Source organism: Pinus tabuliformis, chromosome 7 (genome assembly GCF_031772625.1).
Source record: "Pinus tabuliformis cultivar Carrire ecotype Pingquan chromosome 7, CPIR1, whole genome shotgun sequence".
Classification (NCBI taxonomy): domain Eukaryota; kingdom Viridiplantae; phylum Streptophyta; class Pinopsida; order Pinales; family Pinaceae; genus Pinus; species Pinus tabuliformis.
In genome coordinates, this window is record NC_142293.1 from 305,618,149 (window position 1) to 305,762,327 (window position 144,179).

The window sequence follows — 144,179 nt, forward strand, 5'->3', positions numbered from 1 at the left end:
TATTTTTATCCTTCATGATGCTAGATGACTTTCTTCTAACCATATGTATTATCTATGCTTTCAATGAGGTTATCAAGAGCTACTTCCTTTATATAATGGCTGCTACATGCATGTAGACTTATTATTTCACTTATTCTTTCAAGCTTATCTAACTATGTCATGAGCTCTTAATTCCATGGTATGCTTCTAATATGATGTCGTCTTCTACTATGATGCATCCTTACAATGCTGCCTGCCATGATAGTTATTATTTACAAAACTAAAAAGAACTAAGTGAAGGAAATTATCTCATTCATAGTAGAGATCTTTCACTTCCTCCTTTGATTTCTTCTTCTCAAGTTCTTCCACTTCTTCGGGGACATGGGATTCATACCTTTTCTTGTTGTCCTTATTGATTTTCAGACAATCTTCCTTGTAGTTCCCATATTCCTTACAGCTATGGCATTGGACTTTTGGCATATTCTTCTTCTTTTTATGAGAACCAAAGTTCCAAAATTTTCCTTTTATCTTAGTCACGGCTGCAAATGTTTGAACCTGTTCTCTGTTGATTTGGGGTAGCATCGGATGTGCTCTAGCCATGAAAATTGGTGGAGAGGCTAAAGCACATGAGACCTCCAAGACAAAGAAATAGTTTTGGAAAATTCCATCTGGGTGAGGAGTTATTAAAATAATTAATATTTTTAATGAGTTCCTAAGTCTAAACTTAGGAAAATAAAAATGTTAATGGGTATTAATAAAGATAAGGATGAGTCCCCCGGATGCGGGTGATATGTGAGACGGGACAGGAGTGGGTGGCTGGACACATGCCGCCCCTCGGCCATCACGTGGCACCCACAGCGAATAGCTGGAAAGGACGAGGGAGGTTTAAGGCGAGGGGACCTGGGACAGTTAATGCCCGGAGAACGTATTCGACCCAGCGGAAGGCAGCAGTAATGGCGGATAGGATCCCGAGCAGGGTAGGTGAGGAGGCTGAGAATAAAACAGGGTATGAGCAGGGAATGTTGGTAGTTATGCAGTCGGCTGGCCTCTCTGTCGTTGTTGAGATCCCTTCTCAGGTGGACGGGTTCATCACGCGGTCGGCTCTGGTATCAGAAAGCCTGGTTCATTTTGTGGTTTGCTGGAATTCTCATCCCTCAATGGTGAGACCTCGACAGCGTATGCTCAGCCGTCGAGGCTCTTCCAGAGGAGGGGTCTCACGCAGGCCTGAAGGGGACAGTGCTGGTCATTGTTGCCACTGCAATCTTGCCAGCTCTATTGGAGCCACCCCCTTACACTCCAGTCAATTCATGGATGCAGGGGCATCAGGCTCGACCACCTTGCCAGCCTTTGGTTCCACCATCTTCAATTTTACCAGCTCGACAAATAACCCAAGGATCAGCGCGCATGTTTCTATTCTGTTTATTGAGAATGCTCCAGATGATGACGACCCCATGAATGTTCAGGGGCAAAGGATGCAAGTCAACCCAGGGGAAGCAGAGCAGGCTCCGGAAGCTGATATGGAGCAGGAAGCAAAGGTACCGGCTACCGACCCGGAAATTGCCAAGCATACTCAGAATGTTCCAAAGGCGGAAATTGGGGAAGAGGCAGCGACCTCTCCAACTGATGCTGATCCGGAATACTATGGGTGGTGCCCAATTGTGGAAGAGCAACCGGACGAATGATGGCGCCCGCGCTCAAGGTTCGCCTGGTCGCTCAAGGTTCAGTTATAGTCTTTGGCGTTTTCTGTTTTGTTATCTCTGTCATGTAATTTTTGTTAATGATGTGGGCAAGAGCAGTCTCCCCTGCGAGGGAGGTAATGGATGGCACCCCTTTTTGTCTGTTGCCCCTGCGAGGGCCTACGTCTATGGTCAGCGATAGTCAGTCTCAGTCTCGGTCTCAGTCTGGTGCCCCTGCGAGGGCGAGAGTATGCTTTTGTGTCTGATGCATTATCGGCTCTTGGGTGTAATGCCCAGAGCCTGTCTCATACTGGTTTCGCCATGATGTATTTTCGAACTTTGTATATATTTTAATAGATTAGTTTTTTCACCGAGAAAAAAAAATAAAGATAAGGATGAGAAGCTTCTAAGAGATGAAGATCAAGTCTATTTTAATCTTAGCCGTTGATTAGGGACTTAATCGCGGTCGCTGATTCATCAACATGAAAAATATAAGAGGAGGCTTGAGGTTCAGTTGGACATACACCAAGGGAGACCAGTCAGTTCGATTTCTGGAGCGGGGTTTGCTGAGAAATTCAAACCAGACGTCTGGATTGCAATGAGAGGTAGTGAGTACAAAACAGAGAGTCAGGGATAGTGATGAAGGACTAACGCAAATATCAGAGAAGCAGACGCAAAGCCAATCAGAAAGATGCAGAGGCAGTTGGATTGTGTAGTGACTGGAGGGCTTGCGTGGGTGACACAGAGAGGCCAAGTGCTGACGCTAAGGGTCTGGGAGCTATGCAAAGGTCAACTGGACTGACATTGAACCTAGGGGAAGCGCCGGAGGATTTTGTGGTATTACTGTCGTGTGGTTATCTCTGTTGGGTAAGCGAGTTTGGCACCCTAGTTGTACTCAAGAAAAGTAGATTAATAAAATCCTCCTCTGTTGCACCGGTTTTTCCAGGGACAATTGTCCAAAAATAACTGTGATGTGTTTGATTCTTGTGCATGTATTTTTTTATGTATAATGGTGTGATATCTGCAGTAGAATTTATTTTAATATTTATTGAAGGGGTTTCGTAAATAAATTATTGGAAAATAAGTAGGTAAATAAATCACTTGCTACAATAATAGAATTTATGCTTTGAAATTTTCAAATGGTATCAGAGGAAATAATCAGAGACAGGAAGGGAAAATCAATTATGGGTCAAGATCATGATGCAAAGGCATCCACGTCAGGAGACTTGTGCATATTTTCAAAAAATTGCACAAAAGATAGAAATTTCGATTTCTCTATGTTGGCTTCCAGATTGGAAGAAGAAGTTGCTTGCGTAACAAGCTCTGCATCATCATAGGTATGGTATATAAATAGTGGAGCCTCTTGGCATATGATAGGAATCTGGGAATGTTTCTCAGATTATCAGGAGGAAAGAATGAATTTTCAGATCACCATGGAGAATAAGGCAAAGTGTACTCCAGTACAGAAGGGTACCATAGTTTTCCAAATAGAAACGAGAGAGCGGTTTCGAGCTACCAATGTGCTGCATGTGCTAGGACTGGGGATGAACTTAATTTCCGTATCACAACTTCAAAGAAAGGGCTATGACGTTTTTTTCATTAAGGAGAAAGTATATGTCAAACACTCGATTTGGAAAAAGAAAGTACATATCAGAATCAGAAGTAACAGGTTGTACAAGTTATAGCTAGAATCACCAATGGCACTGATAGGAAATAATGGAGACAAGGATTTGAATGAATTATGGCAAAGAATAATGGGACATTTGCACCATAAGGCACTGAGAATTCTCAGGAAAACTATAACATGAGTTCCAGATCTTAGTACAGAATGAGATGATGTATGCAGAGGATGTGCTATGGGAAAGTATGCCAAAGCAACGTTTCGTAGAAGTAAAAATAGGACCAAGAGTGTACTAGGATTGATACACTCATATATTTGCATACCAATGTCCAAAAAAGCTCATGGTGGTGTCAAATACTTTGTCACCTTCATTGATGACCATTCCAAGAAACTTTGGATTTATTTTCTGAAAACCAAGGACGAGGTTTTCTGTCGATTCAAAGAGTTTAAGGCTCTAGTGGAGAATCTGATAGGAAAGAAAATAAAATTTTTGTGCTCAGACAATGGTGGAGAATATGTTGACAAGTACTTCACTGATGTTTTCACTAGGGAGGGCATTAGAAGAGAGTGGAAAACTCCTTACAATCTGGAGAAGAATGGAGCAGCAAAAAGGAAGAATAGGACTATCGTGGAAGCAGTTAGGGCCATGGTGTATGATCAGGATATGCCAAAATTCTTGTGGGCAGAAGCATGTAGCACGACAGTCTATGTCCAGAATAGAACTCCTCATAGGGCATTGGGCAAGATTATTGCAAAGAAATTCTTCATCGGGAAGACACCTGAAGTCAGTCATTTCAGGATATTTGGGAGTTTAGCATATTTCCATATACTCGAGGAGAAGAAGAAGAAGTTAGATCAAACTACAGAGAAAGGATATCTAATGGGATATAGAGAGAACACTAAGGCATATATAATCTATCTTCCAGGGAGCAGGAAGGTAGTAGTTCGACGAGATGTGAAGTTCATGGAAGATAGGGCCTTCAGAAAATCTCGAGAAATGTCTTCCTAGGAGCAGTCAAAAGATGAGTCGTTGGTCAAACCATTTCAACTAGTGGAAGTCAGGAATTCTCCTTCAAAATAGGATGAATCACAGGAAGAAGAGGAGCTAACAGATGCACCTACTACAAGGGGAAGAATGAGCCGGGAACTCTGACAGATTCTGTGGGATGCATAAGATTTCATCGGTGCACCCAGGAACAATAAAGGGGAGTGAAGACAACCAAATAGATATCAGGCCTTAGTATCTCAGGATGGGGAGCCTTCCAATTTTTAATAGGGTGCTCAACATCAAGTTTGGATGGATGTGATGGTAGAGGAGTACAACTATAATGGTGAATGATGTTTGGGAAGTAGTGCCTAGGCCTCAGGATAGATCAGTGGTAGGTTCGAGATGGATCTACAAGATTAAATACGTTGTAGACGACAGTGTGGAAATATACAAAGCCATGTTTGTGGCTAAGAGGTATGATCAGAAGGAAGGAATAGACTATGAAGAGACCTCCACCCTAGTAGCCAGGTATACATCTATTAGAACTGTGATATCTCTTGCAGCATAGATGGGATGGGAGATTCATCAGATGGATGTCAAAATGACATTGTTGAACGGGGTGATAGAAGAGGAAGTATACATTGAACAACCAAAAGGCTTTAAGACACATGAGAAGAAGTCTCATGTATGAAGGTTGAAGAAAGCCTTGTATGGGCTCAAATAGGAACCTAGAGCATGGTATGGTCAAATTGATGGCTACTTGCAGAAGATGGGATTCATCAAGAGTGATGCAGATCCCAATCTCTACTATTTGGTTGTAGAGATTGAGCCTCTAGTCCTAGTATTATATGTGGATGATCTCTTCCTCACAGGATCATCCAGGCTCATCGAGGACTGCAAGAAGAATCTAGCCACAGAGATTGACATGAAGGATTTGGGGCAAATGCATTATTTCCTGGGGTTGGAAGTTTGGCAACAGAAGGGTCAAATCTTCCTTGGACAAGGGAGATATGCTACAAAAATCCTGAAGAGATTTAGGATGCAGGACTGTAGGCCAATGACTACTCCAATGATCACCAACTAGAAGAAAATTGATGCATCAGAAGACAAAGATGTTGATCCCACCTTATACAGGCAACTCATAGGGTCCCTGATGTATCTGGTTAACACCAGACCAAATATTTGTTACGTTGTTAACACCCTTAGTCAGTTCATGGTGGAACCGAAGAGGGATCATTGGGCAACAACCAAACATATTCTCAATATATATAGGGAACAATCGATTATGGACTCTTGTACACCAGAAGTAATGATATTATATTAAGTGGGTTTATAGATGCAGATTGGGCTGGAAGTTCAGTATATCGGAAAAGTACCTATAGGTATTGTTTCAACATTGGATAGGGGATGACCTCCTGGTGCAATAGGAAATAGAAATCCGTAGCTCTGAGCTCAGCTTAAGAAGAATATATGGTCGCTAGCACAACTTCATGTGAAGCCATATGGCTTAGAAAATTTCTTGTGAACCTATTTAGGAGAAGGATGGAAGCAACTAGGATCATGAGTGATAATCAGAGTTGCATCAAGCTCTCTGAGAATCTAGTATTTCATGATCAATCAAAGCACATTGATATTCGGTGTCACTTTGTCAGAGACTGTGTCCAACGAGGAGCTATATAGTTGAGCTACACTCCTACAGGATAAACGGTGACAGACATCCTTACCAAGTCTCTTGGAAGAACAAAGTTTGTTTATTTCAGGGAGAAGATGGGGATGATAAAGAATCCATTTCAGTAGCAGAAATGGATATGTGTCAGGTGTTGATTTGGGGTAGCATTAGATGTGCTCTAGCCATGAAAATTGGTGGAGAGGCTAAATCACATGAGATCTCCAATACCTAGAAATGGTTTGTGCAAAATCTAGCTAGTTTGGGAGATATTAAAATAATTAATATTTGTAATGAAGTCCCTAAGTCTAAACTTAAGGAAAATAAAATATTAATGTGAATTAATATAAAACTGAGTTAGAATGGTCCAAAATTGATGGATCAAGCTAGATCTAATTTTAGCCATTGATTAGGGACTTAATCTCGGCCGTTGAATTGTCAACTAAAAAAGTATAAGAGGACGTTTGAGGGTCACTTGGAAAACACATTGAGTTGATCAAGAATTTGATTTTTTGGGGCAAGGTTTGCCGAGGAAATCGAAGGAGTGATTAGAGTTGCAACTGAGGGGCAGTGAATGTTGTAGAAGAGACGTAGAGGTAGTACCGAGAGCATCATCGTAGGAGCCGGAAAAGGGTTGACACAGAGGTAGCTAGAGGCCACGTAGAAGCAGCCAGAGGCCACACAAAGGCAGCCAAGAGCTGCATGGAGCTTGAGGAGGGCCAGCGTGGAGACGCAGAGGCTCCAGAGACTGACGCAGAGCCTAGAGACGCTGACGTTGGGCTAGTTGGGCTGACGCTGGTCTAGAGAGGTTGACACAGACCCTAGAGGCTGACGTTGGGAGATTTCGTGGGGCTGATTGGGGCTGATATCTATCTCTGACTGAGAGGTACTACTGCTGAGGGCATTCTTTGTTGGGTGAGACATTTTTGGCACCTAGACTGTATTCTAAAACTACTTAATAATAAAATTCTCAGATAACTGCACTGATTTTCCTGCATTGGATTTTTCCAGGGACATTAGTCCAAAAATAATGGTGTCACTTGTGTGCTTGTTTTTCCTTCAGTTGATGATTTGTATGTATTGAGATTGTACTTGTATTTATTTTTAGTGTTTTCATGGTAAATAACTTGTTAATTAACATAACAAGTAGGAAGAAATAAATCATAAAGTACATGAAGGATTTCTAACAGTTAGACTTAGAAATTACAACATTGTATCAGAGCGTGGTTGCAAATAACAGGATAACTGAGGGCATCAGCTAAACAAAGCAACAACAGAAACAGATGTCCCAAGTGATAGAAGCTGTTCCTAGCGGAAAAGCAGCAAGGAAGGGGTGACGCAGTGCTTACGTCATCAGTTAGAGTTGGGAAGACAATTAGCATAGTGGTAGAGAGGAGCAGACCTGACCTATGCAGTGTCTGGTCATCTTTCTCAGTGATGAAGGATTGACACCCATGGCCAGGATGTGCAAATTTTGCTGGTGCCGAGCTTGCGAAGAGCCTAAAGGCTCTAACATTCAGTTTGCTGGGGCATAGGAGGTTGTGGGTAAGTTGGGGAGTGAAGCTGGTGGGGTACTATGGTCAGAACAATACCTAACAAGGCAAGACTAAGGAGGAGGGAGTTGCTGCTGAGGATTTCTAGCCAAGAAATCTGAATCAATGGTGCAACTGCACTAACGATCAGAGTAGGGGCATCTCGACATTGGCAGAGGGGTATCCAGGAGGTAAATTGAGGCTCAGAGGGAGTCACACTGAGAAATTCCAGGAGGGAAGTAGAGAGAATCGGAAGAGTCGAAAGAGAAGTAGCGAAATGGTAGTGAATGGGGTAAGAGATCAGGATAGACTGGATGGAGCCTTAAACTTCGTAGTCTGGAAGGCCATGATCTTGTCTGTTCTAGACAGGAATCATCTCAAGCACTTTGCCTTGAACACGATAGTGATCCCAATTGACTCGGCTGAGAACGAAAAGTACGAGGAGGCAATGTCGAGGGCCAAGAGCATCATCCTTAACGGAGTCAAGGACCATGTAGTACCACATATTTCCGAAAAGGACACGAAAAATGTGATGTGGGAGGCCTTGAAGAAATTGTATCAGCATACTTCCATGCAGAGGAAGATGCTACTAGAAAATTAGTTGCGATCATACCAGATGCAGAAGGGATAACATATAGAAACCTTCCTCAGTCGATTGAAGGAGATCTGGGATCAGCTGACTTCCATAGGGGCCACGCCGGATGAGGAGATGATGGTGAGGACCATATTGAGTGTAGTCTTAGAGGATTGGGAGGTATTTTTCCAGATCATACTGGGCAGGTCAACCCTTCTAGATTGGGAGGAATTGTGGGTGTCTCTTAGTCAAGAAGAGATCAGAAGGCTAACCAAGGCGGGAAGTAACGATAAGGGGGTCAAGATCAAGAAGGATGAAGAGGAGGATGTTTCCCTAGCATATGAGGGAAAGCAGGAGAAATAGAAGAAGAAGGACCTCTCCAAGGTCAAATTATTCCACTGTGGGGAACTGGGTCACTATCTGAGCCAGTGTCCGAGGAAGAAGAGTAAGGGATAGGCTTCTAAGACCAAGGTTGCATCAGCAAGGGTGGAGAAAGAAGTGGAGACAAATGATGACTATGACATGAGTGCTCAAGTGCCACTTGAGAGGAAGTGGGGAGACATCGAGATGTAGTCAGATGGACTAAAGGCGATGAGGGGTAGGATCCTCGAGGTACCCAACCTCTTGGATTATACCTTGCTACGAGAGCCTCGAAGAGAAGTAGCAGGATTGGCGGATGTCAGTAGAGACGGATGTGGATGGAGCGACAGAAGGAGCTTCAACATTGGGAGAGTTTCTAGCCTGGCGGAGATGTCAGAGTTGGGAGATCAATTACTTACTTCTTAATAACTAAGTTGTAGATGCAGCAGTTAGCAGTGGTAGTGCTATGGGCAGCATGATGAGAGGGGTTGCAGTGCAGATGTAGCAGTGGCAGTGGCAGGGCCATGGGTAGAAGTACATGATGCAACAGTGCAGATGATGTTGGGCAGCAGGCCTAGCATTAGCACAGAGACCGATGCTGGATGCTCAGGGTGATGCTTAGTGAGGAGTATTACTAGAGCATAGTCATTGCTAAGAGGGAGTGTTGATTTGGGGTAGCATCATATGTGCTCTAGCCACTAAAATTGGTGGAGAGGCTAAAGCACATGAGATCTCCAATACCCAGAAATGGTTTGGGCAAAATCTAGCCAGTTTAGGAGATTTTAAAATAGTTAATATTTTTAATGAAGTCCCTAAGTCTAAACTTAGGGAAAATAAAATATTAATGTGAATTAATATAAAACTGAGTTAGAATGGTCCAAAAGTCATGGATCAAGCCAGATCTAATCTTAGTTGTTGATTAGGGACTTAATCTCAGTCGTTGAATTGTCAACGAGGAAAGTATAAGAGGAGGCTTGAGGGTCACTTGGAGAACACACCGAGTTGATCAAGAATTCAATTTTCTGGGGCAGGGTTTGCTGAGGAAATCGAAGGAGTGATCAAAGTTGCAGCTGAGGGGTAGTGAATGCAGTAGCAGAAAGGAAAAGATAATACCGGGAGCATCAGCACAAGAGCCGGAAGAGGGTTGACGCAGAGCTAGCTAGAGGCCACAGAGAAGTAGCCAGAGGCCATGCAAAGGTAGTCGGGAGTTGCGTAGAGCCTAAGGAGAGCTAGCGTGGGAGATGTAGAGGCTCCAGAGGCTGACGCAGAGCCAAGAGAGGTTGATGCTGGGCTAGTTGGGCTGATGCTGGGTTAGAGAGGTTGACGCAGACCCTAGAGGCTAACGCTGGGAGATTTCGTGGGGCAGATTGGGGCTGATATCTATCTCTGATTGAGAGGTACTACTGTCGAGGGAATTCTCTGTTGGGTGAGCCATTTCTGGCACCTAGATTTTATTCTGAAACTTCTCAATAATAAAACCCTCAGATAGCTGCACCAGTTTTCTCGCATTGGATTTTTCCAGGGACATTAGTCCAAAAATAATGGTGTCACTTGTGTTCTTGTTTTTCCTTCAGTTGATGATCTGTATGTGTTGAGGCTGTACTTGTATTTATTTTCAATATTTACATGGTATATATCTTGTTAATTAACAGAACAAGTAGGAAGAAATAAATCAGAAAGTACATGATGGATTTACAACAATTAGACTTAGAAATTCCAACATCAGGTGTTGCAGTGCAACAGTTAGTAGTGTTATGGACAACATGATGTAGCATTTAAGAGAGAGTTGTAGTGCAGATGTAGTGTTGGGAGGAAGGACCAACAACAGCACAGATGCAGAGGGAGCTGCAGTACAAATGTAGCAGTGGCAGTAGTAGAATCCATGGGCAGCAGTACAGGAGGCAACAATGCAGAGGATGTTGGGCAGTAGGCCAAGCATCAGCACAGGTACTAGTTTCGGATGATCAGGGTAATGATAAGTGGTGGAGCATTACTAGAGCACATTCCTCACTAAGAGGGAGTGTTGATTTGGGGTAGCAGAGGATGTGATCTAGCCATGAAAATTAGTGGAGAGGCTAAAGCACATGAGATCTCCAAGACCTAGAAATCGTTTTCGAAAATTCCATCCCGATGAGGAGTTATTAAAATAATTACTTTTTTTAATGAGTTCCTAAGTCTAAACTTAGGAAAATAAAAATATTAATGGGTATTAATAAAGATAAGGATGAGAAGCTTCTAAGAGAAGAAGATCAAGTCTATTTTAATCTTAGCCATTGATTAGGGAATTAATCTCGGTTGTTTATTAATCAAAAGGAAAAATATAAGAGGAGGGTTGAGGGTTAGTTGGACATACACCAGGGGAGACCAGTCAATTCGATTTCTGGAGCGGGGTTTGTTGAGAAATTTGAAGCAGAGGTCTGGATTGCAGTGAGAGGCAGGGATAGTGCCGAAGGACTAGCACATAGATAAGAGAGGCAGACACATAGCCAATCAGAAAGACGTAGAGGTAGCTAGATTGCGTAGTGACTGGAGGGCCTGCGAGGGTGATGCAAAGAGGCCAAGTGCTGATGCAGTGAGGCAGAGTGTTGACGCAGAGGGTTTGGGAGTTGCATAGAGGATGATTGGACTGAAGATAAGCCTAGGGGAAGCGCCGAAGGATTTTTTGGTATTACTGCCATGTGGTTATCTTTGTTGGGTAAGCTAATTTGGCACCCTAGTTGTACTCAAGAAAAGCTGATTAATAAAATCCTCCTTTGTTGCACCGGTTTTCTCGCATTGGGTTTTTCAGAGGACAATTTTCCAAAAATAATTGTGTTGATGTGTTTGATTCTTGTGCATGTATTTGTTTCTGTATAATTATGTGATATTTGTAGTAGAATTTATTTTAATATTTACTGAATGGATTTCGTAAATAACTTATTGGAAAATAAGTAGGTAAAATAAACCAGTTGTTGTAGTAATAAAATTTCTGTTTCGAAATTTTCACATTGTCTTGGTCCCACATCAATTTTTGCCTTCAGCCTGGTTTCTTCAGTCTTACATAATCACCAAATTTCACTGAATGGGGTGGATTCCTTCTTTCCATAGATGTTTGATATGAATTTTCCCCATTCCTCTAATAGTGCATTGAGAACAACTGTGGTCATCTCTTTATCAGACATTATTTCCCCCAACTCATGTAGTTAGTCTCGTATTTCTGACACCCTCATAAAGTATGAGGCTATTCCTTCTTCCTTTCATATATTCATCTTGTATAGCTCAGTCCTTAAGGATATGACTTCTTGAGCGATGCTTACGTAGAACAATTCTACTAACTTCTCATAAATTTCTTTTGATGTCTCCAATTTTGCAACATATTGTATGAGGGGATCCTTGATGGATTATATAAGGATCCTTTGAGCCTTAATTTCTCCTTTCATATACTTGGCTAGGGCTTCAGATTCTTCTTTTGGAGGTTTAGCGATTGAACCCTTAACATGACAAGTGACTTCATTTTCTATGAGGATTAAATTTGTCCTCTTCTTCCATGCAAGGAAGTTTGATGAACCAACCAATTTGTTGCTTTCCTTGCAAAATGAAGTCATTTTGATAGCATATTCAGACATAAATAGAGATACATACTTTTCAAGTGAAGATGCTTCCTGATGGTGATATCTTTGACTTGATGCCTTTCTTGATAATATGGATGATAGAAGATGTCTTCTTGACAAATATGTCTTCCTTCAAAAGTGATCCTTCACAAAGAGGGAGACCACCTTGATTATTTGATGACAATGCCTCTTCTTGCTTCCCTTGAATGTAGATATTTCAACATGCTTTAATGTGTATTCCTTATTTGAGTGGAGGTAGGGTCCTGTTGAAGCAGCTGCAACACCCTCCGAAATTTTGGCCTGCATCCAATTTCAGAGACTTCCTCGGTTTTTCCTTGATGATTGAAAACACTAGGGCTCATCCCATGAGCTCGTGTTGAGTCTTTACATCCTCTTTGTTTGACCGATCACCGATCGTGTATTAGCATGTTGGTTGCAATGTCATGTTTGTGGTCTTGTTCTGGCTATGTTGAAGGTCTATGTTGTGTGTACAAGTTGTTTTCGCTATGTAAACAACTATTGCACTCACACACGAAGTTGTATGCAATGTCACGCAAGTGTCGTCACGGTCATTCAATGATCTATCTCAAGTGTCACACTTGTCGCTCTCGCCCTTTATTCAGTCACACTGAGATATGTTGTCTTGTTGGTTTGAGGTGTCCTTTCATTGAGTCATGTTGAGTGTGTGTTTGCAAGGTCATGTATACACGAGTTCACTCGCTCACACACTTAACCAATTTTTTCGAAGATTTGTCGGCCGGACTACCCTCCATCAGTCGGACCTCCACTGAGCTGCACTGCGCAATCTCAGCCCTTAGTAACCAAGCACTGTTGCCCAGAACTGCGCAAAGCTTGAGGCTTCCCTCCAAGCAGTCTTCACTGTGCAATGTTGGAATTAACCTAGTTGAATATAACCTAGAGCAACGCAGAAGTTCCCCAAGAATCCATCTCAGTCTGTGCTTCCCGCAAGCCTATCCATTAAGCCTCCCACTGGTCAACTAGAGAATTTGACTTAAGCAGTGACCCAGGGTTGCACTCATCCCCAAAACTGCACAGAAGTTGTATTCTTGCACTACCTGAATAAATTACATAGACATGAGGGACATGCACCCGCTACTTGTCATTGCACTGTCCCAGGTGTTAGCGCTTGGAATTCACCTAGGCTGAGATAGACAAACTCTCAAGGCTACATCAAACCATTTCACCTCGTAGCTAGCCCTACGAGGTATGAGAAGGCTCTCTCGGGTCAGATTCGGTAGATCTTTCAATATGATAAGCTGACCAATTAGGAATAAAGATTTTAGGCTAGTAAATTGATAAGGGGGGTTGATTTAAATATTTTTGGGGTTTTTGGTGGCAATTGGAGGGAGTGCAATTCAGGGTGCGGGGATTGGGCTCAGTTTTTGCAGGGGGATCTTTGGGGCAAGGTAGGAGTGAGTGCTGATGCCTTAATCTGAGATGGATGATCAGGAATGATAGAGGAGGAGCTAAAGAGGGCAAACAACAACTTTGAATCCTCTTTAGACAGTGGAAAACATAGATATTGAACAAAATTAAAAGCTGAGCATGGCATGCATGAATTCAAACTTTATCACTTCATCTGTTCAATTAGCAGCAAAGAAAGAGATGGAACACATAAACACACTTACAATAACATGTAGAGAACACACCATCAACACAACAATCCACAAGAATCCACAATGATGTCTGCAAAACCCTGGCCTTCCTTTTCCTTAAATTGCAGTAATAGATGTACAATATACAATAATGCTTCTCCCACAAGAGTCCAACCATGAAAATGAGCAACAGAAGGCATAATATAGACCATCTAACTCCTTTCCCCACCTCTAGGGGTCGAGCTCAGCTTCCTAGGAGCAGTTTGAACTAATTCTAAACTTAGCACTAGATAATAGGCAGTCAAAACAACTTGCCTCTAAAACTTAGCTAACTCATCCATGCATTTAATATTCACTATTTACATCAAGGAAGCTTCTAGAAGGGTTAAGAGAGATTAAATCTATCAATGTGCCATGAAAATTATCCATACATCCATCATTTACAAGTACAAATGATTAACCAAGGTAAAAACTGAGTTTTGCAGGCCGAAAAGTCAAAACTGGCAATTTTCAGCTCGAGTGGTCGCGCCCCCTGCTCGAGTGGTCGCGCCCCTTTGCAGCACTTTTTGAGTGGGTTTCAGTTGTCCAAATCAAGTGCAAGATGGCTCATTGGAAAGCTCTGTGTGTCTACTTTCCATCCCAAGTGGAATTTCTGGATTTGGAGTTGATTTGACTCCTCAAAAGTCAATTCTCCCAAGGTCACTTTCTGCAACTCAAAAAGTGGGCAGAAAGTCAAAATTTTGATGTATTTTGAGCTTTTGGAGGCCCAAATCTCAAAATCAAGTTGACCCCAAGTATAGGTAATTCTAGTTTTTGCATGCCCTTTCCAAAAATGTCAACTTTTTGTGATTCTGAGCAGTCCTCCCGAGTGGTCGCGCGGGGGGTGAGACCACTCCATAGGCAAAAACCTGTAAATTTCCAAAATGCTCCAAAACTCTCAAATTTTTTTGATTTTGCTGCTGGATGAAGGCTAATGAGTACCATGGTGAGTGAGGGATGCCTCAGCCAAGATACGGAGTGGGTTTGTCCTTTTCTTCTTCTTTTGGGCCTCTGACAGCTTCCTTCGGAGAATTTTCATTTTAGCCTTGCAAACATGCAATCTTGCCCAATAGTGTGTTTTCATGTTGCGTAGTAGCTCTTTGTCACGATTTTCCTTGTCCAACAATCTCTCCAAGTGTGCATTCACACGGATAAGCATGGACTCCCGGTCAGCAGGCAATGGGTCACCGGGCCTCCTATGGTTCAAAGTTCGATCATTGCGGATCCTCCATAGCTCATCAAGTTCTTTTTCTTCTTCTAATTGTTTGGTGCGCTGTTCTAGATAAGTGATGGTCCATTGAGCCATTTGGAGCTTTTGCTGCAACACGAGGTTCTCCTCCTCTCTCTGCCTGATAATCTCATAAAAATCTGAAGAAGGAGAGCGGGCATCACGACCAATGAAATCATCATGTGTATCACCAGCTCTCTCATCCTCAATCATGGGCTACTTGCCCTCCCGTACTGCCTCTGCTGATGAAGAATGCGAGGCCCCTTCCACCTGGTGTGGAGATAACACTCGCTGATCTGAAGAAGATGCCGAGACCCCTTCCACCTGCTGTGGAGAAAATACTCGTCGAGCTGCTGCAAATAAGGTCCTAGGACCTCTCTGATAGGTGACCCGAGGTGAAGAAGCCACATGTCTCGGAACAATAATCTCGGGCTGGTGTGATGGAACTCCCACCTCATGAATGACCTCTGGCTTTGGCTGTGTGAAGAACTCACGGGAGATAAAATCTGCCCACGAAATGCCCTGCTGGCTCAGCTGATGGGAAACAATCAGCTGGATGAGACCATGATGACACAAGCTGCTGAGCTGCTGAGCTGGGGACTGCCTCTGAAACACGGACACCATCCTCTGAATATCCTGGAATAAGTATACCGGGATGTTCATCATCCTCACTCGGGTAAAGTGCATCAACAGGCGAATGTGACAAGCAAAGACTCGTGAAAACCTTCCCTCACATGTGAAGTAATGCATGATAAGCCGCATGATCGGAGCATACTCCTCTCGGAGGAATCTGAAAGGAAAGTTCCCTGACAAGTTGTGTATGTATGTTGGCCTGACATATGGCTCAAAGTAAACAAAATCCAGCCACTTGCGCTTTGGCCACACCTCACCCACATTGAGTATCCCGGTAGCCAGTGAAATAGCCTCTGGAGAAAACACAAAATTCACCCCTGCAAGGGTGACCTGCCCGTCATGAAGGTGTAAAACAAATAACTGGGCCAGCTCCCTATGATGTTGAATCTGTGCAAGCCTCTCGCAAAACTGATAGCATGACATGTACTGAAAGCCAGTCACTGCCAATGGGCAAGCCTGCAACTCTGCCAAGGATGTGGGCTCTTCTCTCTTGTGGTGACCACCCTTGCCACCCTTACGAGGCCTCCGCTGTGTCTCAACCTCTGTGGATGAAGATCGGTCATCACCTTGCTCATTAGTTTCAGTGGTTGACATGATGTTATTGAGCAAGGTAGAACAAATAAGCCAAGATGACTGCTGCCCTGCCTGCAAAAATGCTGAGAAGTATGCTGTTTTCAAGGGGAAAAATCATGAGGGAAATGTTAGGGGAGGGAATTTACATAAGGAAAGGGAAAATATATATAAACAACAGGGAACTTTGAAGGAAATAATCACATAATGTCAAATATGTCATTCTATCTCTCATCATTTGCAAATAAATACTTTATTAGGGAAAATAGGTGTTATGATCACCAAGGGAAAGGACAATATAAATTTTCATCATGGAAGGAATGAGGGTATGATCATCAGGGTATGAGGTAGCATCCACCACAAGCAATTAACAGGCTGCTCCCTTTTTATTTTGTCTTTGAATGCCTTTCATGAGCATACTTTGTTTTTTCAACATTTAAAATGGCCATTGATGCTTAATGGGAAACAGGGATCTTTACTTATTTGATCATAGGGGAGGGGAAGGGTTTTTATGACAGTTTGAAAGGGAAAAGGGATATTTTGTATCAAGGGTATTAGGGAGATGGAGGGAGAAAGGAAATTAGGATTTTGGGACTGGGGAACACATTAACAATCTCTGCCAACTATACTTTATAACAGCAGTTCCTTTAACAATGCTGGCAGCTTCATGAATGCTTTTTGTCATAGGTGAAATAAGGTTTCATTTACATGCTTTGACAAAGGGAAAGAGATTTCAATTGCATAGGAACTTTTAAGAAGAGATAGAGCAATTGAATTAGGGTTTTGGTGAAGGGAAGGGTAGAAAAACAGAGTTTTGGGATTAGGGAGATGTATCATGCCCTTGTGCAAACCCTAGCACAGCAAACTGTTCATTTTGACCACTAGTACATTGATAAACTTTGTCATGGACACTCCCACAGCTATCTAACCTCTGATATTTATACAGCAACATATCCTTTTTTGCTCATGTCTTTTACTAGGCTATGCATAATTACATTACTCTGTTTTTTTATGATATTCATGTGCATGCCTCTTGCCATCATATTTTTTCTTTTCAAAATGTTTCTTTTCATTTTTTGTTGTGTTTTTTACATATATATTTGTTGTATGACATAGTACTAGGGTTTGGGTAAGTTTGTATGGGAGAAATTAGGATTTGAATAGGGTTTTAGGGAGGGATTGGGTTTTTTTTTTTTAGGAAAGTGAACTGGGGTTTAGCATTACTTGCAAATGAGATTGAATAAATTAACACTCTGACATTTATGCATAATGATGGGAAACCATGGAGGGAAATGAAGGAATAAAAAACCTTGAAGAACAAACAATAACCCTAGCATAATGCTTGCAAAACAAACAATCACTTAACCTATCTTTTCATTAATTTCTCATGATAAAAATGACCATAATCATCCATTGAATCCATGGCACAATCATTAACAATGCAAGGGAGGCCTACCTCAGAGAATTCACGAGCAATCACAAAATTTTTTGAAGTTTTGATGCGTTCTGGAGCAAGCTGGCCGAGTGGTCGCGCACCAGTCTCGAGTGGTCGCGCCCCCCTCGAGTGGTCGCGCCCGACCAAATTAACACAGGGAAATGTTGCTGGAGTGGTCGCGCACCTCCCAGGTGGTCGCGCACCCTGGTGGAGTGGTCGCGCACCCTCAAAAAGCCTGAAAACTACTAAAACTTACCAAATTCGCCCTCTTGCCTCTCTCCTTGTGTTTTCTTGCCTTCAAATGCACAATGAGTCTCTTTTGAGAGGGAATTGGCCTTTATATGCTCACATTTGAAAAAATTAACTTGAAAAACCCACTTTATAATGTTTTCACTTTTGCATTCTTTTTAACACTGTTTTTGAGTTGATTTTGTCCTGAAATTAGCTTTTTGAGGCGTTTGACTCCGTTCTTTTTACAGGTTGACCATCTGATGGACTGTGGCGAATGAACCAGGTTTGTTGCCGACACTTTTGAAAACTTTTGAAAATTTCTTTATTTTTACAAATTTCTCATGACCTTGAACTTAAAAACAGGGTTTTTAAATCCAAGGCATTAAATGACCTGTAGCTGATGAAAATAACAATGAAACATATGTACATACCTCCTTCTGGCTTGCTGGGTACTCACTGAACTTGAACTCATGACCTTGCAATGATTTTGACTCAAAACCCTAGACCTAAGACCTGGGACCTCAAGACAAAAATAAAAACAAACATGACTCAATTTCATTGTGGTATGGCCTGATCCAGCAAAGCCAAGAAGGGAACAAAGACCAGCCCTCCATTCAGTTTTATGGCATGCCTAGCGGGATGCAAAACTGACACTAATGAGACTCCTACCTATGCATATGCAAAGAGCTATTGATCACTGATGGAGGGCTCAAGACCGACACTAACACCAGGAAATTTCGTATTTTGCCAGATAGTCCCCCTGCCAACCTTCTTGCCACTCCTCCTGAAAATTGTGCAGTTTTCATGGACAGTCCACCTACTGCCCGACACCCCACTAAACCTGGAAACTATGAAGACATGTCCTACTTGACTGCCTCCCAGATTTTTGCAATTCTGACCAGCAAGCTCCCACAGCCCGATCCCAACCTCCTTTGGAAATATATGCAGTTTTCACTGTCAGTGCCTCATGCTGTCCGCACTGCCTTCCCTAGAAAAACTATGCAATTCTACCTCCTAGCTGAGCCAAATCCCCCAGATGTGACTTGTTGTCCTGAATTTCTTAACCTAGCCTCTCAACAACCTCTACGTAGTTTTTCCTGACAGTGCCTTGGAGCCTCACATCTCGGCCTGAAATGTGCTCTCCGCAGTTTCAGAGCCTTTTCCTCTCTCCCGGTCACCTGCTCCTGGAAACGAAATATGATGCATCATGTTAGACTAGGGGATTTCTGGATTTCATGTCGTCTCATCATGAGTGATTGTAGAGACAGGTACATGGATGAGACATGGTGTGACGACAAATAAGATGAACAAGGAGCGCATGCTAGGAGAATTTTTCACAAATAGATGAACACATGAAGCATGTGAAGTATCGACAAAGGGGACACATGCACATGCAACATCAAGAGAACACCAAGACCATTGAAGACTCTTCACACCTTTTCATGCGGAGGTGAAAGTTATGATACACCAAGAGCACACTCATCACTCAGCAGCACAACAGCTCGACATGGACACCACCATCAACATGAACATACCAGTAGTGTCATGTTGAGTCATGTCATAATTCGTCTCAGCCACATCACTACTATGGGCCATACTGTTGTAATCAATGTAATGTAACGTGGAAGTCCAAGAGACCCACATATGAAGTTAAATATTCATTTCAGTTGAAGAGTCATGTAATTCAAACAGTCATGAGGGAATTCGAAGAGTCACAAGGGTCAAGTTAACCCTTGGCTATATATACCCCTCATTTGTACATGTAGAGGACTTTTCACCATGGTTCCTCCCACATAGCCTTGAGAGTCTGTAGTCTTTTCTTTGAGGAGAGAGCAATGGCTCCAACGCCCCACTATTGGGGTTAGTGATGTATGGTGTACGGAAGTGTCTTGGAAATTTCGCTTAATTCATAACCATGTTAACAGGCCAACACATTTTCACACATGTATTGTATTCATTTGTAAGACTATTCTTTGGACGTTTGTAATGCATGTTGCTTTAACCTATACTAAGATAGTTGAACTATTTCAGTTGTTTTAGTGCATATGTTGTTGGAAATGTGTTGTATCAGTTGTTATCATTGTCTTGCCCATGTGGACTACTCCATCGGACACTAGACAGATTCATTCTTGTAAACTTGTTATAACGACCGTCGCACTCGTGTGGACTACTCTTCCAAGTGTTGTACATGCTATCTGTTCACTTTGTGTTTGTGATTGTCACATTCGTGTGGACTATTCCACCGAAAGTTGTGCAAATCCTGTTGCGTTATGTGTCTCTAACTGAGTTGGCACTATTCCATTTTGACTTGAGACTCACTTTCACCCTCCCTCTACAGTGAAAGAACTTAGACACAAGTTACACTAAGCACTCACCAGGCATGCAAACCTCATTGTTTGAAGATTAAGTATACCACTCTCATGTGTTGATAAACAAGAGATAAGGCATATATTTAAGATAATGGAAATTGGGCCATCGTACTGAATGGGACTCCTATACCAAATGGTGTGAGGTCCAGTTGGGACTTCATACCAGGGAGATCCCATGAATGTTGGCGGGTATAGAATCATCAACATTTTTGGCACTAGAAGGAGGACCACTATTTGTTTATGGCTGAATTTCATATCACCCCAGTCATCAATCATCTGGTCAAGGCAGTAACTCACACTCCCTCTCACCTACGTGCAACTCAGAAGTTGGTTACTCCTCACCTCCCAAACGCGAGCATGAAATTTCATATCAACACCTCTGCTCTATCTGTCCCATCACCCGTCAGTTTGCCAAAGTAGTCAGACTAACGCCAAGAATACAAGATCTTCCATATGCATCAAAGAAGCTAAAGACCACTCCCACTGGAGTTTTTTTCTCATCAGTGGAAGAAGCAGTTCTTGCCACTCTTGGAGGTCTGGCAGAAGCTATTGAGAATAGAGAGGAACCTTCAGTCTTCCAATAGGGAGAAGAGAATACCCTTGTGATTTTGGTCTCAGGCTCTGGTATAGGAGATGGAGGGGAAGGCAACAGAGGAGGTGGAAGCGGAGATGAACCAACCGACTCAGAGGCGGAACCATTAGATTCTAAAGAAGAGGAGGAGGATGAAGAAGAAGAATACATGGTTGATCAAAACTTGGAATGGATGACTCGGGGACCATTGGTTCTCCTCGATGATTTTCACAAGATGCCAAAGCGTTCGGAGAGGATGATGACAAATTTTGACCCTGTCAGAACAGTGAAGACAGAAGACCACTTGGACAACTTCTACCTACAACTACAGACACTCAAGGTATTGTACGATGATATTGCATGTAGATTGTTTCCATGTACCTTGGATGGTCGAGCAGCGATATGGTATCACAACCTTCCTGTCAACTTCATCTAGAACTGGGGTATGTTCAAGAGAATGTTTTTGGAAAAAATTGTTGATGACAAGACCCTTGCCATGTTGCTCAAAGAGTCGGGTAGTCTCAAGATGGAGTCGAAAGAGAAAGTGAAAGACTTTAACCAGAGGTTTTTACGCATCCTGAACAAGTTTGCAGTAGACACACAACCTCATGACTCCATCACTGTCAACTATTATACGTCTACACTTCCAACCAACATTGTGTAGTTCATTAAGCGAGATGCAAAACCAACGTTACTTGAAAATTGCAAAGTGGTGATCGTTGTGGAAAAGGACCTGCGTGCAATTGGAGTCATCAAGGATGATGAACCAGCAAAAGACTCCAAAGATGTGACTAGGAGGCCCCAGGCTGCTGCGAGTAAGGGGAAAGACAAGGAAGCAAGTGCCATTGAAACCCTTACTCGTCTTGTCAGGACCTTGAAAACATAAGTATCTGAACTGAAGAAATGAATGATCAAGACATCTGCTAGTAGCTGACCTCCCAGACAACCAAAGAGGAGCATTTCGTTAGGCAGCAACAGCTACCCGGCTAAAACTGCATAGAGATCCAACTCAGTGTTTCAGATGGAAATGTGTGTGAACCCTGATTTTTGCATATTTCATAATGACCATCACCCAGAAGGGACTTGTCCAAAATGGAACCGAGTTGCTGACTTGATGTTCAACGGTATGGGAAACATGGGAAATAATGCACAGTGTCAACCGAAAGATGAATATGATGAAGAAGATGTTGCATCTAATGAATCACCAAGTACTGGGTAGGTGATAAACATGTATCAATGCGCGTGCGCAACATAGAAAGCAAACATCAAGAAGCAACCCCCAAAGCAAGATGGTCGATACAATATCAGAAGTCAAGGGGATCCCATTACTATTGGGGAGGTGCAAGAAAAGCTTGAACTGATGAGGAAGGTTGATCCACCAACTGTCCCAAAGCACAAAGCACAAAGCAAGCCCAGGAAGAAAACTGCAAACAAGAGTACGTCCATGAGTAGTAAACTTCAGAACACTCTATCGGACAGTAAAAGCATGAGCCTAACCCTGGACACCTTGATGAGTTTACCCGCTCTTGACTATAATATTATTTGAGATATGAAGAAAAATGGAGCAAACATCTCTTTGTTCAATTTGGCTAAGATCAAGGTTTAGCGGGATATTCTGCTGCATGCATTGGGCCATACATCCATAGACAACACAACCTCTACCAGCAAGGGAGAAAGCACATCTCCTGATTCACTCACAATTATTCTCAACACACTTTAGATGGAAGAAGAAAAATCTCTTTTCCCTCCATTCTTGCTCTCATATGAAATCCTTAACTGCAATGTTCACAACTGTTTGGTTGAATTTGGCGCATCAGCTAACGTCATGCCACTCTCCATTTCCAAGAAGATCAATGCACAATGGAGCAAGACATCTGCTCATATCATCCAACTAGATCGAACATGCGCACCATCCATTGGTGAACTGCGGGATGTGATCATCTGATTATCTCATGACAGCTGAGTTCATCAATGCATCAACATTGTCATTGTGGACATACCAGAAGCATACGGCTTACTGCCTAGCAGAGACTGGTCCAGCAAGTTGAATGGATACTTCACCACCGATTGTTCACACTTATGGCTTCCGTACCAGGGAAAAAGCAATCAAATCCAGGTGTTATTAGAGAGATACATGAAACATAATGTCAGTCCCATCAATGGTGAGAATGAACTGTTGGCTTTCACAGAACTCATGTTCGACAACTATCTCCTGGAAACACAACTCGGTTGTTATCTCGCACATCCAGCTCCAACGCCACCAGACGCGCAGTTGGGTCTCCTTCAATGCCCAACTGATGGAAATGAAACATGTACAATACATTGTAACACTAGTAGAAGTAGTATTAGTAGTACTAGCACAACAAATGGTATGTGTACAGACGAGTTGTGGACCATGTATTTTGACGGATCAAAGACACAGGATGGCTCTAGAGCTGACTATATATTGATAGACCCAATGTATAGGAAACACTTGATCTAAAGTCACCTGGAGTTCGAGTGCACAAAAAACATTGTTGAATATGAAGCACTCATATTGGGCTTGCACAAAGCCACCAGCCTCAATGTTATTGTGCTCAAAGTGGTGGGTGATTCAGAAATGGTGGTACGATAGCGACGTTACACCATACACTGTTTTTCACCTCATCTCAAAATTTATCAACAAGAGGTATGGTGACTGATCTCTAACTTCCAAGCTTTCAATATCATTGTTGTGCCAAGAATGCATAATGCAGTTGTTGATGCCTTAGCTAACGTAGCTACTAGGTTGACACCGCTTAGGGATAGGTTTATTGTTGAAATTTTGTATAAGCATGCTATCCCTAATAACATAACTAATTTACGTGTTTTTGACAATGATCAATAGATACTGCACTTCATGGAAAATGTTGATGTCTTCAAAGATGCAACGATTGATGAAGATGAGCACGAGCAGTTTCTACAAGCCGTAATTGATGAAAAGAAAGGAAACCTCATCCCCAAGGGTGTGGTATCTCTAAAAAATATCAATGACTTTCAGAACCGCTTTCAGGGGCCAAGGAACAACAAAACCCATAGTTCCACCATGATGCATGAACATATCAACTTGGGAACATGTTAACAGTGTTGGACCCGCCAACGTGTCAAGAAGATCTCCCCGGTAAGAAGTCCCAATTAGACCTCAGACCGTTTGGTGTAGGAGTCCCAGTGGTGGGTCGTAAGGTAATGCCTTGACTGCGATGTCGCACATAGGCAAGTAAGATAACTCTATCAGTAGCAACTGTGTGACTGATGCGGTGAGTCAAGGAATGAGTATGAGAGGTTCCAACACTTCAAAGGGAGAGGAAGGTGAAGGTGGGTTCTAGGTTGAAAGGGATCAGTCCCAACTAAGCTAGGAACACACAACACAAAGAACACACACAACTTCCGACAGAGTAGTCGACATGGATGTGGCAGTCCCAACATATAAGGTGAGATAACACAAACAACACTCACGGATCAGTCTGAGACGAGTGTGACGGTTGATATAACAAGGTTCAGAGAAAGGCCTGTCTGGTGTTTAGCAGATCAGTCGACATGGACGGTGACAACATTAATGGCATGTGCAACACATTAACAACAAGATTCATATAATTGCATGTGAATCAGTTCCTACATAACTACGTAAGTTAAACAACATATATCATTAGGCAACTGGAGCAGTCCAACTACAATAAAAACATATGCATGAAAATGTGTTGGCTTTTATTATATAAAGAAGTGTAAGTCATAATCATACAATACACCATGTAAACCTGCTAGTCATATCAATAGAACATTATAGCCACATCCGCCTACTCCTCCAAAGAGATGTACTAGCTCCTTGTAGTGGAGAAGTCAAGGCACATTACAATACTGTCCAAGCCTTCTTCAAGATAGTCTTAGTAGAAGCTTGGCTAACCAAAAGCCCTTACAATGATTTATGAGGGACTATTTATAGAAAAGGGTGGGGTGACCCTTGACATTCCCCTTTGTGACATTTCAACTACCCTCATGACTCTTCACCTACTCTATGACTATTACATCCAACTGTTGACACTTGACTTACACTTGACATGACTAAACATTACAATGCACATGTACTCATGTGAGGCAACATGGCTTGAGCAAGCCTTGCAAGACATCACTGACACTCGGTCCACTGTGGTGAGACCAACACTTTGACATGCTTGTGATGGTGAAGATGGTGAGCTAATTCCAAGCTTGGTCGTTCGTGATTGTGTGCATGCACCTCATGGTGACATCTTACTGAAGTGAACTCTTGCCTCTGTTGCAACTGGTGCATTGTTTGGGCCACTTCATCCAAATCGTATGCTAACATGCGCATGATCTTCTTGGGTATGGTTGAACTGGCAACACATTGATGCATAGTGTTCGTGTTGATCTTCAAGTGTGTGTTGGTGGTCATGCGCATCAACTTGCCGAAGTGCATGTTGAAACCCAGTTGGACTTGCTTCTTGTCTTCGCCTTGGTGAGTGTGTTGAATGGGTTGGATTACATGTGTGCACTCAAATACATGTGGTTGTTGGATCCTTTGCATGCGATCAATAACATTTCTCACCATGTTTTCTTAGTGTCAGTTGTTGGGATGGATCCTTAACTCGTATTGGCGCAATTTCATCCGTGAGTGCATGTTGCACCCATTGTTGTTCCTATTCCTGTTGCAACTAATTAGATTGTCTGTGCAACTTCATATTCTTCCTGAGTTGCTGCTTCAGCACATGCAATGCCTTCTTTGTTCCATCTTCTGCCTTTGCATGATCTTCATGTCGCGCCATCACTTGATAGCCTAAGTCTCCAAAGTTTCTTTCATTATCGATGGATTTGCTTGATCCTGCAACTTTGCTCCGCCTTTATGTTGTCAACAACCTTCCTCTTGTATTCGCTATGTTCGGTATGCTGCCTTTAGCTACTGTTCATGATGCTACTGCTTGATGTCTTCATGAGTAGGTAAGCCTATGGACACTTGATCGACTACATCCCCAAGCGTGCTCTAAATGGTGTCTTGGTCTCTGCTCTCTTGGAAACCATCGTACCTATATTGTGGAGAGGCAGATGAACACCCGTGATACCTAGAGAAATGGAAACACTCACAACAAGCAATTCGTCAGTTAAAAAACAAAATGAACATGAGAACTGAGTTACAACTTACCTGGGTGAATGACCACGAAGGTTGCGCAATTTTTCCCCGAGAGGTTGGGAGACCAACTGCCAAGACTGCAAAAGGCATAGTCCAAGATGTTGAGACTCGCTGATTGCTGGAACTGCGCAATGCATAGTCCAGTCAGGTAGTTGGCTACTGGGATTACGCAATGAGAAATTCCAGCTGGGAAAGACAATTGGGCCAAGGACAAAATTGTGCAAATTTTTGGGCCAAGCAGCCACTGACCTCCAGAAATTTGCAATTTAGTCTAGGAGGCCAGTGTTGTGCCAAAATGTGCAAATCTAGAGAGGAAGGTAATCCTTCCTTCTCCAGATTGCGCAATGCATCCTCGGTGAAGGCAGAGACCAGGCGAAGGTTGGCCCGACTCATCGACGGGAAACTAAAAGAAAGTAAGTTGAATGAAATGCATGGAAACACTAAGTGATAGCAGAAGTGATAAATAGTGCATGCAAAACATGAATTGAGGATTGAGTAAACAAATCAACATGCACGTGGGTGAGGTCGCTCGCTGGTTGGGCAAACGTTTGTGAAAAACATTTTCATGCATTCGACAACAGTGAGATAGCAATGAAAATTGAAACAGAGCTAGAACAAGTTAGAATATATGTAAATGATAGCAAGTGTTCAAATAAATCAAGCAAACAATACTCATACAAGCGAAAAACCAAAAAGTGACATAAATGCAGCACAAGGCATGGGAAGTGAGCTTACCCCAAAATAGCTGAGATGAATGTGTTGATTTCTCCTAGATGTGATGTGGGATGTTAGAGCTACAAGGTTTATCTGAGGAATGAGATCTGTAGCAACCGGTTGATGATTTTTGATAACATCGAGGTTGTGACACACATGCCACAAATCTAGGGGAAGCGACACTTGGAGGGAGGTTTCTGAATTCTTCCTTGCATGTAACCTCCAACTGATAAACATACATCCCTGAAACAAGGGATGAATTTGCATGCTACCTTGGGAGAAGCAGCTTATGCATGCAAGTCTATTTTTCTCGGTCCCAGATGGAACTGGTCAGCTCAGCTACACATGTAAGCGACTGCTTGACTATTGGCGAAAAATGTGCATTCCTAACTATCAGCTGGGTTGATTGCCCAAGGGGATTGAGCAATTTGTGGGCCCAGCAGTTGACTGCTACCTAGATTTGCACAAATCCTGGGCTGAACTTCATGTTGATGGGAAAAATTGCACAATTCCTGGTGGTAGGGTTGGCTAGCAGGATTGTGCAATCTAGGAGACCAACAGGCTGTCATAGGGAATTGCGCAATTCTTGGAGGGAAAGGTTGGTTTCCCTCCAGAAATGTACAAATATCACTAGTAAGTTGCTCAACCTGCAGTTGGACCAAGTCCGGATGAGTAGCCTATGAAGGAAAAAGATCAAACTGTGATTGACAGGTTGCCTTTGAGCAAGAAAGACATTGAAGCTTGAGGACTTGATGAAGCAAGGAAAGCTGCTGTGAAGGTTGGTAGGGAGGCTCCAAAACAGGCTAAGTTAAACTTTTGGAGGGTGGTTGTAGCCGCTACAACACTTGGCCACACAGTGGTAGAACTCTAGCTCTCTGCATAGACCTTGTCTCTGAAAAACAAGTCTAACACCTCCGGAAGTATTGTTCAGTTCTTAGCTCATCTTGGTTTCACACTAACTTGATTGTAAGATGTAGCATCTACCAAGCCCTTGGTCAATTGACACACATTCCAAGCCAAGGCAACACAGTTGTTTTGATTGGGGTTGAGGGGTATATAGGTGCATAAGTAGTATAGTCGTCAGAGTCTTAGTTTCATCTCTGGTGTTGCTCCAGTGCTAGCAGACCTAGACAGTACCCTGGTGGAGTCACATAGGAACAAAAGCATGGCTCCACTGCCAGCGAGCCTAGTCAGTACCCCGGCAAAGTTACTTGCATCACCTCCCTGAATAGGAATCCTTTCTCTTCTTTCACCTTATTCATTTTTCATTTTGAATTTTTTGACTTTTCATTTTTTTTCATTTTTTTCATTTTTACTGTGCATAGAACTTATTCATTTCCGAGGTAGAAGAGGGATCCTGACTTATTGAGAGGAGGTTTTTCCAGCAGAGAAGTAGTTTATTATATCTTTGACGTGCCTGTTAAGGTTTTCCCCCTCACCTTACTCTACTTGATTGAGCTGACAAGGGTTAACCCAAAAACAATCGACTGGAGAAGGTGACACTAATTAGCGTGCAACCGTTGTGTTTACACCAAGGTTCACTTTGAAGAGTACGTATTTTCCTTTGACGTATCATGGACTAAGAGTAACAAGTTCATCATACAAAGGCAATATGATAGATAACCAAATAGCGATAGTTGTACAAACCCTCTTGTACTTTATCCAACTTGTTTCATGATTCACACATGGTTTCATGCAAACTAACCTACGAATGAACGAAACAAACAACAAAGCAAAGCAAGATCAGAAGTAAAAGTGAAAGTAGAACAAGTAATCAATCAAGCAAGCACACAAATAAGCAAGCAAAGCATGTAAGCAAACAAACATGCAAACAAACAACTGAAAACAAACCCTACCCCTACTCCTATACTAACAGTGCATGGGCCTGATTACGTGAAGTGATACTTCCAATGCAGCCACTGGCGCATTGGTAGACCCATGTGGATGAAGTCTTGGTCTGCGAGTAACCCAGTTGTGCAGACGAGCATACAAGAAAGATATGAAAGTGAATACAACCACACTTTGTGTTTCAAAGTGCCCACGAGACATAAGTAGGTGCATTTGCAGGATGGATAGTCCGTGGACTTGTCATGGTGTTGTGTGACACTATGTGCAACTTTGAAGCAAAAGCACACTCTTGACTGAGACATGCAAGCAAACGAAAGAAACAAAGATAAATTTCATCGTGAATAAGTGCTTGCAATGTAAGACTCCTCCAATGCATGAGCAATGGGATCATGCAGTTCGATTGGAGGAAGTATGATTTGTGTGTGAGATGGATCTTCAATGCATATAGATGAGTGATGAGGAGCCACGGGTGATTGAACAATTTCATGATCGGAAGTGAGACTAACCCCAAGAGAGCGAGGGCCTGACATAACCATCAGCTTAGGCTGAAGTGCCTCAATAGTCTTGGGTGTCTCAACCTCATCATCATGTAGATCATCATAAATCGGTGGCTTCCAAAGATCAACTGCGATAGATTCATGATCGTGATAAAAAATGGAAGCAAATGAATCATGACCGCCACGATCAGAAAAAATCAATGAATTCTTTGACATCCTCATGATTAGATGAATCGAAAATAGGGGTAGATGAAAAGTGAATGAACTCATCCTCTGTGTTTTCGAAAAAGATAGATGAAGGATCAATTGGATCTTCAATGAATAACTTATCCTCTTCGTTGTCGAATGATGGACTAGCATCTGGTGAGTCCTACGAGTGATCAACAATGAGTGCATCCATCGATGAAGACACACATACAAAATCATGGATGGAAGGTTCACCAAAGAAGCTAGGAAGGAACAGAGGGGGATTGGACTGAAGGGAGTCATCCTTCACTGAGTGTTGATGTTCAAGCTCCAACTCATACTCCTCATGAATGACAGTGCAAGTTGGTTGTGCAACACCAACTTCGTCAGTGGGTTGTTCTTCATTCACAACAAGTGAAGAGTCCAGAATGCATGAACATAAGACATCATCATCCGGAGGAACACTTGGGTGCAAAGATAGAGGTCGAAGAAAAGAATGTAGATGGGAACTCCAAGGACTAACAACCAACTCTGCATGAAAATTAAGTGGAGTGATGCTGGGAGGGTGTGAATAATGAACGGATGTGCGAAGAAGGCTCAGTGAGGCTTGACATCAAGCTTTCTCTTAGGATGGGTAGATTTCTGAAGACAGTACTTGAACCAGTCTCAGAGATAAGAGAAATTCATCTGGCTCCTCAGAGCTTGAAACTGTAAGTCACGGAAGCATTGCCAAAAATCAATAACAGATTCATGCGGAGCCCTTCATTGTTGTAACAGTTTCTATTCAAGATGCTTTGGATAAAAATGATGGAACATGTCTTCAATAAGATCACATAAGTGCTGACATGAGTGCACGGTGTCAGCCGGTAGGCTGAGAACCCAACGAAATGGGGATTCATGAAGTGTGAATGAAAGCAATAGACCGGCATGTTCGTCAGTAAACTCATCTTCCTCATAAATCATGGAAAGGAAGTTATGTAAATGCTTAGGGCAGGCCACTTCAGCTTCACCATCATATATGTGAGTGGACAAGAGATTGTAAATCTTCCCCGAGATGGAGACATCTTCACAATTCAAAAAACACCTTGGGCCCTCCTTCTAGAGCCATAAATATTGATGGTGCTGGTCCCGCCTACATGTCAAGGGGATCTCCCCGATAAGAAGTCCCAATTAGACCTCAAATGGTTTGGTGTAGGAGTCCCAACAGTGGGTCGTAAGGTAATGCCTTAATCGTGATGTCACACAGAGGAAAGTAAGATAACTTTGTCAGTAGCAAGGGTGTGACTGATGCAGTGAGTCAAGGAATGAGTATGAGAGATTCCAACACTTCAAAGGGAGAGGAAGGGGAAGGTGGGTTCTAGGTTGAAAGGGATCAGTCCCAAATTGGCTAGGAACACACAGCACAAAGGACACACACAACTTCTGGAAGAGCAGTCGACACAGATGTGGAAATCCCAACATACAAGGTAAGGTAACACAAACAACACTCACGGATTAGTCTAAGATGAGTGTGACGGTTGATATAACAAGGTTTAGAGAAAGGTTTGTCTGGTGTCCGGCAGAGCAGTCGACACAGACGGTGACAACAATAATGGAATTTGCAACACATTAACAACAAGATTCATATAATTGCATGTGAATTAGTTCATACATAAGTACATAAGTTAAACAACATATATCATGAAGGCAACCGAAGCAGTCCAACTACAATAACAACATATGCATGAAAATGTGTTGGCTTTTATTATATAAAGAAGTGTAAGTCACAATCATACAATACACCATGTAAAATTGCTAGCCTTATCAGTAGAATGTTACAGCCACATCTGCCTGCCCCTCCAAAGAGATGTACTAGTTCAGTGCAGTGGAGAAGCCAAGGCTTGTTACAATACTGTCCAAGCCTTCTTCAAGATAGTCTTAGTAGAAGCTTGGCCGACCAAAAGCCCTTACAATGAGTTACAAGGGACTATTTATAGCAAAGGGTGGGGTGACCCTTGACATTCCCCTTTGTGATAGTTCAACTACCCTCATGACTCTTCACCTACTCTATGAATGTTACATCTAACTATTGACACTTGACTTACACTTGACATGACTCAACATTACAATGCACATGTACTCATGAGAGGCAACATGGCTTGAGAAAGCCTTACAAGACATCACTGACACTCGGTCCATTGTGGTGAGACCAACTCTTTGACATGCTTGTGATGGTGAAGCTAGTGAGTTGATGCCAAGCTTGGTCATCCATGATGGTGTGCATGCACCTCATGGTGACATCTTGCTGAAGTAAACTGTTGCCTCTGTTGCAACCGATGCATTGGTTCGACCCCTTCATAGTGTTCGTACTGATGCATAGTGTCGATGTTGATCTTCAAGTGTGTGTTGGTGGTCATGCTCATCAACTTGCCGAAGTGCATGTTCAACCCCAATTGGACTTGCTTCTTGTCTTCGCCTTGGTGAGTGTGTTGAATGGGTTGGATTGCATGTGTGCGCTCAACGACATGCATGTTGTTGGATACTTTGCATGCAATCAACAAAACTGATCACCATGTTTTCTCTATGTCATCTAATGGGATGGATCCTTAACTCGTATGAGCACAGTTTCATCCGTGAGTGGATGTTGCGCCCACTGTTGTTCCTGTTCCTGCTGCAACTCGTTCGACTGTTTGTGCAGCTTCATGTTCTTCCTGAGTTGTTGCTTCAGCACATGCAACTCCTTCTTTGTTCCATCTTCTGCCTTCGCGCGATATTCATGCCGCGCTATCACTTCATAGCCTAAGTCTCCAAAGTTGCTTTCATTATCAGTGGATTTGCTTGATCCTGCAACTTTTTTCCACCTCTATGTTGTCAACAACCTTCCTCTTGTATTCGCTGCGTTTGTATGCTACCTTTAGCTAATGTTCATGATGTTGCTCACTGTGATGTAGCTGCTTGATGTCCTTGTCCACGAACAACTTGATGTCTTCGTGAGTAGGTAAGCGCATGGACACTTGATCGACTGCATCCCCGAGCATGATCTGAATGGTGTCTTTGTCTCTGCTCTCTTGGAAACAATTATACCTATATTGCTGAGAGGCATATGAACACTTGTGATACCTAGAGACATGGCAATACTCATAGCAAGCAATCCGTTAGTCGAAAACCAAAATGAACATGAGAACTAACCACCAACATACTTGGGTGAATGATCATGAAGGTTGTGCAATTTCGGTTGGGAGGTTAGGAGGCCGACTGCTAAGACTGCAAAAGGCACAATCTGGGCTACTGAGAGACTCACCGACTACTGGAACTACACAATGCACAGTGCAGTCGGGTAGTTTGCTACTAGGATTGCGCAGTGATAAATTCCAGCTGGGAAAGATTGCTGGCCTAGGGATAAATTTGCACAAATTTTTGGGCCAAGCAGCCACTGACCTCCAGAAATTCACAATTCAGTCCAGGAGGCTAGTGCTGGGCCAAAATACAAAAATCTGGAGAGGAAGGTGAGCCTTCCTTCTGTAGATTGTGCAATGCAACCTTGGTGAAGGCAAAGATTGGGCCAAGGTTGGCCCGACTCGCCGACGAGCAACTGAAAGCAAGTAAGTCGGATGAAATGTATGGCGACACTAAGTGATAACAGAAGTGATAAACAGTGCATGCAAAACATGAATGGAGGATTGAGAAAACATATCAACATGCATGTGGGTGAGGTCGTTTGCTAGTTGGGAAAACGTTCGTGCAAAAAGTTTCATGCAGGTGACAACAGTGAGATAGAAACGAAAATTGAAACAAAGCTAGGACAAGCTAGAATATATGTAAACAACAACAGACGTTCAAATAAATCAAGAAAACAATACTCATACAAACGAAAACCTAAAAAGTGACAGAAATGCAGCACAAGGCATGGGAAGTGAGCTTACCCCAAAATAGTTGAGTTGAATGTGTCGACTGCTCCTAGACGTGATGTGGGATGTCAGAACTACAAGGTTTATGTGAGGAATAAGCTTTGTAGCATCTGGTTGATGAGTTTTGATAACATCGAGGTTGTGAAGTGCATGCCACAAATCCAAGGGAAGTGACACTTGGAGGGAGGTTTTTGAATTGTTCCTTGCATGTAACCTCCAACAGTTAAACATAGATCCCTGAAACAAGGGATGCCTTTGCATGCTGCCTTGGGAGAAGCAACCTATGCATTCAAGTATGTTTTGCTTGGTCTCAGAGAGAATTGGTCAACTCAGCCGCACATGCAAGCGACTACTCGACTGCTAGAGAAAAATGTGCATTCCTGACTATCATCTGGACTGACTGTCCAAGGGGATTGCGTAATTTTTGGGCCCAGTAGCTGACTGTTGCCCAAATTTGCGCAAATCTTGAGCTAAAGTACCTGTTGATGGGAAAAATTGTGCCATTCCTGCTGGGAGGATTGGCTGGCAGGATTAAGCAATCCAGGAGACCAACATGATGTTAGATGGAATTGCACAATTCCTAGAGGGAAATGTCAGTTGTCCTCTAGAAATGCACAAATTTCACTGGGAAGCTTCTCAGCCTGTCGCTGGACCAAGTCCGAATGAGCAACCTGTGAAGGGAAAATATCAAACTATGATCGATAGGCTACCTTTGAGCAAGAAAGACACCGAAGCTTGAGGACTTGACGAAGCAAGTCAAGCTGCTGTGAAGGTTGGTAGGGATGCTCCAAAACAGGCTAAGGAAAAATTTTGGAGGTTGGTTGTAGCTGCTACAACAGAACGGAACAAGATCTGAAGTTCGTCAATCTTGGTACATGTTGCACACCGCAGTAGTGACGAGCCTATGTCTACTTGTTCAAGCAGTACTGGGATGTGTTCGCATGGACATACTTTGATATGAAAACATATGACACACGAATAATCCAACATGTGATTATGATCAAAGAAGGTCAAGCCATTTCAGCAGAAGTTGAGAAAAGTATATCCATCACTTGAACCCCTCATAGAGAAAGAACTGACTAAGATATTGGATGCTCAGATCATTTACAGAGTTCGTCATTCTACGTTGGTTTCTAACTTAGTTCCTATACATAAGAATTCTGGGGATATCCACTTATGTGTTGATTTCCGAAACCTGAACTGCACCTAGGACAAAGACAACTACCCCGTGTTATCGATGGAACATATTTTATAGATAGCATCTGGAGCATAAATTTTTTCTCTGCTTGATGTTTTTTCGAGGTACAACTAGGTTCTATTAGCAGAACCAGGTATATTAAAAACTACCTTCCGTACCAAGTGGGGTATGTTCACCTACAAAAGAATGCCATTTGGTCTTGTGAACGTAGGCTCAACCTTTCAGCACGCCATGGACATCACCTTCTATGGACTTATCAAACATAGCGTAGTGGTTTACCTTGACGATGTGACTGTCTTTTCCAGAAAATGGTTAGACCACATATGCCATCTGAATAATATATTCGAGCGATAAATACGGGATATCCTTGAATCCCAAGAAGAGTGTATTTTTAGTGTCTGAGGGGAACCTCCTCGGGTACATCATTTCCAGAAGTTGGATCAAGGTTGATCTGGATCAATTTCAGATGATCACACAAATTCCTCACCCAGCCAATAAGAAAACCATGCAGTCCTTCTTGGGAAAGATCAACTTCCTCCGGACTTTCATATCGGATTATGCTCAGGCAGTGAAACTTGTGCAAGACATGATCAAGAAGGATGCAACCTATAGATAGGGTAAGAAGGAAAATAATTCATTCACTCATATCAAGTAGGCTATAGCAGTTGCGCCTACACTTTACAACCTAGACTTTAACAAGGATTTCTTGTTATACACCTTCACCTTTGACTCTTCGCTTGTTGTAGTACTCACTCAGAAGGATGAGATGAATGAAGAACATCCCATCTCCTTCATGAGTGCAAGCATGCAAGGACTCGAACTCAACTACCCTGCCATCGATAAATAATCACATGCAATATACAAGGCAGTGAAACACTTCAGACACTACCTATTGAAGAACCAATGCATAGTCCTTGTGCCACACCCAATAGTCTGATCACTTCTCGTTCAACAAGAGTTGGGTGAAAGATGTGTGAATTGGATGACAGGCTTGCAAGAGTATGATATTGACATCGGGCTAGTTCACACTGTCAAGGTTCATGGTCTCCGCAGACTCGCAGCTGAAGTAGTCCATTCACACGATGAAGAAGAAGAACTCACTAGCTGGGAGCAAGAAATCAAGATGTACGATGTAGAGTGAGCACCACCCACTTCATATAGAAAATCTTGGTATGAATATGTGTGCCAATACCTTGAGCATGGCACCATGCCCTCTCCCTTCTCCATTTGACAAAAGAGGCACTCTGCATCAAATCATTACCTTATCAGTTGGTGCATGGAGTGATTTACAAAAATCACAACAACAAAATCTTGCTCAGGTGCCAGGAGGAACATGATTTAGAGAATGTCTTGCATGATTTGCATGACGGACCAGCCATGGGCCACTTTGTGGGAAACACCATTGCACAAAAATTCATGCGAGTTGGTTTCTACTAGCCCACATTATTCAAGGATGCATGTGCTTATGCCCGCAAGTTCCTAGTCTGTCAGTGGTGCCAATAGAACACAAAGGTCAATAACCCCATTGCACCCTGTTGCAATGACTGAACCATTTCAACAATTGGGCTTACACATCATTGGGGAAATATTCCCACATTCATAGAAACAACACCGCTACATCTTGACAGCTACATATTACTTCATGCAGTGGACAAAAGCAGTTATGCTTAAGCAAGTGAATGACTAGGAAGTCATTAGCTTCCTTAAACAGAACATCATCTCACGATTTGGCATTTTGGTATCACCTTTTTTTATAATGCAACTTAATTTTTGCCTTTAAAGATTTATGATTTTTCATTTCAATATGGTATCATTCTTAAACACTTAGCTAACTACTACCTGCAGGGAAATGGTCTCGCCAAATCTATGAATAAAAACCTTATTTGCATCATCAAGAAGATCATTTACTCTGAACAACAAAACTGACACTTTGCTTTGACAAATGCCTTATGAGTTGACTATGTAACACCCAATCCCTCTCTGAACACTTCGCCATACTTCCTAGATTATGGGAAAGAAGCTATCCTCTCACCAAACATCTACTTTCCCGCTCTCTAATTGTCCCAAGAATCTCAAGGCAAGCCATGTCTGTTAGTTCAACGTAGGATGGATACACTTCACAAGCTACAAGAAGAATGGAAAAAAGAAAAAGAAAAATTCACACTCCACCAGAACCATATCAAGAGATGGTTTGACAAGAAGTCTGTTGGGAACGTTAACTTCGATGTGGGTGGCTTAGTCTTGAAATGGGACAAACCCCATGAAGACAAAGTCAAACATACAAAGTTCCAGTCCCTGTGGATTGGTCCATACACTGTTCAAGAAAAGCTTGGCCCAGATATGTATCATTTGCAATCACTTGATGGGAGGATTGGCAACCTTCCTGTCAATAACCAAGACTTAAAGCATTATTTTCAGTAACCCAAGGTTGCGCCCCACGCCATTTACGTAGTTTGTTTACTGCTTGTTGTATTTTCGCTTTCCTTTGCTATTTTTTCTTCACATTGTTTTGTTTGCTTAATATCATGCTACTTTTTGTTTTTCCAATAAGTGTTTCCCTCTACTGAATTCTTTATTTTGAATGAGTATGTGGCTGAGATCCAAAGAGTCTTGTGATGTTGTAGCACTTGGCCAGTCATGTGTCTATCTTCTTTGTGCTTGGTTGTAACCTTCAGCGGATGAAGTCTTGATGGAAAATACATGTCATATGTAAGGGAAGCTCTGGTCCAACCATGAACCTGTGTATACACTAGAAAACCCCATGCTTATACTTAGTCTTCTTCTCTGTGTGTTCAATCTCATACAACTAGTAGAAACGGAGAAGGGGAAAATCTAAACAAGCAAACCTAAATCAGAGATCTTACATGCTTCTCTGAAGGAACAACCTCTTTTTCTCTCAATAATTTAGGATCCCTCTTCTGCCCCAAAAATAAATAAGTGCTTATGCACAGTCCTCTTTTCAAAAAATACAAAGGCGAAAGAAGAGAAAGGCTTCCTGCGCACAGAGGTGAAGCATGGAACTCCACCAAGGTACTGACCAAGCTTTCTAGCAGTGGGGCAATGTGTGTATTCCTGCGTGATTCCATTGGGGTATTGTCCAGGCCTACTAGCAACTAAGCAACACCATAGATGAAAGCTTATACTCTGAAAATTTTAAACTCGTCAGCCAAACTACCCTTCCCGAATTTGAAACACTATGATCAAGCTGAACTTTTTTGTTGTGTTTGACTGAGTTGGAAAAATGTGAACCATGTCTATCCATGGGGTAAGTGGGGAAACCAAAGTAACCCGCACAATAATTCAATACTCCCTGATATACCAAGGCCTTGTGTTATCAATGAACAAAAACATAGAAGGTGGTATTAAACTAGTGTGTCGCCAAGTGTTGTAGCGGTTGCAACACCCTCCAAAATTTTGTCCTACATCCAAATTCGGAGCCTTCCTTGGTTTTTCCTTGATGATTGCAAAAACTCAGGCTCATCCCATGAGCTCGTGTCGAGTCTTTACACCCTCTTTGCTTGACTGATCATTTTTCATATTTTAACATGTTGGTTGTAATGTCATGCTTGTGGTCTTGTTCTAGCTATGTTGAAGGTCTATCTTTCTTTGTACAAGTTGTGTTTGCTATGTAAACAAATGTCACACTCGCACGCAAAGTTGTATGCAATGTCGCACAATTGTCATCATGGTTTTTCAATGATCTATCTCAAGTGTCACACTTGTCGCTCTCACTCTTTAGCCAGTCACATTGAGATATGTTGTCTTATTGGTTTGAGGTGTATTGTCATCGAGTCATGTTGAATGTGTGTTCACAAGGTCATGTATATACGAGTTCACACACTCAAACACTTAACCAATTTTTCCAAAGATCTGTTGATCGGACAACCCTCAATTAGCCAGACCTCCATTGAATTGCATTGCGCAATGTCAGTCGTCAGTAACCAAGAATTGTTGCCCAGAATTGTGCAGATATTGAGGATACCCTCCATGCAGTATGCATTGCACAATCCTAGAATTAATCTAGCTGAATGTCACCCACAACAGCATAGAAGTTGCCTAAGAAGCTATCTTAGTCTGTGCTTCCTGCAAGCCTATCCATCAAGCCTCCCACTGGTCAACTAGAGAATTTGACTTAAGCAATGACCCAAGGTTGCACTCATCCCAAAAAATATGCAGAAGTTGTATTCTTGCATTGCCTAAAGAAATTGCATAGACATGAGGGAAAGACACCTGCTGCTTGTCATTGCACTGTCCCGGGAAATTACATAGTTTTGTAAGACAGTTCCCCTACCAACCTTCTTTCCACTCCTCCTAAACATTTCGCAATTTTCATGGATAGTCCACCTGCTTTCCAACACCCTGCTCAACTCGGAAACTGTGAATACATATCCTGTTTGACTGCCTCCCAGATCTGCGTAGTTCTGACCATCAGACTCCCACAGCCCGATCCCAACCTTCTCTAGAAATATTTGCATTTTTCACTACTAGTGCCTCTTACTGCTCGCAATGACTTCCCTGGAAAAACTGCATTATTCTGCCTCCCAACTAAGCCAGATCCTGCATATGTCACCTGCTATCCCGGACTACTCAACCCAACCTCTTAGTGACCTCTACATAGTTTTTCTAGACAGTGCCCCAGAGTCTCACATCCCGACCTAAAATGTGCTTTGCATAGTTTCAGAGCCTTGTCCTCTCTCCCAGTCACCTGCACCTAGAAATGAAAGATGATGCATCATGGTAGACTAGGTGATTTCTTGATTTGATGTTGTCTCGACATTTGTGATTGCAGAGACAGGTACATGGATGAGACATGGCACGACAATGAACAAGGAGGGCATGCTCGTAGACTTGTTCACAAATGAATAAACACATTAAGCATGCCAAGTACTAGCAAAGGGGACACATGCACATGCAACATCAAGTGAACACCAAGACCATCAAAGACTCTGCACACCTTGTCATGTGGAGGTGAAGCTATGATACACCAAGAGCACACTCATCACTCAACAACACAATAGCTCAACATGGACACCACCATTAGCATGAACATACCAGCAATGTCATGTCGAGTCATGTCATGAGTCGTCTTGACCACATCACTACTATGGGCCATACTGTTGTAATCAATGTAATGTAACGTGGAAGTCCAAGAGACCCACATATGAAGTTGAAGAGTCATGTCAATTGAAGAGTCATGTAAGTCAAATAGTCATGAGGGAAGTCAAAGAGTCACAAGGGTCAAGTTCACCCTTGGCTATATATACCCCTCATTTGTACATGCAAAGGAATTTTCACCTTGGCTCCTCCCACATAGCCTTGAGAGTCTGTAGTCTTTTCTTTGAGGAGCGAGCAGTGGCTCCAACACCCCACTATTGGGGTTAGTGATGTATGGTGTACGGATGTGTCTTGGAAATTTCACTTAATTCAAAATCCTATTAACAGGCCAGCACGTTTTCACACATGTATTGTATTCATTTGTAAGACTATTCTTTGGATGCTTGTAATGCATGTTTCTTTAACCTATACTAAGATAGTTGAACTATTTTGGTTGTTTTAGTGCATATGTTGTTGGAAATGTGTTGTATCAGTTGTTATCATTGTCTCGCCTGTGTGGACTACTCCGCCGGACACTAGACAGATTCATTCTTGTAAACTTGTTATAACGACCGTCGCACGCCTATGGACTACTCCACTAGGTGGTGTACGTGCTATCTGTTGACTTTGTGTTTGTGACTGTCACATCCGTGTGGACTATTCCACCGAAATTCATGCAGATCCTGTTGTGTTTTGTGTCTCTAACTGAGTTGGGACTATTCCCTTTCGACTTGAGATTCACTCTCACCCTCCCTCTGTAGCGAAAGAACTTAGAGACAAGTTACACTAAGCACTCACTAGGCACATGAACCTCCTTGTTTGAAGACTAAGTATACCACTCTCATGTGATGACAAGCAATAGTTAAGGCATATCTTTAAGATAATAGTAATTGGGTCATTGTACCGAATGGGACTCCTATACCAAACGGTGTGGGGTCTAGTTGGGACTTCATATCAGGGAGATTCCCTGAATGTTTGTGGGTCCAACACCATCAACAGGTCCTTGAGATCTTATTTTTGTGAGTTTCTTAAGAATCCTTATAGAACCTTTCTTCAAATGAGCTATTGTTTTGAGGTCCTATTTGATGCTCCTTAATTACTTTTTTCAAGATGATGAGAGGGCTATACCTTCTTGATGATTTATTCTTTTAATGTTTCTCAGATGTTCTTCTTGTGCTTCGGCCCTTGAGTATCCTTCTTTAAGCTACCTTTCCTTGATGTAGTCACCGTAGCTCTGATACCATGTTGAGAAATCTAGGGGCAGCTAGATTAGGGGATTTCTCTTACTTTGATCACTGCGTGTGATATGTTTTTAATTAATTTGATTAGCTTCTTCTTTCACTCAATTATTATTAGTATTCTTGTCATCAAACAACCACCAAACCATAAATAACAATAAGACAAGAGGACACAAGATATAGGCGATTTGTCAGGGCCAAAACCTCTCTAATTGAGAGGAAAACCCACAAGAATTATTATCTTATTATAGAACTTCAATTGGTGAATTCCAAGACCTATGACCCTTGACCAAGACCTGTTGAAATTTCTAAGTCTCACATGTCAGAAATCCATACTGCATTATCTAGTTTAATTTCTCCTTGTTCATTCCATTAACAAGTTATTTATAAATATAAATATTGAAATAAACACAAATGCATCCTTAACTCACATATAAATTAACAACTTAAATAAATGAGACAAACACACAAGGGATGTCATTATTTCAATCGTCCCTGGAAAAACCCAATGCGGGAAAACCGGTGCCGTAGATATGAGGGTTTTATTATTATGTAGTTTCTGAATACAACTAGGGTGCCAAAAATAGCTCACCCAACAGAGAATTCCCTCAGAAGTAGTACCTCTCCTTAGAGATAGATATTCCAGATGTTCAATCACTAGTTGAATGATCACACAAAAACTATGGCAGCTCCTTAGCTAGACAACGAAAGCTTCTCCAAGCTTCTTCTCTGCTCTGCATCACTCTGATAAGGATTGCGTCACGCTCTCAGATCACTAGCACTCAGTCTTCCTCACAAAAATCACCCAGCGATGCCTCTTGACCCTATGTCAATTGTACTAGCCTCTGTGTCATCCCCTTGGCTCCCTACGTCAGCTCTTTGGCCCTCTGCGTCACCCACGCTGACCTCTTCAGCCTCTACGTAGCTCCCAACTACCTCTGTGTCAACCTCTCCAGGATCTTTGTTGTCTCTCTGATACTATCTCTGCCTCTTTGCTATGTATTCTCGGCCTCGTGCCAAACTACCCCTCATTGCAACAGATCACTAGCTCGATTCTCTCAGCAAAACCCCGCTCCAAAAAATCGAACTGACTGATCAATTTGGTGTATCTCCAACTGATCCTCAAGCCTCCTCTTATACTTTTCTTTTTGATTCTTTAACGACTGAGATTAAGTCCCTAATCAATGTCTAAGATTAGATTTGGCTTGATCCATGTCATTTAGAACATTTTCACCCAGTTTTATATTAATACTCATTAATATTTTAATTTTCCTAAGTTTAGACTTAGGAATCCTATTAAAAATATAATTATTTTAGTATCTCTCCAACTGGGTGGATTTTCCCTAACCATTTCTTGGTCTTGGAGATCTTATGTTCCTTAGATTCTCCACCAATTTTCATGGCTAGATCACATCCGATGCTACCACAAATCAACACTCCCTCTTAGCAAGGAATGTTCTCTAGTAATGCTCCATTACTGAAACATCACACTGGTCCTCTGCACCGGTACCTGTGTCGATGCTTGGCCTATTGCCTCACATCATCTGCATTGCTTCTTCCTCTACTACTACCCATGACACTGCCACTTCCACTGCTACATCTATACTACTGCTACCTCTCAATATGTTGCCCACATTGCCCCTAGCATTGCCACTGCAAACTACTGCACTACAACTCAGTTACCGAGAAGTAGGTAACTGACTTCTCCCAAACACTGACATCCTAGTCAGTCTGGAAGCCTCGTGAAACTGAGGTTGCCTCTGCTGCTATTTTGTGCTCCCTTTGCTACCACTGCGCTACTGCAACACCTCTGTGCCTCTCGCACTGCTGCAATCTCCACTGTGCTGCCTCAGATTTCTGCACCCAAGCACTGCCTTGCTACTTCACTACACTATGCTCCACCTGACCCCTGTCATCTTGCTACTATCATTAAGGGCTCCCGTAGCTAGATATGATCCAAGAGTTTGGGCACCTCAGGGATCCTGCCCCTAGTATGTAGTGCTCTTGACTACAACTCGATGTCTCCCCACCTCTTCTTTATACTCCCCACCTCTTCTATAGAGGTGCATGAGCACTATTGGCACAATCATCATCAATCTCGACCTCTTTCTCCGCCTTAGCTGGAGATACCTTTGAGTCATAAGCCTCTCCCTTGTTCTTCTTCCTGGGACACTGGGATGCATAATGTCCCAGTTCCCCACAATAGAAGCACTTCACCTTGGAGATGTCCTTCTTCTTCCTCTTCCCCTATTGTCCCACAGATGTTAGAGTTGCATCCTCCTCCTCTTTCTTGATTCGACTTTCCTTGCCACTACTCCTCGCCTTGGTCAACCATCTGATCTCTTCTTGGCCAAGAGTTACCCACATCTCCTCCCATCCTAGATGAGTAGCCCTACCCAAAATACTTTGGACAAATGTCTCCCACTCCTCAAAGACTACATTCAGGGCGGTCCTCACCATGAACTCTGGATCTGGTGTAGACCCCACGAACATAAGTTGGTCACAAATCTCCTATAATATGAGGAGGAATGAATATATATGCTCTCCCTTCTGCATCTGATACAACCGTAGCTGATTCTCCAATAGCATCTTTTGCTGCACGGAAGTGCCCTGATACAAGGTCTTCAAAGTATCCCACATTTCCTTTGTTGTGTTCTTTTCAGCAATATGTGGTATGACATTATCTTTGACCTCGTCTAGGATCAGGCACTTCAACTTCGCCATTGCATCCTCATACTTCTCATTCTCAGCTGGGTCGACCGGGGTAGCCATGGTTCTCAGGAAAAAGTCCTTGATGCGATGTCGATCCATGATTACCAGCTAGCCCTCCATATGACAAAGTTGGAAGCCCCGTCCAACCTATCCTAATCACTCATTCCATTCACTGCCATTTCAATTCCTCTTTTGGACTCCCTCTGAGATTCGACTTCCTTCTTGCAAATCTCCCTCTAAGTCCTGATTTCCATCTTATAAATCCTCTGGCCAGTTGTCGAACCGCTCCTCTCCAATCCTCCTTGCAACTGCAATTTGGATCTGGATTTCTTGGCTAGAAATCTGTCAAGGTAATGAGTCCCTCTACCTTGGTTCTGTCCCCTTAGGTACTATTCTCCTCCAACAAAATCAACACCCCACCAACTTCTCAATCACAATCTGCCCACAACTCCCCTAGCTCTAGCAACAGAAGAAACTGAGCCTTTTAGGATCTGTGAAATCCCATCAATGGTAGAATCTGCTCCTCCTGGCCACAACGTCAATCCTTCCTGATAGAGAAAGATGATTGCACACTGCATAGATCTGATCTTCCCTGCTCTACATCTGCGCTGACTCTCCTCCTAGCTTGAAATGATGACACAGGTCCTCTGTTTCACTTCTTCTCTATTTCTTCTACTCTGGAGCATCGCTGCATCTTGGGACAACTGTTACTACTGCAAATTCTACAGATTACTGTTGATTCCTTCACTCCTCCCATGATTTGCAATTCTCTGATACCATGTTGAGATTTCTAAGTTTGACATGTTAGAAATCCCCACTACATTATCTAGTTTAATTTCTCATACTTGTTCATTCCATTAACAAGTTATTTATAAATATAAATACTGAAATAAACACAAATGCAACCTTGACTCATATAAAGATCAACAGCTGAAATAACTGAGACAAACACACAAGGGACACTGTTATTTTTCGACAATCGTCCTTGGAAAAACCCAATGTGGGAAAACTGGTGCAGCAGATATGAGGTTTTTATTATTATGCAGTTTCTGAATACAACTAGGGTGCCAGAAATGGCTCACCCAACAGAGAATGCCCTCGGTAGTAGTGCCTCTCCTTGGAGATAGATATTCTGGTTGATCAATCACTAGATGAACGATCCCACAACAACTACGGAAGCTCCTTAGCTAGACAACAAAAGCTAATCCAAGCTTCTCCTCTGCTTTGCATCACTCTGATAGGGACTATGTCACCCTTTCAGCTCACTAGCACTCAGTTTGCCCAATGAAAATCACCCAATGTTGCCTCTTGGCCCTGTGTCATCTCTGCTAGCCTTTACATTAGCCCCTTAGCTCTCTGCGTCAACCCTTTGGCCCTCTGCGTCACCCACGCTGGCCTCTTCAGCCTCTACGTAGCTCCCAGCTGCCTCTGTGTCAGCCTCTCCAGGCTCTGCATTGTCTCTCTGATACTATCTCTTCCTCTTTGCTATGTATTCTTGGCCTCGTTCCAAACTGGCCCTCGCTACAACAGATCACTAGCTCAATTATATCAGGAAAAGCTCGCTCTAGAAAATCGAACTGACTGATCAATTTAGTGTATCTCTAAATGAACCTCAAGCCTCCTCTTATGCTTTTCTTGTTGAGTCTTCAACGGCCGAGATTAAGTCCCTAATCAATGGATAAGATTAGATTTGGCTTGATCCGTGTCATTTAGAACATTCTCACCTAGTTTTATATTAATACCCATTAATATTTTAATTTTCCTAAGTTTAGACTTAGGAACCCCATTAAAAATATTAATTATTTGAATATCTCTCCAACTGGGTGGATTTTCCCCAAACCATTTCTCGATTTTGGAGATATTATGTGCCTCAGTCTTGCCACCAATTTTCATGCCTAGAGCACATCCGATGCTACCACAAATCAACAAATTATTTTAATATCTCTCCAACCGGGTGGATTTTCCCCAAACCATTTCTGGGTCTTGGAGATCTTATGTGCCTTATCCTCTCCGCCAATTTTCATGGCTATTGAACATCCGATGCTATCACAAATCAACAAGACCCTCCAAGACCGAGTCAAATATTGCTTGATGAGCTAGAAATTCCTTAGCAAATTCTTCTAATATTTTCATCCCCAACAAATTCTTCTGCAACTTCGATTTGCCAAAAAAATTCTTCTACAACTTTTCGTGCCCAAGAAATTATTTTGCATAAACCCTAGCCTTTGCACGTGTGGAAAATAATGGTTTATTCTTCCTCCTTTCCTTTTCACTTGAGTTGATTCTCTCTCCTAGAAAACTGAACTTGCAAATTGACCTTGATGATGTTATGATTCAACTTTTACAACTCGACCTTTTCTGTTGCAATAAATGCCCTAATATTTTTTCATGTGTGGATAGAAGTATACCAAAAACAATCCAAAAATATCATCATTTTCTTCTTCCATCATCCTTCTTTTCTTCGCACCTTTCTCTCTCTTGTGATCGAACTTGTGTGAGTGAATTAAAGAATGCTCCAAGTGAGATCGAAGTCTCCCTTATATATGGGTCTTTCATTAGGTCGAATTGCCCATTTTAGGCTAACTTGTCCAAGTGTGTAGGCCAACTTGATATTTGCATTACGACAAGGTCTTGGAGGGTATTTTGACTCAAATAATTTTTTCTTTACAATATGTAGCATGCCCAAATGGGTCTTCAATACATGGCAATGACTCAATTGACTTGTAGACTAAATAACAAGGCCTAGAAGCACTCAATGGGTGTTTGACGTAAAAATAAATTTCCCTTGAGCATGAAACCCATTCGTCAAGGAAAATGATAATATTTATTGTTCTCTTCATATCAAATACATAAAATCATGGTTACATATGTCATTATGAAGGTTGAACCTAGTTACATATTTCAACACCCTTGTGGCTAAAATCCCATTAAATAGTGGGAGGAAGGTTGTGGAGGTGACAATGGAAACCCTTCTTCATTGTTCCCATAGGGTTTTTCCCTTTTTTGGTGAGTCTCTCATTGGACCTACTAGATTTTGCAGTAATAGTAAACAAGACCCTTGTACAAGCTCTTCACATCAATCATCAATTTATGTGGGATAAATATCAAGATGTGATGTAACATTGTTATGGAATTTAGTTGTTGAACACCTTATAAATTCCTTGCATCCTTTGCCTCATCAACCACATCCAATGATCAAAATGATCATCCAGAATATCTTTATAAGACGAATTAACAAGAATACATATTAAATTGTGACATACATTTGATGATTGAAGTGGTGCATAAAGATAAAGATATATGACACATACACTCAATGATTAAAGTAGATCACAAAGGTTTATGATACAAACATGGGACCCAATACCAATTTTAAGTGGGATAGAGTGCAACTCCATTTAGATAGTTAGTTGTAGAGAATCAACAATTACAAATAAAAAATATCAAATATAACATTTATATCAACAACCCAAATCCATTATCTTTATAAATGACTGAGCAGAAACAGATACTAAATTGTATGATGAACATTTGGTGATTGAAATAGAGTATATATATATCACACATGCACTTGATGATTGAAGTAAATAATAAATATCTATAAGACAGACATGGGATCCAATACCACATTGAGGTTAGATAGAGTGTGGCTTCATATCGATAGGAAATTGTTAAGACTTGGCAATTATAAACTCAGAACTAAGAACAATTATTAGCTTGAAGGTTGTACGAACAAACTATTTATGCCTTGATTTATTAACTTGTATTAGTATCCATGATGTAGTATCTTGAACTACCATGGTTAGAAGAGAAAGCATAGATATAAATGTAGGCACCATTTTAGACACACAACCTCTAATTTGAGAGGATATGATTTAATCAACATTAGGACATGAATCAAAAGAAAAAAGCAAATAATTTCTTCCCTAGAGGATAAAAGATATGCTCACTTTGTAAGCCACTTTTTAATTGAGCAACAATTTTACCATTTACACCATAAAATGCGACAATTGTTTCCAATGAAAAAGAGGAAATGATAAGTGTTTTTGAGAAGTACTATTTTTTCCCTATATTAATGCATCACTTGTATTTCTCAAAATACGGACTATTTCAACTAAGGGGAAAAGCCCTAATCCCCCACGAGAGAACCAAGAGGCATCTCTTAGACAAACCACCCATTGTCATATAGATGGCCTTGCCTCTCACTTTAAGGCTAAGGAAGGGGGTTCCTAACAAAAATATGGTGTTCCTAGGGGTCTTGTAGTAAAGAAGAGAATGGAATCTAAGCTGGATTTGATAAAAAGGCTCTATCAAAGACACTATTCACTCTCAAATATATAAAGAAAGATTAGAAGCAAATCAAATTTTCCAAATGTAAATTATGAACAAGATTTAATGTGTTAATCTTAGATACATTATAATTGCTTAAAGCAATGCTTGGAAAGGTAAAAAATGAAGTCTTGTTGAGATTCTCATATACCATGAAATCAATATGAAGCACAAGATAATGAGAATTGATATCACAACATCACATCTACTTACTATGTCATTAGCATTAAAGGTTTTGAACAATAGATATTGTGTTAAGAGTTCAAATAAACCAAATAAGAACCACATATATTTTTTCTTATCAAAGTAAAGAGTTGACAGTCTTGTATCATTCCATAGTAAAAATTGTTGAGATTTGTAGCTTGGGAGGTATGGGCGCACAAATATGTTTGTGAGCTTGGAAAAAAAGCGTCTGAGCTTTTCACCCAAGTATGTGGGTGTGAATATGTGATGAGTTTTTATGGTTTGAGTGATGAAGATGGTAGAGGACTTCGAGAGCAATTGGAGGCAACAAAAATCTCTCAAATTTTAGGTCTACAAAGCGAGATATGAATTTTTGAAGTTATGTTGTGGGCATTGTGGCACAAAGTTAAGGTTGACCTAGATATTAGGAGGCCTTATGGAAATTGTACAAGCCCACATGGCTTGTTTATTGAAGACACGTGAAAAGGTATAAAAAGGACTTGTGTGTGGATGCATAAGATACGTCTGATCGGAAATTGATCGTCATTGATACCTCTGAGATAAGAGTGAAAATCTGAGGCAACAGATCTAGGGAAAATCAAGGAGAGAAGCATGAGTTTGAAGGTATGTTTTGGGTGTAGATTTCAAATAAGAAGAGCCTCAGCTTTGAGCCACATTGCAGGAGGCAAGGAGAATGTTTTAGGGCAATTTTGAAGTGTGAATTTCCTTGGTCCAACTACAAATCGGAGGTAAGTTTGGGAGGTTTTCTGTGCTATTTTGGTGGTGTTTTATCGAGTTTGTTACAAAGCCGCAAATGAGGTTTGTTACAATAGTGAGTTGAGGTACTGTTTTGAGGGCCATTAGGCCTAGGGTAAGTCCTTCCCTCAGGTCACAGCTCTTCGAGGTAAATGCGCATGTAAACATGGGTGTCTCCATGAATATTGGGCAGAGTAATAAGGGTTGTTGTAATAAGTTTGTTGTAGGGTGCCTTAAGGAGGATCATTAGGACCAAACAATGAGTGTAGAGGCCTAGAAGTGGACAGCAGAATGGCACCCCAATTGAAGGAGGAACCACAACATTAGAGCATGGGTTAAGGGTTGTTAGTGTGCCCTAACTAGACTTGTAGGTGCATAAAACCCTAGGCAAGGAGGCAACAACATTACGTTTTAGATGACTCCTTGGTGTTGAATGGATGCCAAGTGGATGATGTCCTAGAAGAGGACAACTTGTAGGAGATTTTTAGTAGCCAAGAGGAAGGGTGATCCTAGTGGTTGGATGCCCTAACCAGTGTGTAGATTCTACAACATGTATTGGACGCTTGTGGTCTATTGGAGGGAAGTGTGAGAGGGGATCAAGTGTGGGCACCCTAGAGAAGGCAAAGCTGGAGTAGCCTAAAGAACAACTTGGGAGGATTTTAGAGGCTTGCTTCAAGCTCGAAGAAACATGTCTCTTGATGGACTAATGGATTTTTAGATGCGGAAGAAGAAGAGCTCATAGATTTGGTCAGCTATGAGTATTTTTGGTATCCCTAGACTTTCCTTGTGGAGACGGACATCTACAACAGAAGTTAGGAAGTCCTCCTAGCCTGTGTTCATTATGGGAGAAGGAAATATTGTAGTGATAGGTGGCATCCCTCCGTGCCCTATGTTAGTCTTCATTAGAGTGGTGTAGGAAGAATATAGTTGGTTGAATTCCCCAAGTAGCTTAGGAGCAGTAGTGGGTAGTTGAGAGTTGTTCACAAACGGAGTTGCGAACAACTCGACATGAGTCTTGATGTATTGATGCGTTGAAGGAAAAACAGTCAACGAGAGAGCATATTGAAGCCAAGATTCAATGGTCAAATGGAATTTTTGCATTAATAAAGGCAGGTGCTACAGATTAGGAGTCGAAGGACTGGGCAGATGTGTACAGGGTACTACCAAGGCATTTGTGAGGAACTCTACATCAACTAGACGGCAAAAGTACTTTGTTTATAATAGATTGGTGGTCATTATGATAGACACCAAGCCCTAGTTGTTTTTGTATTATATAAGTGGATGTATAAGGGCCATTATCCCTAGTATGGGAACCCTAGAATGTTGTATTATTCAGTTGGATTAATATAACGAAGTTGGTTTATTGTAAAATTGTGTATATTTTTTGCACTAGTAGATTTACCATTGTTTATATTCTGTTGTGCAAAGTAAACTTGTTGTGATACTTGGTTTGGTAGCGCCAATGATTTATGATTCTATCCTATACACCATTATCATGGAAAAACAACATGGTATCAGAGCTACTTTGAAGGGTCGATGAATCAAAGTGTGCACAACAAAGAAACTCAAAGGGATATATGGGTGTCTAAATCATGGAGCAGAGGGTTCAATTGAAGACATGGATATTTGGTCTCAATAAGCTAAATGGTGAGATGGGTTGGGAGTTTTGGTGGATTGGTGGTGAACCTGGTGCACTACAGTATGTTATGTAGAAGTTTGTAGATCGTGGACTTCCTATGCCTTGTCATGGATCGTTGGGACAACTCGAGGATTTCTTTTGCATGGGCGAGATAAGTTTGACAAAAATTGCTTCATGTGATGGACTATAGATTGGTAGGCTAGATTCATCATCGAATCATGATGTTTCATATCCGAGATTGGAGAGATTTGCATGTGTTGTGTCTGATCCAGGAGGATGAGTGCTTGTAGGACTAGGTAGCGGGGATGATGTTTCGTGTTCGACCACAAATCAAACTGACCTTGTAAGACACAAGATCAGTGATAGGTTGAGCCAATGGAGATCATATAGACTTAGAGGGATTCTAGCTTTAGAGGGAACATCCATATGGAAGTGATGGGGTCTTTAGGTTAAAATAAATGAGGAGGAGGCACTACCGAGATTATAGGGTTAATTATATAGAGTATGATGCACTTATGGATGCCAGATGGGATAGTGTCACCAAAGATGATTATGATGGATACTTCCTAGTGTTGAATGTACCTCCCTCACTAAGAGGGAGTGTTGATATTTTTAGCTTGGGAGGTACTCCAAACCCTAGGCTAGTGGGTTTTGGAGAAATGGGCACACTAATATGTTTGTGGGCTTAGAACCCAAGCTTGTGCACTTTTCACCCAAGCATGTGGGTGTGAATCCGTGATGAGTTTTTATGGTTTGAGTGATGGAGATTATAGAGGACTTTGAGAGAAACTAGAGACAATGGAAATCACTCGAATATGAGGTTTACAAAACGAGATATGAAATTTTGAAGTTATGGTGTAGGCATTGTGGCATAAAGTTAAGGTCGGCCTAGCTATTAGGAGGCCTTATGGTAGTTGAACAATCCCACATGGTTAGTTTATTGAAGCCACATGAGAAAGTATAAAAAGGACTCATGTGTGGAGGAATAAGATACATCCGGTGGGAAATTCATCAACATAGATACATCTGAGATAAGAGTGTGGATATGTGGTAAGTCAAGGAGAGAAGCACTAGTTTCAAGGTTTGTTTTTGGTGAAACTTTTATAGAAGAAGAGCCACAACTCTGAGCCACATTGTAGGATGAAAGGAGGATGGTTTAGGGTAGTTTTGAAGTGATAATTTCCTTAAAGGTCCAACTACATATCAGAGATAATTTTGGGAGGTTTTCTGTGCTATTTTGGTGGTGTGTTATCTCTATTATAAAGATGCAAAGGAGGGTTATTATAGTAGTGAGTTGAGGGAATTTTTTGAGTGCCATTAGGCCTAGGGTAAGTCCTTCCCTCAGGCTGCAACTCCTAGAGGTAAATGCACAAGTAAACTGGGGTGTCTCCATGAATATTGGGTTGAGAAATAAGGGTTGTTGTAACAGGTATGTTATATGGTGCCTTAAGGAGGATTGTAGTGGCCAATCTAGGGTGCTGGATTAGTCTAGATTTATTATTAACCAGGGTCAGTAAACTTCGAGGCATGCGTCTACAATCTATAGACATAAAGGATTCCTAACTAAGTGTTTATTGTGATAGGTCGTAGTACTTCTTTACAGAAAGTTAAGATATGTTTCCTCTCACCTTAACACTCAGATCACCTAACTTATCTAACTGTCCTGAGGATACAACGCATCATTAGACTGATATTTTGATCCCCTTACAAGGATGCTATGCACAAAATCTTTGTCTAGTTAACACTTGAGCATTCATGGAAAATCAAAAGCAATCAAAAGCACATTAAAATTTAAATGCATGAAAAACAGAGTTTACGGAGATGCTTCAAAATATAACGATAGATCAAATCTCTTACAAGATATGGTTCAATGATCTTAACGATGAAATATTCAAGCTATCACCATAAATACCATTTGTGAGAATTTCAAATCAAATCGACAAAATCAGAAGCATGAAAATAACATTAAACACTATGCGTTCTATTCAAATTCAAAAACTACTAAGGAAATGAAAATAACAGTATACCAATCCACGCAGGGCCTGTCCACGTTTCAATGGTACATTGAAGTAAACTCAAGCAATGAGAGATTTAACGCATAAACATTGCTGGAGTAAAACCGTGACTGTATTCAAGTACTGTAGATTGCAATTACATACAAAAGTTCTGTTCTCAAACGATGTACAAAGATAATAATCATAATTGTCCCGTTAACAAAATAATACACAGTCTTATCTGCCTGTCCCTATCGGGATCGAATGTACATTCATTGAGCAGTTGTTTTCGCTTTTACAAAGGAATGATTTTTGGTCATTTCTAATCTAAACCAATTTCCAAAAAGAAAACAAAACGAAACCGGTTTGGGAAACTATGGCTTTTACTGCCTTTGAAACCAAAACGCTGAGGTTTGACCAGCGTGGACCGCCTAACTAGGAGCTTTTGATTTGTTGTAGAATCGATTTTTCACCATGCTTGTACATTCCAGTTTTCGTTCCTATCCATTGCTTTGGCTTTCCTGTCATGCCACGTGTCAGATGATAAACCATTTACAAGATGTTGTGACTTCCTGTAACCTTTTTATTGAAAATTCCTAATTTCTAACATAAAAACTCATAAATTAACTTTAATGCAAACTAACAACTATAATGCTATTAATTAATCAATTTCAAGGAATATAAGGGATCTATGGAGGAAAAGGTAGACAAATGATGGTGTTTTTAGAAGAAAAAGATGGTAATGGAATGGTACCAACATCTCCCCCAAGCTTAATGAATTAGCATGTCCTCATGCTAATCCTGATGTGCTGCCTCTAAACTTTGTCCCTGCCTGTACCTCTACTGCTTTCAACAATGCATCTATGTTCTTCTTAGCTTGGGCATCTTTCTGAATGTGGAGCTCATGTTTCAAACTCTTGTATTTCTCCTTGAGAGCTTTCTGTTGGGTATACCATTTGGTTGCCCACTTGCAAATGTCAGTTTGTTTAGCCTCGAGTTCCTTGATTTTCTCCCTCAACTTCTCATTTTTCTATTGAGTCTCTTTACTCTGTGCTCTTAGCATTTCTTTCTCTTTCTTGATGACTTTCTCCAGCATGTTGGCCTCCATCAGTTCTTCTTTTAACTTTTCAATTTGATTTTCCAGCCTCCTTTGTTTCTTAATTGCGGGTGGTGACTCTTTTCCTTGCCTATTGTTGCTCTCAACCTCCATTTCGGGTTCTGGTCCAGGCTGTGAGTGAGCATTGCTATCAATGTCCATCGGTGCATGTGCATTTGATTCTGGTTGGTCTTCTTGTGGCTGGGTCTTTTGTGCTCTCCTAGATCTTCTTGTATATGTAGTAAAATTTTTATCTTGCTCTATTTTTTGGGCATCCTCTTGTCTCATTTTTCTCGTCCTCACACTACTAATGGGTGGAGGGATATTACTTGATTTGCGCACAGGAATCTCTTCATCAATGTCATGCATAAATCCTGAGTGCTCTTGCTGTTCTTGCTCATCCTCTTCATCTTTGATTTGGTTGGCAGCCAAGAATTCCTTCCACGTTTTTCCCCTTCTCTGTAATTCAAATTCAATGAGGATTTTAATTAACCCAAAATGACATAAGCTTTTGTCTTCATTACCCTTTCTCTTTTGGATAGTTTTTGACATCTTGGTCAAACTCTGCAAGAGGAAATATTGTAAACTAATGGTGCACTGCCCTTTTAGATGTAACAGGAGTTTGATGTGGTATAAAAAGACTATGTTGTAGCGACCCTCACACGTGACAAATTTTTGGATGATATACACCATTTCGTCCCATGGATGCATCAGCCAACTCCTAGGGACACCCTTCTTCCAGTTAACAGATGAAACCCTCGACCTGAACATGAATTGGGTCCATGATTTTTCTTTGAATTGTTTTGTTTTGGAGTATTTTTCTCCTTCCGAGCTGATCCCCAAGGATTGTGCTATGGTGTCTTCTGAGATCCTGAATGAAAAATTGCCTATCAATTCCTTCCCCCCATTAAATGTAAAGGCAAACTATTTGGTTACTTCCTCATTGCTCCCATTAAACTTCTCCAAGAAGGGTAGCCATTGTTTTTCTTTTAAAATTGCAATGCATTCATCGTGGTATTGAGAACTGTCAAATGTGCTTGGCTCTACCCTATTAGTCATTTTGACAAAGAACCCCCTGCTCTAACCCTCTTCGTTTAGGCTTACTAATTTAACAAGGGTATTTTGGTGTGTTACCTCTTCTTTTCGCCCTACACAATTGACCTGGTGGTGCCCTCTGTTCTTCGAGATCATCTCCTTCAATGGCTTAAGCAGTGACCGGGTGACTGTCCTTGAATTATGGCAGAGGTGGAAACTTGTGAGCCCGGTTACTGTGCTTTCCTTTCATAGCACTTTCTGTTCTCGGCCTTTGTTTTTTTAAAATCACAACACTTGAATTGCTTAGTGTGGAACGCCCTTTTTACAACTGAAAATGAAATATAATTTTAACAACCGACTTGACCCATTTCGTTATAATGATAACAAAGTGTACTCATATTTCTATGATAGAGGAGTGACTGTACTGGGTTGTATGAATATTATCATGAGAATGCCGCGAGCATGTATGGAGTACTGGAGTATAACAACGGATAGTTGTTTGCATGAGTCGACTTGGTCGAACAATCATGTTATAACTCAGCCAATTCAAAACACAATGAATGAAACAGTGTAACATTTGGCTTTGTAATAGTTCACCACCTGTCCCTTGCTCATTGGTATTTGGCCGAATAAGGAGATGTTGGACCGATAGTAAAGTTTGATGGCCGATAAGGAGTTAATAACAAGGCTAGGAGGGTGGTATAATAGAGGATTTAAAAATCATAGGAGGAGGAGTATGGGGATAGGTTAGAGTGTTGGGAAATGATAAGAATTAGGAATATGACGAGGGTAATGGATATGTGGGTGGTTTTGAAATTGATCATAAGCAGTCATAGTCATCACATTTAACACTAAAGTAATCTAAGAATTTAAATGTTAAAAATAAAAATTACAATAATACATTACACTTTTATTGGTTGATCAAGAATTGAGTTGGCATGCATAGTGTTGGTACCATTCCATGACCTCCTTTTTCCTCCTGAAACACATCGTTTGCCTACCTTTTTCCTTCATAAATCTCTTAGATCCCCTTGAAATTGATTAGTTAACAGTATTATAGTTGTTAAATGCATTAGAATTGATTTATGAGTTTTATGTTAAAGAATTAGGGATTTTTGATAAAAAGACTACAGGAAGTTACAACATCCTGTAAATGGTTTATTGTTTGACATATGGCATGACAGGTAAGCTAAAGCAAAGGGTAGGGATGAAAAATAGAATGTACAAGCATGGACGAACACCTATCCTACAGCAGAACCAACACTCCTGAATGCGCGGTCAATGATGGTCAAAGCACAGCATGTTGGCGACAAAAGCAGCAACAGCATAGGGTTCTAAACCGATTTAGTTTTGTTCCTTTTTGAAATCGGTTCAAAATGGAAACAACTTAAAAAAAAACTATTCCATGACAAAAGTAGCAACAGCCGCATAACAAATGTACATTCGTTCCAAAATGTAAACAGTGTTAGTTTTTTAAAAGACATATGTAAACACAGTTATGTGTTGTTGGTTAGTTGTTATCTGTGTATCGTTTTGAAAAACAGAGCTTTTGAACTTAATACTAGAACTCAGTTGCAGTCACGATTTTGTTATTGCGTTGATTCTATAGTTGCTTGAGCGCAGTCCAGTATACTTTTGAAACGCAGACGGGCCCTGCGTGGAACGGGTATACTGTCATTTTATTTTATTAGCAACTTCTCTATGCATAGTGATTACAGTTTGGTCTATTCTTTCGTTGATTTAATTAGCAATTCATATGAGTGATGTTTATGATGGTGGCTTGAAGGATTCATCGCTGAGATCGTTGAACTGTATCCTGTAAGGGATCTGATCTTTCGTTGTCTTTTTAGAGCATCTTCATGAACCCTGTTTCCCATGTATTTGAATTTTAAGTGTGCTTATGATTTCAGTATGTCTCAATCTTTCATGAATGATAAACATTGAATACTGAGTGTTCACTGAACAGGGGTTTTATGCACAACATCCTCGTAAGGGGATTGAAATCTTGGTTTAAGTAATACACAATGTTTTTTTAGAATAGGTAGATGAATTGAGTGACCTGAGTGTCCAGGTGATAGGGAGCATACCTCAACCTTCCGTAAAGAAGTTCTGTAACCTACCATCACGAACACTTAGTTAGGAATCCTTTATGTCTATAGATTGTAGACGCATGCCTCGAAGTTTACTTATCTTGGTCGATAATAAATATAGCCTAATCTAGCACCCTAGATAGGACACTACATTTTGGCGCCGTTGCTGGGGAGGCGTAGTTAAAGGATTTGAAAAATTTTATAAACAAAAACGAGCAAAAACATAGATTTAGAAATCATGTTCACTTATGCCTAGATCTAGAGATAATCAAGGTAGATTCATAAAAACCCCCCATCCAAAAACTAACCTATCATCAGGAGCAGACTCTTTAGGAAATACAACACCAGTTGAGGAAGTCACCATACAAGCATTAGAGGATAAACAAAAGTCAGGGCAAAGACTTACTCTCATTGAGAGGAAAACTTTATTAGCACACAAATCGCAGAAGAAACAATTTCCTAGATCCTCTAAACAAGGAGAAAGTAGCACAGTGACCGAACAATCTTTCTTTAATCTTCTCTTTGAAACAAGTGACACTGACACAGAGGAATCTATTAAAATGGCTGAGAAAGGAGATGGATTAGTACCAAATCAAGGACAAAGAGATGAAGAAGAGTCAACCTTTAAGTTTCCTATTTAAGAACCACAAGAAGATGATGAGATAAAAATGAAAAACATACCTCCATCCGTGCTACCAAACTTTTATGGCATGGCTTCAGAAGACCCAGACTCATTCTTGTTCGAGTTTGACATTGTATGTCAAACATATGGCTACACAGATGATGCCCATAGGCTTAGACTCTTCCCAGTGACATTAAAGGCATCAGCCTTAAGATGGTTCATGGGGCTTGGTGAACATGCGATAACTGATTGGGATGGCATGAGAAGAATATTTCTAAAGAAATATCAACCTTATTGTAGATTGAAATATTCCAAAGATGATATCTTTAGAATGAAACAACAAGAGGATGAAACCTTAGAGGAATACTTAGAACGGTTTGTCTACAACTTACAAAAATCCAAACACCGAACTATGCCTCTTGATTTGATTCGCACAATATTCTTGAAAGGCATCCGAGAGGAATACATGGAAGATCTTAATTTGATGGGCAAAGGTGACATTTCTACCTTACCTTTTGAAGAAATCACTAAATTATGCGAAAAGTATTCAAGGAGCAAAGATAAAATTGGAAAAATAACATTGTCATCCAAAGCCACAAAATCTGCTTCAGCAAGTGTCACAAGGGCTGAAATAGGGAATCTGTTAGAAGAATTTAAAACAGATCTGTTAAGCACCTTAGGAAACCAAATTGACACTCTAAAATCTAAGAAGAAACAAGAAGATGAAGATCAGATAATGGCTATCTTCTGCCCAAAATGCCGGAAGAAACATGCCTTAAAAGACTGCCCATTAGAAAACATCCAAGTTTGTGCCTTCTGTACTGAAAATCATGATATATTTAATTGTTCTAAAGTTAAGGTTTTGCAGAACTGTAATATGGCAGCTAATGCAGAGATGGAAAATGTATATTATATGGGCACAAAGAGACCATGGCAGCCAAGACCAGCACCTCAAGGTATGTTTCCAAATCAGAATTTGCAATTTCCTGTAAATGATCAAATGTATGCTCAGAATTCTTGGAATGTACCCATGCCATGGCAGCACCAAAATCACCCACAGCAACAATGGAGACCATCTCAACAATACTCTCAATCATATCATACATATCCTCAATCATACCAACCATATTCGCAGCCATATCAACAATATCATCAGCCATACTTGTCACATCCTCAATCATATCAGCAGTACCCTCAGCAGCAAGTTGTTTACCAACCTCAACCTCAACCTACTCAACAAGCACTGCCTGCTCCTCCACCAATAAATCCACCACAATTGCAATTTCCATCTAACTCACAACCTCCCAGACCTACTCAAATACCTGCTCAAACTTTCCCAAATCCAAATAACAGAGCAGAGAGGCCAGCCTACAATGTAGAAGAGGGAACCTCATATCCCACACTACCCTTGCAAAATATCAACTTGAGGTCTGGTAAGGTACTCCATAAAGATTCTCCAACAACTGATAAACAAGAAGAAAACACAGAAAATGAAAACGAAATGACAAATCAAAGAAAACTAAATGATGACACCAAAGATAAACAAATGCAACCATTGCATCCACCTTTTCCAGACCGATTGGTCCAAATGAAACTTCCAATGTCTATACCACAGTTTGATGTTTTAGATGAGCTCAAGAATGTCTATATAAAAATTCCGCTACTGCAAGCCATAAAAGACATTCCCATATATACTAAAGCAATCAAAGAAATGTGCCTTAAGAAGCCCACTAGGAAAAGGATTGATCCACAAACCATTCATGTTATAGGACATTTAGCTGGCCTTATGACAAATACCATCTCAATGGAAAAGTATGTTGATCCTGGTATCCCCAGAGTTACTACAATCATTAACAACATACATATTCCAAACACTTTAATAGATCTTGGGGCCGCAATAAATGTCATGACTCTTGAAACCATGAGAACACTCCAGCTCATAAATTTGCAACACACAACGATTGTTCTAGAACTAGCTGATAGGTCTAAAGTGATTCCTGAAGGGATTTTGGAGGACATAATTGTTTCACTAGACTCTTGGGAGTATCCAGTGGACTTCTTAGTTCTTCAACCCAAATCCAATTTAGGAGGGCACCCTATCATCCTTGGTAGACCATGGTTAGCGACTGCTGATGCATTCATAGGATGTCGATCGGGCAACATGATCATTTCACGAGGAACTGAAAGAAAACAACTCACTCTTTATCCATCGGCACAATCACCAGCAGTAGCACACAATTTATGGCTTGATGATAAATACAATGATAAAGAAGAAGTACAATCTGTTTTTAGCATCGACCAAATCTATGATTTTCAAGAACAAAATAATAATGATTTGGTAGAATTGTTCCTTTCTCAACCTGATATCTCCGAAAATTTGAGAAACGACCAATATCATGCTGCAGATGTGCTTTTAGCCCAAAATTTTCAAGAAACATGCACCATTCAATCTTTGCAAACAACATTTCATGATATTTTTCCCGTTCAATCCATCACAAACACACAAAGTCAGATCATAGAGATTAGTCCAGGGAAAACTCTGAACATTGGCAATCACCTAGACTCATCTCAGCAAGAGAAATTGATTCAACTATTGAGAAAATACCAGAAAGCATTTGCTTGGGACTACACCGATATGCATGGGATTCACCCCGACACATGCACTCACCATATTTATACTGATAGTACTATCAAACCAGTGAGGCAACCACAGAGAAGAATGAACCCCATGCTCTAGGATATTGTCAGAGAAGAATTGCAAAAACTATTGAGAGTTAATTTTATATATCCTATTTCTAACAGTCAGTGGGTATCCCCATTGGTAATAGTGCCCAAGAAAAATGGTAAGTGGCGAATTTGTGTTGATTACAGACAATTGAACAAAGCAACGCTCAAAGATTATTTCCCACTACCATTTATTGACCAAGTGTTAGACACATTAGCTGGGAAATCATCATTCTCTTTTCTTGATGGTTTCAGTGGCTACAACCAGATCAGGATAGCCTCAGAAGACCAGGACAAAACCACATTCACTTGTCCTTGGGGCACTTATGCTTATAATGTTTTGCCATTTAGACTTTGCAATGCTCCAGCTACATTTCAGAGAGCTGTATTAGCTATTTTCGCTGATTTAGTTCATGATTATGTTGAAGTTTACATGGATGATTTTTCAGTGTACGACAATTCATTTGAACATGCATTAGAGAACCTTGAAAGAGTTTTGAAGAGATGTATCGAAGCTAATCTATCCCTAAGCAATGAAAAGTGCTTTATGATGTTAAACGAGGGGATAGCATTAGGCCACTATATTTCTTTTCAAGGCATTAAAGTTGATCCAGCAAAAATCCAGATCATTGTTGATTTGCCAATTCCAAAGAATCAAAGAGAGGTAAGAAGTTTCCTTGGGTATGCAAGCTATTACAGAAGGTTTATTGAACATTTTAGTAAAATAGCTTTACCTTTGTTTAAGCTTCTAACAAAAGACGTACTTTTCAACTGGAATGAGAATTGCCAGCAAGCATTCGAAACACTCAAAAAGAAGTTATCAACCGCACCAGTCTTAAGAGGGCCTAACTGGAGCCTACCATTTCATATCTTTACAGATGCATCTGACACTGCGGTAGGTGCCTCATTAGGCCAAAAAGAGGAATCTTGTAATTATGCCATTTATTTCATTAGCAAAAATCTAACACCTGCAGAATTAAACTACACAGTCACAGAAAAGGAAACACTCGCCATCATATATGCTGTGAATAAATTCCGACATTATATAACTGGTTATGAAGTCTTTGTACATACTGACCATTCTGCCATTAGACATTTAATGAATAAACCAATAACTAGTGGCAGAGTTACCAGATGGTTATTATTGTTACAGGAATTTAACATCACAGTGTTAGATAGACCAGGTAAAGAGAATCAGGTGGCAGATTTTCTTTCTAGACTGCAAAATCCAGGTGAGACTGTTCCGGTTGAAGATTCTTTTCCAGATGAAAATTTATTTGCAATTTCCATAGTGAATCCTTGGTATGCTGACTTGGCCAATTATTTGTCTACAGGGAGGACACCTCCATACTTTACTCCAAAGGAAAAGAAGAGACTAGTCAAACAAAGTGCTCGATACTCATGGATTAATGGCGATTTATTTTACATTGGTTATGATATGATTATTAGAAGATGTGTAAGAAATGATGAGATAATTGATCTTTTAAAATCTTGCCATGATGAACCGTGTGGTGGGCATTTTGCAGCTAAGCGAACAACATACAAAATTCTTAGTCTTGGATACTACTGGCCATCCATTTTTAAGGATTCCAAGAAGTATGTGAAGAGTTGTGATAACTGCTAAAGAATGGCAGGCCAACAGCTACAGAGGAGATGCCACTTCAGCCCCAACTACACCTAGAGCCATTTGAAAAATGGGCTCTAGACTTTATAGGACCCATTAACCCAACCTCCAATGGTAAGAAGTACATCTTAGTATGTACTGATTACGTAACAAAATGGGCTGAAGCAAAAGCACTAGTTAGAGCCACCGAACAAACAATGGTAAAATTCCTTTTTGAAGAGATTTTTGTAAGGTATGGGGTACCAAGGGAGATAGTGACTGATCAAGGTACTCAATTTACTTCAAAGTTAGTGAAGGACATCACAGAAAAATACCAAATCAAGCACAGAAGAAGTACACCTTACCATCCACAGGCCAATGGCCAGGTGGAGTCCACAAACAAAACTTTGGAAGGGATTATCACTAAAACTGTGGCAATGAACAGAAAGAATTGGGAAGAGAAGCTCAAAGATGCACTCTGGGCTTATAGAATTACGTGGAAGAATACTACAGGATTTACACCATACCAGTTGGTGTATGGCAAAGAGGTAATGCTTCCTATTGAATTTCAAATACATACTTTTAAAATGGCTGCAGATTTGCAAATTGATTTGAACCAAGCACAACAAGAAAGAATTCAGCAGTTGAACCAGCTGGATGAAATGAGGCAGCAAGCAGAGCAAACAACAATCCTCATGCAAAAACAAAGGAAGCAGTGGCATGATGCACATATCAAGAAGAAACAGTTCAAGGAAGGAGACTGGGCTTTACTCTTTGACTCTAAATTTAGAGATCATAAAGCCAAGTTTACTACACATTGGATGGGCCCATACGAAATAATTCAAGTCTATGACAATGGATCAGTCAAGCTCACCACTATTGATGGAGAAGGGCACTCCTTTACTGTCAATGGTCATCGCTTGAAACTATATAATAAGCCCATCAGCAAGCAAAATTTTCTTCAAACTGTATCTCAACAGAGAGAGGTTGAGATATTGTAGCCTTCAGCTGCAGTATCTCTGCCTTAGTTCATTTCATTTCAATTTAGAAATTCAAAAAAAAAAAAAACACAACAAAAAAAAAATTTAATAATAAAAATGGGTTAGATGTGAAAACTAGACTCTGGCACACTCTAACCTAGAATTCTTACTTGAAAACCAATTCGTTGGTGGGTAAGAATTCCTTTTCTTTTGTTTCCTGTTTGATTCATCAACTGAATAATGACTTGAGGACAAGTCAAAACTTTAGTGGGGGGGGAGAAGCATCAGCATTTTGTTTTCTTATCTCCTCATTGTAAATTCTCAAAGATTTCTTATCTCATCTCCTCACTGTAAATTTCCAAAGAGTTTGTTTCAACACTCCAGATTTCAATAAAGAAGTTGTTTTGTCCTTGTTTTATCTCAGAGGGACCTGGTTAAAAACATTATGCAGGGGGATCTGTTCTATCCAGAAGACCATGTTACCAACACCAGCAGTAATGGGACCTGTTCAAGACACATAAAAGGGACCTGTTAAGAGATTGTTACTTCAAGATTACTTCAACAAAGCTTCATCAAGTTTCAACAAGGATCCACAGGTTGCTGGTCACCAAGACTTCATCAAATACCAAAGATCAAGGAGCCTGTATACATATAGTTCTTTTCCGGATTCCAAAGAAGCTGCATGAACATTTTCCAGATCTCAGAGGGACCTGTTGCATTCGAATCTATTCCAGGGGGACCTGTCATGAACAGCAAAGAGTAGTCAAAAGAGACTAGTCCTACCTAGCATGCCAATGCAACGCTTGAACAACCAACAAAAGTGTAATGTATTCCTTGTTCTTAACATTTAAATTCTTAGATTAATTTTTAATGTTAAATTTAATAACTATGACTGTTATGATCAATTTCAGAGACACCCCCATACCTATCACCCCTTATCCTATTGTTAATTCCTATCATCTCCTAATACTCTAGCCTATCTCATACTTATATGATTTCATTAATCCGCTCTCATATCAACTTTTCAACCTTTTTTACACCAATTAGACCCTACAGCCATTCCAACATATCTATTTGGCCGGGTACCAACAGAAGCAGGACACGTGGTGAATTGTTTAAAAACCAAATGTTATGCGGGCTTATTCATTGTGTTTGAAACGGCCGAATTATGACTTAACCACCCGACGAAGTCAAATGATGCAAACGACTACCTGAAATCATATCCCAGTACTTCATATATGCTTCTAGCGCTTCTATGATGGTATCCATATGACCAGTACAACCATTCCTCTGTTTCAAAAGATGAATATGTTATGAATTGAGTTAAGCCAGTTATTTCATTATCATTCTCAGTTATTCTATGTTAGCATTCGACTCCTGTGACTTCAACAGTAAGGACTGAAAGTAGCAAGCGCCACGAAAGGAAAATGTAGTCAATTGGGTTCGACCTCCACCATAATTACAAGACAGTCAATCGAGCATCGCTTGGGTTACTAAAGGAGCTAGTGTTAAAGAGCCGAGGGCGCCACCAGGTCAGCAGTATTGGGGCGGAAGACAAAAGGTAACAAATCAAAACTTCTTTGTTGAATTTGCAAAACATAAACAAAGAAGAGTTAGAGCAAAACTCTCTGCCAAAATGATGAGCCCCAATTTTGGTACAATTTGGGCTCATTTTGGCCTATTCTACTTGCTCAAACCATTCATTTTTATTGCTTATGCATGCATTTCTTAGTTTATTCATGTTGTTTGTAGGAAGAAGGGTAGGCACTCTCTCTACGTGACTAATGCATTTTGATTCCAGGTTTTGGCATTAAAAGGGAGCAAAAGACAACGAAAAAGGAGTTAAGGAGACAACGAGGTGGCACTGCGGGTTTTGGGAGAGGATGTCCACGGTTCTAGGGACATCCCTCGTGATTCCCATCAAGAACTCCGAGCTCTAATCCATCTCCCCTCCGAGCTTAAAAAACGGCCAGCTGTTCTACAGGAACAGCAGTTATAAACTGCTCTACAGGAACAGCAATTATGACCATCCTACAGGATCAGTAGTTAAACTCTAGTTGGACAGCCGAGCTCCTAAAATGTAGGACACTTGTTGGATCATCGTTTTTGTATAAGTATGAAGGCCTTAGCCTTAGATAGGTTGTTGAAACTCTCGTATTGCTATTGTAATTTTGGAGCACAGTTCAGTTTTCGTTCCTTTTTGTAAGCCAATTTGGCATGATATCAATTATGAATAAAGAAGGCAGTTTGTGATCTAGTTCTGAGTTTTTCTTAAGGAGACTATAGCTCTCAGGTTAGGGCCCAACCTGAGAGCCATAGGCCCCCTCTGCTGTAGTGTTGTTTCCATATCATTTCAGCACTTTGAGCTTTTCATTTACACATGCAATTCGAATTACAGGTTGTCAAGTTGGTCTTTTTCATGAGTTAGATAGGAGTTGCTTATGTTGAATTTGTTTCCACTTGCTTAGTGTAGCAGAGGATAGATATAATCGATTGGAGCTCCAACAAAAAGGTTGTTAAGGCTCACTGCCGTCTCATCTGGGATCGGAGTGAAGTCCATGACTAACCACCAAAAACACGCATTTCTTTACTTGATGATTGCTGCAATATAGTCACAGTCACGTTAGATGCTTCCTTGCCATTCACACCTGCACCACACACCTTCATCACAACTTCATGCACATTCTCCTTCACGTTTAGATTGCTGTTCATTGAATTCACAAGCATAGGTAGTTTAGGTTGATGCATTTTTGGTTGAGTGACAGTCATAAGCATTTGTTTCACTTACACTGCTCTCCCTCATTCCATCACTTCGTCCTCCATCTTGATCACGCATGCAACCATATCTTTGACCCCTGCTCCGCTCTGTTATCTCCCAAAGTCTTTCACTCCTCACGTACTCCCATTCTCTAGCCCTTTCATTGACCTAGCCCTCTATCTTCCAACCTACTCCCTACATTCACTCCCTATCCTATTCCTCCACTTCTACAGCCATCACCAGCCTCATTCCTACCTTACACATCTCCCCCTACCATTCCATCACTCCTCCATCACTCCAAACACTCACGGTAGGTCATCCTGTAGCCATTTGTAGACATCCTGTAGAAAACAGAGTATCCTGTAGGATCCTCCACAGCCATCCTATAGAAGGCCACTCTCTCAGTTGCTGAGCATCTGAATGCGAGGAACCTCTGTGCATGGATGCTAAGGATCGCTAGGGACCTCTCCTAGCCTTCCCAACCTGTCCCACGCTTTCCTTCCTTCTTCATCCCATCTGCACAACCAAACCCTAGTTAGCACAAGATCACCATCATTCCACACACTTAAAGGAAAAATACAAAAACATATCTTTCATGATGCAAGTAGTTTAGATCCATGCATTTGCACCTATTAGAGGTAACAACAGCATTGGTAGAAGTTTCATTCACATTTCTTGCATTGTAGAGGTTAGACTAGTTAAAATTAGGGTTTCCTAGGTTTACATGCTTTGATTTGCTTTCAGTTCATTTTTGTCAAGTAGAGTAGCTTTCCTTTGAGATTAGCTTTCGTCCATCAATTAGCAAGCTTCTTCTGAGATCCTATAGAAGTTGGCTTGAGCCCTAGCGGACTTGTGCCAGCTGACCAAGTGACAGCTACGACAAGAGCTAGTACTTGTGCATATAGCACCGTCGCTTCCAAGTTTGTACGAACTACCGGGTTGATAAAATGAGAGACAGGAAGCCCCAGGAGTTGTAGCATTATTGCTACAATACTGGAGCTCACCATCTTTTTGGCACCGTTGCCGGGGAAGCGTCATAGTATTAGTAATTGTTGCTTTTCTTCTACTTCCATACTCTTACTTCTGCTCAGTAGTTTACTTCATTTCCCTTTTTGCAAAAGTAGCTTAGCATTTCTTGCTTTCCTAGATTAGCATTTCCTGCTTTCCTAGATTAATATTTCTTGCTTTCCTAGATTAGCTTTCCAATTTTGCAATTTCATTTGAGCAATATAGTTAGTTGTAGATCACTTTGTTTCAGTTTTGCAGGTACCAAAGAAAAAACAAAAGCACTCAAAACAAAAGAAAGAAAATTCCTTTCCATTTCATGCCTCGTAGGAACCGTGATAGATCAGGCAAATTCCTACCAAACACCCCCACCACATCACTGAGTCACCCTTCACTCTTCTTTGGTGACCGTGACCCAGAGGAACCTATAGGTGAACATCCGAAGATATACCAAGACCCTATAGAAGAAGAAGAGCTAGAGACCACTCCATCTGTAGCCATGGCTGATAATAGGAGAGAAGATGAGAGAATAGAAGGAGCTTTCCCCATCCGAGAGACCAATGGAGAGATGAAAATGAAAAACATTAGCCCCTCTGCTTTGCCTCACTTCCATGGACTGACCACTGAGGATCCTGATACCTTCTTGTTTGAGTTTGCTGTCCTTTGTAGAACCTATGACTATACTGAAGATGAGCAAAAGCTGAAGCTTTTCCCTTCCACCCTTAAGGATGCAGCCCTACGCTGGTTCATGGGATTACCTGGGAATAGCATAGCTACTTGGGCTCAGATGCAGCAAGCCTTCAATACCAAGTATAGGGATTATTGTAGGTCCAAGGAAACTAAGGGAGAAATCTTTCGAATGACCATGGGGAATGATGAGTCTTTAGAGGATTATGAGGAGAGGTTCCAACTTAGCTATAAACGGGTCAGGTGCACACTTGACCCTGAATCCCTCAAGTTGGTTCTACTCCGAGGAGTCCCTGAAGATCTCTTAGACACCCTTCACATGTTAGCTGGGGGGGACATTTACCAACTGCCTTATGAGGACATCAAGACTGTGTTCCGAAATCATTCTAGGGCAGCTAGGAAAAGAGGTAGAGGAAATCTCCTCTCCACTGGTGTCCCTTTCTCCAAACATGAGTTTACAAACCAATTAGAAGATCTTAAGAGTGAGGTGAGACAGACCATTGCCATGCAGCTGGACACATTCAGGATCCAGCAGAAGAAAGAAGAAGCTGAGAGAGCCTTGGCTATCTTCTGTCCTAGGTGCACCAGAAGACACCTTAAGAACGAATGTCCATTGCATTCGGTTGAAGTGTGTTTCGTTTGTGAGGAGGACCACCCAACAAATCAGTGTCCAACCTTACCTGGATTTAAAGCCATGTACCAAGGGACTGAAGCCCCCACTGAACCTCTCTACTTCATCAACCAACGGAGGCCTCAAGGATCCAGACCTTATCAGCAGGGGATGCAAGGAACATCTCAAGCTTATTACAACCCCAACCAATCGACTCCTATGCCTTCCTGGGGTCCCCCTGCTCATCCTTCTTGGTCCATGCCTCCTCCATGGTCTTATCCACCTCAGTATCCTACTCAACCTCCCTCTCATCCATATCACTCACATACCCAGTCGCAGCCTCAATGGAGTGCTCCTCAGTCGGGGTGGAGGCCCCAATACAACACTCCTCCTGCCATTTTGCCTCCACCACCAGTTCAACCTCAGCCTTTACCTCCTGCTCCTCCTAGGCAACCTCAGATGCCTGCTCAACCGAACCCGAACCCCAACAATAGACAGGCTCAACAGGTATATACTGGGGAGACCTCATGCCCTACCTATGCTGTGGAGATCCAGGAGATCAATCTTAGATCTGGAAAGACTCTTCCAAATCGCCAACCTCCTCCCCCAGAGGATGAGGAAAACCATCAGGAGAGTGAACCAAAGCCTATTCCACCCTTTCCTGAGAGACTAACAGCCACCACACAACCTAACCCCGAAGAAGATGAGCTTGTGGGTGAGCTCAAGCAGTTGTGTGTAAAAATCCCACTTCTCCAAGCCATCAAGGATGTGCCTATATATAACAAGCTGGTTAAGGAGAAGTGTTTCAAACACCCAGGCAGACGGAAGAAAGATGCCTCAACTATCAATGTCATAGGACAACTGTCTGACCTTATGCTAGGACAAGTCATCTGCCCAAAGTACCTAGATCCTGGAAGCCCTGTAGTAGATGTTCACATCAATGGCACCATTATCCCCCACACCTTGATTGATCTGGGGGCAGCCATCAATGTGATGACCAGAGATACCATGCTTAAACTCAATCTTCAGGGTTCCTTGAGGAAGACCTCGACAGTACTGCAATTAGCAGATCGCTCCACCGTGACTCCCGAAGGGATTGTGGAGGATGTCTTGGTCTCTATTGATTCTTGGGAATACCCTGCAGACTTCCTGGTTCTGCAACCAAAGGCCAAGCTTACTGGATATCCTCTCATCTTGGGAAGGCCTTGGTTAGCTACTGTAGATGCTTACATAAGTTGTCGGGCAGGAAACATGACCATCAAGAATGGTCCCATGTCCAAGCAGCTAGTCCTATACCCTCATGCCCAACCTTCTTTAGAGCATGATTTACCACTCTGGTTGGAGGAAGGAGAGGAAGACGAGGTGTACTCTGCACCTCTGTGCACCCTAGATACCAATAGAAGAGACCCTCCTACCGAGGATGATCTGATTGAGACCCTGATCCAGAATCCACCTTCCAGTGCACTATCTTTAGAGAAGTTGGTGGAGGATGCCCAAGCTAGCACCTCAGTGGACCTTTGTACAACCGGCCCTGTCACTCCCAGAGTCAAAAGTGTGGATTTTGGCCCTGAGAGAGCATTAAAGATCAGCTCCTCCCTATCTCCTTCCTAGGAGAAGGAGTTGTGTAGCCTATTGGCCAGCCACTTAGATTCCTTTGCTTGGAGCTATAAGGAGATGAAAGGAGTCCATCCCTCAGTCTGTACCCATCATATATACATCAAAGAGGATTGTAAACCAGTTAGGCAACCCCAGAGGAGAATGAATCCAGCCCTTAAAGACATTGTCAAGGAAGAATTGCAAAAACTGTTGGATGCCGGATTCATCTACCCCATCTCAGATAGTGAATGGGTGTCCCCTCTAGTGTTGGTTCCCAAGAAGAATGGGAAGTGGAGGATCTGTGTAGATTACCGTGAGCTGAACAAAGCTACCAAGAAAGACCATTTCCCCCTACCTTTCATAGATCAAGTGTTGGATGGACTGGCAGGAAAGAAGTTCTTCTCTTTCCTGGATGGGTTTAGCGGGTACAATCAAATCCAAATCAGCCCAGAAGACCAAGATAAGACCACCTTCACCTGTCCTTGGGGTACCTTTTCCTACAGAGTCCTTCCCTTTGGGCTATGCAATGCTCCTGCTACTTTTCAGAGAGCTGTCTTGAGCATCTTCTCGGAGTTGGTCCATGATGCAGTGGAAATATACATGGATGACTTTACCCCTTATGGGGCCGACTTCCAGGAAGCATTGTCCAACTTGGGAAAGGTCCTAACCAAGTGCACTGAGATGAACTTGTCCCTTAGTCCTGAAAAATGTGAATTCCTAATGACTGAGGGGACCGTGCTAGGCCATACTATTTCTTCCCAAGGATTGCAGGTGGATCCCAACAAAATTGCTCTCATCAAGAGGGTTCCACCTCCTCAAAAAGTAAGGGATGTCCGGAGTTTCTTGGGATTAGCAGGATACTACCGGAGATTCATTAAGGACTTCAGCAAGTTAGCCTCACCATTGTTTGGTCTGTTGGCAAAAGATGTGGAGTTTAAGTGGACTGACGATTGTCAGAGGAGTTTGAATGAGATAAAGGACAAGTTGGTGTCAGCACCAATCTTGAGAGGTCCAAACTGGGCCCTACCTTTCCACATCCACACTGATGCCTCAAACAAAGCCATAGGTGCAGCCTTAGGACAAGTTGAGGAAAAACTTCCATATGCCATTTACTTCGTTAGCAAAAACTTGTCCAAAGCCGAGCTGAACTACACTGTAACCGAGAAGGAATTCTTAGCTGTGGTCCACGCATTGAACAAGTTCCGACATTATATTACCGGTTACCAGACTTTTGTACATACTGACCATGCTGCTATTAGATATTTGATGAATAAACCAGATGTGAATGCTCGTATTATTAGATGGTTACTTTTATTGCAGCAGTTTGATCTAACCATTGTTGATAAACCGGGGAGAGAAAATGTTGTTGCTGACTTCTTGTCTAGATTGGATTTGTTTGTAGATGAAGATGGGACGGTGGATGACCAGATGCCTGATGAGCATCTGTTTGCTATATCACTACTCTCTCCATGGTTTGCTGATATAGCAAACTACCTTGTTTCAGCTCAGTTCCCTCCGCACCTCTCTTCAAAAGAGAAGAGCAAAATCATCAGAAAGAGTGCCTCATTTACATGGATTGGGGGCAATCTGTTCAAGCTTGGCCCCGATCAGATATTAAGGCGTTGTGTAAGGGAAGAGGAAGTCTTTGACATCCTCCTCACCTGTCACGATGGGCCTTGTGGAGGACATTTTGCAGCAAAGAGAACTGCCTTCAAGATTCTGCAGGCAGGCTACTATTGGCCCACACTGCATCAAGATGTCAGAAGATATGTCAGCCAGTGCGACCAATGCCAAAGAATGGGGAAACCGACCCAAAGGGATGAGATGCCTCTCCAACCTCAAGTGACTCTTGAGCCATTTGAGAAGTGGGGCATGGACTTTGTGGGTCCAATCAATCCCTCTTCGAGGCAAAGATCCTACATCATTGTGTGCACTGACTACCTGACGAAGTGGGCAGAGACCAAAGCCATCAAAGCAGCAACAGAAGAAAAAGTGGCCGAGTTCTTGAGAGAGAACATCTTCTATAAGTTTGGCTATCCAAGAGAGCTGGTCACCGATCAAGGGAGCCAGTTCACCTCCCACTTGGTTGAAGATCTCCTAGCTCATCACAAGATCAAGCATAGAACCTCCACTCCCTATCATCCTCAAGCAAATGGGCAGGTGGAGGTCACCAATAGAGCATTAGAGAGGATCTTGACCAAAGTGGTGAGCAGCAGCAGAAAGGACTGGGCAGATCGCCTGGTTGAGGCCACATGGGCTTACAACACCACTTGGAAGACCACCACCGGCTTCACACCTTATGAGCTGGTCTATGGGAAGAAAGCTTTGCTGTCCATTGAGTTTGAGTATAACACTTTGAGGATGGCAGCTCAGCTGGACCTAGATCTCAGCCATGCACAACAAGAAAGGTTGTTGCAGCTGAATGGGCTGGATGAGCACCGCATGCAGGCCCTCCTTCACTCAGAAGTGGTTCAACTTCAGAGGAAGGTGTGGCATGACCAACATCTCCATGACAAGCAATTTCAGCCGGGAGATTGGGCTTTGTTGTATGACTCCAGATTCAAAGATTTCAAGGGGAAGTTGAGAACCAGATGGCTAGGACCATATGTAGTGGAGCAGTGCCATGACAATGGATCTGTCCTCATTCGAACCATTGATGAGGAAGCCATTCCCATGCTTGTCAATGGGCACCGATTGAAGATCTACAGGAAGCCTCCCTCAAGACAAGAGTTTATCAGCACTATGGAGAAATCTGTTTTGGTCATAGAGAAGGGTTCTGCCTCCACTTTGGGCATACCCTGAAAAAAAAAAAAAAAAAAAAAAAAAAAAAGAGAAAAAAAGAGAAAAAAATAAAGATCCTTGGGTGAAAACCTCTCTGAGGCGCTCAAGGCAGGAAGTAGGGGTGAAAACCTCATTGAGGCGCTCCTATTGTCTTTCAAAAAAAAAAAAAGAAGAAAGTTTAAAAAAGATCCTTGAGTGAAAACCTCTTTGAGGCGCTCAGGGCAGGTAGCAAGGGTGAAAACCTCTTTGGGGCACCCCTGCTATCTTTTCAAAAAAAAAAAAAAAAAAAAAAAACAATAAGCACAATAAAAGTTTTGCATGCAGATGTTCTATGGAGGAGAAGAAGCCTCTCCACTCCAAGCCAGGGGCCTTCATCATGCTATCAAAGGATGTCATCAACACCTCCTCCAAGAATAACAATGTTTTTCAAGGTATGTGCAATTTTTATCATGATTTGGATCTTCTACAGGAAGATACAGTTTTCTACAGGAACAAACAGTCTTCCCAAAGGAAGACGCGGATCTTCTACAGGAAAGTGCAAAATTTCTACAGGAAGCTCTGTGTTCTACAGGAAACTTCCTATAGAAGGTTGCGACGGCCGAAATGTGTTTCAAATGAAGATCTAGCGACTGAGGAGTGGATTGAATGCATGCATGCCACTGATGGCACCCCTGAACATTGCTATTATCTTGCTCCACCATCCTCGTCGCCATGCAACCAAGATCCCTGCAGCAGCACAACAAAGCAATGAGTTCTCGTGAAAAAACATCTGTCAAAGAAAAACCAAGCACCGAGAGCCATACCACATCCACGTTATGCATCAGAAGCGCTGGGATCGTGATCGAGAAGCCAGAACCGCCAGCATGCAGCATGCACCCAAGGAGGTGAGACTGTTGCAAGGCTCCCGCGGGAATCCTGTAGCAGTCAAACCTGCAGGAGTGGATGCCATTCATCGGCCAGCCATCTGCAAGCAAAACGCGGGCGCATGCAACCAGAACGTCCACCACAGCGCCAACACCCCGTGACCACAAGCCTCCGGACTTTGTAAGCCACATGCAGCAGGTAGATCCGTCGTCCAAAAACCTGAAAATCATATGCAGACGCGCGCAGGTAAGTGTTCTAATCCTTCTCTCCATCAAATCACATGGATATTACTTTGATTTGTTTTGCATGGCATAAAGGTGAATGGTTGAGCGGCCGTAAGGCCAGTTGACTGGCCACATCGGCTAGTGAAGGGATAGTAGGATGATGAGGTGGCAGCCACAACAAAGGACACACGCAGCACACACGTGAAGATCAGTCCCGTCAACCGTGAAACGAGTTTAACCGAAAAGGGCGGCGACAGATCTGTGGGAATGAATGCGGCAGCAAGCGAATGTGCAGGCGGATGATGGGTGACGTCACCCAACGGTCCGGCGAGGGTAACTCACCCCCTGCGCCACGGGCTGCGCCGATTCAAAATCTAATCGGCTCGATTAAGCGTGTATATCCATCAACCTCACTTCAAGACTCGAGTAGCTCCTCTGATTACCTCTGCATGTTGATACGCCAAGCTCTCGGCTACCTGAACGCTGGTAAGGCACCTCTCGACCGCTGTCCAACTATAGCTCCCCCTGAAGTCTGCGCACTGCTCCTACAGGGACAGTTTCTACAGGAAGCAGTATCTACAGGAAAATAGTCTCTATAGGAAGGTGAAGCCTTCACGTAAAAAAGGTGGCGGAAAAGAGGTAACCCTGAAACTCCTTCCGCAATTGGTTTTCAAAGGTGGCAAGGTCATTATTCACAGTCTGGTCATAAAAGATATTGGATTGCTGTGCCTATACTATCGCTTCTACAGGATAGCAGTATAATTAGACTGTGGTCTGTGAATTCATTGCATGCTCTGTCTCTAAGACCGAATTTCCTTTGTATCTACCGCCTTTGGTCAAAACCACTGTGTTCGTCATGCCTGGTGGGTTTATCAGGCGAGAGCCCACTGATTCAAATACATTAAGGAGAAACCCGGCAGTGGTTGAGCTCTTCACTAGAGCACAATGGATGCCTTTTTGTGATAAGCTACAGGGCTACGATGATGAAGTAGCCGAGGAATTCTTACAGGCCTTGAAGCCTAAATCCCTGACACTGGCCACGGTAAGCTTCAGAGGTCTCAGCCTCCAACTCACCCCAGAGCATATAAGTCGAATCACAGAACTGCCCATGGGTCTGCCGTGGGATAAAGAAGAGCGGAAGCAGAGCCAGCAAGCAAAGAAGGAGTTTTTCACACCTGAGGAAGAATTCTCTGAGGATAAAAACGGGGTGAGGAGGACCAGCCTGTCACCACCATGGAACGAAGTCAGTTTGCAAATTATGAAATATATTACTTGTGAAGGCCGGTTCAGTATCGTGTATGCATATCACTTCCGGCTCCTCACTGAGTTAAGGCACGGAATTGACCTTCCTGCAGAGCAAAAACTAAGCATCCCTTATTATCTCCTGCAGTCCCTAATGGAGTGTGCTACAAAGCTAAGACAGGGCGTCCCTGATTAGAAAGCCCATCATGGGTTAATAAAATTGCTTGTGGAGGATGCACTGCACTCGTATAAAGTTCCCCTCTCCTGGGAGTCATTTAGGAATCTAACACGAGATGGGGGCATTAAAATGTTGATCGAAGATAGTGGCTCCTCCAGTAGTGAAGACAAGGAAGCGGTGGCTGAAGAAAAAGTTGACTCCCCCATCCCGTCAGTAAGAGAGATACGGTCAAAAAGCAGAAGAGACAAAGTTGGGGCAGGCCATGTCAGCCCAATTACCACTTCAGCACCCACAAGCAAACAAAAGGATCAAACCCCTACAGCAAAGCAAGTAGATGTAAAGACGCCTGCCACGACAGGAAAGGAGACCAAGGCTTCTACAGGAAGCCCAAAAGCAAAGACCAAGGCTTCTACAGGAAGCCCGATAACAGCTTCTACAGGAAGCACAAAAGTACAAAAACAGGCTTCTACAGGAAGCCATGCAAAACCAAAATCTGAGAAGCAGAAGGTGGATGTTTTAGCCCGAGAGGCAGCGGCTGTATTAGCCGGCCTCAGTACGCCACCTAAGCCAAAAGGAAAAAGGAAGAGGGACCCCCCTCTCTACTTCAAAGCACGGAGAAGTGTTCGGATAAAAACAGGGAAGCCACAGAAGCAGTCCAGCAGCCCAATTGTCATTAAGGATACCCCTGATTCTCCCAAAGAAAAATCCCCCTCAAAGGTCACAGTTACCTACGAAAAGGGAAGTCCGAAGAAGAGCACATGGCAAGACCGAGTGGACCTGTTGGACGAGAAAACCAGGCTACAGGAAGCTGAAAACGTCCTACAGGATACCTTGGCTCGACTATAGGAAACCGAACAAAGAGAAGAAGGAGGACCCTCATCACCAGGGGCGGATGAGGCAGAACTACCTGAAGAAACAGCAAGAGAACATATACCCGAACCTAGCCCTTCGCCCAATCTGAATTCATATTATACCTTCTTGGAGGCGGGCAAGATCATCCCACAAAAATTTACTGTACCCCTATTCTTTGAATTAGAGAAAGAAAGAGTTCGCTCCCATACATGGATGCAAATTGCCAAATCAAAGGGGGTGGGGGACATAGGCCCTCTACAAGATCAACTCAGGGAAGTCAGAAGCGAGTTCGCCATGGCCAAACATGTGGCTAGTTGCCAGCAGGCACTTCTACAGGAAGAAAACCAGAAGTTAAGGTTGCAGCTACAAGAACTCAAGGCAGGGGCAGAAACATCCTCCAAGGGCATCACAAATGAACAAGAAGGCAAGAAGGAGCTGACCACCAATCTTGAAGAGCCAAAGACACTTCTACAGGAAGAAGAACAACAGATAAGAATTGAATTGCAAGCCTTAAAGGAACCGCTGCAACAAAAGGAAACACAATTGGCTTGCATGGCCAGTTGGGCCATGGAGGCCCTGCAGTGCAGACATCCTGCAAAGTCTTATGGGTTATACTTGAAGGATCAGTGGCTACAGTTCCAGATAAACACACTAGCACAAAGAGGTATTGAGCAGATCCATAACCCACAGCAATTCGCTGAAATATGCAGTACTAGCTCAGCAGAGGACAAAGCCAAGCTAGCAGAATTCTACATCCACAATCTGGTTTTGCCCAACGAAGTCTCTTGGGATCCCAATATCGCCTTGGGCGATCTACAGTTGATGGCGTTTGCTTCGTGGCTGAATCATGAGGATCAGAGGGCCACTGAAGAAAAATCGGTCATGAGCCGAGAAGTGAGGGAGCCACTGTACATTCGGGCAGAACCAGAGGATCCGGTTGCCCTCATCTCAGCCCGCCAGCAGTTATCCAATGATCCTACAGCTTCCTTGAAATTTATGGACCAGCAAGCTCAAGCAATAGCCCACTTTGAGGACATGGACAGATTATTGGGGGAAACTGCTGCCCAGGCTTGTGCACGTAGGTGGCATGCCTTGGCACATAGTTTGAAGATCCGGGAGTACCATACCCCGACCAGAATGAGGGAAGCATCGGCAAGAGTAGACCTCTACAAGAGATCCATGCAAAGACTTCAGGCCAGCTGGATTGGCCTTAAACTCAGCCCTCCATTGCTGCTAGGATTGGTCGAAGGAAGTACAGAAAAGGATGACCAAGCACAATGGGAAAAAGTAGAAAACACAGCAGGGTTTCATACCGACCAAGAAGACATCACCACAGAAGCTTGGGATGTAAGGGGAGCAGTGCAAGCCATGAAGGATGAGGATCTTGACTAAGTTGCTCAAGGATGAGCAAATGGTTCAGCTGGGGGGTGATGATGAGCCCCAATTTTGGTACAATTTGGGCTCATTTTGGCCTATTCTACTTGCTCAAACCATTCATTTTTATTGCTTATGCATGCATTTCTTAGTTTATTCATGTTGTTTGTAGGAAGAAGGGTAGGCACTCTCTCTACGTGACTAATGCATTTTGATTCCAGGTTTTGGCATTAAAAGGGAGCAAAAGACAACGAAAAAGGAGTTAAGGAGACAACGAGGTGGCACTGCGGGTTTTGGGAGAGGATGTCCACGGTTCTAGGGACATCCCTTGTGATTCCCATCAAGAACTCCGAGCTCTAATCCATCTCCCCTCCGAGCTTAAAAAACGGCCAGCTGTTCTACAGGAACAGCAGTTATAAACTGCTCTACAGGAACAACAATTATGACCATCCTACAGGATCAGCAGTTAAACTCTAGTTGGACAGCCGAGCTCCTAAAATGTAGGACACTTGTTGGATCATCGTTTTTGTATAAGTATGAAGGCCTTAGCCTTAGATAGGTTGTTGAAACTCTCGTATTGCTATTGTAATTTTGGAGCACAGTTCAGTTTTCGTTCCTTTTTGTAAGCCAATTTGGCATGATATCAGTTATGAATAAATAAGGCAGTTTGTGATCTAGTTCTGAGTTTTTCTTAAGGAGACTATAGCTCTCAGGTTAGGGCCCAACCTGAGAGCCATAGGTCCCCTCTGCTGTAGTGTTGTTTCCATTTCATTTCAGCACTTTGAGCTTTTCATTTACACATGCAATTCGAATTACAGGTTGTCAAGTTGGTCTTTTTCATGAGTTAGATAGGAGTTGCTTGTGTTGAATTTGTTTCCACTTGCTTAGTGTAGCAGAGGATAGATATAATCGATTGAAGCTCCAACAAAAAGGTTGTTAAGGCTCACTGCCGTCTCATCTGGGATCGGAGTGAAGTCCATGACTAACCACCAAAAACACGCATTTCTTTACTTGATGATTGCTGCAATATAGTCACAGTCACGTTAGATGCTTCCTTGCCATTCACACCTGCACCACACACCTTCATCACAACTTCATGCACATTCTCCTTCGCGTTTAGATTGCTGCTCATTGAATTCACAAGCATAGGTAGTTTAGGTTGATGCATTTTTGGTTGAGTGACAGTCATAAGCATTTGTTTCACTTACACTGCTCTCCCTCATTCCATCACTTCGTCCTCCATCTTGATCACGCATGCAACCATATCTTTGACCCCTGCTCCGCTCTGTTATCTCCCAAAGTCTTTCACTCCTCACGTACTCCCATTCTCTAGCCCTTTCATTGACCTAGCCCTCTATCTTCCAACCTACTCCCTACATTCACTCCCTATCCTATTCCTCCACTTCTACAGCCATCACCAGCCTCATTCCTACCTTACACATCTCCCCCTACCATTCCATCACTCCTCCATCACTCCAAACACTCACGGTAGGTCATCCTGTAGCCATTTGTAGACATCCTGTAGAAAACAGAGTATCCTGTAGGATCCTCCACAGCCATCCTGTAGAAGGCCACTCTCTCGGTTGCTGAGCATCTGAATGTGAGGAACCTCTGTGGATGGATGCTAAGGATCCCTAGGGACCTCTCCTAGCCTTCCCAACCTGTCCCACGCTTTCCTTCCTTCTTCATCCCATCTGCACAACCAAACCCTAGTTAGCACAAGATCACCATCATTCCACACACTTAAAGGAAAAATACAAAAACATATCTTTCATGATGCAAGTAGTTTAGATCCATGCATTTGCACCTATTAGAGGTAACAGCAGTATTGGTAGAAGTTTCATTCACATTTCTTGCATTGTAGAGGTTAGACTAGTTAAAATTAGGGTTTCCTAGGTTTACATGCTTTGATTTGCTTTCAGTTCATTTTTGTCAAGTAGAGTAGCTTTCCTTTGAGATTAGCTTTCGTCCATCAATTAGCAAGCTTCTTCTGAGAGCCTATAGAAGTTGGCTTGAGCCCTAACGGACTTGTGCCAGCTGACCAAGTGATAGCTGCGACAAGAGCTAGTACTTGTGCATATAGCACCGTCGCTTCCAAGTTTGTACGAACTACCGGGTTGATAAAATGAGAGACAGGAAGCCCCAGGAGTTGTAGCATTATTGCTACAATACTGGAGCTCACCACAAAATGACAAATAGGGTCGAGCCAAGCATATTCGACAGTTCCCAGTATCACGAAGACTGCATTTCAATTCTCAAAGAAATACAGTGGCTGCCCTTTTTAGAGAAGTTTCGTGGAAGTAATGAGGAGGTCACCAAACAATTCGCTTTTACATTCAACGGAGAGAAAGCTCTGATAGGTAATTTTTCATTCAGGGTTTCGGAAGACACCATAGCTCAGTCCCTAGGGATCAGCCCAGAAGGGGAGAAGTACTTCAAGACAAAGCAATTTAAAGAGAAGTCATGGACTCAATTTATGTCCAGATCAAGGGTTTCATCCGTCAATTGGAAGAAAGGCGTCCCAAGGAGCTGGCTGGTGCATCCCTGGGACGAGATGGTCTATATCATCCAAAAATTTGTAACTTGTGAAGGCTGCTACAGTATTGTTTACTTGTACCATATCAAACTACTGTTACATTTGAAAGGGCAGTGTGTTATCAGTCTGCCATACTTTCTCTTGCAAAGCCTAACCAAAATGTCGAAGACCATCCAAAAGCAGAAAGGTAACGAAGACAAGAGCTTATATCACTTTGGGCTAGTTAAAATTCTTATTGAGTATGAGTTACAAAGAAGAGGAAAAACGTGGAAGGAATTCTTGGCTGCTAACCAAATTAAAGATGAAGAGGACAAGGAAGAACCACAGGAGAACTCAGGATTTATGAATGATATCGATGAAGAGATTCCTATACACAAAGCAAGCAAGGTGCCTCCACCTGTTAGCAGTGTAAGGACGAGGAAAATGAGAAAAGAGGATGCTCAGAAAGCAGAGCAAGATAAAATTTTTACCACCTATTCAAGAAGAACCAGGAGAACATCAAAGGCCCAGCTACAAGAAGACCAACCCGAATCAAATGTACCTATACCAATGGATATTGAGAGTAGTGCTCACTCACAACCTGGACCAGGAGCTGAGATGGAGGTTGAAAGCAACAACAGGCAAGAAAAAGATTCACAACCTGCCATTAAGAAACAGAGGAAACTGGAGAAGCAAATTGAGAAGTTAAAGGAAGAACTAATGGAGGCCAATATGCTGGAAAAAGTCATCAAGAAAGAAAATGAATTGCTAAGAGCACAGAGTAAAGAAACTCAACAGAAAAATGAGAAGTTAAGGGAACGAATCAATGAACTTGAAGCTGAACAAACAGATATTTGTAAGTGGGCCACTAAATGGTACAACCAAAAGAAGGCCCTCAAGGAAAAGTACAAAAGTTTAAAGCATGAGCTCCATGGTCAGAAAGATGCCCAAGTGAAGAAGAATGTTGATACATTGTTGAAGGCAGCAGAGGTACAGGCAGGGACAGAGTTCAGAGGAAGCACATCAGGGTTAGCATGAGGACATGCTAATTCATTAAGCCGAGGAGAGATGTTGGTACCATTCCATGACCTCCTTTTTCCTCCTGAAACACATCGTTTGCCTACCTTTTTCCTTCATAAATCTCTTAGATCCCCTTGAAATTGATTAGTTAACAGTATTATAGTTGTTAAATGCATTAGAATTGATTTATGAGTTTTATGTTAAAGAATTAGGGATTTTTGATAAAAAGACTACAGGAAGTTACAACATCCTGTAAATGGTTTATTGTTTGACATATGGCATGACAGGTAAGCTAAAGCAAAGGGTAGGGACGAAAAATAGAATGTACAAGCATGGACGAACACCTATCCTACAGCAGAACCAACACTCCTGAATGCACGGTCAATGATGGTCAAAGCACAACATGTTGGCGACAAAAGCAGCAACAGCATAGGGTTCTAAACCGATTTAGTTTTGTTCCTTTTTGAAATTGGTTCAGAATGGAAACAACTTAAAAAAAACTATTCCATAACAAAAGCGGCAACAGCCGCATAACGAATGTACATTCGTTCCAAAATGTAAACGGTGTTAGTTTTTTAAAAGACATATGTAAACACAGTTATGTGTTGTTGGTTAGTTGTTATCTGTGTATCGTTTTGAAAAACAGAGCTTTTGAACCTTATACCAGAACTCAGTTGCAGTTACGATTTTGTTATTGCGTTGATTCTATAGTTGCTTGAGCGCAGTCTAGTATACTTTTGAAATGCGGACGGGCCCTGCGTGGAACGGGTATACTATCATTTTATTTTATTAGCAACTTCTGTATGCACAATGATTAGAGTTTGGTTTATGATTTCGTTGATTTAATTAGAAATTCATATGAGTGATGTTTATGATGGTGGCTTGAAGGATTCATCGCTGAGATCGTTGAACTGTATCCTGTAAGGGATCTGATCTTTCGTTGTCTTTTTAGAGAATCTTCATGAACCCTGTTTCCCATGTATTTGAATTTTAAGTGTGCTTATGATTTCAGTATGTCTCAATATTTCATGAATGATAAACATTGAATACTGAGTGTTCACTGAATAGGTGTTTTATGCACAACATCCTCATAAGGGGATTGAAATCTTGGTTTAAGTAATACACAGTGTTTTTTTAGAATAGGTAGATGAATTGAGTGACCTGAGTGTCCAGGTGATAGGGAGCATACCTCAACCTTCCGTAAAGAAGTTCTGTAACCTACCATCACGAACACTTAGTTAGGAATCCTTTATGTCTATAGATTGTAGACGCATGCCTCGAAGTTTACTTATCCTGGTCCATAATAAATATAGCCTAATCTAGCACCCTAGATAGGACACTACACATAGATAGGACTAGTCTTTCTTGTTCAGATATGACTAATCTTTGCTATCCATAATAGGTCCCTCTGAGATAAATTTGGATGCAACAGGTCCCTCTGAGATCTGGATAATATGTGTGCAGCTTCTTTGAAATCTGGAAAGAACTATATATGTGCAGGTTCCTTGATCTTTGGTGTTTGATGGAGCCTCGATGACAAGCAACCTTTGAATCTCTGTTGAAACTTTGTTGAAGCTTTTCTGAAGTAGCTTGAGATATCAATCTCTAACATGTCCCTTTTATGTTTGCTGAACAGGTCCCTCTAATGTTGATGCTGGTAACATGGTCTTCCGAACAGAACAGGTCCCATTGCAAAGTGCTTTTAAACAGGTCCCTCTGATTAGAACAAGGACAAAAACAACTTCTTTATTGAAATCTGAAGTGTTGAAACAAACTCTTTAAGAATTTATAATGAGGAGATGAGATAAGAACAAAATGTCGATGCTTCTCCCCCACTAAAGCTTTGACTTGTCCTCAAGTCATTACTCAATCGATGAATCAAACAGGAAACAAAAAGAAAAGGAATTCATACCAGCCAAAGAATTGGTTTTCAAGTATGAACTTTGGGTTAGAGTGTGCCAGAGTCTGGTTTTCATATCTAAGCCATTATTATTATTATTATTTTTTATTTTTATTTTTAAGTTTTAAATTTTTTTATTTTTTTTGAATTTCTAAATTGAAATGAAATGAACTAAGGCAGAGATACTACAGCTGAAGGTTGCAATATCTCAACCTCTCTTTGTTGAGATACAATTTGAAGAAAATTTTGCTTGCTGATGGGCCTATTCTAAAGTTTCAAGCGATGGCCATTGACAGTAAAGGGGTGGCCTTCTCCATTAATGGTAATGAGCTTGACTGATCCATTGTCATAAACTTGAACGATTTCGTATGGACCCATCCAATGTGTGGTAAATTTGGCTTTATGATATTTGAATTTAGAATCAAAGAGTAAATCCCAGTCTCCTTCTTTGAACTGCTTCTTCTTGATATGTGCATCATGCCACTGCTTCCTTTGTTTTTGCATGAGGAGTGTTGTCTCCTCTGCTTGCTGCCTCATTTCATCCAGCTGGTTCAACTGCTGAATTCTTTCTTGTTGTGCTTCATTAAGATCAATTCCCAAATCTGTAGCCATCTTAAAAGTGTGTATTTGACACTCAATAGGAAGAATTACCTCTTTGCCATACACCAACTGATATGGTGTAAATCATGTAGTATTCTTCCACGTGATTCTATAAGCCCAGAGTGAATCTTTGAGCTTCTCTTCCCAATTCTTTCTATTCATTGCCACAGTCTTAGTGATAATTCCTTCCAAAGTTTTATTTGTGGATTCCACCTGGCCATTGGCCTATGGATGTTAAGTTGTACTTCTTCTGTGCTTGATTTGATATTTTTCTGTGATGTCCTTAACTAACTTTGAAGTAAACTGAGTACCTTGATCAGTCACTATCTCTCTTGGTACTCCATACCTTACAAAAATCTCTTCAAAAAGGAAATTTACCACTTTTTGTTCGGTTGCTCGGACTAGTGCTTTAGCTTCAGCCCATTTTTTTACGTAATCAGTACATACTAAGATGTACTTCTTACCATTGGAAGTTGGATTAATGGGTCCTATGAAATCTAGAGCCCATTTTTCAAATGGCTCTAGGTGTACTTGAGGCTGAAGTGGCATCTCATCTGTAGCTGTTGGCCTACCCATTCTTTGACAGCTATCACAACTCTTCACGTACTTCTTGGAATCCTTAAAAATAGATGGTCAGTAGTATCCAAGATTAAGAATCTTGAATGTTGTTCGTTTAGCAGCAAAATGCCCACCACACGGTTCATCATGGCAAGATTTTAAAATATCAATTATCTCATCATTTCTTACACATCGTCTAATAATCATATCATAACCAGTGTAAAATAAATCGCCATTAATCCATGAGTATTGAGCACTTTGTTTGACTAGCCTCTTCTTTTCCTTTGGAGTAAAGTATGGAGGTGTTCTTCCTGTGGACAAATAATTTTCCAAGTCAGCATACCAAGGATTCACTATTGAAATTGCAAATATATTTTCATCTGGAAAATAATCTTCAACCGGAACAACCTCACCTTGATTTTGCAGTCTAGAAAGAAAATCTGCCACCTAATTCTCCTTACTTAGTCTATCTAACACTATGATGTTAAATTCCTGTAACAATAATAACCATCTGGTAACTCTGCCACTAGTTACTGGTTTATTCATTAAATGCTTAATGGCAGAATGGTCAGTATGTACAAAAACCTCATAACCAGTTATATAATGTCGGAATTTATTCACAGCATGTATGATGGCAAGCATTTCTTTTTCTGTGACTGTGTAGTTTAATTCTGCAGGTGTTAGATTTTTGCTAATGAAATAGATGGCATAATGACAAGACTCCTCTTTTTGGCCTAATCAGGCACCTACTGCAGTATCAGATGCATCTATAAAGATGTGAAATGGTAGGTTCCAGTTAGGTCTTTTTAAGACTGGTGTGGTTGATAACTTTTCTTTGAGTGTTTCAAATGCTTGCTAACAATGCTCATTCCAGTTGAAAGGTGTATCTTTTGCTAGAAGTTTAAACAGAGATAAAGCTATTTTACTAAAATGTTCAATAAACCTTCTGTAATAGCTTGCATACCCAAGGAAACTTCTTACCTCTTTTTGAGTCTTCGGAATTGGAAAATTGACAATGATCTGGATTTTCGATGGATCAACTTTAATGCCTTGAAAAGAAATATAGTGGCCTAATACTATCCCCTCATTTAACATCATAAAACACTTTTCATTGCTCAGGGATAGATTAGCTTCAATACATCTCTTCAAAACTTTTTAAAGATTCTGTAATGCATGCTCAAATGAATCACCATACACTGAAAAATCATCCATGTAAACTTCAACACAATCATGAACTAAATCAGAAAAAAATAGCTAATACAGCTCTCTGAAATGTAGCTGGAGCATTGCAAGGTCCAAATGGCAAAACATTATAAGCATAAGTGCCCCAGGGACAAGTAAAAGTGGTTTTGTCCTGGTCCTCTAAGGTTATCCTAATCTGGTTGTAGCCACTGAAACCATCAAGAAAAGAGAATGATGATTTCCCAGCTAATGTGTCTAGCACTTGGTCAATAAATGGTAGTGGGAAATAATCTTTGAGCGTTGCTTTGTTCAATTGTCAGTAATCAACACAAATCCGCCACTTACCATTTTTCTTGGGCACTACTACCAATTGGGATACCCACTGACTGTCAGAGATAGGATAGATAAAATTGACTTTCAACAGTTTTTGTAATTCCTCTCTAACAATATCTTGGAGCATGGGGTTCATTCGTCTCTGCGGTTGCCTCACTGGTTTGATATTACTATCGGTATAAATATGGTGAGTGCATGTTTCAGGGTGAATCCCGTGCATATCGGTGTAGTCCCAAGCAAATGCTTTCTGGTATTTTCTCAATAATTGAATCAATTTTTCTTCCTGAGATGAGTCTAGGTGAGTGCCAATATTCAAAGTTTTTCTTGGACTAATCTCTATGGTCTTGCTCTGTGTGTTTGTGATAGATTGAATGGGAAAAATGTCTTGAAATGTTGTTTGCAAAGATTGAATGGTGCATGTTTCCTGAAAATTTTGTGCCAAAAGTTCATCTGCAGCATGGTATTGGTCATTTCTCAAATTTTCGGAAACATCAGGCTGAGAAAGGAACAACTCTACCAAATCATCATTATTATGTTCTTGAAAATCATAGATTTGGTTGATGCTAAAAACAGATTGAACTTCTTCTTTGTCATTGTATTTATCGTCAAGCCATAAATTGTGTGCTACTGCTGGTGATTGTGCTGATGGGTAAAGAGTGAGTTGTTTTCTTTCAATTCCTCGTGAAATAATCATATTACCCGATCGACATCCTATGAATGCATCAACAGTTTCTAACCATGGTCTACCAAGAATGATAGGGTGTCCTCCTAAATTGGATTTTGGTTGAAGAACTAAAAATTCCACTGGATACTCCCAAGAGTCCAGTGAAACAATTATGTCCTCCAAAATCCCTTCAGGAATCACTTTAGACCTATCGGCGAGTTCTAGAACAATTGTTGTGTGTTGCAAATTTGTGAGTTGGAGTGTTTCCATGGTTTCAAGAGTCATGACATTTATTGCGGTCCCAAGATCAATTAAGGTGTTTGGAATATGTATGTTGTTAATGATTGTAGTGACTCTGGGAATACCAGGATCAACATACTCTTCCATTGAGATGGTGTTTGTCATAAGGCCAGCTAAATGTCCAATAACATGAATGGTTTGTGGATCAACTCTTTTCCTAGTCAGCTTTTTAAGGCACAGTTCTTTGATGGCTTTAGTATATATGGGAATGTCTTTTATGGCTTGTAGTAGTGGAATTTTTATATAGACATTCTTTAGCTCATCTAAAACATCAAACTGTGGTATAGACATTGGAAGTTTTGTTTGGACCAATCGGTCTGGAAAAGGTGGTGGATGCAACGGTTGCATTTGTTTATTTTTGGTGTCATCATTTTGTTTTCTTTGAATTGAAGTTTCATTTTCATTTTCTTCGTTTTCTTCTTGTTTATCAGCTGTTGGAGATTCTTTGTGAAGTACCTTACCAGACCTCAAATTGATATTTTGCAAGGGTAATGTGGGATATGAGGTTCCCTCATCTACATTGTAGGCTGGTCTCTCTGCTCTGTTATTTGGATATGGTACAGGTTGAGCAAGGATTTGAGTAGGTCTGGGAGGTTGTGAGTTAGATGGAAGTTGTAATTGCGGTGGATTTATTGGTGGAGGAGCAGGCAATGCTTGTTGAGTGGGTTGAGGTTGATGTGGGTAAACAACTTGCTGCTGAGGATATTGCTAATATGGTTGAGGATATGGCGAGTATGGCTGATGATATTGTTGATATGGTTGCGAATATGGTTGGCATGGTTGAGGATATGAATGATATTGTTGAGAGTATTGCTGAGATGGTCTCCATTGTTGTTGTGGGTAATTTTGGTGCTGCCATGGCATGGGTACATTCCACGAATTCTGAGCATATATCTGATCATGTACAGGAAATTGCAAATTCTGGTTTGGGAACATACCTTGAGGTGCTAGTTTTGGCTGCCGTGGTCTTTTTGTGCCCATGTAATACATATTTTCCATATCTGCGTTAGCTACCACATTAAAATTCTGCAAAACCTTGACTTTAGAGAAATGAAATATATCATGATTTTCAGTGCAAAAGGCACAAACTTGAATGTTTTCTAAAGGGCAGTCTTTTAAGGCATGTTTCTTCTGGAATTTTGGGCAAAAGATAGCCATCATTTGATCTTCCTATTCTTAGCTTTTAAAGTGTCAATTTGAGTTCCTAAGGTGCTTAATAGATCTGTTTTGAATTCCTCTAACAGGTTCCCTATTTCAGCCCTTGTGACACTTGTTGAAGCAGATTTTGTGGCTTTGGATGATATGGTTCTTTTTCCAATTTTGGCTTTGCTCCTAGAATACTTTTCACATAACTCAAAAATTTCTTCAAAAGGTAAAGTAGAAATATCACCTTTTCCCATCAAATTAAGATCATCTAAGTATTCCTCTCAAATGCCTTTCAAGAATATTGTTCGAATCAAATCAAGAGGCATGATTCGGTGTTTTGATTTTTGTAAATTGTAAACAAACCGCTCTAAGTACTCCTCTAAATTTTCATCCTCTTGTTGGTTCATCCTAAAGATATCATATTTCGAATCTTTCGATCTACAATAAGGTGGGTATTTCTTTAGGAATATTCTTCTCATGCCATCCCAATCAGTTATCGCATGTTCACCAAGCCCCGTGAACCATCTTAATGTTGATGCTTTTAATGTTGCTGGGAAGAGTCTAAGCCTATGGGCATCATCTGTGTAACCATATGTTCGACATACAATGTCAAACTTGAACAAGAATGAACCTGGGTCTTCTGAAGCCATGCCATAAAAGTTTGGTAGCATGGATGGGGGTATGTTTTTCATTTTTATTTCATCATCCTCCTCTGGTTCTTGGATAGGAAATTTAAAACTTGAATCTTCCTCTTGACCTTGATTTGGTGGTCCTCTTTTTGATCCATGTCCTTCTTCATCCATTTTGATAGGTTCCTCTGTTAATTTAATTTCTTGTTCAGTGTCACTTGTTTCAAAGAGAAGTTCAAGGAAATATTGTTGAGTTACTGTGCTACTTTCTCCTTTTATAGAGGATTCAGGGGAATGTTTCTTCTGTGATTTGTGTGCTAATAGAATTTGCCTCTCGATTAGTGTGAGTCTTTGCCCTGATTTTTGTTTATCCTCTAAATTTTGTATGGTGACTTCCTCAGCTGATGTTGTGTGTTCAGTGTTTCCTAAAGGGTCTGCTCCTAATGGTAGGTTAGTTTTTGGATGGGGGGTTTTTATGAATCTACCTTTATTATCTCTAGATCTAGGCATAAGTAAACATGACTTCTAAATCTATGTTTTTGCTTGTTTTTGTTTTTTTGTTTTTCTAATTGTTTTTCGAAACCCTCTAACTACGCCTCTCCAGCAATGGCGCCAAAATGTAGTGGCCAATCTAGGGTGCTAGATTAGACTAGATTTATTATCAACCAGGGTCAGTAAACTTCGAGGCATGCGTCTACAGTCTATAGACATAAAGGATTCCTAACTAAGTGTTTATTGTGATAGGTCGTAGTACTTCTTTACAGAAAGTTAAGATATGTTTCCTCTCACCTTAACACTCAGATCACCTAACTTATCTAACTATCCTAAGGATGCAGCATCACTAGACTGAGATTTTAATCCCCTTACAAGGATGCTATGCACAAAATCTCTATCTAGTTAACACTTGAGCATTCATGGAAAATCAAAAGCAATCAAAAGCACATTAAAATTTAAATGCATGAAAAACAGAGTTTATGGAGATGCTTCAAAATATAACGATAGATCAAATCTCTCACAAGATATGGTTCAATGATCTTAACTATGAAATCTTCAAGCTATCACCACAAATACTATTTTTGAGAATTTCAAATCAAATCGACAAAATCATAAGCATGAAAATAACATTAAACACTATCCATTCTATTCAAATTCAAAAACTACTAAGGAAATGAAATAACAGTATACTAATCCACGCAGGGCCCGTCCACATTTCAATGGTACACTGAAGTAAACTCAAGCAACGAGAGATTTAACGCATAAACACTGTTGGAGTAAAACCGTGACTGTATTCAAGTACTGTAGATTGCAATTACATACAAAAGTTCTGTTCTCAAACGATGTACAGAGATAATAATCGTAACTGTCTCGTTAACAAAATAATACACAGTCTCATCTACTTGTCCCTATCAGGATCGAAGGTACATTCATTGAGCAGTTGTTTCCGCTTTTACAAAGGAATGATTTTTGGTCATTTCTAATCTAAACCGATTTCCAAAAAGAAAACAAAACGAAACCGGTTTGGGAAACTATGGCTTTTACTGCCTTTGTAACCAAAACGCCAAGGTTTGACCAGCGTGGACCGCATAACTAGGAGCTTTTGATTTGCTGTAGAATCAATTTTTCACCATGCTTGTACATTCCAGTTTTCGTTCCTATCAATTGCTTTGGATTTCCTGTCATGCCACGTGTCAGATGATAAACCATTTACAGGATGTTGTGACTTCCTGTAACCTTTTTATTGAAAATTCCTAATTTCTAACATAAAAACTCATAAATTAACTTTAATGCAAACTAACAAATATAATGCTATTAATTAATCAATTTCAAGGAATATAAGGGATCTATGGAGGAAAAGGTAGACAAATGATGGTGTTTTTAGAAGAAAAAGATGGTAATGGAATGGTACCAACAAGGATCCTTAGGACCAAAAAATGAGCATAGAGGCCTCGAAGTGGAAAATGGAAGGGAAGCCTAGTTGGAGGAGGAATGACATTATTAGAGCATGGTTAAGGGTTGTTAGTGTGCCCTAACCAGACTTGCAGGAGCATAGAACCCTAGGCAAGGAGGTAGTAGTAGTACGTTGTAGATGACTCCTTGGTGATGGATGGATGTTAGGTGGATGGTGTCCTAGAAGAGGACAATTTGTGGGATATTGTTAGTAGCCAATAGTAAGGGTGATCCTAGTGGTTAGATGGCTTAACCAATGAGAAGATGTTATAGCATGTATTGGATGCTCGTGGTATTTTAGAGGGAAACACGAGATTGGACCAAGTGTGGGCCTAGAGATGGAAGAGTTGAAGCAGCCTAAAGAACAACTTGGGACGATTGTAGAGGCTTTCTTCAAGCTTGAAGAAACAAGTCCCTTGATGGAATAAAGGATTGTTAGATGTCGTAGAAGAAGAGCTCATAAATTTAATCAACCAAGAGTAGTTTGGGTATCCCTAGACTTGCCTTGTGGAGAAGGACATCTACAACAAAATTTGGGTAGTCCTCCTAGCACATGTTCATTGTGGGAGAATGACATCCTGCAATGATAGGTAGCATCCCTCCATGCCCTATGTTAGTCTTCATTGGAGCATTGTAGGAAGAATATAGTGGGTTGAAGTCCCTTAGTCGCTGAGGAGCAACAGTGGGCAGTGGAGAGTTGTTCACAAACGAAGTTGTGAAAAAATGGACAGGAAACTCGATGTGTTGTTGTGTTGAAGGATGAACAACCAGTGAGAGAGCAAATTAGAGCCAAGATTCAGTGGCCAAATTGACTTGGTGCATTGATAGCGGTAGGCGCTACAAATTGAGAGTTGAAGGACCAGGAAGATATGTTCAGGGTACGACCAAGGTAGTTATGAGCAGCTCTACAAAGGATACATGATCAAAATACTTTGTTCAGGTTAGATTGGTGGTCATTACGACAAACACCAAGCCCTAGTTTTTGTTGTCTTGTGTCAGTGGATGTATGAGGGCCATTATACCTGTTATAGGAGCCCTAGACTATTGAATTATTTGGTTGGATTAATATAATGAAGTTGGGTTATTGTAAAATTGTGTAAAAAGTTGTGTATATTTTGTGCACTAGTATATTTACTGTTGTTTATCTTCCATTTTGCAAAGTAGACTTGTTGTGATAGTTGGTTTGGTAGCGTCAGTGGTTTAAGATTCTATCCTAGACACTAGTATCGTGGAAAATCAACATCGTATCAGAGCTACTTTGAAGGGCCAGTGAATCAGAGTGTTCACAGTAAAGCAACTCAGAGGGAGTTGTGGGTGTCTAGATTATGGAGCAAAGGGTTCAGCTGAAGACATGGAGATGTGGTCTGTATAGGCTACATGGTGAGATGGTGATCTGTTAATGAAAAAGGTATTATAGACTATGTGTGAATTCGCTTATGTTACTTAATTAAATGGATTGAAAAGATTGTGAATAACATAAACAATTAAACCATTTGAAAACATGCTCAAACACATCAACACGACAAAATTTAAGAAAGTTCACCAGAATTCCTAGCTACGTCTCCTGGTCCTTTTGTTTCCAGTGTCGACCTCTTTATTATGTCTTCAAGAATGTTGTTATAGGCATGAGCTCAAAAAAAGAGACTCAGATGAGAAAATGGATGTCACCACTGCATCCAGCTCGAAATTTCGAGCCAAATGAGTATAATGTTGCTCATATTTGGCCAAAGTGACCTCCAAACCCCCTAGAATGAGCAAAACCACCTTCACGCTGTGCAAAACCACCTTTCTGTTATCAAAAACCACCTCTGCAACAAAAATACCACTCTGGAAAACTGTGCTCCTCCGGTGGACTATACCTGTAAATAGTGTTTAAATATGTTTTGGTACAGCTTGTTATCAAGCTTCCAAGGTCTAGCGTAATTGGCAAATCTGTATGAGTTGAAGTACTTATATGGTAGGGAGCTCGAATACCTCGCCCGACGCTCCTGCCTTTTAATACGCATACAATATATGTTATATGACGTATGTTAAAGGTTGCGGTGATAAGGTTTGATATGATATATACTAGCAATTGTCCCAAAAGGTACAAAGAGAGGCCAATAGACTTATGAAGTTGGAATTGTTGAAATTTTATAAAAGATTAAAAAGTACAAGTATTTTTCTAAAAAATATTAGAAATATATATATATATATATATATATATATATATATATATATATATAATTCATTAATTAATTAAAATCTCAATTGTATTTTCAATTTGGGTATTGGTTAACTTTTACACAAACATATGCTTCCACAATTGTAAATCTTCTCCAATTTTGATTCATATTCTTCGTGAAACATGCCACATTAGTGCAGTGCAATAAGAAATATTTTAAAGAAAGGTCGAGAAATCTTTCTTTATATATAAATATATATATTTTTAATATGTTTTGAATTTATTTAAAAATGAGCAGTTTGTATCAAATCTATCTGTACATTTGTCTTAAGTATCCCAATCAGTGTTAGACACTTCAAATTTCAATACAAAGGATTAAAAAATTTATGAAGAAAGGAATTCGTTCAAACATGTAGGTTAATAAATAATTAGATAAGGTCTTATGGCAAGTTGAATTTGAAGCTTTTGAATCAAAAGGAACAAAATGCCAGCTCCATGTTACATAATAGGAATCTAGCTACTGTTTTCTAATAGTAGACAGGTATAATGCACCAGATAGCTCACAATATAGGTTGATAGAACCTCTGTGATATTTGGAGTCTACACTGCCTACCAGACCACCTTCTGGGCTGCTATTGATATTGTATAGCTTATTGAATCTGAAATAGAGTAAAAGATATAGGAGACAGAATAGACTGGGAATGTAAGTCCTTTATACTGGAAGAGAAAAAGAGAATAGAGCAGCATGTAAATGCAGAAGAACATAAAGAAAAACACAAGACTTTCTGATTCAACATGTGTTTATTGGGGTCTAGATTCATTCACATTTATTTAAAAATTATGACATGCTTGAATCAAAAAAGAAGAGAATTTGAGAATTTCATGTAAATGTATTTTAATTTAAAAAAAAAAACAATTAACCACTATATAAATGTCATTGCAGAAGCCCATGTAAGGTATACATATTCCTATATAACATTTTTGAAAACAAAAACAAAGATAACTTAACATGAGTAGCATAATAGTTGGCATTCCATGAGCAATAGAAACCACACACAAAAGCCCAAATCTATGTAAACCGAGTCTTTATTAAAATTGCAAGTACAGGAACATGTATAAAACTCCACAACTATGCATCATGTCTGGTGGAACATACTAGACTTATTACACACCAATTGGAGAGATGGCCACTATTTAAGAGATTCTATTTATTCGTGTGTGGCAGCTTCAAGTGCCGCATTGGCAGTTGGGACTACACTTGCAATCGTTCTCCAGAGATACATCCGCAACATACTTGTTTACACCAAAACCAAATAAATTCAATTATCATATCATTCTGGAACCATAGAAATGAACAACTACATATAACGCAGTACCCCATGTTATAGGTTGTCTCCACAATACTGTCCATCTGGAAGCCCTTTTTACTATGCAATAAAAGAACCCAAAAACAAACGAGCTCAGAAGTAGCTGGATTCAAACTCGTGACAAACGACACTAAATTTGAAAAGGAAAAGGAAGAGAGATTGATAGAAATTGAGATTAAAAAAAAACATACGTGCAGTGGCTCTTGTCAGCGCAGTCTTCAGAACACCCCTGATCACATTATCCAAAACCTGCGAAGGTAAGTTTTCAAAAAGATTTCAGTGAAGAGACTTCACAAGGTCCTTTGAGGCTTTCTCTTGACTCATGAAACTTCACAAGAACCCTGACTATCAAAGATCCATAACAGGTATGGGGTTGAACTTACTACATTTTAAGTTTGTTTTTGTTCAAGCATGTATCTCTTGAATGAAATCTTCATGGCATGCGCTTTGAAACAAATCAAGTTATTCATGACAAAGAAGTTGTGGTATAAGAACAAATTGTGAATACACTTGAACACAACATTGTAAACATACTTGAATACAACATTACTATACATATTCAATAATGAATGCACATTAATTGTTCAACATCTATAAAACCTGAAAAACAGACAATTCCCCTGTGTAAGAGAATCAGGACTACATTGCAAAGATCAACTTAAAGAGAAACGACAATGGAATTTGGTAAACAATATTTACAACCATATGTATTTTTCACAACTTTGTTGTCTCCCAGGTCCCAAATCCAAGGAAATCTTAGCTCCCTTTATCATTCTTCCTACCCAGAGCATTTGCAAGGCACTGTATCATTCTTCCACTTTGATCCGCATTTCCACCATATGTGTCAGTTCTCCTTGTGGTTTAAATAAGCAAGCAATGCCTCTTAGTTTTCGAGTATTGAACAACAAATTTCAATGACAGATTCACCAGAGGCGAGGGAAAGATTTTAGTTAAGTAGTTTTCAAATACTAGGTTTGCCTAAGCTAGATACATTTGAAGAAACATCTTTGTTAAGCCATGGACAATTAGTATGTAGCTTTGCTTTTCAATTGGAAATACTTAGGCATCCATATGTACACAGTAAAGATATCATAACCTACATCTGCGATTAGAAAATCTAATTTTCAGATTAGAACCAATTATCTCTATCAAAGACGAATAGGGTGTTATAAAAAAAAAAATTCAAAAAAAATGCATTTTACCAGTTTACTGACCTGCAAATCATGTGACAACATCTAGATGTTTTTTCAACAATTTGTCCACATTTTCCACACAGTAACCAATCTTTTGATCCGGATTTCCACCATATGTGTCAGTTCTCCTTGTGGTTTAAATAATCAAGCAATGACTCTTAGTTTTCCAGTATTTAACAACAAATTTCAATGACAGATTCACCAGAGGTGAGGGAATGATTTTAGTTAAGTAGTTTTCAAATACTAGGTTTGCCTAAGCTAGATACATTTGAAGAAAAATCTTTGTTAAGCCATGGACAATTAGTATGTATCTTTGCTTTTCGATTGGAAATATTTAGGCATCCATATGTACACAGTAAAGATATCATAACCTACAGCTGCGATTAGAAAATCTAATTTTCATATTGGAACCAATTATCTTTATCAAAGACGAATAGGGTATTATCAAAAAAATTTATTCAACAAAATGCATTTTACTAGTTTACTGACCTGCAAATCTTGTGACAACATCTAGATGTTTTTTAAACAATTTGTCCACATTTTCCACACAGTTGCCGATCTTTTTTTTTGACGAGCTTTAAGAGCAACAAATCATCTTTGTCCCTCTCGGGAATAGACAATTTCTCCAGGCTAGAGCAATCCAAACCCACATGCCATGGCACACTACATTGAGCACAAAACAACCTTCTGCATTCAGGGCATTTTGACTCTTTTATAACAACAACAGCTGGCTCAGTTGAGCTTCCTACTTCAGGCACATCCTTCAACAAGAGTGCCGAGCAATCCTTGAATGGGCAATAGAACTTCTGAGAACTGGGAATCTCTTTTTCCACCAATATGCTAGGCATTTTTTTTGGAGAGGAAAAGGCATGCAAATAGAGCTTGTTGATCAATTTTATTGGTCTATTAAGTTATGAATAACGTGTTAGGTAAGACTTTTTTACGAAATGGGTAGCCATGTCATAACAATTTATGACTATGTTGAAGCCCTGAAAATCGGGTCTACAACAAGGGGGATACCCACCCGGTCCGGACCTTGGTTGGCAGCTCCTTATCCGTTTGGTGTAGCGGGTCCGACTGGGGATAATGGGACCAGTTTCCCAATCTAAGGGTGTGTGTGTGTGCAGAGTTGGATGATGCTGATCTAAGGGTTCTAATCTAAGCTACTTTAATCTAATTCTATGCTATTGTAATCTAATGAAAATAACACATCTAATCTATGCTAACCCGGGATGTATTTCTTCTATTATGCGATCTAAAGAGATTTCAAATAATAACTGGTAATAAAGATCATTCAGCTATCATAAGAATGGAAATCAATTAAGATGAACCACTTTGCATAAAAAGTTAGGCAAAACAGTTGTGAACAGCATATCGCATAATAAGTTATTCATATATCAAACATAAATAAATGACTCCACCGTACAAAAGTGCCAAATGGTAACTCAAACATTCATGCAATAACATATAAACAACTAAAAACTGTATATCACTTTAAGAATATAAGTAGAAATGGTCAAGAGATAAAAGTACCATTTATGACTGGTCCTACTCATAAGCTTCAAGCAACAATGATTTATCTCTCCTTGTTCCAATATCTACCAAGAGTACAGAAGTGAAACATCAGTAGCAGATATCAAATGCAAACTTTAATAAACCTTGATCCATTCATTCATCAAAACCTCCTCTGAGGGTGCAAAAGTGCATGTTCTGAGGACAAGTTTTTGACAAATTTTTGGACCCTTCTCTAAATGCCTGAGAAGGTTTTAAATACTGCTAACTAAATAACTTAATTACATAAATTTAGGATACGGTTTAAATGACCGCCCTTTATCTAAGCAAACTTATTTCTAAAAATTGAATCTAATTTCTAACTATTTCTGCATTTGCTCCTTAGTGTTGCGAGCATGCAACATTTTCCTGGGAAGAGTCGGCTGGTTGTTTTCTGCTTTTGCTTGGGCTATGAAAATAGAAATGGCAAGTGCTGGCACCACTTTTTAGTAAACTAGAAGATATTTTTGGGAATCATCTTCTGGCTGGGCGAATTTACTACGTATATACTTGGTAACAACCCAAATTCCTCTTAAATTGCCTCTGCTTTTGCTATCTCGGTTTCCGAACTCGTGGATGACTAAGCAAGTTAGGGACTTTGCTTTCTGAACAATTTTCTTAGCGATGTGCGATTAGCGCTAGGCGCTAATCACACATCAAAAACTTGCCTCCATTCTTTGATCCGGGCCTTTTTGGTGTGTTTTCCGCCTTTAGCGCTTTTTCCTTTACCGGGCATAAGCTTCAGAATTTTGTAAACATGTTGCTTTTGTGAGATTTTGACCTTGAGTGTCGAATCGCCTATTGATATCAACATCTGTTCAGTAATACTCTGAAATCTGCATTTCTGTTGCATGCGGTATCCATTTATGAGGGCATCTCTTCTCTGTTCTCCGAGCATTGACGCTTTCCTTTTTTCCTTAGATGTTTCCTGCACATTGCTTCATGTTGTTTCCTGTTTTTTATTCCTGCAGTTCACGCAAAGGAAAAGAGTAATGATAATAAATTTTGACACGAAAGCTTTAAGCTCTACGAATGTTTAAAATCATGACACCCACAGTGAACTGACTCTTCGAAAAAACACAAAACTATCCTTCATGAATACTTTGGCGTACATTCATTAATTTCCTTTAAGGCGCGCGCCCAATTTTTGGTTTAGGGACAGCTTTTCTTGAATGTTGAGCCGAGAAAAATTTGAGATGGGTGATTTCTGCGACTCGCATCGCATCATCGCGAATCACATTATCAAGATGTGTCATCGCAGAGTTTTCCTGATTAGTTTAGCGCAGAATCGCGCAGATCACAGCATCGCAGCATCGCAAGATCGCAGATCGCATTTATCGCAAGATCGCAGATCGCATCTAACATTGCAATTTGTTAAGTTATTGTGTGTTGTTTATGCGACATTGCGATATGCGATGTCGCATATCGTCCATCGGAGATTTCTTAAGATTTTCATTTATGGGCGCTTCTTAATGTATGCGATGCGATGAATTTCGTGTCGCTTCTTTGCAGTTTTTTTTATTGTGCTCATAAAGAAATGTTTCACTCTTCTCCGTGCGATGTATTTTTTGAGGCGTATAATACAAAAAAAATTATAATTTTTTTTGAATTTTTTACTAAGGGTCCCCACTTATTTAGTGTTATTGCTAATACTAAAGAAGGAGGGGGGTTGTTAGTGGTCACAACAATGGCGATTCACTTGGAAGAACCAGTTATCTCTGCTTTTCTATTGAATTTTTTAAACTTCCAAAACAGAAAAATTTTCATAAATCTAAATTTTGTTATGGACAGATAGAGTACATTATGCCTTATTCTATCAATGATATTTTGTTTCAACCTCTTTCTATTCTAATTGTTTGCTTCCTCAGGCTTGTCCTTGTATTTATATCAGCCATTACTTGGTCTTGTAAAAATAAAATAAAGTCTTCTCTGTGCGCTAGCCTTAAAATATGCTCGTTTGCCGTAGGTAGAGCCTCTGCTGCCAGCAGGCGTCCATAGCCTTGACAGGGTTACCTGCTACCCAGCAATGATCCTTTATCCTGTTTAAGGTTATCTACAACCTTCAAAGAAAAATCCATATTGACACTTTTTCCTTTTTATTTTTAAAGAACAATGTCTTGGTTTGGTAGCCAAATTATGACACAGTCATTCACTTGATTTACAATTTTGCTGAACAAGCTGGCTCGTGATGAGACCCCTTGTCTTTTGATTTCAACAATCTTGATTCATTGCCCTATTTTGATGGACAGTGTTTGGCAAAGTCAGCAAAGTTATAATATATGTGATCACGATAAGTCGACTCGTGATGAGACCTCTTATTCTTTGAGATATAGTGTTTCTTGGATTGTCCCTCTAAATGCTGCGATTTTCTTTAACAGGGAGGAAATCATTGTTTTCCTTAAGAAATCTCTGGACAACAATAATAGAGTTTGAAAATAGCAATTTTACAGAGAATCTTTATTTTGTTATTGATACCTTTCATTTTGCTGATATAAAACAATTCCTTTGCTAAAGGTTGCTTTCATCAAATTTTTTGAAGTTGAAACTAGTATCATATCTAGGCTAAAGTTTTTAACTGTATCTGTCAATAATAAAGATTAGATTTTTGAAAATTTTCTATTTATACAAGCAAAAAGCTCAAAATCTGAAAGAGAATTGGTGTCTTTTCGCGAATACCGATAGTAACCATTAACAATTGGTTTTATTATGAAAAAGAAAAAACAAAACTATTCTACAAAATAGAAGAATAATCTTCTATGGAAAATATACTTTAAGGATTTGACCATTAACAGGCAAAGAATCCCTTCTACCTGCTAGATCCTGTAAGACAAACATTGATGGACCTATGACTTCAACAATCTGAAAAGGACCAAGCCACATCTTTTGAAATTTTGTATGTTTGCCCTTTTCTTCATGAGCCTTATCCCATTTTAAAACTAAATCTCCCATCTGAAAAATTTTTCTGGTCATTATGTTTGAATCAAAAGAGGATTTTATTAGCGCTTGATGATGAGCATGGGTTTTCTTAGCTTGTTCTCGTTGCTCTTCTAATTTGATTATTTCCATTTGTCTTAGTTGTATGGAGGAAGTAGGTACTTCATCAATGTATTGTATTAAAGACAAAGAGGAAATGAATAAGTGAGTTGGAAGAACCACTTCTTTCCCATAAACTAAATTAAAGGGGGAAGTGCCGATCAAAGCTTTTTTTGTTATTCTATCTGCCCATAAAGCATTTACCAAAGCTTTATGCCAATTCTTTTGGTTCTGGTCAACTGTTCTTTTAATAATCCTGATTAGGTTTTTATTTGTTGACTCAACTAACCCATTACCTTGCGGATAGTAATTGGCCGAATATTTTAGTTTGAACCCTCTTTTAAGTGCGAACTCAGTCATTGCATTTCCAGAAAAGTATGATGCATTATCAAACATTAAAGCCGTTGGTAATCCAAACCTAGTGATTATAAATTGATCTATGAATTCGATAATATTTTCAGAATTAGCTATCTTGAGAGGAACTGCCTCTACCCATTTAGTAAAATAATCTGTTGCCGTGAGGATGTATCTATGCTGCTTAGAAGAGTGAGGAACGATCTCACCTATTATGTCCAAGCCCCACTGGCTGAATGGTTGCTCGATGTTTACTGGTTGTAGTGGCAGGGACGGCTTCTTTTGTCTTCCAGCAGTAGTTTGGCAGACTTGACATTTCCTCACGTAACTGTGTGAATCTTTGAACAGCGTAGGCCAATAATATCCTGCATGTAAAATTTTATGTGCAGTAGCATCTCCAGCATAGTGTCCGCCTGCTGGTCCATCGTGGAGTTCCTGCAAAACTTTTTCAGCTTTAGTTTTTTCAATACATCTAAGAAGCACAGAATCATAATTCTTTCTAAAAAGAATATCATTTATGAGCTGATATTGTTTAGCTTTCAATCTCAGAGCTCTTTTCTTAGTGTGATCCAGGTGTGATGGAGCATACCCGTTCTTAAGATAATAAATGATATCAGCATACAATGATTCTGCATCGTTTAGGCTTACCTCATACATTTGTATCTCTTCGGATGAAATTTCAGAGATTTGCGATGCTCCAGCCAACATTTTGCAGAAGCCTTGACCTCTTACAATGTTTGCTGGTTTAATCTCAAGGTCGTATTCCTGTAAAGCAGTGATCCAATTTGCTCTTTTCTCGCCCATATCCTTTTGTACTAGAAGATTTCTTACCGCTGGAAATGGTACTATGATCTTAGTGTGGGTTTTGAGTAAGAAAGGTCTGAAATATTTGATTGCTTTGAAAACAGCATAGGCCTGTTTTTCTACGTCTGAATAATTGAGTTCAGCACCTTGTAAATTTGAGCTAAAAAACGCAATTGGAGCTTCCGCTTTTTCTTGATTTGCTTGAGTTAGAATCGCAGCATATGATTTCTCTGAGGCAAATGTGTATAAAACAAAAGATTCTGAAAAAATCGGGGTTGCTAAAGATGGAGCATTAATAATAGCTTGTTTGATCAGGTTGAATGCTTCATGTTCATCTTGACCCCATTTGAAATTTGAATTCTTTTTAATCATGGTTTGCAAAGGAGACACAATTCATGAAAAATCTGGGACAACTCTCTTTACAAAATTGATTTGACCAAGGAAAGATTGCATGGCTTTTTTATTATGAGGTAGAGATATTTCAGAGATTTCTTTGATTCTGTCAGGATCAATGTGAATACCGGATTTTGACACTACGAATCCTAGAAGTTTTCCTTCACTTAATGCGAAAAAATATTTCTTTGGGTTAAGTGAAATCCCATACCTTAAACATCGTTGAAAAATTTGTTTTAAATCTTTGAGATGGTCGCTTCGCTTCTTGGAGTACACTGTTATATCATCCAAATAAATCACTACAAATTTATTGACTAAACCCTTAAATGCGATGTCCATGGCTCTTTGAAATGTAGCGCCGGCATTAATCAAACCAAATGGCATCTTCCGATATGCATATGTGCCCCATTTAGTTCTGAATGTGGTTTTCAACTGATCATTGAGATGCACCAGCACTTGATTATATCCTGAAAATCCGTCCAAGAAAGACATCAGTTCTGAGCCTGCTACTGCCTGTAATATCTGTTCCATAGGTGGAAGAGGAAAATTGTCTTTTTGACAGGCTTTGTTAAGATTCCGAAAATCGATACAGATTCTAATATCTCCGTTTTTCTTTCTAACGGGTACCATATTGGAGACCCATTTGGAATGTCTGACGGGGAAAATTATTCTGGCTTTTAATAAATTACTTAGCTCAGTTTTTATCTGATTTTCTAAATTGGGGTGGATCTTTCTCAGTTTCTGTTGGACAGGTTTTTCGTTGTCAATCATAGGAATAGTATGCTGAATGATAGAAGTGTCGTACGTCTTCAGCTCATCGTAATTCCAGGCAAAAACATTTTTATATTGTCTCAAAAGACGAATATATGCTAGTTTTTCTTCGGGGACTAGGCCGATGCCTAGATTAACGTTTTGTGGTTTATCATCGGTTCCTAGGTTTACTAATTCGTAGTTCAGAGTTGGACTGTAGAGCTTTGAATTGGTAGACCTTTTAAACCGGTTTTTCAAATCGTATAAGTCTTCTAACTTAACCACTGATTTAGGTATAGCATTATCAGTGCTATTTTGTTGTATTTGTCGATCGTGATGGTCTTCGTCAATTATCTAATTGGAGTAGGATCCTTCAGAAGTGAGGAAATTTACAATATCAGGATCATCATTGAATACTCTCCAATTTGTAATATTGTCAGGGATGGATGGTCTAAAGATTAATTCTATTGAGAATCTATCTGGACTAAAGTCTTCGGAGGGAATAAGCTTAGAGGCTACGTTAGCCAAAAGGTCTGCGCTTGCATTTTGGAGTATCGGGATTGAAGAAATATTAAATGCTATGAAATGCTCAGTCAGATCTTGTACTAAAGATTGATAGTGTTTTAAATGACCTGATAGGCAATGTATAGTGATAGGTACCTGTTTGACGATAATCTCAGAGTCTCCGAAGACTTGAAGATACTTGACGTTTAACCCGGTTGCTTTGTATAGGCCTTGCACCATGGCCTCATATTCTGCTCTATTGTTTGTGCAATTGAATTCGAGTCTGCACGTAAGCATGGTCTTGTTTCCTTCTGGACTAATCAGAACGCATCCTACTCCTGCTCCTTCGTTAGATTTAGAGCCATCGAAATATAATTTCTAAAACAAAGATGTATTTACAGGTTCATCTACAAAATTAACACACTTTGAACTATCAGTTTGGGAAAAAATTTCGACTTGGGACAAAACTGAATTTTCTAAGTAAGGTGATGTGTGAGCATTGAAATTACCGAGAAAAGAATCTACCGAGTAATTGCCTATGATACTGCTGTTATACGATACTGCTTCATTTTCTCCCTCTAATTCCGTTATTATGTACTTCTGGTGTAACTCTCGTTCAACCTTTATTTGATTCGGTTTACCGTTGTAGGGTAACCACATGTGCGACCAGTCGGTTGCAAAGCATCCATGGAGTTTCTCGGACCAATCCCTGCTAAGAATTAAGCCATAGAATTCTGGGATATCAGCCACTAGAATGTCAATAACCTGACATACCTTCGGGTTAGATGACAATCTTATGGTTACTTGATTAATTTCACCAATCACTTCGACTTGAGATCGATCAAGCTGAACTATGCACACTGTGGATTTTTGTGGTTGAACATTTAACTTAGCACATATTGATCTGGGTAAAATATTCGATGAAGCACCGGAATCTACCAAATAATTGTGCACATTTTTGTTGAAAATCTCGTAAGTGAGAAGAAACGGGGGAGTGTGAGATCTTGATCTTCCTCCAATCAAGGCGATATCATTTGGATCAATCTTATTGATCGCGTTAGTTGGAGGTCTTCCCATGTTGTGGGAAGCTTGAGAGAGTACAGAGGTAGGCAAAGGTACAATAGGCACAGCATGTAATTCTTTCATCATTATCTTCTGTTGATGCTTCAATTTGCTCAATTCATCAAGGGTAATATTAGCCCTAGTCTTTTTCATGTTGTCAATAATATTGTACTCCATTTCATCCAACACTATCAGTGTTTTTGATGGAGTTATTTGATCTGCTCGGACTGGGCTAGATTGAGTTGCTTTAGTAGTTGTTTTCTTTGTTGCGACTTTATCTTTTGTTGTAGGGCTTGCGCTCTTCTACTTAGGGGTAGTTTGGGGAGGATCAAGCTGATTTTTGCTTCGTGTGCTAACCGGAAATACTTCTTGATCTTCTTCTTGTGGGAGGATGAAATCCCACATTCCTTGTAATTCCACAACTTCTTCGTCATCGGTCTGCCCTTCAGTGGCACTTTCTTCTTCTTCCTCTTCCTCAGTTTCAGCATTGGAGATGGCATTGGGTGGTTTTGCATCCGTTGAAGGACCTCTTTTAAAAGCTCTGTAGGGATTTTTTAAAGAAGTTTATGCTACTTGTTTTTTTATGTCAACCATCTCATTAGACATGGTCTTTAATACTTTCTGCAATCCTTCCAAATCGAAATGGTCTTTTGTTTGTTTCTTCTTGGAGTATTCCTTGAAGGTGACTTTTTTAGACTTGCGTTCCTCTATCGCGAATCTCTTTTCCAGGGCTATTACGCGTTTCTCTACTGCTATCGCCTCTGTCATGTTTTCAACTAAGGTTGTTTTATTTGCTCTATCCACGAAGATTGCTATGTTTGATGGTAAAGCAGTAATATACCATTCACATCGTACTTCTTCGCTGGGTTGGGAAGCAGTGGGAATTTTGTTGAGAATTTTATTGAACCGTAAATCGAAATCTTTGATAGGTTCTTTAGCTTGGGCCTTAAGATTGGATAGGTCATTGATTAATGTTGCTATTGATCTGTCATCACCAAACTTGATAAGGAATTGATTCTAGAAGATATCCCAACTTGTGATAGACCCGGAGGGTAATGAAAAATACCATGACCCGGCTGTCCCTTGCAGTGTATAGGGAAAAAGCCGAACAACAGCATCTTCGTTAGTAACTCCGTTGAGATTGATAGAAAGCATGAAATTGTTTATGTGTTCTTCTACTAGAATGCCTGCTTCTGGATTGAATTTGGGCAGCCATTTCTTAGGATGGGCCGGTATTTGACTCAAGGGCGCAGGCGTTAAAACTGCCCCAAGGTTGTTCCATGGAGACTGGGCCATCGTTGAGCTACTAGTAGAGAAAAGTGCAGAAGATGATCTCTGCGGCTGGGAAGATGAGGATATTATGATCGTAGATGATTGAAGAGGGGTTTTGGGAGTCCTGGTAGACGGATGGATGATGGTTTGGAATGGAGGTGTGGGTGGCTGACTTCGCGGTGAGGTAGTTGAAATGGGCGATGTAGACGAAAGAGTCTCACTGTCAAACTCTTGTGGTGATTTCCTCGCTCTTTTCCTGGTGGGAAGAGGCAACTCAGTTGGATGGATGCCAAATTTTTCACTCTTTAACCTAGTTAGGGGATGAGCAGGATTGTACTGTGAAGTCACACTGCTTTGAGATTTATCAGACCTCTGAGGAGAAATGGAAAATCCCTGAAGTTTGTAAATCAGAGATTCAACTCCAAGAGGTTTAATGGTAGACTGGTCTGAAATATCAGGGTGTGTAGCAGCGATTGATACTTGAGCGACTTTTGACTCTGGATTTCAATATACTGGAGAAGTCGGGGGAGATGATGAGGGCGATTTACTCTCAGAATGGTATTTAGATTTTGATTTAAGTGCCATTCATAGTTCAGGCCCTCCTTCTAGTGCCAAATATGTTGAAGCCTCGAAAATCGGGTCGACAACAAGGGGGATACTCACCCGGTCCGGACCTTGGTTGGCAGCTCCTTATCTGTTTGGTGTAGCGGGTCCAACTGGGGATAATGGGACCAGTTTCCCAATCTAAGGGTGTGTGTGTGTGCAGAGTTGGATGATGCTGATCTAAGGGTTCTAATCTAAGCGACTTTAATCTAATTCTGTGCTATTGTAATCTAATTAAAACATCACATCTAATCTATGCTAACCCGGGATGTATTTCTTCTATTATGCGATCTAAAGAGATTTCAAATAATAACTGGTAATAAAGATCATTCAGCTATCATAAGAATGGAAATCAATTAAGATGAACCACTTTGCATAAAAAGTTAGGCAAAACAGTTATGAACAGCATATCGCATAATAAGTTATTCATATATCAAACATAAATAAATGAATCCACCGTACAAAAGTGCCAAATGGTAACTCAAACATTCATGCAATAACATATAAACAACTAAAAACTGTATATCACTTTAAGAATATAAGCAGAAATGGTCAAGAGATAAAAGTACCATTTATGACTGGTCCTACTCATAAGCTTCAAGCAACAATGATATATCTCTCCTTGTTCCAATATCTACTAAGAGTACAGAAGTGCAACATCAGTAGCAGATATCAAATGCAAACATTAATAAACCTTGATCCATTCATTCATCAAAACCTCCTCTGAGGGTGCAAAAGTGCATGTTCTAAGGACAAGTTTTTGACAAATTTCTGGACCCTTCTCTAAATGCCTGAGAAGGGTTTAAATACTGCTAACTAAATAACTTAATTACATAAATTTAGGATACGGTTTAAATGACCGCCCTTTATCTAAGCAAACTTATTTCTAAAAATTGAATCTAATTTCTAACTATTTCTGCATTTGCTCCTTAGTGTTGCGAGCATGCAACATTTGCCTGGGAAGAGTCGGCTGGTTGTCTTCTGCTTTTGCTTGGGCTATGAAAATAGAAATGGCAAGCGCTGGCACCACTTTTTAGTAAACTAGAAGATATTTTTGGGAATCATCTTCTGGCTGGGTGAATTTACTGCGTATATACTTGGTAACAACCCAAATTCCTCTTAAATTGCCTCTGCTTTTGCTATCTCGGTTTCCGGACTTGTGGATGACTAAGCAAGTTAGGGACTTTGCTTTCTAAACAATTTTCTTAGCGATGTGCGATTAGCGCTAGGCGCTAATCGCGCATCAAAAACTGCCTCCCTTCTTTGATCCGGGCCTTTCTGGTGCGTTTTCCGCCTTTAGTGCTTTTTCTTTACCGGGCATAAGCTTCAGAATTTTGTAAACATGCTGCTTTTGTGAGCTTTTGACCTTGAGTGTCGAATCGCCTATTGATATCAGCATCTGTTCAGTAATACTCTGAAATCTGCATTTCTGTTGCATGCGGTATCCGTTTATGAGGGCATATCTTCTCTGTTCTCCGAGCATTGACGCTTTCCTTTTTTCCTTAGATGTTTCCTGCACATTGCTTCATGTTGTTTCCTGTTTTTTATTCTTGTAGTTCACGCAAAGGAAAAGAGTAATGATAATAAATTTCAACACGAAAGCTTTAAGCTCTACGAATGTATAAAATCATGACACCCACAATTAACTGACTCTTCAAAAAAACACAAAACTATCCTTCATGAATACTTTGGCGTACATTCATTAATTTCCTTTAAGGCGCGCCCCCAATTTTTGGTTTAGGGACAGCTTTTCTTGAATGCTGAGCAAAGGAAAATTTGAGATGGGTGATTTATGTGACTCGCATCGCATCATCGCGGATCGCATTATCAAGATGTGTCATCGCAAAGTTTTCCTGATCAGTTTAGTGTAGAATCGCGCAGATCGCAGCATCGCAATATCGTAGATCGCAGATCGCATTTATCGCAGATCGCATTTATTGCAAGATCGCAAATCGCATCTATCGTTGCAATTTGTTAAGTTATTGTGTGCTGTTTATGCAATATTGCGATATGCGATGTCGCATATCGGCCATCAGAGATTTCTTAAGATTTTCATTTATGGGTGCTTCTTAATGTATGCGATGCGATGAATTTCGCGTCGCTTCTTCGCAGTTTTTTTATTGTGCTCATAAAGAAATGTTTCACTCTTCTCCGTGCGATGTATTTTTTGAGGAGTATAATACAAAAAAAATTATAAATTTTTTTGAATTTTTTACTAAGGGTCCCCACTTCTTTAGTGTTATTGCTAATACTAAAGAAGGAGGGGGGTTGTTAGTGGTCACAACAGACTATTTGTTTGAAAATATACATGGATGAAAAGAAAAAATTACATGGATCAATTGTATTGGTATATTAAGTTATGAATAACATGTTGGTAAGAGCAGGGCAGAGCTCTTAGCTTCATGGTTTAATGTTGTCCACTTATTGAACAATAAAAATAGATTGACCTACATAACCGTATAGATGATAGATAAAAAAGATGATAAATAAAAAAACACATTGGGTTAAAAGAAAAAAACAATAAACTGAGTTTTAGGCCAAGAACAAGTTGAAAAATAAGTTATAACATCAAAAAACCCAACTTGAAAAGAAATAGGGATTTTTTATAACACAGTAAAGCTCAAGGAAAAAAAAGCTACCAGATGTCTTAGGAATGATGTGGAGAGAAGAATTGGACCTCTCTTATGCAAAATCACTCCAAAATTCTATCCACCTTGGAGATTTTGAAGGCGCATGGGAGGGCACAACTGACCACCTGTCAAACTCAAATCATACTTTACACAACAAGTGCTTACCGAGTGACCACCTGTCAAACTCAAATCAAGGTGCCGTGAGCATTATAAGCATATAATCCATCTGAAATTTCCAACGAATGAACAGAACAATGATAATTTAATATTAATCAATGCTTGCCAAAAGCCAAGGAAGAAGAACAAGAACAATGATAATTTAATACTAACCAGTGCTTGCCAAAAGCCAGGGAAGAAGAACAGCAACAACAACTGGCAGACCAAAGAAATGATTAACTCTGAGGCCAAGAGTGCAAGAAGATGGGGATGAAATATATGACTGTAGAAGATTTCACTAATGGCAGACCGGCAAAGAAGGGCACGCGATTGAAAGGACATAAAAGAATGGGAAAAAGCAGTCAAAAAAACAAGAAACCACCTCTCAGCATGGATGAAGAGGGTCTAATTCAGAGGAATTAATTTAAAAAGCCAAGAAACATGGATGGAGAGGATCTAGTTTATTGTAAACCAAGAAACCGCCTCAGCACATTTCACTGAAGAGATCTTCGTCCATATATTTGGATTTGCAAGCACAATCTGCTTGGGTCTGCACATGCCCATTTTTCTTTTGCGCTTTTGGCTCCCATGTTACTTTGAGCTTTATTTCTATCAGATTTTCTGCAACTATTTTTAGTTATTTCTATATTTTGCAATATGATGCCATTTTGAATACAAAGATGTGCAGGTTGAATTGTATTTTAGATCTGGCCTGATAGTGAGACGAGAACTCCCATGTTACTTTGAGCTTTATTTCTATCAGATTTTTTGCAACTATTTTTAGTTATTTCTATATTTTGCAATATGATGCCATTTTGAATACAAAGACGTGCAGGTTGAATTGTAGTTTAGATCCGGCTTGACAATGAGACAAGAATGTCAAACAAGACTTGATCCACTTTCAACTAAATTTGAAGACTTTGATTTGGAGGCAAAAGTGAATCCATTTTGGATCAGATGGGTTGGGAGTTCTGGTGGATCGGTGTTGATCTTGGTGCACTGCAATATTTTGTGTGCCAATTTGCATATTGTGTACTTCCTATGTCATATCATGGACCGTTGGTACATCTTAAGGATTTCTTTAGCATGGGCGAGATAAATTTGATCGAGATTGCTTCACGTGATGGATTGCAAATTGGCAGGGTAACTTCTTCATCAGATCAAGGTGTTGCATATCCAAGATTGGAGGGATTTGCACGAGTTGTGTTTGATCCAGGAGGAAGAGTGCTTGTAGGATTGTGTTGTGGGGATGAAGTTTCGTGTTCAACCACAACTCTGACTAACCTTGTAGGACATGAGATCAGTGACAGGTTGAGCCAATTGACATATGTACACTCAGAGGAATTCTAGCTTCAAAGGGAGCAACCCTATGGAAGTGGTGAGGTCTTTAGGTTCAAATGAATGAGGCAGAGGCACTATCAATATTGCAAGGTTCATTATATAGAGTATGTTGTAATGATGGATGCCAGATGGGCTAGTGTCATGAGAGATGATGATGATGGAGACTTCCTAGTGTTGGAAGTACCTCCCTTGCTAAGAGGGAGTGTTAATATTTGTATCTTGGGAGGTACTCCAAACCTTAGGCTAGTGGGTTTCGAAGGAATGGGCACACAAATATGTTTGTGGGCTTAGAACCCAAGCTTGTGGGATTTTCACCCAAGCATGTGGGCTTGAATCCGTGATTATTTTTAATGGTTTGAGTGATGTAGATGATAGAGGACTTCGAGAGAAACCACAAGAAATTAAAATCGCTTGAACCCAAGGTCTAGAAAACGAGATATGAATTTTTGAAGTTATGGTGTGGGCATTGTGGCACAAAGTTAAGGTCTGTCTAGTTGTTAGGGGGCATTATGGTAGTTGTACAAGTCTACATGGTTAGTTTATTGAAGATACATGAGAAATTATAAATAGTACTCATGTGTGGAGGCATCAGATACATCCAATGGGAAATTCATCATCATAGATACCTTTGTGATAAGAGTGCATATTTGAGGCAACAAATTTGTGTCAAGGAAAGGAGAGAAGCACAAGTTTAAAGGTCTTTTCTGTGTGTGGATTTCAAAGAATAAGATCCATGGCTTTGAGCCACATTGTAGGAGGCAAGGAAGATGGTTTAGGGTGGTTTTGAAGTGTGAATTTCCTTGAAGGTCCAACTACAAATCAAAGGTAAGCTTGGGAGGTTTTATGTGCTATTTTGGTGTTGTTTTATCAAGTCTGCTACAAATGCACAAAGGAGGGTTGTTATAGTAATGAGTTGCGGGACTGTTTTGAGGGCCATTAGGCCTTAGGTAAGTCCTTCCCTCAGGTCACAGCTCTTAGAGTTAAATGCGTAGGTAAACAGGGGTGTCTCCATGAATATTGGGCAGAGTAATAAGGGTTGTTGTAACAAGTTTGTTGTAGGGTGCCTTAAGGAGGATCATTAGGACCAAACAGTGAGTGTAGAGGCCTAGAAGTGGACAACAGAATGGCACCCCAATTGGAGGAGGAACCACAGTATTAGAGCATGGGTTAAGGGTTGTTAGTGTGCCCCAACCAGACTTGTAGGTGCACAAAACTCTAGGCAAGGAGGCAACAACATTACGTTGTAGATGATTCCTTGGTGTTGGATGGATGCTAGGTGGATGGTTTCCTGTAAGAGGAAAATTTGTGGAATGATTTAAGTAACCAAGAGGAAGGGTGATCCTAGTGGTTCAGTGCCCTAACCAGTGAGTAGATGCTACAACATGTATTGGATTCTCATGGCCTATTGGAGGGCAGTGTGAGAGTGGACCAAGTGTGGGCTTAGAGAAGGCAGAGTTGGAGCAACCTAAAGAACAACTTGGTAGGATTGTAGAGGCTTGCTTCAAGCCTGAAGAAACAAGTCTCTTGATGGAATAAAGTATTGTTAGATGTGGCACAAGAAGAGTTGATAGGTCTGATCAGCCAGGAGAATTTTGGGTAGCCCTATACTTTCCTTGTTGAGAAGGACGTCTACAACAAAAGTTGGGCAATCTTCCTAGATCGCGTTAATTGTGGGAGAAGGATATCTTGTAGTGATACGTGGAAGCCCTATGTCCCCTATGTTAGTTTTCATTAGAGTAGCTCAAGAAGACTATAGTGGGTCAAATTCCCTTAGTAGTTGAGGAGTAGTAGTGGGAAGTTGAGAGTTGTTCACAAACGGACTTGTGAACAACTCGACAGGAATCTCGATGTGTTGTTGCATTGAAGGATGAATAGTCAGTGAGATAGTAGATTGGAGACATGATTTAGTGGACAGATGGACTTGGTGCATTGATAAAAATAGGTGTTATAGATCGGGAGCCTAAGGAATGGGAAAATGTGTACAGTGTACAACCAAGGTAGCTGTGAGGATCTCCACGTTAGCTAGATGTCCAGAGTACTTTGTTTAGGGTAGATTGGTGGTCATTATGATAGATACCAAGCCCTATTTGTTGTTACCTTAAATTAGTGGATGTATGAGGGTCAGTATCCCTGGTACAGGAGCCCTATACTATTGTACTATTCAGTTGTATTAATATAACGAAGTTGGGTTATTGTAAAATTGTGTATATATTGTGCACTATTAGATTTACTATTTTTTATATTTCATTGTGTAAGTAGACTTGTTGTGATACTTGGTTTGGTAGGGTCAGTGATTTAAGGTTCTATCTTAAACACCAATATCATGGAAAAACAACAAACATCAACTAAACAATGATCATTTGCAACACTTAAAGTCAAGTGAGGATGTTAATGTGAAAAAACATGTGCTATGATATGTTATGTCAACAAACAATTTTGAACACTATACTTTATCACAATGCCCACATTGATATATAAACAATGCTCTAAAATCAAGGAAATGCATTAGTTTTTAAGGCACCTTAAAAGCATATTTAGTACTACTAGAAATGCAGAATTTAACCATGGAGAAATGACGAGTAAAAAATGATCAATATCAAAACAACTTAAGGTCCATTTGTCACAATATAATTCCAATAGTTTATGAACCAAATTTAGAATGTATGGTTATTGTATGTAGAGATAACCAATAAAGATGCCATAATGATCTACTTTATGTGTCGACAACGATCATAAGAGGAGGAGGTGCTAGTGGATTGAAACCAAAAAATGTGAAGTATATTTAAATGATATTATTCACTCTAATGACTTTAGTATGTAACAACAATCATTCTACATGTAAAGAACACTTAAAATAAAAAATCATTTAGAGTATATTCCATATGAGCATATTATGTTATTGTAGCTAAGATCCAAATAACTTCAAAGGCATTCATGAGATAGACCAATATCATCCTTTAAAATAATAAGTAGTGAATACCCACATCTATCTAAATTCCAAGGATTTGAAAGTTAGAGAACATTTAGTGACAAACACGTTCAAATGTTCACAACAAAAATGAAGTGATGATCTCTTATGTTCCAAGTTTGCTTACTACTTGGAACTCAAGAAAACTTGGCAATAGATCAATGCATAAACCCTTGAAATAGAGAGTAAATTATTGTTCCATCATTAGTGAGTTTGTTTGGGTGTATTTTTGCACTAGTGTGCCTTTAATGATATTCAGATTAGAATTGAGCATAAACATTGTAAAAGAAATCATGTAACAAGATTTTTCTCAATAGTGCTCATAAACTAACATAAAGGGGGATCCACCATCTTCGCCATTGTGGTCGATACATTACCTACCCACCACATGCCTGCCAAGACTCCAATATATCTACACGAATTTCGTCTTTCCAATGCCGAGTCGGCCATAATATTGAACACCAGTATGTTGACTCTTCAACTGTGGTTGTAATTTCAATGGCACTAGAGTAGAATAGTTAAACCGAAAAAGTTACATGTATCGAAATAGCAGTAGGGATCGACCCCTACATCTCCAGCTTTAATGATTCAGTAGTGCAAACAAGCGATAAGAACAACAAATAAAATATTAACCTGGGACATAGCAATGGAGCGGTCTTCTGTTCTGGGAGTTGGGGATGGAATTTAACGAGAAAATTGCATGTCGTCAGGTTATTTATTCATCAAATACAGTCTAAAATTTTACAAAACCATCAAGATTTCTCATTGAAACTATGAAAACAGGCAAAAAGGTGTGTAAACTCTCAAGTTTGATGGGTGGACCTGTTTTGAAATTCCAACCCTTGGTGGAGTTACAGAGAAGAGAATGAAATTAAGACTTAACTTATGTGTGCTTTCACAGGCTAAGTTGAACCCTCTCTTCACCTTTATCTAATCTCTATCAAATTTAATTTATGTGATGTGTAATCACCTGTTGTGCTCTACAACAACCCCCCATTTCATACAATTTTTATTTTTCAAAACTATAATATGAAATGGGTCCCTTTTCCTTTAAATTGGTATCAACTTATCATTATTCAAAAAGGTCTGAAAAGAAATAAAACATTATAAAACCTTTTTGATAAATCACTTAAACAGTCTTATAATAAAGAATGAGTAATCTTTTATTATTGCGATAATGCGATCGCAAGATCGCATATCGCAATGAGAAAGCATGCATGACTTAAAAGACCCATTGATTTTCCCCGATGCGACAATGCACAAATGGCTATCGGATATCGGGAAGGCAAGCGATCATAACAAAAGGCCCCTCTTCGCTCCGATGCGATATCGCTATCGGCGATCGGGGATGTACCATGCATGCATCTAAAGCCCTCGTTTAAAACTCCCGATGCGAATTGGTGATATCACTATTGGCGATCAAGGATTCCGAAAGGACACCAATATAACAACTTAAGCTTTCCCCCGATCGCCGATTGCGATAAAGCTAAAGCGTAGATTTCAAAAAAGATTGATAAAAGCCGGGATATATTATGGTTATTTAGTATTAAAGGCCTTTCTCTTCCTGATAGCGATTCACTTACGCTCAACCGCCAAAACATCAAAGCCACGCTTAAATGAATCATTCGGCCAATAAACGATATGATGAGCATTTAAAGGATTGATAGGTTTAAACGGCCATTTAATGAAACAGTAAGGCTAAAATCTCTTCAGAGATTGTATCCGTGGCCACCTTAAGTTAAATCCTCCATTATTCATTGATTAATATATCTCGTTCATCTTTGGTTTGCGCTACCAATTCTCCGCATTACGTTCATTTTCTCTCCTGTGCAGAGCTCTTCCGAAGCAGCAAATTCAAGCCAAATGGGGAAGAAATCTAAGAAAACTGCAACAGCTTCCGCTTCGGCAGTTACAGGACAACACATTGCCGATCCAGGAGCAAGCAAAAAGGGACTGATATCTGACACCACATGTCTAGGACTCGGTAAAACTACTTGGCTAAGCATCTACAATCTGATTGAGGCCGAAGAGCCTGAGGTAACAACGGTGCAAGCCACAGCAGACACGACTCGGAAGTCTGATGCTACTCTAAAGGATTTAGCCGACTCTTACCTTCATCGGATAGCAGCCTAAGAACAAATTCTCCCATATACAGATGTGGTTAGATGGGAAATTGAAGAAATCCCAATCACAAACAGGACATTTTGCACCATGGACGAGAGAGTCTTCGGCTCGTTTCAACCTGATGATTTGAGGAAAATGTACCATTTTCCTGCACCGGAGAAGAAATACAACAAGGCATTCTTGGAGAAATTCAGAAATGAAAATGACATTGAATCAGAACCCATTCGGGATTGGAGGCAAAACCCAGCAAAACACAAGCATGAATCTTCGGGTAAGTACTCTGTCGATTCCTTGTGTTCTCCTTATTGTTATGCCGGGGTAATGATGTGTAGGTTGTGGGGGTTACATGATTCTGCAAACTTCACTATAGAGATGGTGCCTTTGATGGAGGCAGCATGCAATAGTGAAATAATGGATTGGGGAAATATACTGTCTGATAAGTTAGCAACCGCAGTTCTTGAATTTAGAAACAAATCCCGCATTACTGAAAGATTCATTCCCCCATTTTACTATAGTGCCTACATCTTGGACACCCTGTGTTTTAATTCCGAATTTCCTATGTTGGGGTGGAGATGGACTCAACAATACCCCATGCCCATTCATATATACCACCAGAAGTTATGGAAAGCCCACTATAAACACCATTTATATCAAGTTTGCAATGGTTTTATGTTACCCATTCACTATGCCATTTTTGACAAACCTACTCCTAAGATTTCCTACCAAGCGGAGATTGACTTGACAGCCATAGGGAGATGGTTCGGAGAAGAAAAATTCACCTATGTCAGAGTTTTCGGTAGCCAAGCCAAGCCTCATGTCCTCCCTTTGTATATACTCGATAAACTGTTAGCCCGAGAGGTAGCATATCAAATTACATCCGAAGGAGTTACACAGACTCTAAGGAATCAAAGAAGCAGGTTTGGCCTTCTTTTCCTCTAAGATGTGGTGTCTACACTCTGCATGACTATAAACGTGCAGAGAAAGAAGCAGATAAGATTAAGGCACTGAATCTCGCCACTCTTCCTAATAGGCGATTTGATCCAAACAAAGTCGCCTATAATGCACTTGAACAAGCAAAATTAACTAAATTTGACCATAAAGATGATGATTTTGATGACTTGCTCTCCTCAGCTGAGTCGCTATTCCAGGTTAAATCACTAGCCAGAATGAGATATAATGATGATGGGTTAGTTGAATTTAACAGACTTAGAGAACAGAGGTTGCAAACTCTGCCTCTAGATCTGTTAGCAACGACCCCGATGACACAATCAAGCGAGCCTGAGTAGCGACTCACTAATGAACCTCCTACTACATTAGAAATTGCTGGAGAAATCTAGAAAAAAGTGCAGGAGGAAGTGCAGAGAAAAGAGCAGGAGGAAGTGCAGAGGAAAGAGCAAGAGGAAATACAGAGGAAAGAGCAAGAGTAAAGCAGCACGGACGTGAATGTAGATGCCCAGATTGACCCGAAATTGCTCCAGGAATGGCAACAATTCGACTCAATCATAAGCAATCTTGAGAGCTCAAAGGAAGTTGATACATCAAAAGCGGCTGACACACAGGATACAACATCTAAAGAGGTTCCAAGTGGAACCAGCGGCCTACCCATTTCTACAGGAATAAAGATAATTCCTAAGGATCCTTCGGATCAGATCGTTTTTCAAGTAGAGGAGATACCTCCATTGGATGTCTTTTACAGCCCAAAGCACAGGGTTGTAGTAAAACGACAACGAAAAAGGAGAAAGACTGATCAACCTTCCCTATTCCCTGAACAAACAGTGACAACCAATGTGGTCTGGAAAGAGGAATTTGATCCTTCTGATGACCTTACTAAATTGTCCCAATATGCTGGAGCCTATTCGGTAGCCACCATGGACAAGGCATCAGAGGTGACTAATCTGTTAAGAGAAAAGGACCAAGCAATCACCTCGCTACAAGTACAGTTATCGGAGGCACAGCAGAAGGCAGAGCAACTTGAACAGTAGTTGTCTACACAGCAACAAATAAACAATCAACTGAATAAACAATTGCAGGAAGAAAAACAAAGAATTGATTCAAGTGTCATTCAAAAGTAGAAGGAGTTGTCAGAAGCGCTGGCAAAATTGAAAGCAGTGATGAACAGATGGAGAAATCTAAAGATGAGCAAATTGCTCAATTATCAGCCCAAATAGAAAAGTCTAAGAATCTTCCACAGCCTGCAGAGTTAAGAGCCGAAGCATTACAGATTAACAAAGCATTGGTAACACAAATAAGGTTGTTATGTCAACAAATCGCTCAAGCAGAACCTTTATGTGACTTAACAGCATCAATAAGTGATAAATCGGTTGATGCTAGAACAGACTTGGAGCAGGCCGATGAGACCTTGACCAATTTTCTTGAGTGGCAAGACACTGATGAGGGACAAGCAACTAATTTGCCAAAAATCTTAGAATCACATAAAGAGATCCTATTTATGGAATGGCAGTCCCAGATAATGAAGGCAGAGAGAGCAGTTTCCAGATGCAAGTTAACCACAAGTAATTTGGTTGAATTGATTAATGATACTCTCTACTTATCTAACATGATCTCTCAATGTACCCCAGGTAAATTTCTATCGGCTAAAACATTGGAGCAGTCATGTTATCAAGAGCTGGAGAAGAATGGGAGATTGATCGTAGGTATTAACAGTTTGACTTGGGACACCTATTGGTTGTTCCTAGTCAAACCATACAGCCAAAGAGCCTCCCTCAAGTGCCTGACAGATGCAATCAGGTGTATCATTCCCGATATACAAGATGCCACCTATGCTTCCCAACTCAATTCTTGTCTCAACCGACCACCAGAAGTGGAACCAATGCTTGCAATATGCCAACTCAGGTCAAAAGGCAAATAGCCTAAGTGATGAATCATGCTGCCAACTACCAGATTGCTATGAGGAAGATACTCCAAATCAAGTTGTACCAATTAAGTAGGATTTTAATTTCATAGTTAGTTAGTTTTAGTCAAGTATTTATAGACCCTTTCAATGCATTGGAAAGGGTCGTAAGTTTTTGTATATGACTTAAACCTAGAGTTGCACTACTGTACTTCAAGCATATTTTTTTATAAAGACTGGGCCAATTATTCCAATTTTGATAACGAAGCTTTTATGTGAATGTGCACTACTGCCTTTATTTAAAAGTATTTCTGTGTTGGAAGAAGGAATTCAAATAGCGATTGATATTGGGAATGATTTGCAGCTCATATGGTACTACTATCTATGTTTGAGTTCATTCTGTTTATGTGAATTGTTGTTTGATCGCTCTTGCTATTATCGGATATATGCGTGTGTTTTTAACAACATTCTTTACAATTTCCACTATTGGATGTTTACAGCATGCTTTTCTTTTATCATACATGTATCGGTAATATAAAAGGATAAGTGTAACAATGTTTTGTTAGTCACTTTGTTCAACTACTTGAACAAAGCAATCATTAAGTAAATGAATGTCTATGTTTACTGTGTAGAGTCATCTATATGCCTATCAATGAACAAAGATCATCAAGCGTTGCACTTAAAAGAATAGAAGCCTCCTGAGATAGAATAGTCATTTATGTTTTTGCTGTTAGATTAAGTCATCCATTCATTATCATTTATTAGAAACCAATCACTCATCCATCCCCTTTTATTCATTATTGGGAAACTGGTCCCATTATATCCAGTCGGAGCCACCATCCCAAACGGAAAAGGAGTTGTATTAAGGTCCAAACCGGGTGATTTCCCCCAATGTTGATACAACGATTTTCGAGGCATCAACATTTTTGGCACTAGAAGGAGGGCCTAACTATGAATGGTGAGCAAATCCAAATCTACAGACCATTCTGAGAGTAAATCTCCCTCCACATCACCTCGTACTTCCCAATTGCATGTTGGTTCTCTAGTATCCAAGCAAGAAGAAGAGGAATCAACTACCACTGCTCAAATCCATAACACTCCAGAACGATTAAGTCCTGAGTCCCCTGAAGTTCAGTTACTCATCCATAAACTTCAAGGCTTCTCGATATCACCACAGAAATATGAATTATCTCAAAGCAGTGAGACTTCACAATTCAATCTACCTCATCCTCTCACTAGACTTCAGAGCGGAAAGCTCGGTATTGAACCCACTAAGCTGTCCTTACCTAAAAGGAAAAGGGCAAAGAAGAACATTGAAGGATCTGACAGTGAGGCACTTTCATCCACATCCTCCATCTCATCTTCCCCTGTGCAAAGTCAACCATCCACTCCCTCATTACACATTGTTGTTCATCAAGGATTAAGAACTTCAACATCCCAACCTGCTCAATCCTCAATATCAAGTCCTTCCCAAACATCTGCAATTTCATCAGCCATCTCATCCCCTACTGGTGTTTCAATGGAAAATCCATGGAATAGACCTGGTGCGGTCAATATGCCTACACCATTACATGCATTACCTGATGCTCCTGAAAAATGGCTACCCATGTTTAACCCAGATGATGGAATACAGGCTGAGGAACATATTAATAACTTCATGTTATCAGTTAATTTGAAAGGAGTGACGGAGGAAGATGTTGTCGTTAGGCTTTTCCCTTACACTTTGCAAGGATCAGCAGGATCCTGGTACTTTTCCTTACCTTTTGGAACCATTACCAGTTGGACCACTTGCCAAGAGTAGTTTCTCACTAAGTATGGTGATGATAGATCTTTAGCCACATTAATAAATGATCTCTCCAATCTTAGAATAGAGCATAGGGAGCCGATTAAAGAATTCAATGCGCGATTCAATAAACTCTTGAATAAGATCCCAACAGACTCCAAACCAAGTGAGCAAATCAGAAGCGAGTGGTATATAACTGCCCTACCTGCCAATATAGCTATTTTCGTAGACAGGGCCGGAAAACCAACTTTAGCTGAAAACATGAAAGAAGCACTTGCTGTGGAGAAACATATTAATGCTCTAGAGAAGAAAGCTGCTCTTGAAGATAGAAAATCCATAGAATTTTCTTTTAAAGATGATTCAAAGAAGAAAACCCCTAAAGATCCCTATGATATGGAAGGTCTGCAAAAGATCCTTAAGACTTTGTCAAATGAAATGGTTGAAATCAAAAAACAAGTAGCAGAAACCTCGACTAAAAGGCCCTTTAGAAATTTCAAGAAAACCGAATCAAAACCACCAAATGTTATATCTAATGCAGATTCAGACCCTGAGGAAGAAGAAGAAGAGGAAACAATTTCACCAACTGATGAAGAAGAGGAAGTTGTTGAATGCCATGGAATGTGGGATTTTATACTGCCTAACTTTGATACAGAAAATGAACAAGAAGCCTTTCCTGTCACCACTAGGAGTAAAGGTGCCCCTGAACCCGTCCAGGAAACTTCAAAGAAAATAAGTGCAGGTGCTACTACTACAAACAAAAAGGTATCCACAAAGAAGCCAGCTGCAACGGTTCCCCAGAACCAACCTTCAATCTCAAATATACCTTCAGCATCTAAAATGTTGGTAGTATCTGATTCAATGGATTACAATATTGTTGATGATATGAAGAAAACTAAGGCAAACATTACTATGTTTGAACTTAGTAAACTAAAACATCAGCAAAAATTGCTTCTCAAAGAATTGAATGTTGTTCCTTCTTCACCTCTTCCCAGTGCTAAAGCTGCAAATGATTCAGGACAACCACCTTCTAGCAGGATTGAAGCTACTGATACGATTCTGATTGGAGACAGATCCAATTCCCATACTCCTCCTTTCCTCTTAACCTATGAGATTTATAATCGAAATCTGCACAATTTTTTGATTGACTCAGGGGCATCCTCAAATATAATGCCAGCTTCGGTTTGTTCCAAACTGAACATTGAGCCCCAAAAATCTGCAATTCACATTGTGTAGTTAGATAGAACCAAGGTACAGGTTGTAGGAGAAATTAACTCTGTAACTATCAAGTTATCGACCGATCCACGAGTAGTTCAAAGAATTGATATCTTAATCGTCGATATACCTGAATTTTATGGTTTAATCTTGAGTAGGGATTGGTCTGAGAAGCTCCATGGGTATATTTCTATCGATTGGTCCCACATGTGGCTACCCTACAAGCGAAAGCCAAATCAAATAAAAATCAATCAGGAAAAACACATGACCCACACTGTTACAGAATTTGAACAGGAAAATCAACCAATAGCATTTAATAACAATATCTTGGGGAATTATTCATATGAATCATTCTTTGGCAACTTCACAGCCCAACCATCTCCTTTCTTAGTAAACAATTTTACATCTCAGATCAAAAATTATTCACAAACAGACAGGTCAAGATGTTTTAATGATACTGAGAAAACTGTAAATAAAATTATTGATAATTCTTTATTTTGGTCACTATATTTTGATGGCTCTAAGTCTAGCGAAGGCTCGAGAGTAGGATGTATCTTGGTTAGACCTCAAGGAGAAAAACTATGCTGTCCTGTAGGTTGGAGTTTGAATGCACAAACAATACAGCTGAGTATGAAGCCTTAGTCCAAGGACTATACAAAGCGATTGGCCTTAAGGTTCAATATTTGAAAGTGTTCGGCGATTCAGAAATTATTATCAAACAGGTGAGAAATACGATTCATTGTCTTTCAAACCACCTCAAACATTATCAGTCGCTGGTACAAGAACTCACCTCTCACTTTTCAGCATTCAATATTTCTTCTATCCCTAGGTCTCAAAATTCAGCAGCCGACTTGCTAGCCAATGTTGCCTCCAAACTCCTATCTTCCAAAGATGATAGCCCAGATAGATTTTCAGTAGAACTGCTTTTTAGACCATCAATTCCTGACAATGTCACTAATTGGAGAGTATTCAATCACGATGAAGACATTTTACAATTTTTGACTTCCGAAAAGTCCTACGATGATCAGATCATAGAGGAAAGCGAGCACGATCTTCAGATGAGTCAAAAGCACGAGGAAAACTCAATACCGAAGCTTGTGGTGAAGCTTGAGGATCTTTATGATATTAAAGACAGGTTTAAACCTGTGACCAATACAAAGCTCCAAAGTTCCACCTTAAGGTTTGAATTGATAAATCTTGGCACTGAGCAAAATCCTCAAAACATTAATCTAGGATTAGGACTTTCTGTGGAAGAAAAAATAGCATTCATTAGACTGTTAAGGAAAAATAAACATGTCTTCACTTGGAAATATGATGATTTAAAAACATATGATACATCTATCATCCAGCATACCATTCCAATGCTTGCAGAACAAAAACCAGTTCAACAAAAGCTAAGGAAAATACATCCGAACTTAGAGAGTCAAATAAAATTAGAACTCAATAAACTCTTGAAAGCTAAGATTATTTTTCCCGTTCGGCACTCAAATTGGGTATCCAATATGGTGCCTGTTAGGAAGAAAAATGGCGATATCAGGATTTGTATAGATTTCAGAAATCTGAATAAGGCAAGCCTAAAAGATAATTTCCCATTACCTACTATGGAGCAGATACTCCATTCAGTAGAAGGCTCTGAGTTGATGTCCTTTTTAGATGGTTTTTCAGGATATAACCAAGTTTTGGTCCATCCTGATGACAGACTCAAAACTACATTCAGAACAAAATGGAGAACTTATGCTTATCAGAAAATGCCTTTCGGACTTATTAATGCAGGAGCCACGTTCCAAAGAGCGATGGATATAACTTTCAAAGGATTGATCAACAAAACAGTAGTTGTCTACTTAGATGATATTACTGTATTTTCTAAGAAGACATCCAATCATTTGCATTATTTAAACCAAATCTTTGAACGCTGCAGAAGATATGGTATTTCACTCAATCCCAAAAAATCCTTCTTCGCTCTTAATCAAGGAAAGCTCTTGGGCTTTATTGTTTCCAAAGATGGCATTTATATTGATCCAGATAGGATTAAAGAAATCTCTGAAATCCCTTTTCCTCATAATAAAAAATCCATGCAGTCATTTTTAGGCCAAATCAATTTTGTCAAAAGATTTGTTCCAGACTTTTCTCACATCATTTTGCCACTACAAACTATGATTAAGAAAAATTCAGTGTTTAGATGGGGATCAGCAGAAAAGGAAGCATTTGATTCAATCAAACAATCAATAATCAATGCCCCCGCTTTAAATACTCCTAATTTTTCTAATCATTTCACATTATATACTATCACATCCGATTCATCTTATGCAGCAGTACTCACTCAAATTAATGATCACAACTTGGAAGCACCGATTTCATTTTATAGTTAAAACCTTCAGGGTGCTGAACTGAATTATTCCGAAGTAGAAAAGCAAGCCTTTGTTGTGTATAAAGCTGTTAAACATTACAGACCCTTCCTTTTAAAAGCCCATACAAAAGTTATAGTTCCTTTTCCTGCAGTAAGGCAACTATTAATCCAAAGGGAATTAGGTGAAAAAAGGGCAAACTGGGTTACAGCACTTCAAGAATATGACTTGGAAATAAAGCCAGCAAATATTGTTAGAGGCCAAGGTTTTTGCAGGTTATTGGCAGGAGCATCCAACATTCAACAACCAGGTGATACAGAACATATCGAAGAAATCAACCAGATAAGTATTACTGATTTTGAATCACAATATGCAGACTTGATCTTTTATTTGAAAAATGGATATGCACCTCCTAACCTGTCTTATAAAAACAAAAGGGCCATTAGATTAAAAGCAAGAAACTTCACAATCATTGATGATGTACTTTTTAGGCAAAATTATGATTCAATTTTATTAAGATGCCTAGAAAAACCTGAAGCACAAAAGGTTTTGCAGGAATTACATGATGGACCAGCAGGAGGACATTTTGGAGCTGACACAACAGCCCACAAAATCATTCATGCTGGATACTATTGGCCCACCCTGTTTAGAGATGCTCATGAATATGTAAGGAAATGCCGAAGTTGTCAAACTTCTAGTGGAAGACAAAGAAAGCTAGCTTTCCCTTTGCAACCAGTCAACATTGAACAACCATTTGAGTAATGGGGATTGGACATCATTGGAGAAATCATTCCACATTCTTCCAAACAGCATAAGTATATCCTTACTTCCACTGATTATTTTACTAAGTGGGTTGAAGCGATTCTTTTAAAGACAACAAATTCTGAGGTAATGATGGAATTCATAGATCAATTCATCATTACCAGGTTTGGTGTCCCAAATGCTCTTGTTTTTATAATGCATCTTATTTCTCTGGAAATTCTATGTTTTATTTCGCTATTAAAAGAGGATTTAAATTGAAATATTCTGCTAATTACTATCCCTAGGGTAATGGTTTAGCAGAATCTACCAATAAAAATCTAGTTAAAATTATTAAGCGAACTATCGAACAGAATCATAAAAACTGGCACAAATCTTTAATATTCGCACTATGGGCTGATAGGATAACACAGAAGGCTTCCATAGGTTCTTCTCCATTCAATCTTGTATATGGGAAAGAAGCAGTGCTACCAACAAATCTTGTCCTTCCTTCTCTAGCCCTAGTTCAGTTTATTGAAGAAAGCCCTTCTTCTTCTATTCAACTTAGACATGATCAAATCTTAAAATTAGAAGAGGAAAGAGAGAAGGCCAAAATTACTCATGCAAAACATCAGCAAATTATCAAGTCATCCTTTGATTCAACTTCATCCAGTTCAAAACAGTTGCAAGTTGGTGATCTAGTTCTGAAATGGGACAAAGCCCATGAGGATAAAGGAAAACACACCAAGTTCCAGAAAATGTGGCTTGGACCATTTCAGATCTGCGAGAAGATAGGCCATTCGACATTCATATTACAAGATTTATCAGGTAAGAGAGATTCTCTTCCTGTTAATGGCCTCATCTTAAAGAAATTCTTCAATTTAGGAGGTAACCCCTTCTCCCTTTTTTTAGTTTAGTGGAATTTGTAGTTTGTAGGACCATTAGGAAATAAAGTTGTAAGGTATCTTCCATTGACCTTTGCTATATTTAAAAGTTGGTCAAAGAAGTAGTGTTGATATTTACTTGTAGATAATAGAAGCCTTAAACAAAAGGGACAATTTCTAGGAAACTAGGTATAATTGCATTCTGTAACCACATTTCAATTTTTGTGAACTCTTCTCAAGGTTTAGAAGTATTGTAAATCATTTTATGTTTTCAAATTGGTCACAAAAAAGGTTATCAATATCAAAACAGAAACTAATCCAACTTCAGCATCTTCAACTCTTACCCTGTCATCCATTCTCTCTTAAGGAGAAAATTGTCCATCCCATTCATCAAAGTTTGTGATTACTCAAAGTGTAATTCTAAAATATTTGATATAAAAAGATAAGGGGTCTTATTACAAGCCTACTTACCATGATCATCGAGAAATAGTTTAACCGACATTACCAACACTGCATACCAAAACAGGGTAATGGCTTAGAATCATAAGACAAGGGGTCTCATCACGAGCCAGCTTGTTCGGTTAGATTACTACCAGTGAATGGCATTGTCAAAAAACTAGCCACCAAACCAGGACAATGGCTTTTTATCTTACAAAATAGTAGAAAAGCAAAAAGAGATAAAAACTATGAAAACATGTTTTGAATTCATTCTTTTAATCATACTCTGAAATGGATGGGATAATGGACAATAACATGGTTAAAAGGTATCCCTGTCGAAACTATGAACGTTTGCTGGCAACAGAGGCTCTACCTATGACAAAGGAGTCAATTAAAAAGGCTGATTTGGAAAGGTTTTCTGTTTTATCATTATCAACCAATAGAGGCCAATTTAAAACTTAGAATATATCTAATTTTAAGAAGAGAAGAAATTAGCAACGATAGTTTTTATTTTATTTTGGAATTCATATATACCTAGTTATATTAGAATTTTCCTCTTTGGTGAGATTCCTATTTAAAGAAAGTTTAAGTATTTCAGTACTTCTCAGAGATAACTGTAATCACCTGTTGTGCTCTACAACAACCCCCCATTTCATACAATTTTTATTTTTCAAAACTATAATATGAAATGGGTCCCTTTTCATTTAAATTGGTATCAACTTATCATTATTCAAAAAGGTCCGAAAAGAAATAAAACATTATAAAACCTTTTTGATAAATCACTTAATCGGTCTTATAATAAAGAATGAGTAATCTTTTATTATTGCGATAAAGCGATCGCAAGATCGCATATCGCAATGACAAAGGATGCATGACTTAAAAGACCCATTGATTTTCCCCGATGCGACAATGCACAAATGGCTATCGGATATCGGGAAGGCAAGCGATCATAACAAAAGGCCCCTCTTCGCTCCGATGTGATATCGCTATCGGCGATCGGGGATGTACCATGCATGCATCTAAAGCCCTCATTTAGAACTCCCGATGCAAATTGGTGATATCGTTATCGGTGATCAGGGATTCCGAAAGGACACCAATATAACAAACTTAAGCTTTCTCCCAATCGCCGATTGCGATAAAGCTAAAGCGCAGATTTCAAAAAAGATTGATAAAAGCCGGGATATATTATGGTTATTTAGTATTAAAGGCCTTTCTCTTCCCAATAGCGATTCACTTACGCTCAACCGCCAAAACATCAAAGCCATGATTAAATGAATCATTCGGCCAATAAACGATATGATGAGCATTTAAAGGATTGACAGGTTTAAACGGCCATTTAATGAAACAGTAAGGCTAAAATCTCTTCAGAGATTGTATCCGTGGCCACCTTAAGTTAAATCCTCCATTATTCATTGATTAATATATCTCGTTCATCTGTGGTTTGCGCTACCAATTCTCCGCATGAAGTTCATTTTCTCTCCTCTGCAGAGCTCTTCCGAAGCAACAAATTCAAGCCAAATAGGGAAGAAATCTAAGAAAACTGCAACAGCTTCCGCTTCGGCAGTTACAGGACAACACATTGCCGATCCAGGAGCAAGCAAAAAGGGACTGATATCTGACACCACATGTCTAGGACTCGGTAAAACTACTTGGCTGAGCATCTACAATCTGATTGAGGCTGAAGAGCCTAAGGTAACAATGGTGCAAGCCACAACAGACACGACTCGGAAGTCTGATGCTACTCTAAAGGATTTAGCCGACTCTTACCTTCATCGGATAGCAGCCCGAGAACAAATTCTCCCATATACAGATGTGGTGAGATGGGCAATTGAAGAAATCCAAATCACAAACAGGACATTTTGCACCATGGACGGGAGAGTCTTCGGCTCGTTTCAACCTGATGATTTGAGGCAAATGTACCATTTGCCTGCACCGGAGAAGAAATACAACAAGGCATTCTTGGAGAAATTCAGAAATGAAAACGACATTGAATTAGAACCCATTCAGGATTGGAGGAAAAAGCCAGCAAAACAAAAGCATGAATCTTCGGGTAAGTACTCTGTAGATTCCTTGTGTTCTCCTTATTGTTATTTCGGGGTAATGATGTGTAGGTTGTGGGGGTTACATGATTCCGCAAACTTCACTATAGAGATGGTGCCTTTGATGGAGGCAGCATGCAATAGTGAAATAATGGATTGGGGAAATATACTGTCTGATTAGTTAGCAACCGCAGTTCTTGAATTTAGAAACAAATCCTGCATTACTGAAAGATTCATTCCCCCATTTTACTATAGTGCCTACATCTTGGACACCCTGTGTTTTAATTCCGAATTTCCTGTGTTCGGGTGGAGATGGACTCCACAAAACCCCATGCCCATTCATATATACCACCAGAAGATATGGAAAGCCCACTATAAACACCATTTATATCAAGTTTGCAATGGTTTTATGTTACCCATTCACTATGCCATTTTTGACAACCCTGCTCCTAAGATTTCCTACCAAGGGGAGATTGACTTGACAGCCATAGGGAGATGGTTTGGAGAAGAAAAATTCACCTATGTAAGAGTTTTCGGCAGCCAGGCCAAGCCTCATATCCTCCCTTTGTATATACCTGATAAACTGTTAGCCCGAGAGGTAGCATATCAGATTACATCCGAAGGAGTTACACAGACTCTAAGGAATAAAAAGAAGCAGGTTTGGCCTTCTTTTCCTCTAAGATGTGGTGTCTACGCTCTGCATGACTATAAACATGCAGAGAAAGAAGCAGATAAGATTAAGGCACTGAATCTCGCCACTCTTCCTAATAGGCGATTTGATCCAAACAAAGTCGCCTATAATGCACTTGAACAGGCAAAATTAACTAAATTTGACCATAAAGATGATGATTTTGATGACCTGTTCTCCTCAGCCGAGTCGTTATTCCAGGTTAAATCACTAGCCAGAATGAGATATAATGATGACGGGTTAGTTGAATTTAACAGACTTAGAGAACAGAGGTTGCAAACTCTGCCTCTAGATCTGTTAGCAACGACCCCGATGACACAATCAAGTGAGCCTGAGCAGCGACTCACTAATGAACCTCCTACTACATCAGAAATTGCTCGAGAAATCCAGAGAAAAGAGCAGGAGGAAGTGCAGAGAAAAGAGTAGGAGGAAGTGCAGAGGAAAGAGCAAGAGGAAATACAGAGGAAAGAGCAGGAGCAAAGCAGCACGGACGTGAATGTAGATGCCCAGATTGACCCGAAATTGCTCCAGGAATGGCAGCAATTCGACTCAATCATAAGCAATCTTGAGAGCTCAAAGGAAGCTGATACATCAAAAGCGGCTGACACACAGGATACAACATCTAAAGAGGTTCCAAGTGGAACCAGCGGCCTACCCATTTCTACAGGAATAGAGATAATTCCTAAGGATCCTTCGGATCAGATCGTTTTGCAAGTGGAGGAGATACCTCCATTGGATGTCTTTTACAGCCCAAAGCACAGGGCTGTAGTAAAACGACAGCGGAAAAGGAGAAGGACTGATCAACCTTCCCTATTCCCTGAACAAACAGTGACAGCCAATGTGGTCTGGAAAGAGGAATTTGATCCTTCTGATGACCTTACTAAATTGCCCCAATATGTTGGAACCTATTTGGCGGCCACCATGGACAAGGCATCAGAGGTGACTAATCTGTTAAGAGAAAAGGACCAAGCAATCGCCTCGCTACAAGTACAGTTATCGGAGGCACAGCAGAAGGCAAAGAAACTTGAACAACAGTTGTCTACACAACAACAAATAAACAATCAACTGAATAAACAATTGCAGGAAGAAAAACAAAGAATTGATTCAAGTGCCATTCAAAAGCAGAAGGAGCTGTCAGAAGCGCTGGCAAAATTGAAAGTAGTGCATGAACAGATGGAGAAATCTAAATATGAGCAAATTGCTCAATTATCAGCCCAAATAGAAAAGTCTAAGAATCTTCCACAGCCTGCAGAGTTGAGAGTTGAAGCATTACAGATTAACAAAGAATTGGTAACACAAATAAGGCTGTTATGTCAACAAATCGCTCAAGCAGAACCTTTATGTGACTTAACAGCATCAATAAGTGATAAATTGGTTGATGCTAGAACAGACTTGGAGCAGGCCGATGAGACCTTGACAAATTTTCTTGAGTGGCAAGACACTAGTGAGGGACAGGCAGCTAATTTGCCAAAAATCTTAGAATCACATAAAGAGATCCTATTTATGGAATGGCAGTCCCAGTTAATGAAGGCAGAGAGAGAAGTTTCCAGATGCAAGTTAACCACAAGTAATTTGGTTGAATTGATTAATGATACTCTCTACTTATCTAACATGATCTCTCAATGTACCCCAGGTAAATTGCTATCGGCTAAAACATTGGAGCAGTCATGTTATCAAGAGCTGGAGAAGAATGGGAGATTGATCGCAGGTATTAACAGTTTGACTTGGGACACCTATTGGTTGTTCCTAGTCAAACCATACAGCTAGAGAGTCGCCCTCAAGTGCCTGACAGATGCAATCGGGTATATCATTCCCAATATACAAGATGCCACCTATGCTGCCCAACTCAATTCTCGTCTCAACCGACCACCAAAAGTGGAACCAATGCTTGCAATATGCTAACTCAGGTCGAAAGGCAAACAACCTAAGTGATGAATCATGCTGTCGCCTGCCAAATTGCTATGAGGAAGATACTCCAAATCAAGTTGTACCAATTAAGTAGGATTTTAATTTCATAGTTAGTTAGTTTTAGTCAAGTATTTATAGACCCTTTCAATGCATTGGAAAGGGTCGTAAGTTTTTGTATATGACTTAAACCTGGAGTTGCACTACTGTACTTCAGGTATTTTTTTTTATAAAGACTGGGCCAATTATTCCAATTTTGATAGCGAAGCTTTTATGTGAATGTGCACTACTGCCTTTATTTAAAATTGTTTATGCGTCGGAAGAAGGAATTCAAATAGCGATTGATATTGGGAATGATTTGTAGCTCATATGGTACTACTATCTATGTCTGAGTTCATTCTGTTTATGTGAATTGTTGTTTGATCGCTCTTGCTATTATCGGATATATGCGTGTGTTTTTAACAGCATTCTTTACAATTTCCACTTCATCAAATATTACATCAGGCTTGAACTTTTTAATGTTGTTATTATTATTTTCAGATGGCAAGTATTTGTTTTAAATTAGGGTGACATTTTTTCTGTTTGTCTAAGTGGTCTGACTTCATCAAATATTACATGAGGCTTGATCTCTGGCTTGAGAAACTATAACCTAGGTGCATTTAAGCTGTTTGTCTAAGTGGTCTGACTTCATCAAATATTACATCAGGCTTGATCTCTGGCTTGAGAAACTATAACCTAGGGGCATTTAAGTTGTTTTTCTAAGTGGTCTGACTTCATCAAATATTACATCAGGCTTGATCTCTGGCTTGAAAAACTATAATCTAGGGGCATTTAAGCTGTCAAAATCAGCCAAGGATCACACCCGACCTGGGTCACATCAACCCTTAACATGACTAGATTTTTGCCCACAGAGTTTTGAACCATTGACCTTCACATCATAGAGTGACTTAACAGTACACCCCATCACCATCTATTCTAAGTCCCATGGACAAATCAAGATGACATATACTTTCATTTAAATGTGTATCTACATTTTTGGGAAATTATTATATCATTAATTTTTGGGGGTTAGATATAAATATCATTTTAAATTTACTTATATATATATATATATATATATATATATATATATATATATATATATATATATATATATATATATATATATATATATATATATATATTATAATTAATATATATTTTTTTTTATGTCAAGTTGTCTATGATCCTCCAGGATTGACATGTGGTTTGAGGAGTCGTGACCCAAGGGCGTCTAAGCTGTCAAAGTCACTGGGGGATCGTACCTGGACACACCAGCCCTTGCTAACTAGACTTTTGAGCATGTCTCATCACCCTAGCACAGGGCACAACCACCCCCGTCAAAGTCACTGGGGGATCGCACTCGGCCACACCAACCCTTAGCTAACTAGATTTTTTAGCATGTCTCATCACCCTAGCAGAGGGCACAACCACCCCCCTTGAGGTTGGTCCTCAACTTTGTGCTAGTGGGTCTTGACAATATTATTTTAATATTTTATTTTCATTAAGATTATAATTAGTATTAATTTCTTGCTTTAAATAGGTTATACTTCACATGAATACCATAGATTCTAAAAAACCATTGGAAACTTGACCAAGTCAAGTTTACCTTAACTAACGTACAAATAATAATAATAATAATAATAATAATAATAATGTAGAGTTTTTATTTTTATTATTTTAGTTTGAAGTTATTTTTTTTAACATAGGATTTTTGTTTTTTGTTGGACAAAAATATTTACTGGACATTACAAATATCTATCATACTGGGTTAGAGAGAGCCTCTAGGCTAAAAAAAATGCATATGACATATGAGCTTAAATTTACATATAAGTGTTTCAAAACTTATCTAATACTCTTTGAGAAAATTTTAGAGCAAATTTACAATTTTGACTATAAAATTTTCTATGAGAATAAATTGTTTTTCCATGAGTTAATCAAGATTTGATATATATATATATATATATATATATATATATATTAATTTTATAAATAATATCATATTTTTAAATATATTAATATTTAAACAATATTTAAGTTTATAATTATATTTTAATTATTTGGTTTTATAATTTTATTATAAATTTAAAAGGAGAATAAATTAGATGTTAAAAATATGTTTTAAGTACTGGGTTGATTATTCTTTTAAATTAAATACATAATTTTGAGTGAATTTTCATTTAGATAGTATGCTTAATATTTATTTTAATAATTTGATTTTTGTATTTATATTAAATTATTAATTTTTAAGATTAAAAAAAAATTAATTAATTTTTGTTGGTTAAAGTATTTGAGGGATTAATTTATGATTTAATAAAGTATTCTGGATCACACTCATCAATTCTTAATAATGTGATTTGTTTTGGTATTTATATCATAAGTTTCTAAATTTGACTAGTTTATAAAATATAATTCTAAAAAAACCAAAAGCCTTCATGAAATTTCACATAAATCTAATTGACTAAATCAAACAACACATTTATCTATAGAAAATATATATTGTGATATAAATCTTGTAACACCTACAATAATCATTAACTAATCATGCAAACAACCATAGGTGGCCATCTAAGATGTTCAAGGATACACTACTCTTTGTGAAGGTCCATGGATGTGACATAAAATATATGTTTTGATCATCATAATAATATAAATGACAATGATGGTGGAAGAGACAAAGATGTTCAAATAGTATGCTCTAACCATGTGCATAATTTTTAGTTTATTGTAATACATTTTATATAAAAATGTGGAAGATTCAATGAGGTATTAGGTGTTGCAGTGCCAACAAATGAAAATTGGAAATGGCAAGGATACCCCCACGATCTAGACGATGTATAGAGATAAAACATCATTTAATTATAGTTGGACTTTGAAACATGTTAATGTTTTATATAAACAACTTTTTTGTAGTATAGCATGTGAAATGATTGTTGGGAATATAATTTAGAGTACTTTGTCTTACCTACCTATTGTAATTGTAATAGCTCCCACAGAGCCTTCTTGTCTACGTTGAGGAAGTCAACAAGAAAATGTGTTAGAAATCTATTTACAAGCAAATGTGTTAGAAATTTATTTACTACAGTATTTGTTTGTATATTTGTTGAAGGAGGTGGGCTTGCACTAAACTTCTATGACAAGGCCTACCCAAAAGTTTATAGTGTAGTAAAAAAAATATTTGGACAATGTTGTGTCCCTCAATCTTCAATTGACCTGCAACAAATTCCATTTTTAGACAACAACAAAAAATCCTTGTAACCTTGTGTTGCAACAGGTAGATTAGTATATCAGTGACTCCTTGGAATTTTGTGGCAGCAAAACTTAACCCATCAATTACTTCCCACCATAATTTAAGCAAACCTTTGCATAAAAAAACAAAAATATATGAATAAGATGTAAATAAATATACTTACCAGAAGTTACTTCCCACCATTATTTATGTAGGAGTAAAATTATAAATGTGTAGACATCTCAATTTATTAGTTCTTACCAAATCAAGACTATAGGATTCAATTTTCCTATTAACCACTATTAATTTAGCATTGACCAATGCAAGTTATAATGTTTTATGCAATTTTTTCTAGAACATAATTTCTAATTTCTAACTTGAGTGCCATGCAACACTTGTTTTAAATGAATTGTTAATTTTTCATTCAATGCATTTACATCTAATAAAAAATTTAAACAATATTAAAATTTAACATCTTCCTCTTCGGTGTTCCCTTCTTCTATTTAGGGGATATGATAGTTTAGGTGAGAGATAAAGAAGTTATTATGCAATGTGTCATTAAATACCACCACAAAGGAAACTCAAATATGAAATGAGAAAAGATGTAAACCTCAAGAGTTAAAATGAGTGGCCTAAATGCAAGACGTTGAGTTTAATTAGTGAAATGTTCAATCATTTATGATATTGATTTACCGTATTTGAGCATATAAATCATGGAGATGCTTCAATGTTTGCAAAAATCCTTATTAAATGGACTCAAGTGATCAAGACTTATTCAATTTTTCCAAGCATGAAAATTCAATGAAACATGTGAAATCAATCACTTGAGTTATTAATTGTTTAGGGTTAAATCTAAGATAGATAAATGAGTGAGAAACAAGTACCAACCCTATATCATGTCAATGTTAAACCATAAAGATATTAGTTAGCATATGTGAGGTCCAAGCATTTGCAAGATATAGAAAATGAAATAACCAAAGATCTAGCAACCTAGATTTAGAGATAAAGATAGTGAAAACCCTTGGTTGCAAAAAAAAACAAAAATAAAGGGAAAATATAAATCTTTTGGGTTTTATTGTTGAAGAGGATGATAGAACAATGCCTTAAGAGGTTTATGGGGTCACTACACAAATTATAGATGAGGCTTAAGATTTAGGATGAGACAATGTTGAGGGTACCAAGGAGGTTTTCCTCTCAAGTGTTGGCTAGGGATACTAGGTTTTCTCAAAGAAGATGAGTTCAAAATTTGGAAAAGACAAGAGGGGAAGAGCCCCAATACATCAAACCTCAATGAAAATTCTTCAATGGTTAGAGGGAGGCAAGAATATTATAAGTTGGTATACCCTTCCATTGGATCAAGGTGCCCTTCTTTGGCCTTGTAGTAGTTTTTTAATCTAGCAAGTTTGAAAAAAATTACTAGTCTAATGCATAATGGCTCTTTAAGCAAATTTTATCATTAGTCACCAACAAATTAAATCATAGAGTTCTCCTCCCTATATAGGTAAAGATCCCCCTTAATCCACGGTGTGATGCAATCTACTTTCCTCAAACTATGGGTAAAAACCATTGGCCCATGTCAAACCAATGGGAAAAATACATCAGGTGGGCACAAATGACCCTCATAATCTTTGAATACATGATCACTCTCTCAAAATGTGGTCAAATGTGTAAAAAAGTCACATGTATAGACATAAAAGAGGTAAATTAAGTGCAACTCCCTCAAATGTAACCAGCATCTAGCAAAATAGGTAATGAAGTGGTCAACCAAGAGCCCAAGAATTAGGGTGATTCTCCAATAAACTCCAAAGAATAAGGAAGTGGACAAACAAGAAATAAAAACCTCCATTATATGAAGTCACCCCACATGTGTGGGATGTCTAAGGTAGAATCTAATGTGAGATGACACGTATGGCTCCTCAAGTAGTGCACTCATCAAATAAAATATTATGGTATATGCCGCATCAACTTGTAACAATATAACAACCATCGAACCTATATAACCACCTCTTTGGAGTCCTCAAACATCCCAACAAACTCCCACATGTGGTCCAAAGGGGAAATACTCATCCATGTACAAGAGCAAGACATGCAATTATGCTTGGAGGTCATCTTTCAATGGTCCATGTGGCCAATATTATGATGTTGCCTCTTCATCAACCAATGCACTATCATGGATCCCAATGTAGTGACACATATCCCAATGAAGTACGCATATCCCAAGAAAAATAGCATAGACCTCAATGTTAGGAAATATGACCAAATACAATTATATGTTTCCCAATGTATGGCGTCCACTTGTAGTTTTGGTTCCAATTTCTCTATGTGCCATTAGGTAGTGTATCCTCAATGATTTATTCCAATACAATATAATAAATTTCAGCTTTAAAATTTATCTAAATTTTACCGAGGAACAATAGATAGCCCTTATAAATGTATCATGTTTGAAGAGAAAGTGTATTTCCCAGGTTGCTAAATGAAAGGGTATGTGATGTGATGGAAAATTATGCAAGGGGAAGCCTTTAAAGATGGAGCTTATCATTGTGCTACTTTTCCTCGACATTGTCCCTTACTACCCCTTTTCCTTTTTCATTAAATGTTCATTTCATTGAGAAAGTATATTTTCTTTAGATAATCAAAGATAAACATGGGACTCAAGGTAATAGGCTCATAACAAGGTCGCATTTGCTCAAGCTTTACATTTTATTGGTTTTTAACTTTATGGTTCTCCACCTCTTAGCCCTTTTTGGCTTTAACAACTAGGGATTTTCTTCATTTAGACCTTTTTGGTGATCTTTGACAAGTCAAATATGATATGGGATAACTTTGTCTGGGAGGGATGGAGTGAAGGGGAAACATGGATAATGTTCAGTGTTGAGAAACCAAGTGAAATGTAATCTAACATTTAATTCCTCTTCTTGATAATTACTTGTGAAAATTAGATGACTTCTTATTACTTTTTATGTCTTATTCATCAAGAAATTATAATTTTTTTCAATCATTCAAGAAATAGAAATTACAATGAGACAATAGATGCCAGAAATTAGGCTAGTGGCCAGGGAAAAACGCATAAGGGGAAAGCCAACAATCCTTTCCTTATAGAGTCAGATCAAAATGAGATATATCCAAGTCAAGATCCAATACCAAACTACCACCAAGATACCAAGTCAAACCCTCCTCCTCATCAGCTCCAAAAGTCAAAGTCAACATTAGTCAAACTTGTTTCAAATTTGGTAAAACCACCAAAGTTCATATCTGCAACTAGGGCTGAATTTTATCCTACAATAACCTCAGAAAAATTCAACCTCTGCCACAAAAAGATAGACTGCTCACATGTGCGAACTGCAACAATCAAAGAGTTGATCAACGAGGGAATATTGTTCTTGTTTTTTACGCCTCTTCTCTCTCCTTTGACTCAGCTTCTTCTTCTTCTTTTCTAGGTTCAAAAATGTTTCTTGTTTGTTGTACGAATGAGCTTCAAGTAGGTTGAATGGGTATCTAATATATAGTTTTCGAGGAGGATCAATAGGTGCCATTGGGAGGGTTAGGCCGACTTGTCTAAGGAGGGATGACTTGGTCATCTTGTGGACTTATAGACTCAAAATAAAATTCAATTTTATTTTAAATGTGCAAATGGGATATGACATAAATAATTTTTCTTTTTGACTAAAAATAAATCCTTTTTTACTCTAGCATGAAGAACATGCTTAACATATAATATCAATAATAAATATACATTATGAAGACCAAACCTACTTAAAATTTCAACACTTTCTCTTAAATAGAGAGGTATTCATAATGAACCATGAGGATATACTAAAGTTGAACACTTCTATAAGAAAGGATCTAGATTGATAAGCATCATTATAAATATCAGCATGACTAGCATTGTCAAATTACCAAGGCCTTGAAAAGTAAGCTTTATCTCTCCACTATATTAGAGAACAATGTTGGGAGGCATTCAACAAGGCACCATACAAACACCTCTCTGAGGCACATAATCCACCTAGGTTCCTCAGAGTATGTCCTCCATAGTACCATTTCCTAATTCAGTGTCATAGTACTTGACACAAGGAAATGTCGTTCCACCGGACCATTCTTAAACCAAGTAAATGTACACTTGGGTTATTAATCCTAATGAGTCATAGTACATGATGCAAGAATGTGATTCCATTATTCTTATCCAATCTACCATTATCCCTATTCGGGTCCATATGCTTCACTTAGGGTGTTAATCCTAATCAGTCATAGTACATGACATAGGGAGAAAATGTGTCCATCCTCACTCCCTCTCAATCTAGGAGGATTTATCCACAATCCCAAGCTTCTTTTGGAAGTACTCAAGCTCTCCTTATGTAACATACCCCATACTATCCCCAACCCTAACGAAGTTTAGGAAAAGGTAGTTACTATAATGACCTGACTCCAATAGTCGCATTATGGAAATGGGGTTTAAATTTTTTGCTTCCTTTTACCCTTTCGAAAATCAAAGAAAATAATGTCTTCATGTTCATCTTGTGAAGATGATTTCGGTGGTATAAAATTTGTCCCAATATGGTTCCCGGATAAACAAATATGGCTAATTAAAGTCATGAACAATAAAATAATGCCACGACATCATGCCTAACACGTGGATCCCTCATGGTTATCTTTGTCATAATCCACTTGTCATCTTCTGAATCGCTCATAATCCACATGGAGCCCTCATGGTTATCTTTGTCATAATCCCCTAGATCTATTGTTGATATTGAAGCATTAGATGATGCATTTTTGAAACACTGGGGAGATAAAAAAGATTTTCTATATTATCATACTGAGTTTGGTAACCTGAAGAGGGAAAATGGGGAATCATTGCCTGATTTTAATAAAAGGTTCAATCATATGTATAGCAAGATACCAACTGAGGTAAAGCCTACCCCCACCTCTGCCAAACTCACTTATTCCAATGCTTTTGACTCTGATTTCTGCCTATGGTTGAGAGAAAGGAGATGTGCTACTTTGGCAGACATGCAAGATGCAGCCCTAGAAGTAAAGTCTAATATCATAGCTGCAGAAAAAAGCTAAAGAGTCATGCTGATAGAAGAAGGCAGAGAGGTGAGGCTTCTTCTTCCTCTGCATCATCTTCAGAGCCTAAATTAGATAAAATGACTAAGATGATAGAGTCATTGGCTGCTGAAATATCTAAGCTGAAGGTTGAGAAGAATTCAGGAAAGACAAGGCAGCAGAACACATTCGCTCCAAGAAATCAAAATCCATTCAGAAGAGCAAATGAACAGTTACAAATAATTTAGAGGGGTGAAGAATCAAAAGAAGAATAGAAAGTTAAAGCTTCCTTCCAAAATATAGTCATGGAGGAGGAACAGTTTGAAGATGAGGATGAAATTCATTGCATGGAGGATAAAGGCAGTGCTGCATTTTTTACATTGGTTGCATATCAAGAATCATTGCTACAGGAACAAGACAATCAGGAGCGGGAGAGAGAAGCTGTTCTACAAACTGAGGAGCAGCGAAGATACAATCTGAGGTCGAATGCAAAAAATGTCAAAGAGAATCCTGCCCAAAGAGTCATTGTCCAAACAAAGTCACAGAATATCAGGCAGAAAAGATCAGCAGCTGATCCAGTCATCCTCAAAGCTCCAGTTCAAGAGGTAAGAGGTTCTGATAAGTTACCTTCCTCTTTCAGCTTAGAGTCAGAAGTCTAGAAATTAAAAATATCTGTGCCTCTAGTAGAGTTGGTAAAGAGTCAAGTGTTTAGAAAGCCTATCCTTGAAGCTCTTGAGCTGGAAACCACATAGACCTCCACTGACTCTGTCAATTTGTAAGATGACAAGCCTACCGTTGTGCTTATCCCCATGATTGAGCCTGCCGATAATATTTCTCCATCATTTTGTGTCTCCTTGACCATTCATGACAAAATCCTCCATAATTTTCTGCTAGACATAGGGGCCAGCCACAATTTGATGCCTAAAGTTGTCATGGAAGAGTTAGGCCTTGATATCACCAGACCCTATCACGATTTATTCTCTTTTGATTCAAGGAAAGTGAAATGCCTAGGAGTGATCAAAGACTTGGCCATTACCTTAACTCGGCTGCCCATGAAGAGTATGATGATGGATATTGTGGTAGCAGATGTGCCTCCCAAGTTTGGCATGTTGTTGTCTAGAGGATGGATTAAGAGACTAGGTGGGACATTACAGAATGATTTATCTTATGCCACTGTCCCAGGTTTTGGAGGAGAAAGAAAGAGGTTGTACAGAGAGGCACACCTGGCATACATCGTCAGTGATGAGAAGAACCCTACTAATCATCCCATATATGCAGTGGACACCGATTTTGGAGCATGTATCCTCTAAATAGAAGAATCTCAGAAGGCCTCAATGCAGATCAGGAAACCAACAGTTCAGGCCGAGCAAGAGCAAGGAAGTCGAGTTTGGGATATGTTCTTTGATGGAGCATGTTCCAGGGAGACTGCAGGAGTAGGGGTGGTGTTGATATCTCCAGAACAAAAAAGCACACGACTGTCTTTTAAGCTGGCTTTTCAAGTCACCAATAACATAGTAGAATATGAGGCTCTACTGTTGGGCCTTAACGCAGCAAAGGACAGAGGAATTAGGAATATAAAGGTGTTTGGAGATGCTAATTTGATCATTCAACAAGTAAATAAAACATTTCAAGCAAAGCACCCAAGGTTGAAAGCATACAGAGATGAGGTATGGAGACTCAAAAAGATTCCGTTGAAAATTTCTGTATTTCATATATCCCTAGAGCCAAAAATTAGCTTGCTGATTCCCTTGCTGTGTCTACTAGTCTGTTTATTCCTCCCATACCTCCCAGACTGGTGTATGAAGTCCAAATGAAATATAGACCATCCTTGCCTGATAATGTCCACCATTGGAAAGTTTTTGAAGATGATGATGAGATAAATAGGTTTCTGCAAGTCATTGATGAGTTTTCTGAAATGCAAATTGACCAAGAAAATGAAGCCTTGGAAGAAAGCCCCAAGCCCCAGCTTAGAAATAAAATTGGCAAAGATAGCATTGTCTAGCTTCCTAGCAATCATATTCCTAAGGGTTTAATTCCTTTAGAAAGACTGTTTGACCAAAATGATGTGCCTTACAAGGCTGCCTAGAAAGAAGATCAATCTATAGTCTGTAAGCATGACATAGGGAGTCTAGGTCAGCCTAGATACATAAATCTGTCCACTCATCGTCTGCTGACCAAAGTTCTAAATATTGCAATTTAATGAAGCAATTTGCTGATGTGTTTGCCTGGGAATATAGTGACTTGAAAACCTATGATAAAAATATTATTCAACATAAAATCCCTATGGAGAAAGACATCATTCCTTTCAAATAGAAGCTGAGACCAATAAATCCTTTGGTTCTTCCTCTAATTGAAAAAGAAATTAAAAAGTTGCTGGCTACCAAGATCATAGTCCCTCTTAGATAGTCTAAGTGGGTAGCCAACCTAGTAGTGGTGAGGAAGAAAAGTGGAGAAATCAGACTGTGTGTTGATTTCAGAAACTTGAACAAATGCTCTAAGAAAGACAACTACCCTCTACCCAAGATGGAGCATTTGCTGCAGAAGGTCTTAGGAGCCAAAGTAATGTCTTTCTTGGATGGTTTTTCAGGGTTTAATCGGATTGTTGTGCATCCAGATGATTAAGAGAAGACTACATTCACCACTCCTTGGGGCACTTTTATGTATGCTAATATGACTTTTGGGTTGATGAATGCTGGAGAAACCTTTCAGAGATCTATGTATATAGCATTTGTGGGAGAGAAGGATAAGTTTATCCTTATCTACCTTGATGACATAACAGTATACTCCAGCAGCCATCAAGATCATTTGCAGCATTTGAAAAGGGTGTTCCTGAAGTGCAGGAGGTTTGGGATTTCAATCAATCCTAAAAAATCTCAATTTGCTTTAGAAGAAGGCAAGTTGTTAGGACATGTTGTTTCTGTTGCAGGTGTCCGAATTGACCCAGAAAGAGTAAAGGAAATACAGACTTTGTCTATCCCAAGATCAAAGAAGGATATTCAGTCCTTTCTGGGCAAAATTAATTTTGTGAGGAGGTTTATACCAAATTTTGCAAAACTGGTGAAGCATGTTACCTCCATGTTGAAGAAAGGATCAGAGGTCAGATGGACTGATGCATCAAGAAAATCATTTGAGTCTGTTAAAAAGGCCATTATGGAATCTCCCACTCTAAGCAGCCCGGATTACAGTAGGGAGTTCCATATATTTTCATTTTCCTCCGAAGACACCATTGCAACAGTTTTATTGCAGGCAGATGAAGAAGGTTCAGAGCATCCGGTAGCATTTTTCAGCAAAAAATTAAGGGATGCTGAACCGAGGTATGAAATTATTGAAAAACAAGCATATGCTCTTATCAAATCCTTGAAAGCTTTCAGAGTTTACATTCTGCATTCCAAGATAATTTCACATGTACCTTCTGCTGCAATAAAATATGTTTTAACGTAACCTGACGCTGATGGAAGAAGGGCTAAATGGATTGCAAAGCTAATTGAATTTAATATAGAACTGAAGCCCACCAAGTTGGTCAGAGGTCAGGGTCTTGTTAGATTGTTAGCTGAAGAAAATTGCAGATCATTGGACATAGATTTCCTGTGCACAATTGCAGAAATTGGTCAGACAGATGAAGAAGAGGAAGCAGCTGAACCAGAAAGAAAGTAGCCAGTGGCAGAAAATCTAGCTTCTTGTGATTGGTATTCTACAATAATTAATTTATTGCTTAAGCTAGAAATCCCTTCAGGCTTAAGCACAAGTCAAGCCAGAACTATAAAGCTTAGGGCAGCTAAATATTGCATTAATGAAAATCTGCTTTACTGGAGGGATCCATCTGGAGTGCTTTTGAGGTGTCTAGACAAAGAACAGTCAATAAAAGTCATGTAGCAGTTTCATTCTAGCATGTGTGGAGGACACCATTATTGGAAAACCACTGCCCACAAAATTCTCAGAGCTAGATATTACTAGCCCTCCTTATTTTCTGATGTATTTTCATTTGTTAAATCTTGTGACAGGTGCCAAAGATTTGAAGGAAATCAACAGTTGAAGTCCCTGCCCTTAAAACCAATACATGCAAAAGGACCTTTTTAGCAGTGGGGCTTGGATTTCATTGGAGAAATCAATCCACATTCCAGTGGCCAGCAAAGATGGATACTAGTAGCCACTTATTATTTTACTAAGTGGATTGAAGCAATCCCTACCAGGAAGGTTGATCATAAAGTGGTCATGAAGTTTTTAATTGAAAATATCTTTACCAGGTTCGGTTGTCCACATAAATTAGTCACAGATAATGTAGCAACCTTCAGGGCAAAAGAATTGGTGGATATGTGTGATTCAATGGGTATTAAACTAGTTCATTCCACCTCATATTACCCTCAAGGTAATGTTTTAGTAGAGTCTTCAAATAAAAGTCTGATAAGGATAATTAAAAAGTTGCTAGAAGACAATAAAAAGAATTGGGATTCTAAGCTCAAGTATGCACTGTGGGCTGACAGAGTGACCATTAAGAGATCCATAGGGAATTCTCCATTCAAGCTGGTGTATGGCACTGAAGCTGTATTCCCAATTCATTTAATTCTCCCCGTGGCAAAATTCCTTCAAACAGAACAGAATGAAGAAGAAGACATGGCAAAAAGGATCACTGATTTAGCAGAGGTACATCATATTAGAGAACAGTTGGTTGAAAAGGCTGCAGCACATCAGAAAAAGATCAAGGATGATTTTGACAGGAAGACAAAGATAGATAATTTTCAGTTTCGAGACTTGGTTTTGAAATGGGATGCACTTAAAGAAAAGAAAGGAAATCATGGGAAGTTTGATGCTTTCTGGACAGGGCCTTTTATCATTTCTCAGATTCAAGGGAAAAACACCTTCATACTGAAAAGTATGGGAGGAGAGGTAGTTTTTGATGGCCTAGTTAATGGACGTTTTCTCAAAATTTATGTGATTTAAGGTCTTTTGGCCTTAAAGTTGTAAATATGTTGTTTTATCAGTTTTAGTCAGACTCCATGCCCAATGGAACACTAAGAATTTTGCTAATTTGTTTTCATTGGAAAGGCATTGATCTATAGGTTCTTGAGACCTCAAAGGGAGGATCTCATCCCCAGAAGAAGCCAGTGTTAGCTCTGCTATAAGACAAAGTCTTTGGTGGATTGAAAACAGGTTTGGCCATGTGTTTTTAGCAAACAGCGAGCCCGCAGCAGTCCGTTTTTCTCCTCTTCCTTCATTTTCTCCTTCACTCCCATAACCCCCATTACCCTTGTTTTCTTCCAAATGCCTAGCATAAACCATTTTCTTTAGCTCCCGGGCACCGAGTTCATACCATCATGTAACCGTATTCATATAACCATGCCTTCGCAAAAAACGCTACCCGCGGCTTTCCCCTGTCACATCAATCCTGTTAAACCCCATTCATCTCTCCGTCGTTTGATCGTTTGCTACACGATTCGACAACATTCACACCTCCCGCCACCGAAACCTACCCACGCATTAACTCGCGATCGCGGCGGTTTTCTGCCTGTCCCATCGTCCACGTGTCAACCTCATATTGTGATCGTGCGGCTATGTACGTTTACCACTTCCCTCCCATAAGCGGTGCGGGGAATACTGCCCGCCACCGAAACCACCTCCCCCCACTCGCTAACCCCTGCGCAGCTTCGCCCGACAACTGTTGGATCTCCCTGCCTGAGATCCAGCAGCCCACGATCTCCCCGCTCTCCTATATTCCGATATCTTCCGTAGACTCATCTCCGCCATTGATCGCTGTGATCCAACGGTTGATGTTTGTCCTATGCCCACTTGTACACCCGCCATGAAGTCTTCGCCACCTTTGACTGAGTCGTGCTTCCGAAGGACAATGGCGGCCATCTACCAGTACCCTGTGTAGTTATTCTTCAACAAATGAATTCAAAAGCAGTATGGCTGAAGAAGGAAACAGGACAATATCGAGCAAATCAAGCATTTATCAGTTATGGAGCATGTTCCATACAACACTCCACTAGTTCAGGAAGGACAAGCGAGCTCCAGAGAATGTCAAATTCACTCATTTGACGCAGCAGATTATATCAGAGACCCGTATTTGATAGTAAATGTGGTTGGTGGTCCATTATGACCCCTCCACATATAGGATAGCAGATATTTTTGTAATCAACCTCTATATATACCCAGAAACAAGATGTAATGAGGGTTGATGGATGTTATTCTGATCTAAGGTTCAACTTTTGGAGACTGTAACTACTGTGATACCTGCAGTGTATGGTCTTCATTTTCAGCTAATACAAGCTTCTTTTGTTGTTAATTTCTCACTTTCCACTTCTATTTTGTTCTAGGTTGTGCCTATTATGTATTTTTCATGTGCTCTTGATGTTTAGCATTACAGGGGTTGTCATCCCACCTCTGTGTTAGAATCTAGTATGTATCATTGAATGTGCTATGTAGGTTTCTGTTTACTTAGTGCCAGAGAGTTGTCATCCTATCTGTGCATTAAGAAATAGATTTGTAGACCTCTTTACTGGTTGCAGCCGGCCATCACAGGGTCTTGTGCATCTGCTAGTGTGCTCAGTATTCTTCATGTTCACCTAATCCTCAAATTGTGAGTAATTGGTGGTCTAAAGCCTTGTAGTCTGGGGGTGTTCACCCATGTCTGGAGTTAAGCATAGTAGAAGTGGTTATCTGGCTTGAATATGCATCATACCTTCCATTCATCCATTTCCAACATTTTGTTGAGTTTGTAATGTTCTCGAGCATCTCTGAGATACAACCTAGGAGAGTTTCTTGGGGTGATAATAGGCACCTTTACTCTTTTTGACCTTGTAGCCTATGTATGTGGTCTAATCATTGTAATATTGACATATAAACATGCCTGGAAATATGCTCTTAACTTTGGTAAAAAAAATTAGGGTTCGGTCTTCAAGGCTTATGAACCCAGTGCTCTTTTGATAGATTTGAATCCTTTTTTTTCTCCAAACAATGATATTATAGCTGCCTTATACAATTATCCTTAGATTTGATTCCATGTTGAGAAATCTATTAGGTCAGCTTATGGTTTCTTAATTAGATTTATTTCGCTTTTAATTTGACAATTTCTTGTGACTTATTATTGCTTCTTCTTTTAGATTGTTAGATTCTTATCATCAAGACAAATTCTAATAAAATAAAGATCACAAAGACAAGAGAGAACACTAGAGATAGGCTCCAAACTAGGGAAAAACCCCTCCAAGGGGAAAACCCAAAACAACTTCTCTTCTTATAGAAACAACTTCAAATGAGACTTCTAAGACCCAAGATCCAAAAGTTATCACCAAGAACAAGCCAACCACCATTAACAAGATCCTTCCTCAATCAATAAGATAAACCTTCAAACTAGGTCTTTTATCTTTCTGCAACTTTTGGACCTATGGAAACCTTAGAAACTGCAGGGAACTCACATGTGTGGGCTTGGGAAGACATAATTGCAGACATCTACACCTTATTTTCTTCGTCGCTAGACTATTTTTTCCTTATGTTAT